Here is a 142,699-nt window from a genome sequence, read left to right as displayed (position 1 = left end):
CCGCCGTCCGCCCTGCGCCCGCTCCTCCTCCGGAGGTGCCCGCCTCCGGGGCGAGGCTTGCCGGCCGCCCGGGACGTGGGCGCCGCGGAGGGCAGCCCTGGCAGATTTCGAAAGACGGCGGTGGCCGCGGGCGTCCCCTGGGCCTGGCGGATTGCAACACGGGCCCGTCGGGCGGGCTGCGCCCGGAGGCCGGGCAGGAGCCGGCTGCCTGTTTGCTTTCATTTTGCACAGGCGCCTCTGGCTCCCGTGCGCGGTGGCCGTCTCGGTCCCGCGCTCCTTCTCTGACCTTCTCAACTTGTCCCACTTTCTTAACCCCCGTCCCAAGTCGTACCCACTCCGCCTACGTGAGGCCGACATGTAAAAACACCCGTGCGTCCTGGTTTTGTCAAGTTCTTTAATCGGCTCTTCGAGTCGCTGCAGGTTATGAAATGGGACAAATAAAAGCCAACAGCCTAGTAAAAGCCAATGCGGGCTGCACGTGCTGCGTCTGGGTCCCTGGTAACTGCCTTGGAGACGGCCCGGGGCCTGGGGCGCCCAGCGCCTGCCTCCCGCCCGCCTGCCCCCCGCGCCCGCCGCCCACCGCTCCCGCCTGGGCGTCCCCTCTCCGTCCCCACCCTTCCACTGCCTCCCATATGTTTCCTGCTGGGCCCCGGCCCCTGTCCCCTCCCCGCCGCGCTCGCCCACCTCCCACTCCTCTCCTCGCAGCCGGGAACTGCTGGCTGCGCCAGGCCAAGAACGGCCGCTGCCAGGTCCTTTACAAGACCGAGCTGAGCAGGGAGGAGTGCTGCAGCACCGGCCGCCTGAGCACCTCGTGGACCGAGGAGGACGTCAACGACAACACGCTCTTCAAGTGGATGATCTTCAACGGGGGCGCCCCCAACTGCATCCCCTGCAAAGGTGGGGCTCTTCCTCCCCGAGCTGCAGGCAGGCCCGCAGTAGAGGGCGTCTTGCGCTCAGTCTCCCCACTGCCCAGCTTTGCATCCGGGTCCCCCTCTGTCCCCCCCAGCCCCCAGGAAGCTGGGGGTCCGCGGGGGAGGGAGTCCTTGCCTGCTATGCACTTTACCCTAAAGGGCCACGTGCGGTGGTGAAGCCCGCCAGCCTAGGCTCCCGGAGGGAGATCTGGGTCTGGGGCGAGGCCCACTGTCTTTCTCGCCCTCTCTCCCCTCCTCAGCTTCTAGGACAGAGCTGGGGCCCCGCAGACCCCCCTGAGCCATTGCGCATGCCCCCTGCCCCACCCCCACCTCACCATGGCTCAGGTTTAATCCTTGCCACTTTCCAACTGCTAGAAACGTGTGAAAACGTGGACTGTGGACCTGGGAAAAAGTGCCGGATGAACAAGAAGAACAAACCGCGCTGCGTCTGCGCCCCAGATTGCTCCAACATCACCTGGAAAGGCCCGGTCTGTGGACTGGACGGCAAGACCTACCGCAACGAGTGTGCCCTGCTGAAGGCCAGGTGCAGAGAGCAGCCGGAGCTGGAAGTGCAGTACCAGGGCAGGTGTAAAAGTAGGTAGACCGACCACAAGGCCCCGGGGGTGGGCAGGGCACCAGAAGGGCCTGGGAGGGATAATAATGACACCAAATAAGGGAACCCTTTTCTAATTTCGAAAGACTCCTTAAGACTACAGCAAGGACCAACCGAGAGTTATACATTTCCTCTTGAAAACCACAGGACTCCCAAAACACCTTTTGAAAGCTGAACGCTTTCATTTCATGATTGCTTTGAAAATATCAAATTCTCATTCCCTGAGGCCCAGAAGGTGCCTGTTAACGTGTGTCTCCCTCTTTGTCGCAGAGACCTGTCGGGACGTTTTCTGCCCCGGCAGCTCCACGTGCGTGGTGGACCAGAGCAACAACGCCTACTGTGTGATGTGCAACCGCATCTGCCCGGAGCCCGCCTCCTCGGAACAGTACCTCTGCGGGAATGACGGGGTCACCTACTCCAGTGCCTGTCACCTGCGGAAGGCCACCTGCCTCCTGGGACGGTCCATCGGATTAGCCTACGAGGGAAAGTGTATCAGTAGGTAGTCCCGATGGAGGAACAGAAAGAAAATAGGAACGAAGAGGCCAGTTCTGATGTTAAAACTGTGGGGTGAACCAATAAAGAAGCTTTCAAAGCCTCCCCAAATGCCAGCTGCTAGCAGAGAGAGAGCTACCCCCGGCGACCGCGCGCCCCTCCCGGAGGCCATTGTCCTCTGCGAGCGTTGGCATATGTGTGAAAATGCCAGTGAGAAACGGGAGACAATTTTCCGTCTTAGGAAACTTAGAACTCACTCAATTTTACACATTCTTTCTAAGTGCTAGACTTGCTGGAAGCAAGAAATAAGGACTTCACAGTTCTTAAAATCTGTCATTAGATTCTGATAACTGATGGGATTCTTTCTTTTTTTCAAGATCCCCACGGTGGGAAATCATCAAAGACAGTTTTAACTTGAGGATGCTGTTCCAAAAGATACTATTTTCATGCACAAATATAGTGTGTAGAAAACTGCGGGGACCTGTGTGTGTGCGTGTTTCAGTTTTATCTTCAGGTGTTCTTGCATGACACCTCCATGTCCCCCATGAGCGTGTCATAAGCTGTCAGTGACATGTTTATATGTGTTGATAGGGGCGTTGGGAAAGGGGTGATCAGTCAGGGCACTAATCACGGGTACGTTATATCCTAGAAGCAAAGTCCTGTGAAGACATCCAGTGCCCTGGAGGAAAAAAGTGTTTGTGGGACTTCAAGGTGGGCAGAGGCCGGTGCTCCCCGTGCGGGGAGCTGTGCCCGGAGAGCAAGTCCGAGGAGCCGGTGTGTGCCAGCGACAACGCCACCTACGCCAGCGAGTGCGCCATGCGGGAGGCCGCCTGCTCTGCGGGTGTGCTGCTGGAAGTGAAGCACTCCGGGTCCTGCAACTGTAAGTGCCTTCGACCCTGGCTGCGCAGGGGGCTGTCCGGGCAGGCCCCTGGGGGGCGGGGACCTCCCCACTGCCAGCCAGTTCCTGGTGACACGAGGGAGCAGCTCAGCTTCGCCAGCCATTCCCTGGTCCATAGAACCAAATCCCCTGGAATGTTTTCCTGGCTTTTAAAACGTGTCCAGGGGTCGCCAATGGGGTGGCCTCTAAAGACCTCTTCCCAGTCATTGGCCCCTAATGCTATTGCCTTCCCAGCGTGCTTTGCCGTTTGCCTGATTAACCTTTGAATCTGGACTAACTGCTCTCGAAGTCGGGTTGCTGTTTCTCCCCCCTCTTCAAAGACAGCTTTATATTATCACACAGGGGCCGCTGCCCTCCGCGGTTGCCTGTCTACTAACCCTGCACTAAGGACCCGGAGCAGTTGTACCTAGAACACAAGAGCGCTTTTTATCTGATTTCAGGACTCTGCCCGTAAAACCTGAGCCATTGATTCTTCAGAACTTTCTGCAGTTTTTGACTTCATAGATTTTTTTTTAAGTTTTTAAAAACGTATTGCATAACAGCAGATGCCAAACACCAAAAAAAAAAAAAAAAAAAAAAAGCATCTCACTGCAAGTCACATAAAAACGCACCGCTGTCATGTGCTGTCTCAGAGGGCTTTGAACACGTGCCCCGAGCTGCTTCTCGCCGTTCGTGTTCGTGTTTAAACAGCAGCTCCCCTGTGTTCCCCATCTAGCCATTTCGGAAGACACCGAGGAAGAGGAGGAAGATGAAGACCAGGACTACAGCTTTCCCATATCTTCCATTCTAGAGTGGTAAACCCTCCACCAGAGTTCAGTGTTCACACAGCCTTTGGGCAAAAAAAAAAAAAAAAAGAAAAAAAAAGAAAAAAAGGGAAAGGAAAAATATATATTGTCCATACTGTAAATAAGTGTATGCTTATTTATTTGGGGGGACGACACAGCCGGGACCTTCGTCCGCAGGCTCTCCCCCCCAGGCCACTTGTTGCTCACTGGAGGTGGGGAGGCCATCCTTCCGGGCCCACTGGATGAGGCGCATCGATGAGACTTGTAGACATTTATTTATACTGTGTCATGTTTTATAATTTATACATAAAGTGTCTGGTTGACTGTACACCTTGTTTTTGAAGAAATTTATTCGTGAAAGGAAGAGCAGTTGTTATTTATTGTGAGGTCTCTTGCTTGTAAAGTAAAAGCTTTTTCTTCTCCTTGTAAACCATTTACGTCCATTCCTGGTTCTTCGCTCCCTCCCCTGTCCCCCGTCACTTGGCTGTCGCGAGACTCCTTCCCCCTGGAACAGACCTGCACGTCAGTTTGTCATGTTTATTTATTGGGTTCTCTGCTGCCTGTTCTGTACACACACGATCCCCCTCGGGTTCTGTTTACAAGGAATCTTGACTGACCAAAATGCATTGCAACTGACTCAGAGAAGGTACAGAGGCCCCAGCTTGCAGGAAACTCTCAGTTCAGTTCTCTGGTTGGGACGGCCAGTGCCAGACTTCTAACGATGGACTTTCAAGATGGCACAGATCCAAAGACGTTGGGTGACGGGGGCGGGAGACTGCAGCCGAAGGGGCTACACATTCAGGCTTTCCGTGGGCGTTCCCTCCGCGCGTCTCCTATGCTGGTTCCCTTCCCACCAGTGCGTCACTGAGTTATACCAGAGCTTTATCAGTTCAAGTTTCTTGCTTTTCATAATACTTTTTTCTGATGCAATTTTATATTTTCAAACATGGCAAGTTAAATATAAATTCATTTAAATATATAGTTTTGTACTTTTCTACCATGTAAATGTGCAATGTATATAAAAGTTATAATGTGTATTTGTAAATAAATGATGCGTGAAAAAATAAAAAAAAACATTTTAAAAAGCCAATGGTCTCAGATGCTGTTGATGTCAACAAAGTTGTTTGGGCTTTGGGGTACAAATGTATGTAATACATTTGCTGAGAAATCGAGTTATCACTGAAATTTAGTTGCCGGAACAGGAGACGCTCCAAAGCCAGGTGAACTAAGGCCACCTCAGTGGAATCTGAAAGGTCCAGGGATCAGAGGTCCAACAGCCCCTTTGTAAGAACATATTTTGATCCCTGCAATGGACAAGCCTGGAGTTTCCTTAAAAATCACATCCTAGCCGTTCTGGTTCTTGCGGCAGGAGAGCTCACCATAGCCAGAGGCAGCCTTTCTCTTGTCTAAATAAAGTGGATCTTAGATCTTTAAAGCACAGCTTGTTACAGGCAACAGTGAGAACAGCCTGAGCACATTGCAGAAACCAGAGGCCGGTTCCAGACACCGGGCCTCCCAGTGTTGGCGTGACAGGCACTCGTGGGGACAGAGGTGCGTGTCCACGAGGGTGTCTGCGTTCGATGGGGCAAAGAATGACGCTCAGGGAAGAAGGGGGCGGCCGTGTTCTGCGGTCACCGTCAGACAGCTAAGTCACACTCTAGGACCTCCGACTGCATCTGAGGCACCCGTGGTCCCTGAAGGACCTCGTGCTGCATCGCAGTAACCAGATGACCAGAGCTTCCAGCTTGCTGCTCGCTGATTTCTTGACTAAGGCGATCAAAATCGTCAACAGTGCAAGAGGCAGAGAAGGGAGGGTTGGGACTGGGAGGGAAGCAGAGGACAGTAAATACTGCCAACATTGCTGAGCAATAACAAAAAGGACTCTAGGTCTTATTCCCCAAAAATAAAAAGCTTTTTCTTTCATTAAAAAAAAAAAAAAAAGGACTAGAAGACGGTTGGCCCTCCACTGTGGTCAGCAAATGAGGGATGTGGGGACAGAGGACCTGCGGAGGCCGTGCTTGTCAGCCTTCAGCCCCTTCCCAGAGAAGAGGAGGGAGGAGCAGAAGGAAAACAAGCTGCCATTAACGGAGGAGGAGGGTCAGTCCCAAAGGGGCCCCGGAGCGCCCTGCGGGCCGCCGCTGGGGACAGCTGGCAGCCGCGGTTTTGCAGCCCTACCTGGCGCGGGTTTTGCCCTCTGTCCTGGGAGGCCGCAGACCCTCCAACGCGGCCACTGATGACGAGGGTAAAAGTGTCGCATTTACCAGGCACCGATGTGTGTCTTGGCAAGCGAGAGGGATGAAATCAAGAGCTTGCCTCTACAACAACGTTCAGATGATTTAAAAATGTTATTTCGTATTTGTCAACATCAGTCATGCCTCTCAAGAAAAAAAAGTAAAAAACCCTCATTTCCCTTCTCGGAGTTCCCTGCTCTTCCAGTAACCCTACATTAGGTTCGCTAGTTTCAAAAAATAGAAGTCTTTTTTAAAATTCAAATTGCATTAATGTCATTAGGCTGTTGTTAAACTTTCCTCTATGACTCAAAAAAAGTCATTGACTTAGGCATATAATGTAATTAATAGAAACTATTCTAGTGACTAGTTTTAATTAGAATTACTACATCTTAATGATTAAGAATTGCAAAATACTAAGTAATAATGAAAAATATCAGAAGCCTAATTTTCTTTTTTAAACAGATTTTATTCATTTCTTTTTAAAGAGGAGGAAGGGAGGGAGAAAGAGAGGGAGAGAAACACTGATGTGCCGGAGAAACATTGATCATCGGTTACCTCGCACTCGCCCCCAACTGGGGACCAGCCCCCCAACCCGGGCACACAACCAACTGAGCCACACCAGTCAGGGCAGAAGTCTAATTTTTACCAGATATCCCCTAAAAGTTGTTATATGCTGAATGGGTACAGTTTCCAGAGGATGGTAAAAGTAAAATTTGGCATAATTAGAATCATTCTAAAACATAAAGGCAGTAGTTGACCTTAGATTCTGTACCCCGGGGGGAAAATGCTATGTATTGAAAAAACTGGAACACTGTTCGTAGCTCAAAGTATTGTATCCATGTCAAATTTACTGAAATTGATTACCATAGTGTGGTCCGGTAAGAGAACATTCCTACACTTAGAAAATACACATTGAAGAATTTAAGGAAAATGGCCAAAATGTATCTAACTTACGTGATTTTTCAAAACATTCTCACTCAAGGGCCTGTTCATTGATTTTAGAGAAAGGGAGGGAGAGAGACATCGATGTGAGAGAATCACCAGTTGGCTGCCTCCTGTACGCGCCCCAACCAGGGACTGAACCGGAAACCTAGGCATGTGCCATGACCGGGAACCAAACCCACAACCCGCTGGTCTTCGGGACGACTCTCTGACCAATTGGGCCACACCAGCAGTCCTCTGAAATTATTTAGAAAGGAAAAATACAGCTTAATGTAGCTTTTTCCCCCCACGTGTATTCAAAAGGAGAGCACAGACATGTTCCAAGAAATAGAGTAAAATGTAACAATAAGTGAATTTGAATAAAAGTTAAGTTTGAAATTATATCCAAAAAAAAGGTTAAAAAAAATTTTAAGTCATTCTCACAAAGGAGAGGTACACAGTAGACTGCTTGTCCCATTCCCTAGAAAAGTACAGGACATATCAGAGTCATTTAAAAAAAATCATTTGAATGACCAAAAGACTCTGGAATATTAATTCCAGGGGCTTTACCAAGGCTACTTTAAGAATCAAAACCGGCAATGAGACTTCCTGACACCTAACCCATTCCCACGCTGGGAAATAGCCTTTTCTCTCCTGTGGTCATCTCAAAATGTAGAGTGATTCGTAGCTTTGCTGGACACTCCGGACACCGAGCGCCCTGGGCCCGCTGCCGACTGTCCCATTCGGACGCGTGGTCCCACCGTGCTCCGCCCGTCTCCTCGCAGATGTAACCAGAACAAAGCCCACCAGTGTGGTGAGGATTAGAAGACGGAAGGTGTGTTAAGTGCTTAGATCAGTGCCTGGCCCCTAAAGAAGTCAGCAAATACATGTCCTCTGGGATTATAATAATGGTTAATTAAAGAAAAACATCGCCCGGGAGCTCATCAACCAAACCTGACCTTGACCCTGCAGTGACGGAGGCGTGGCGCCGCGCAAGGCCAGAAGCACGGGTGTAAACCATTTTCTTAATGGAAGATAAACATAATGGTAAAGTATGTTAGCCGTGGGAATACTTAACGAAACTTCAGGAAGTTCTAACAGGTTTAGATACAATCTTTCCCGTGGAAACTTGGGGAAAAATGTCACCCACCAACGATTCCTAAGAGACAAAAGATGCCTGTCGTCCTTTCAGTCACACAGCCAACACAGTTGCCGGTAGCGAACAAAATCAATCTTCTTTCATTTTGATACGATTTCCTGCATGAGGGCGAGAGATTCCTAAAGACAGTAGTAATAAACTATTTCTGAGCTATCAAAAATCCTAATGTAAACTACACAAGGACCAGATATTGAAAAATGATATAGTATTTATTTAATAACCTTGTGTATCAAAAAGCATTTTTCAAGACCTGGGTCCTGATGTGTTTTTCCCATTCCACCTTCCATTCCGACCAGCCAGCGGGCACCCTCCAGCCAGAAGCTGTCATGTAAATAGACTGCAGGCGTGCCCGCCCCACGTCGTCCGCAGGCCTGCCCAGGCATGTCCAAATCCCAGCTCCAACGGAGCTGGAATCCCCCCAGGAGCCCTGGATGGTCCTGGGCTCTGTCCTCCTTGGACCTCAGCTATCTTGGCTGGTACCATCCGGATTCCTGTGGCTGAGTCCTGCAGACACTTCAAAACAGATTCTCTGGATTATACCAAATGTGGCCCTGGCAGAGCTGTACTTGGTCATTCTTCTATTTTAGGAATATGGCCTGGGAACCACCTGGTACTGCGGGCAGCCAGACACAGTCCCACCCAAAGTCTCTTGAGTCCTTTCGCGAAGGACTCGGGTCTCTGGCTAAAGAATGAGCATCGAGTTTGTGAAGAATTTGGGGCAAGCAACACATCAGGACCGAAGTCGCAGTCCTGGTGAGGAAGAGGGGCCCTCTGACTATTCCAGCTCCAAGAAGAGATCTTGATAGGTTTTCATCTGTTCCAGCACCAAAAAACACTGTTGGAATGATTTTACGGTCCTGATACATCCCATATACAGAGGTGTCAGTGGAAGACCAAGGAGAGGGCCAGTCGCTAGAGCTCCTTGAGATTGCTGTGGGCGGGTGGGCCAAGGACAGCATGTAACGGAGGGATCAGGTGACTCAAACAGCCAGCAATACTGGGGACTCCTGAGGGAGAGTCCTCGGTGGGGTCGGTACCCCAGGAGAAGGATCAGCAAGGCCTTGGGGCAGTTTATTCACTGGGTAGGCGGAGCCAGGACCCAGTCAGAACAATTCCCAAACACCAAGGGAATAGCCCAAGCACACAGCGGGGCAGCAGCAGCAGCATTACCCGGCGCTTGTTCGAAATACAAGTTCTCGGGCACGACCCCAGAACCACTGAATTTCGTTCACTGAGGGGAGGGTCCCCAGATCTGTTCTAACAAGCAGCGCCGGGAATTCTCATGCTTGCTAAAGGTCAGCACCTACTGCCCTAGGGGGGATTGGCTCTGCTACCGGAGTGCCAATGCGTGGGTCTCAGGCAGAGCCCCCGGGGGGCCAGGGGCACCCCCGTTCCCCCAGGCCGACCTGCCCGAGACTCCTGCACATAATCCGACCTGTGCTGCAGCCCTGTCCTCGTGGTGGGAAAGGCGTCTGGCCACAGACATCACAAAGCACATTTTTCCAAAGAATGTTCCATCCTCTCTTATCTTCGCGGAGCTCTTCCCTGGCTGGGCTGGCTCAGCGTGTGGACTGGCCTCCCGTCCCTTCCAGCCTTACGTGTTGAGGGCTAAGCTTCTCAAGAAGAGGCTTGAATTTGAATGAACGGGGACATTGCAACCCTGGTCTTCCCTTGAGTTGACATTTGGTGCACCTCGTTTCCTAGCAACATGCCTGAAACTCCTTCCAGGGGACCCGCACCGTCTCCTTAAAGCAGCCCTTCGGCGCTGTCCGTGGGGGCGGGAAGCCCACTCATCTGACCCGCCTCCCCAAGAACAGGGAGCCCTAAGCAACCAGGCGCAGCAGCCAGGCAGGCGCGACAATGCTGTGAGAGACACCCTCCAGGGTGCACCCCGAGCCTGAACCAAGGCTGGGAGGGCCAGTCCTTCGTTTGCTGCCAGTGCACCCCTCCTGGCCTCATTACTGCCTACCCGTCACCTCAGTGATGCCCTCCCCAGAATCTGACTCTGCAAGGTCCTGCCCGTCCAAAACCCCGACTTCAGAGGAGCGAAATCCACCTTCTGCACCCCTCCCCTTGTGTTGCCAAGCAAGGATGGAATCCTCACAAAGTGCCAGCTGGTACCCCCACACGAGTATGAGATGTGATTTCAGCTGGGTTTCTTTTTTTTTTTTAAAGATTTCTTTTCATATTTTTTTTCTGTATTTATTTTTAGAAAGAGGGAGAGGGAGGGAGAACAGTGTGTGGTTGCCTCTTGTGCGCCCCCAACTAGGGATCTTGTCTGCAACCCAGGCCTGTGCCCTGACTGGGAATTGAACCAGGATCCTTTGGTTCACAGGCCGGCATTCAGTCCACTGAGCCACACCAGCCAGGGCTAAAATTTCTTTTGTTTTTGTTTGTTTGTTTGATTTTATTTTAAAGGGGTGGGGGAGGAGAGAGAAACAGAGGGAGAGAAACATCAGTGCACAAGAGAAACATTGATGGGTTGCCTCTTGAATGCCCCCCAACCAGGCACCTGGCCCACAACCCAGGCCCGTGCCCTGACTGGGAATCTGACCAGGGACCTTGTGTCCGTGAGTCAATGCCCCGCCCTCGGAGCCACACCGGTCAGGGCTCAGCTGGGTCCTTCAACCTGCCAAGCGATATTGTGCACACACGTCCCTTTCCTGTTCCCCTCGCTGGCCGTTCCAAACCCTTATCACTCTCACCCACCGCGCAGCATGACCCTGAGCGTCATCTCAAGTCCATAACTAGCAGATTGCTGACAACAGGCAAGCACAGCCTCAGCTCTCGCCACTGCCGGCACTCACCCTAAGTTCGCCGCAGTCCCCACCATTCCTCATCGCCTTGCCTCTGGGCCCAGAGAACCTTGTCTTCATGCCTGTTCTCCACCACACGCCCTTCCATCTCCTCCGGAAACATGTTCAATTAGCAGAATTGCCTCCATTGTTTTAAATTTCTCTCTAGATCAGTGGTTCTCAACCTTCCTAATGCCGCGGCCTTTTAATACAGCTCCTCCTGTTGTGGGGACCCCCAACCATAAAATTATTTTCATGGCTACTTCATAACTGTAATTTTGCTACTGTTATGAATTGTAATATAAATATCTGATATGCAGGGTGTATTTTCATTGCTACAAATTGAACATAACTAAAGCATAGTGATTAATGACAAAAACCGTATGTAATTATATATGTGTTTTCCGATGGTTTTAGGTGACCCCTGGGAAAGGGTCGTTCAACCCCCAAAGGGGTCGTGACTCACAGGCTGAGAACCGCTGCCCTAGATCATGGTTTTATTAACTTAAGCCTATAAATAGGTTTCACTAAAATTTTTAAATGTTATATAAAATTGAAATAATGTAATGAATAAAGGTCTCCTGAGTCGAAGACACACACACACACACACACACGCTTCTGCCTTGGCTAGCCCATTAAAAAAAATAAGAGAAGCCTTCTTGCCACCTTGTCTAGACCCAGGCCACGGAGTCCTCTCCAGCCACCTCGCCTGGCGCTCGTCCCTCAGTCCCCTGCAGTTTGGACTTACCTCCTATCAGTCACCAGAGGAGGGAGGGATGACGGAGGTTATCAGTGACTTCCAAGCTCCCGATACAATGGACCGCACCCTGCCCTTGTGTAACGGGGCTCCCTTTGATTTGTACACTGTCGGCCAGGCTCCTGTGACTGCCCCCCGGCCTCTGCAGCCCCGCCCCTCCTAGCTCTCCCGAGCTGACCTGGTCTCTTTCTGACTCCTGTCTTCTTACCAGCGGAGCGGAGGCCAAACGCTGGCCGTCCACAGGCCGCCTCCGACTTACAGTTTATGTGATCACACAAGCCTATAAAATAATTCTGAATTAGTTGACACTATTTAAAATGTCGGAAACGCCACCGAAAAATCTAGATCTCTACTTTTTCTTGAAAAATCTGAAAACCAGATAGCACTGGGTGTTTAGGTCCCCGTGGGCCCGTCACCGGCAGCGGCGTGGACAGCCAGACCCTCGCTCGTTTAGACAAGGGGGCCTCCCCCGCCCACTGCGCCTGCCGCATCCCCCGGGCCCTTCCCCACTTCGTTTCGCTTGTCTCCACGGTCTGACCACCCGTGACACAGCGCGTGGGCCGTGGGGCCCACAGAACCCGGTGTCATTGCCCTTCTCACTGCCGCCCCCAGGCTGGTGGCTGCGACCCCGGTGGCCGGCCCTGCCCCTGTACTGCACCCCTATAATAAACGCCCCAAACCTCAGCCTGCTGCTCCGTGCCTCCCGTGGATTCCTTCCCCGTCAGAACCGTAGACAAGCCCCCGGGAAGCCGGCAAAGCGGGCTGAGCTCCGCAGGAGGAAGGAGAACCCAGCCTGGAGGAGAATAACGCAGAGGGGACCTCCCGAGACCCGGGCCGCCCCACTGACAGCCCGCGGGGAGGACCAGAAAATCTAGCAAAGGCAGGTGTAGAGCCAGTGAGGGTAGGACCGCCCATGGTTACAGCCGCAGAGACGGGATGGAGTTCTCCCTCCACGAGCCGGGAGAGCGTTTTCTCAGGGGGCCCTCCGCAGCCCCGGGGCCCACCGCCCACTAGGAGGCCCCATCTAACTCGAGGGCAGCTCCCGGACACCCCCGTGGCCCCAGCACCCTCGGGAGGGGCATGGGGGCCTGGCTGACCGTGCCCTGCCGCGCGCTCTGGCCCCAGCCGCGCATGGGAGGCCAGCGCCGAGGCCTGGAGAGGTCGGGTCTCCAGGGCCAAGGGCAGGGGCTGGCCCCGGTGACGGGGGAAAACGCACCGGCTGGAGGTGAGCGAGTTCCTCCGCTCCCGTCCGGGGGCAGCGCGATGGGCAGAGGCCAATGGGACGCTTCCCAGGGGCTTGTCTGCCTGTTGTTTGTCCATCTGTTCGAGCGTCTCCTGAAGCGCTTCGCATTTTATGGGCTGGAGTCAACCCTCAGCAAACACCGCAGGCATCGTTCACGTGTATTTTATGACAATAGCTTAGGGGGCAACTGTTACTTGTTTCAAAAGTCTTGTATGTGACCTCAGTATTAAATTAATGCAAAGCTTTACCAATTAATTCAGAGGGACACATAAACCGGTACATATACTGTGTATCAGTATAAAATAAATCAATATAAAATTCAGAATTTGTCAGAGAATATCTCGCCTTTAAAACGTTGTCAACATGTCCAGAACAGTCAAAGGTATAAAGACAGAAAGATTAGCGGTTGCGGGGGGCTGGGGGGGTGGGGGTGCATTGGGGGGGGGCTACTGAGGGGTGTAGGGCTTCTGTGCAAGATGAGCATGCCCTCAACTTTCTGCTGACGGTTGGACAGCTCCGTTACTCTCCGAACGCCACTGAATTGTACCCTTTAAATGGGTGAACTGTGTAATATGTCAATTGTATCTCAACAAAACTGTTATTGTAAGAAATCCGTTCACTTAAGTGGAATCATCCATTTCATTGTAAAATTGTTTTACTTTTACAAGACTCAACTTATAAATGAGATCGTTACATTTTAACACATTCTAGTTGTGTACCTCTTTTGGTCTAGATTTCTATATCCGTCAATACCGGTTTTGATGGTGGTAGCAATAAGCCAAGCATTGGAATTATAGCTCTCATACATTTAGTCATTTTAGCTCCAAGAGGAAATTTTTTTTTTCATGGATTAAAAATACGGCACACTTTTTCCCAGTTTTATTAGTGAAGCAACTACATGATTACCACAGTGATGACTGGAAAGGGGGTCAGAATTCTCTGGAAGAAGTAAAAACAAAAAGACTTAATTTACCAATATACGTTTCTTTTAAAATTACTCAGAAAGCCCTGGCCAGGTAGTGCATGCAGTTGGTGAGCACATCCCCCTGATACACCAAGGGTGTGGGTTCAATCCCCGGTCTGAGCTCATACCAGAGCAACCAATGGATGCATAAATAAGTGGAACAACAAACCTCCCTCCCTCTCCCTCTCTCTCTCTCTCTCTCTCTCTCTCTCATCAATCAATAAGTAATAAATAAATAGTTACTAAGAAAATTCTCAGACTAGGAAAATGATAAAAATCCCAGTCATCATATGCTACTTTTTTACTCCAAGCATTTCACATATAAGTAAAAGAACAACAACCAAATTCACATAAAAGTTTTACCGAAAGAGGAAGAATAATTTTCGTCCCCCCGTCTATTAACACAGTTGAACAGTCTTAAGAACATTAATTAAACGGTCACATCTTTTCAGGGGTGCGCCGCGAGTTTCGGTCAGCACAGGAGTCCGTCTTCCTTCCCTTCCGGCAGAGCCGTGCTACAGACGAGGATTATCGGAACCTGCAGAAGAGCTTCATGCGCAGCGCTATCTTAGATCGACTTGTCACGTTCCATCTAGGAGGGGGCAAGTTCACACCCTTTTGGCAGATGTACTTACAGACGCTCATGCTCTCTGGTCAGGGCACAGCATTTTCTCACCCAGAATAAATATGCTTTGTCTCCCACCTGGAAACAGGAGAGAAGTGAGCCCTCCCTCCTAAATGTTTACTTTCTTCAACAAACTGACACTATTTTTCACAAATTACAGTTTTTAAATTGCAGCTTTTCCTTTCAGACTGTGGAAAAAGAAAAGAGCAAACCGTGTCTTTTCTCCCTAACACACTCCTTTGCAGAACCCTCCGATCTTGCTCGGGCTCCCGTTCCTTAGAGTTGGGTGTGCGCCTTTTGCGTTCCCTTCAGATTTTAATTGGACAATTCAACCCCTCCTGGGGGGAAGGGGGTTGAGAGTTTGTGCAAGTGCTTTGCTGTCTGCTGATCATGTATCATCTCAATGTGTACTCCACATGCTATGACGACAATGCATATGCCTGTGTGTATGGGTGGGTGGCTGGATAGACACAGGCGGGTGACAGACACACAGACCGGTGACAGATGGACAGATGGGTGGGTGCATAGAGCTCCAGGGGAATCTTCTATCTTTTCTTAAGCCTCAGTTCACAGGGTGCTCCCATCACCACCCAGCGCCAGGTGGGGTTTAGATGACAAAGGTCACTCACCGGTTCCTCGGGGCAGACACACTGACCCCACCTTGGGCCTTGCCTAGGGGCTTTCAGTGCCCGCAGAACAGAAAAAAGCAAAGCAAAGCTGCGTCTCCTCTCCGCGTTCATTCTCCGCCTTTCTGTCCCCTGCTCTGGGCCCTGGAAATCTCTGCCCTACAGACCGCGTCTCCCAGACCCCCAGTGGGGCAGGTTTCCCACTAGGACTGGCCAGGCCCCTGCGAAGAGAGCAGGGAGGGGAGGAGATTGCTGGGAGGTGTGTACTCGCTGCTCCCCACCCCATCCCACCCCGGAGCTGCGCTCTCCGCTCCAGCTCTCTGGACATCCCGGAGACACAGCGTGGCCCTACCTATTCGCTTCCAGCTGTGAGCTCCCGAAACTCGATGTCCTGCCCCTGTCCTTTCTTCTGAGGGACAGAGGGGCTTCCTTCCTGCCGTCGCTGGTCCAGGGGGCACCCCTCACTTGCCTCCTCCCTACCTGCCCACGCGTGGACGCAGGCAGCGCTGTCAGGAAGGCAGGCTCGGACCAGTTGCCAAGAACCGCGGCTGACACAGGAGCCACGCAGCCCCCCTGTCCACACCCGGCGTGGGGTTGGTCAGTCCTGAACTCACGCAGAGAAAGAGAGAGAGAAGACCCCCCAGGAACGGAACAGCTTCCCCACAGCCTGGTAGGACTCCTCGCTTCGTGCCACCAAAAACACTGCTGTTGCCCACGCTGCCCCCAACCTTTGGGTCCCTCCCCGATGCATCTAGTTTTTGCACCTGAGTGAGCGGCGACCGCAGTTTCATGCTCTGGGCTGGGAGCAGGCAGCCCAGACGAGCGCTGCCGCGGGAAAGCCGGCCGAGGGTAAGCAGCCCACCCGCTGCTGAGACCTGTCTCCAGGCCCCGGGTACCAAGTGGTGTGAAAGCGCCCTTTTCTCTTGTGCTTCTGACGAGGAGTCTGCTGTCAGCACTCTTATCTCCTGGGACACCGGGGACCCAGACCTGCCTCAGTTTTTGAATTAACAAGGGAGCTTATTCTACTTAGATAATAGAGAGGATAATTATAAGACCCAAAAAATATTCATCAATGTGTCCATCCTCACGAGTAGGTCCGTACACTCCGATTCCTAAGACAGCATATTTATTACTTGGAGCGAGTAACTGTAATTTCGTAAAACAAATATTCAAGTACATCGTTTCTTACAGTAAGTATATTTAAACATGCTTTGACACAGCCTTACGTTTATAGGCTATAATTGTTAACTAAAAACAAAACAGAAAAACCCTTCATATTTAGAAGCTGCAAACCATGGAAGATTCTCCTACAAATGTTTTAGGCATTTATAAGGAATCGTAATTGTGTAGAAAAGAGACAAAATTTGTAGGAATTTAAAGGCCAAGAATTTTTTGTATGTCCTGTTCTTAAGCACTTGAAAATGTTTTAAGAGGCATGTCCGTTTGATTTCCGTGGGAAGTGTGTACACATGCCATGAACAAAAGAGAACAAAAGGGTATCTAAGGAAAACACTTCCCGCTACGATGCCCTCGTCACCAAATTCCCCTCCTTTGAAGTAACCAACGTTGATAATTTCCTGTGTGTTTTTCAGAAGTGCTCGGTGTGTAAACAAACACATACCTGTGCTTTTACTCTGCTTCATTTTGCGTAAATGGTACCATACCGGGAATTCTGTCGTGCAGTTTGCTCTGTCCATTGTTTGTATCTTACAGATGGTCGCCCGTGGGTGTGGAGCGGGCGCGTTTTCCTGTTTGGTGGTGAGTGGCACAGCTGTGGCCGTAACACAGCCGACGCTGTTTGTAAGCCCGCTCCTGCCTGGGCGCCTCGGGGTAGCTACCGGCCAACCCTTTCTTTCTCCCTCACCTGCCATTTCCTGTGGGCCTCGCTGGCTTGTTTGTTTGCTCCCTTGTTCTCACTTAGATCGCAGGGAAGATAAAAATACATGTGGTGGTGATGATGGTGGTGGTGGTGATGATGGTGATGATGATGATGATGGTGATGATGGTGATGATAATGGTGGTGATGATGATGGTGGTGGTGATGATGGTGACGATGATGATGATGATGGTGATGATGGTGATGATAATGGTGGTGATGATGATGGTGGTGGTGATGATGGTGATGATGATGATGATGATGGTGATGATGGTGATGATAATGGTGGTGATGATGATGGTGATGATGGTGATGATAATGGTGGTGATGATGATGGTGATAATGATGATGATGACAAACTACATGTGGTGATGATGGTGGTGGTGATGATAGTGATGATGATGATAGTGATGATGATGGTGGTGATGATGGTGATGATGATGGTGATGATGATGGTGGTGATGGTGATGATGGTGATGATAATGGTGGTGATGATGATGGTGATGATGGTGATAATGATGATGATGACAAACTACATGTGGTGATGATGGTGGTGGTGATGATGGTGATGATGATGATGATGATGGTGATGATGGTGATGATAATGGTGGTGATGATGATGGTGATGATGGTGATAATGATGATGATGACAAACTACATGTGGTGATGATGGTGGTGGTGATGATAGTGATGATGATGGTGGTGATGATGGTGATGATGATGGTGATGATGATGGTGGTGATGGTGATGATGATAAAGTACATGTGGTGGTGATGATGGTGGTGATGATAGTGATGATCATGATGGTGATGACGATGGTGTTGATGATGGTGATGATGATAAAATACATGTGGTGGTGATGATGATGATGATGATGATGATGATGATGATATAAGGACATGTAATCATGAAGAGATAGTTAGCTTCCACGGAGGTTGTTCCACGGTGGGCTGGAAAGTGCGATTCAACAATCAGCTCTCCAGGGACAAGGTCTATGGCATTTCCTGATTACAGTGTCGGAGCCAATCTCCAGCTACCGATGTGATGTCGCCGAACCGAGAGCTGGGACTGGACGTACGCCCTTCTAAGTGTTTGCACCGGACAGATTCCGGTCTGACCTCACCGTCACGGAGAGCATAAGGGAAAGAGGAAGGGACTCGTGTTCAGAGGTGCACTACTCTGCTTCAGCGTAACGAGTTAACACTCTCTGTGCGTTTTAAATGATTTGTATTTTCTCTTTTAAACATTTTTTCCATTACAGTTGGCAAACAATATATTATTTAACATCAGATGTACCACACAGTGATGAGACTGTATACATTTTTATAGCTTATATTCAAATAACAGTTTGTTAATTTTTAAAATGTGGCCATCTGCTCTTGTGAACTGGTGGGGGCCGGCTCTAGTGCGGCGCTGACTGCTCATCCTCATTGAAGAAGTGCCCACATCCGCATATGGCCACAGACGTCTCCTGACTGATAACGTCTCCGATGTAATGCACCCCAGCCACGTTCCCGAACACCCCCACTTTCTGCCGCGTCCAGTGACCCCACGGAGCTGCCGGCTGTAGGCCCAACACCTAGAGTGTTACCAAGCACGCACCAGAGATGGAACAAACACTCATTGACTGAACAGAGGTATGAATGCAATGCAGACGAGTTTGAACATTTTTTTAAATCTTATTGTTTATAGGGTTTCACATTACTTTGTCTTTATCCGAATACCACCTTCAGCGGGTCCTTATTTTCTAGAAAAATGTTTACAGCTTATAAGCTACCGAACCCACAAAGGGCCCACAAACCTGTGTACGTGCCAAACGTTGTACGTCTAGTAACATATGAATATCTATTTTTTCTATGTCCATAGCTGCTTTGGTGACAAATACACTGCAGACTTATTTTAAAATGTCACGGAGTTGATAGTAGCTTTCTCTCATTATACTGTTTTCCAAGCAAGTCAAAATATGTGGTTGCAAAGGAGCGCTTGTGTTGGAAAAAAATGAAAAAGTTAACCTGGGAAAGTAAGTCCAAAATCAGTTGCATTTAATTTTAAAACTCATGAATTAAAATTGTGCTGGTTGATACCTAGAGTACAAAGGCATGTCCTTGGCTTTGTGAGAGGCAACAGCATGAATAAGACACGTCCTCTGCTCTACAGGAAGTCTAATCTCCTTGGGAGAGAGACACAGTTCTAAATAACCCTTCCGGGAGTTCCAGTGTGAAAGTGCAGAACGTGGGGGGAAGTGCATCTGCCTTCAGAGAACCAGGGTAGAAGGACCTTCAGAGCTAACGCTCCGAGTACGCAGCTGTAAGGGAGGGGTCGGAGGATGAACTAGAAAGGTAAATCGCAGTCAAATTGCTGGAGGTTAAGCTGATGAATTTGGTCTTTGTTCCGGAAGGAAGAGCAGCCACTGAAGTTTTTTAGTTGCATTCAGCAAAGATCTCTGAGCACCCCCGATGTGACCAGCAGTGAGCCCGGTAGTAGAAACGCAATGGTCACCAAGAGAGGCAAGAGGCTGCCTACCCCCGGTCTTTGGGCAAGAGAATAACATCATCTGACCTCTAGGTCTGGAGATAAATCTGTAAAAAAGATTGGCTATTTTCTTAACTTTTGACCCCTTGTAAGAGGAAATTATCTTGGGCGGATAAAATGTTTTTGTTGTTATTAGTAATTCCCCTCACCTGTAATTCCCTCCGACCCCTTGTATAGGGAAGATAGAGTCTAAGAAAGAGTCTTTTCTTTATGCAGACGGATGAGGAGCAGGAAGATTGTGATGAGTAGAATTATGTCCTCTGATAATGAACAAATTGAAGTCCTACTCCCAATACTATAAAATATGGCCTTGCTTGGAAATAGGGTCATTGCAGATGGCATTAGTGAAGATGAGGCCATGTCGGACCCTAGTCCGTGATGACTGGTGTCCTTGTAAAAAGGAGAAATGTGGAAGTGGCTGTACACAGGGAGAGCATCACAAGGAGATGAGAGCTGAGGCCGGGGTGGTGCTCTTACAAACCAAGGATGCCCAAGGTCACCAGCCCAGCACCAGCAGCTGGACGAGAGACAGGGACAGAGGCCCCATCGCAGCCGGAGAAGGGCCGGTCCTGGCCACACCTTCACGTTGGAGTTGTAGGGAGACGATAAATTTCTGCTCTTAGAACCGCTCAGTTTGCAGAACTTAGTTCTGGCAGCTCCTGCAAGCTAACGGGAAGATGAAAGCTACACTGTCCTCCATTAACAAAGAATAGAGAGAAACCCTCCCAGGCCCGGTGAAATCAGACTGGCGAAGGCCAAGGGTCCGTGAAGCTGGGCAGGTTGCTTAGAAGGTCAAGGGGAAGACAGGAAGCTAAAAGGACACTTTAAGGGGAGGAACGGAAACATCAAATAGAGATTTTCCATCAAGCTTTACTGTTCTGCAGCTCCCCCCAAATATACAAGATCCTCTACATTGTTGACTTTCTTACGGGACTTAGTTTCGAAGTTTTGGATGAAACGAAAAGCTGAGTCCTGGTTCCAGGTGCGTGTGACGACAATGACGAGGCTTGCCATGAGCACTGTCACGTCTACATTCATCCCACGGACATTCATTAAGCACCAGTTGTGAGTCCGGTGCGGTACCAGGTACGTAGAATTCAGTAATAAACAAGGTGGACGCAGTCCCTGTCCTCCTGGCCTTTAAACCTCTAGTGACAGAACGGACAATAAGTAACTCATCACACTTCTACTCAGGTGCCTATCGGTGTGCGTAATTTCACTTGGACAAGCAGCACATGTGTGGAGGACTGTAATAATGCACGACCTCGACTGGAGGGTCACCGAAGTTGCCACCTAGGGTCGAGGAAGAACTAGCGGACCGCTGGGACCCTGGGTCGGGATGGGTGGTGACGAAGGTCTTCTCAGACAGACAGAAACAGTTTGTGCTCACACCCTGAGAGACCACATAGCTGCGTTCGTTGGAGAAACAGCTGGGAGGCCCCTGAGTTTGACGCTCAGTGAGGGAGGCAGAGAAAGGTCAAAAATGAAGTTGGAGCGGGGAGCAAAGGCCAGATCATGCAGAATGTGTGCGAAGGATGAGATAGTAAGAGTAAGCACTGTCCCCAGGCCTGATTGTGACAGCTTATGGAGAAAGAGCATCTGTTTCAAAATGTTATTTAGGCTGAAAAAAAAAATCCAGACAAAACTGGAAGCCATCCGTCTGTACTTTAACACCTAAGTCAGCCACAAGCTTGAGGTTTTATCCTTCCTTTGCTGTGAAGCTAAATATTATGGGTTGTAACATGCTGGACCCAGACCTTGACAGATCTTTACAAGGAATATGAAAAAGAAAACTAAATCAATGTTTTCTTCGTTGTCACTCTAAGGAACACGGCACGCAGCAGCAAACTCTCTGTCACCTGAGGTAAGAACAAGTTCAACTCGCCCATTCTGTTATCAATATATCAGTATCTGCTCGACTCCAAACTCCCCAAGTCGGGAACGGTGTCTGTGTAGCCCCTCACAGCCCACCTGTCACCTGAGACAGTGCCTGGCACATAGCTAACCCTCAATGGGTATTTGCAAAATAAATAGCTGCCCTCAGTGTTAACATAACTGATCATCACATAAATTTCTGTCCGCAATTCTTCACTCCAGAGAGTTCCATACACCTGTAATGTACTAAGCCACATCATGCCCCATCATGGGACCCACCCAAGGCCATGACCTCACTCACATCACTTCTTCACATCTCTGAAAAGTCCCGTGTTCGCTCTGTGGCTCTGTTGGGGATCAGTGGGATTCACAGCAACGCAGCTGTCTGTTTCTTTGACTGATTACAGTGCTCTTTGAACCGAATTCCTTAAGAAAAGTGTAGAAGCCTTTCTGGTTCAAGAATTCTAATATCAGCACACACACAGAAATGAAGAGCATAAAGACAGTTTAAGTGTTAGCATATCCTGATCAAAATTCTCAAGATAGACCAGAGAACAAGCCATGTGCCTGACAAATGTTCAAGGGCCATGATTAAAAACAAATGATAAGCGCAAGGTTCTGCAAAGTCATCCCAAACCAGAACCGGGGCTTTAACCTCATTTAGATATCTTTATTATCTTACAATGTGCCAGAAGGACTCAACGGCTCCCCAGAGTGCTGGCAGCATACTTCTCTGAGCTCTGCTTTGAATCACCCTGATATATTAGCGTGCGGTTGTTGCTGAAGTATTCCGTATTAAAACTGTGTGTGTGTGTTTGTGTGCACGCGCGTGCGTGCAGGCGAACATATGGGATACTGCTTTGTTAGGCATTTTTCTCCTGATGAGTCGATTAACAATACATCATCACACACCATACCGGCTCTGCCTCCATGTGAGGCCAATCTGTGTTTTTATTTGAACATGGGAAAAACAAAGGCAAAAAGGCGGGACTGAGCCTTCCCTTCGTGCTTTGGTGAGCCGCGGGAGCCCACTGCAGACGCCGGATGAAAGGAGTGCCCAGCGCAGGGCTGCAGGCACTGCAACGGGCCACACTCGAGAATCATTTTGCGTGGGAAAAATGAGTGGTACACAGCAGCACGTTTTGGAGTGGAAATCATCCTTTGTTGTCACCGCACCCGAGAGCATGTGTCCATAGTCCGAGGAACAAGTGGTTGGAAGCATACATGGCCAGGAGCATTGCCGGTCTCAGGGGACTCAGAGAGGGTCGAGTCAAACCTGTCAGCACAGTACCCAGAAGAGATTTCCATACTCATCTGGTTGCAGTTAGCACCCCCTCTCTGTAAGTGCACCCCTGAGCTAACGGAGTAGGAATACATCAAAATGATTGCATTTGACGGCTTTAATTTTCAAGTGGAATCATCACAGACTACTTCGTTGGTTCAGTTCAAGATGCAGTATTTTTTGAGGCTTCATCTCAAGCCCAGTACTTTGCTGGATGCCTCAAGTTTATAAAAGAAATAAAAGGGTTTTTTTTTTCTCCCACGAATAGAGGGCAAGTTTACTGGTGAGATAAGAAACTTGCCAAGAACGCAACTGGAAATAATACAAAGGAGCATATAACCGGGGGCCGAGCCGTTTCCTGTGAGCCACGTCATAAATTCTATTTCAGTTGGACAAGCCCAGGCCCAGTTCATGGCCGGCAGAGGACTTACTACGGATAGAATTGGGTACAGACCGGAGGATGAAGGCATGGTCGACAGAGGGGTGTCCGAAGTGCAGACAAAGACATGAGGGTGACCTGGTGGGCACCCCAGCCATGAAAACAGATAGGAGAAGAGATTTTCTAAGCCCTGTCTTGGTGTCAACATCGGGTTTGAAACCAAATTAGTTACGAAGCTCCTGTCCCCGAAGAGACCCCGTCCAGATGGTCATGACCTGTTTGTAATAACTAGTGTCGTGTAGCCTTGGCTTTGGGTTCCGAGCATCTGGAGGCATCAAGCTGCACTGCCTTCAGGTCTGTAGAAATACACCTCAATACTTCAGTGACAGGCTCCCTAATCACTGGGTTCCCTCACAGTCAAAACAAGTCCCCAGGCCTTTGTAAAATGCATTGAAATGTATCCACTGTTGCTTGGATCTACAAAATATTATCTCTTCATTTATTTGAAATAATCTCATCTTGTCCTTGTGTCCCCACGGCCACTGATAGTTGAAGAAAAACACTGTCTAGTTAAAAGGAACTGTCCCCTCTAGTTAAAAATATCTTAATCAATCAATAATTTTAACTTTCTTACTGCTAGACATTTCCTGCAGCTGGATGGGTCTCCTCTGCCCTTCTTCCTGGTCAAAATCGTTCCTGGGTAGAGAGGGAAGCTTCTAGGTTATGCATATGCTGGTAGGAAGGACAGGGGCCTTCATCTCTCTGTTCTGCTCTGCTCTTGACGTATGAGGTCGAATACACTAGTCACCCACCGCGTGTGGCCACGGAGCCCTTGAAAAGTGGGGAAGCCATACTGAGATGTGTTGTAAATATAAAATACACACTGGCTTTCAAAAAGGCTGAGTAAAATATATATATACATCTATAATTGATATTTTTATATTGACTACAAGTTGAAATAAAAATACCTTGAATATATTGGGTTAAATACAATAAAATATGTAAACTAGTAAAATTCATTGCACCGTTTAATTCTTTTACCTTTTCACTGTGGCTACTAGGACGTTCTAAGTTACATCCGTGGCTGGCACTGGGTTTGCACTGGTCAGCACCGCTCTGGGGCTGCCGTCACCCTGCAGGGCAGCTGGTCTGTCCTCCACAGTGGGTCCTAGCCTGCGCTCAGCAGGGGCGGGTCCTGCAGGGTCACCCTCCTGGCGGTGGCAGTCCCCACCACGGCCCCCGGCAGTAAGTTCCCCGTCCACCTCAGCTTTCTCTTCCCAACGTCGGCCACTTTGATCTGTCGATCTGTGAAATTGTGATTTATAATAAGAAACGCACACCCTCGCTGCTCTTCCCCATTTCTGGCGCAGAGCTCCTAAAACCATGGGCATTTCCTGCGAGGACAGCAGATGACTCCGGTTTCTCTTGTTATGTTCATGAGCGAGTTGGGAGCGTGGAGGGCGGGAATGTTCCCTCCCGATGTTCTAGCAGCGGCCGGGAGGGGGCCTGGAGGTGACTCACTCAATGGGGGTCGGTGATCGATGACGGAATCAATCGCACCCAAGTCCCGGAGCCTCTGTAAAAACCCCGAGGCCCGGGCTCAGTGAGCTGCTGGCTGGGGGACTACGTGGAGATTTGGGGAGAGTGTGTGACTGGAAAGAGCAGAGAAGCTCCGCCCCTTCCTCACACCCCATGGGCCTCTTCCATCTGGTTGTGCCTGAATTATATTCTTTTATCATAAACTGGTGATCTGTGGTGGTGAAGTGCTTCCTGAGTTCTGTGAGCTGTTCTAGCAAATTAATTGAACCCAAGGAGGGGCGCATGGCAACCTCTGATTTAGAGCCGCTGGGTCACAAGCACAGGTGACGCCCTGGACTGGTGATTGGCATCTGAAGTGGGCAGGGGAGGCGGGCAGACTCTCAGGACAGAACCCTGAACCTGACGTTGCGGGAGAGTGTCAGACGAGTTACGCTGTAGGACCCCCAGCGGGTGTCTGAGAATTGCTCATGGCAGCACGGGCCCCCCCCCCCCAACTCTGGTATGGGGTGTAGAAGTCTCACGGTCCTGGTCGTGCGCTGAGGATCACGCCCCAGGCCCACTGCCCCTCTGACCGGCCGTCCCAGAGCTATGACAGATAAGGCACAGGGCAGACAAGCCAGAGTGCTCTCAGCTGCCCATCCTGCCACCTGGGGCTGCAGTCCCCTCGCCAGCCCCTCCTTTGCCCTCCGCTCAGAATGACGGCTCAGCGAATTCCTGTTCAGAAATTCAGTTCTGCTCCTCTTCTCTGCCTCGTCTGTCCGTTGCTTCCCTCATATAAAACATCTCACGCCCTGGCTGCTACAGCTCAGTGGATTGAGCGTCGAATTGCAAAGCAAGTGTCGCTGGTTCGATTCCCACTCAGGACACATGACTAGGTTGCACGTCAGGTCCCCAGTTGGGGACGCAAGTGAGAGGCAACCACACAGTGATGTTTCTCTCCCTCTCTTTCTCCTTTCCCTGCTCTCTAAAAACAGACAAAATAATATAAATAAATAAATAAATAGATCAGACATTCATTAAAAAAAAAACCCATCTCTTCCCTCTTCCTGCTGACAGGCCTTCCCCATCCGCCATCTCCACGCTCGCAGTTACGCGGAGACTCCGTAAACTGGTCCATGAGGTGGGCTCTTCCTGCTCCAGAGAGAGTTAGAAGACAGGCCACGGAGCCACGGGGCTCCCCTGGACTACACAGTGTCATCACTCACATCAGTGACATCATCGGTGACATCAACGCACGACCGCCAGTTCTATTGGACTGTCCCTATGTCGCGGAACCCTGCAGTTCTCTACAGAACAATCGCTTCTAAACTCTTTCATTCCTTCCCTTCATATAAGTTCCAGAATATATACATAACCCATATTTATCTACAAAATTCAAACAGGACAGAAAAAGCCAGATAGGAATAAGCACCCTAGTGCCAGCATCCAAGGATAATAACAATTCCGTGACTCCTTCCAGACACTACAGTTCCAGACTCTGTGCTTAGTGGTCAGTTTTAAATCCATGGGATTATTCTCTACGTGCTGTCTCTCTTCACTGACAGGACCTTGCGAATATATTTTCACATTATTCAGTATAGAACATACATTAATTTCAACGGCCATCAAGTATTCCGCTGTCCGACCGTACCCGGATTTTCTTGTCTAGGCCCATATGAGTGGATCGGGAGGGGCTGAGATGGACAGAGCCGGACAGACGTCCCGGCAGATACATCATTTTGCGCACGCGCATTTACCCCTTGGAATAAATTTCAGAAGAGAGATTGTGGGTAAAGCTATATACATTTTATATTTTCATACATTGTATCAAATTACCTTGTAGGAAGGCTTTTTTTCTCTTCACTTCCTATAACAATGGGTCACTTTAATCTTTTGAAACTTTATGGATGGACTTCCGGCCAAGATGGAGGCCTAGACAGGCACGCTGCGTCTCCCTCCACAGCTAGGAAGGAATACAACTACATCAAAACTAGAGACAACCAGAAGTTCCAGAAAATCGAGCTGCATGGAAGTCCAACAAATAAAGACATAAAGGAGAAATACTCATCCAGACAGGCAGGAGGGGCGGACCGGGGCAGAGAGGACATGCTGTGGTGGCGGCAGTGGTGGCAGCAGCAGGCCAGCGGAAAGCACAGTTACACGTTTTCAAAAGTCGTGAGGGACACCTGGGGAGTGTTCCCAGCCCCAGACCAGACCACGCAGCTCACGGTCCCAGCACCAGGGAAAATCAGGCCTCATTGCTTCTGACTGTGCGGACCCGTGGGGGTTGGGGCAGAAGCAGAAACTGCTGGTCTCTCAGCAGAGCCACTTGTTTAAAGGACCCCCACGGTCCTAGAACATCCACAGACCCACCCACTCTGGGATGACGACCAGGGCAGCAGCTAGAGGGGCACCAGTCCCATACAGAAGTGGGAGAAGTGCCTGGAAAATGAGCAAGTGCTGGTAAAGTGGCGTTGGTCCCTCTCAGACCCCTCCCCCACATGTAGCGCCACAACGTGGTGAAACAGATCGCTCAGTAGTGACGAATATCTAAGGCTCCGCGCCTTAAACATAACAGGAGTGACCGCTCTACCTGGAACGTGGAGGCAAACACACACAGGAGCCTGTCAAGATGAGGATACAGAGAAGTATGGCCCAAAAGAGGGAATGGATCAAGGTTCCAATGGGAGAACTAAGTGACAAGGATATAGCTAACCTAACAGATGAGGAGATAGACAACCTAACAGATGAAGAGTTCAAAACACTGGTAATAAAGATGTTCACAGGCTTGACAGATGTGCTTGAGTATGGCAAGTGCATAAGGGAAGTAGTAAAGGCTATGCTAAGTGAAACGAAGGAAAATCCACACAAAACCAATGGTGAAGGGAAGAAAATTGGGGTTCAAATCAATAATTTGGAACATAAGGAAGAATAAAACAGTCAACCAGCACAGAATGAGGAAACAAGAATTGAAAAACATGAGGAGAGGCTTAGGAACCTCTGGGACAACTTTAAACATACCAATATCTGAATCATAGGGGTGCCAGAAGGAGAAGAGACAGAGCAAGAAATTAAAAACTTATGTGAAAGATTAATGGAGAAAAACTTCCCAAATTTTGTGAAGGAAATAGACATACAAGTCCAGGAAGCACGGAGAGTCCCAGGCGAGCTGGACCCAGAGGGGACTACACCAAAACACATCATGATTAAAATGACAAAGGTGAAAGATAAAGACAGAATTCTAAAAGAAACAAGAGAGAAGTGGAGAGTTGCCTACAAAGGGGTTCCTATAAGACTATAAGTTGATTTCTCAAAAAATACCTTGCAAGCAGGAAGGGACTGGCAAGCAGTATTCAATGCGATGAAAGACAACCTGCAACCAGGATTACTCTATCCAGCAAGGCTACCATTTAGAATGGAAGGGCAGATAAAGTGCTTCCCAAACAAGGAAAAGCTGAAGGAGTCCATCATCACCAAGCCATTATTATATGAAATGTCAAAGGGACTTACTTAAGAAAAGAAGATCAAAACTATGAACACTAAAATGACAACAAACTCACAACTATCAACAACTGAATCTAAAGAATAAAAACAAAATCCAACTAAGCAAACCAGAACAGGAACAGAATCATAGGTATGGGGATCATTTGGAGGGTTATCAGCTGGGAGGGGGGAGGGGGAGAAATGGGGAAATGGTGCAGGGATGAAGCAGCATAATCGGTACAAAATAGACAGGGGGAAGTTAAGAATAATATAGGAAAGGGTGAAACCAAAGAACTTATATGCACGACCCATGGACATGAACTAAGGGGGTGGGATTGCTGGAGGAAAGAGGGGTTCTGGGCAGAGGGGAGCAAAAGGGAAAAAAATTGGAACTACTGTAACAACATAATCAATAAAATATACTTTAAAAAAACTTTATGGATGTAGAAATTATGTCTCACAGTTGTTTTTAGTTACATATCTTTGACTATTAATATAGAGTTGAATACATTTTCATATTTATTTACCAAATGTGTTTCTTCACATATTACTGTCCTGTTAAAACTCACCACTAATTTTTCATATTGAATTGTTAGCCTTTATAGATTTATTCATTTGTACACCATGGCTATTAATCTTTTGACATATGTTATGAATTTTTCCTAATTTTTGTTCATCTTTCAGCTTGTCTATTGTATTCTTTTGCATAAAGAAGTTTTCACATTTAATGCTATTTTTAGTTTCTGTGATAGTTTTTGAACAATTGAATATAAATATATACACATATTTTTTCAAGTTCTTTTACATTTTATTACCTTTCCTAAGTCACTAGCTGTTTAAATATCATCTTTTACATTACTGGTTTGACTATACCTTTACCGTGTAATAATTGCCCATGTATAAATTTAGTCTGATTCCTAGACTCACCAGCATTTTCTATACATCTATTTCCGAGCCAATAAAAAACACTATTTTTTTAATTAGTAGCTTTATAGTACATGTTAATACATGGTCAGGCATATCACAATCCCCCCAATTCACCCTTTGGTGAATCACAACATGGGTTCTTTTGCTCTCTGGCTGCTGGTCGAGGTCGGACAACAGAGGGACAGAAGAGGTTAAGGACAGGGAGGTCTAAGTGTTTACTTCACCAGCTGCGCACCTGCGGGGCCTGTTAATGTCTGTCTCTCATCCCAGCCTTTTCACTCCCCTTTCTAAATGTCTGAGTTTCGGTAACTGCTAACTCATTTCCATTTCAGTCCTGATTTCCTGCACTCACTACTCCAATTTCCCTCATTTGCTGTCCAAATAGTCTCTTTGTTACCCACTCCTCTCCATAACCCAACTGGAGTGTGTCATCTGTCTCTTGCTGAGAACGTCTTCCCCATCCAAGCAATGGCAGCGAACACTTCTACCTACCACTGGTTTCAGTGGGAACGTTTCTAGTGTCTCAGAAGTAACCATTCTATGCTAGAGCCACACCCAGCCATCCCTGCTGTTCTTGAACCCCTCTGGCCCCCGTCAGCAGATGGTCTCCCCTGCCACTACATCTGCAAATGTCCTGCATATCCTTCCCTCTTCCCTTCCTCTCCTAACAGAAGAGTGATTCCTCTCAGCAGTCTCAGCTTAGTTCCTCTGACCAGGCCTAGGATCCCATCCCTTGGCTGGTCTTGGGGATCCTGGCTACTCACTCCAGGTGACCAGACTGAAACACACATGCCCATCCCAGCTGGAAGAGAAGTCTCTATTGGTTTGAGTTCCCTCCAGCTTCTAGCCTCTCTTCTTTTCATGTTAAAGGTCTTGAACTTTACTGAGCATGTACTCTCTGACCTCCTCTAACTGCTATGACGTCTTGAAAGCTGCCCTTGCAAGATTCCTGTGTCAGAGGTGGACAAAGTGAAGGGGGCAAGGGTTTTCTTTGGAAACAGCACTTATGAAATAGGGAAGTAGGAGAGAAGGGAAGCAGAGTTTGCCACCCCAGGATGGAAGGAGACTTGACTCAGGGGGGTAGACACACACCACAATACACGGATGATGCCTTCTAGGGTTGTACACCTGAAGCCTGCATCACTTTATTAACCAGTACCACCCCAAAAAATTCCATTTTAAAAAGTTGCCACCCCAAGGTATGCTTCTCTGTGATATTGGTTAACTTAGACTGGTTGCTTTTAAGAAATGAAAGACTCAGGAAAAACTTTAATCTTCCGCAGTGAGGCGGGTCGCCCCCGACACCCTCGGCTCGGTGGAAACTCCCTGCCTGGCAGTGGTCGCAGGGTCGCGGATGAGAGATTGTAAGTAACCCAGACACTGTGTTTAGTCTGGGAGGAGGAAAGGTGGCTGGTCTCTCTAAGGGAGAAGAGCCCCGATCAAGCCTTCCAAGCTCCTTTTATTGAGGAGGGTATCCAGCGGATACAGAGTCAGGAGACACAAACCATCCATCAATTTCAAATGCTTGGATTACTGCTAACAGTCACTGGTTGCTAATAACAATGTAAGGAACATGGTGAGCATTCTGGGTCACAGTCTGCTAGGCATCCTGGCACTGTGTGGACATCAAGTACTTACACCTTCCAGGTACTTGATATTACACTGGGTCTGCAGCTAACTTAAGAGATGAGAAAACAGAGCAAGCTTCCAAGGAGAAGATTCATTCTTTTTTTTTTTTTAAGTATGTTTTATTGATTATGTTGTTACAGTAGTTCCAATTTTTCCCCCTTTGCTCCCCTCCTCCCAGTACCCCCCTTCCCTCCAGCAATCCCACCCCCTTAGTTCATGTCCATGGGTCATGCATATAAGTTCTTTGGCTTCGCCCTTTCCTATATTATTCTTAACATCCCCCTGTCTATTTTGTACAAACTGATTATGTTTTTTAGTCCCTGCACCATTTCCCCATTTCTCCCCCTTCCCTCTCCCAGTTGATAACCCTCCAAATGATCCCCACACCTATGATTCTGTTCCTGTTCTGGTTTGCTTAGTTGGATTTTGTTTTTATTTTTTAGATTCAGTTGTTGATAGTTGTGAGTTTGTTGTCATTTTAGTGTTCACAGTTTTGATCTTCTTTTTCTTAAGTAAGTCCCTTTGACATTTCATATAATAATGGCTTGGTGATGACGAACTCCTTTAGCGTCACCTTGCCTGGGAAGCACTTCATCTGCCCTTCATTCCAAATGATAGCTTTGCTGGATAGAGTAATCCTGGTTGCAGGTTGCCTTTCATCGCATTGAATACTGCTTGCCAGTCCCTTCCTGCTTGCAAAGTGTCCTCTGAGAAATCAGGTGATAGTCCAATAGGCATCCCCCTGTAGGCACCTCTCTGTCTCTCGCTTGCTGCCCCCAGGACTCTCTCTTTATCTTTCACCTTTGGCATCTCAGTCACGATGCGTCCTCGTGTGGTCCCCTCTGGGTCCAGCTTTCCCAGGACCTTCCGTGCTTCCCGGACCTGCATGTCCATCTCCTTAACAAAATTTGGGAAGTCTTTCTCAGTTTTTTCCATTCTTGCTTCCTCATTCTTTACTGGGTGACTATTTTTTTCTTCCTTATGTTCCAAATCATTGATATGAACCCAAGTTTTCTTCCCTTCACCATTGATTTTGTGTGGATTTTCCTTTGTCTCACTTAGCATAGCCTTCACTTCTTCTCTTATGTGTTTGCCATACTCAAGTATATCTGTCAAGCCTGTGAGCATCTTTATCACCAGTGTTTTGAACTCTGTGTCTGTTAGGTTGGCTATCACCTCATCTGTTAGGTTGGCTCTCTCCTCCTCTGTTAGGCTTGCTATCTCCTCGTTGCTTAGTGCTCCCACCAGAACCTTGATCCGTTCCTCCTTTTGGGCCATACTTCTCTGCCTCCTCATTCTGACAGGCTCCTGTGTTTGTTTGCCTCCGCATCCCAGGTAGAGCCGTCACTCCTGTTACGTTGTAAGGGACGGAGCCTTAGGGATTTGTCACTACAGGGCAACCTGTTTCATCACGTTGTGGCGCTGTATGTGGGGGAGGGGTCCAAGAGGGAACAATGCCACCTGCCCAGCACTCGCCCCTCTTCCAGGCACCTCTCCCACTTCTGCACTGGACTGGCGCCCCTCTAGCTGTTGCTCTGGCCATCATTCCCAGAGTGAGTGGGTCTGTGGATGTTCTAGGACCATGGGGGCCCTTTAAACAAGTGGACTCTTCTGAGAGACTGGCAATTTTTGCCTCCACTCCAACCTCCCTGTTCTGCACAGTCAGAAGCAATGAGGCTTGATTTTCCCTGGCACTGGGACAGTGAGCTGCGCTGTCTGGTCAGGAGCTGGGAACGCTCCCCAGGTGTCCCTCCTGACTTTTCTAAACGTGTGACTGCTTTCGCCAGCCTGTCGCTGCTGCCGCAACTGTTACTGCCACCACACCACGTCCTCTCCACCCTGGCTCCACCCATCCTACCTGTCTGGATGAGTATTTCTTCTTTATGTCTTAGTTTGTTGGACTTCCATGAAGTTTGATTTTTTGAAAGTTCTGGTTGTTTCTAGTTTTGAGGTAGTTGTATTCCTTCTTAGTTGTGGAGGGAGATGCAGCATGTCTGCCTATGCCTCCATCTTGGCCAGAAGTCCAGGTTATTCTTTTAGAATATTCATTTTTAAAATCCAATTCCCATGGGAACCCTCTGAATGGGCTTTCAAGTCATATCTGTCTCCAGCCTTCCTGGTCTTCCAGTCAAGGCTTATAGGCCTCTGAGGGGGCCTACCCTGCGGCCAGGCTACGATTCCCGAAACCATGCGGGGCGGTCCCCTACACCTCCCCCTTTTTTGTTATTTAGATAGCTAATGATAGAGAGCCCTACAAAGCTTGCCACTTGCTTTTCCATGTATGATTACAGAGAACAAATTGTAAAGACATCGAAGGACACAAATAATAATAATAATAATCAATGAACATCCAGCAGCTCCTATTATTCAAATGCATAAATTTAATCCATGAAACCAATTTTTAGAATCGAGTCATTGGAGATGATTACTAAGGATTTGGAACACCTTTTGTTCCATGAGCTGCTTAATATTCATCCATAAGTCGTTGGTGAAGCTCCAACTGTAGCCGATCAGTTTGAGCTCTTAAATTCGTGGAGAAGGCTCCTCGCAAATGACGTTGTACCTCGGTTCAGGAGCATTGACTAGAGCTCCATTTTAACAGGGTGATGTACAGTCTTGAAAATCCAGGATCACGGTTAGCTGTTGTCTAGTGACTGGGGCATCCTGCTGCTCCCCTAGCCAGAGGACAGTGGACTTAGTAGCAGAGAGTCGAGCTAAAATGTCCTGGTTGATGCGAGTCTGTTGAATTATCTCCTGGGTGGTACCAGCGAGCAAGACCTCTACAGTATGAGCAGGCTGGACAGATTCCGTGATGGCCGTTGCGGCGGTGGCTGCCGTGGCAGGAACAACAACAGCAGAGATGATACCAGCGATAAGGTCCTGAGGAGGTGGAAACGCAGGCACACACCCTCCCCCCAGGTTAGCAGACCAACCAGGCCCTCCCAGGTCTGTGCTCCTTGAGGGTCCCGATACAATACCAGGGAGCGAGGTTCTCCATCTTCCGGTCCATGACGGCAGAAGTGTTTTTCAATAGGAGTAATGAGGGAGTCATCACAATTTAAAAAATTATAAGTATAGATTGCTAGGTCAGTTAGATTATTTCGGGAGGATTCCATACTCCCTCTTTTTTGTTTTTTAAGAAGGGTTTTAATGGTATGGTGGGCTTGCTCAACTATGGCTTGACCTGTTGAATTGTCAGGAATTCCTGTTTTGTGCCTGATGTCCTCTATTTGTAAGAACTCTTGAGTAGATCGGGCTATATAACCTGACCCGTTATCAGTTTTAATTTATTGGGGGCGTTCTAAAAGACTCAATGTTTCACGTCCATGTGCTCAGATGTGTTTTCCTGACTCCCCTGTACGTGCTGAGGCATGTAATGTCCTGGAATAGGTATCTATAGAAATATGGAGATACTTAAACTTCCCAAAAGAAGGATAATGAATAACATCTGTTGGCCAAAGTAATCGAGGGGCCAGTTCTCGAGGGCTGGCCCCACTGCTGGGTGGTGTTGTACCCAGCGCTTGGCAGTCTGTGCATTCCCGGATAACTTGCCTAGCTTGAGAACAAGAAATGCCAAATTCTCAGTGAAGCGCTTGAGAATTTTGGTGGTAAAGTTGATGAGAGGCAACCGCCTTTTGGAAGGTAGTTAATACACTGACTAAGGCATCAGCATGCTCATCTCTTTCTGCCACAGGGCCCGGGAGGCCTGAGTGAGAGCGGATACGGGGGACAAGTATGGGATGTGTTTGCTTGATTTTTTTGTCAATTAAACTTTGTAGAGTCAGGAATAGACTGAGCAATTGGGGGTTTATAGGCTCCTTGAGGAAAGTGTGTTTTATATGGAGTATTGTATATGCTGTACAGCCAGAATTGCAAGCGAGATTGAGGGGCTTCTGCAGCCATTGCTGGGGGGCTATAACAGCCCGAGAGTTCGGCTCTCTGGGTGGAGGAATAACTGTGTGTTACCCGGTTTTTCTAGCTCTGTCCTTCCCTCCGGGTTATAGCCGCTCTTCCTGTTTTTCCTAACTCATCTATAAAAATGGTTTTTGCTCCAGGTATAGGGGTTGGACAAATTGTATTTTTGATACATAAATTTTGCTGAGGAATATTTTGTAGAAGCTTATCTGAGGGTAGCTTGATTTCTGATTTTTCGATATAATTAGCTACCGCATATTGAAAATCTAGGGGCTGGCTAAAAAGCTGTTGCAGGTAGATTCGAGTTAAGGGTAAGTGAATATCTTCGGGATCATACCCAAACAACTGCTGGGCTCTGTCTCGCCCCTTATTATTAAGTGACGGAGGGCAGAGAGATAGGTGGGTATTGTTTTTTGAGGCTGATGAGAGAAATAACCACTCAATTATGCTTAAGGATGGCTGTAGCTGGCCAGTTAGTCCCGTGGATGTACGTAAGGTCGGAAAACAGAACAGCCTCACGGGACACTGAGGGTTCACTCTCTCTGTCTGGTGGCTGCAAATATGTTGGTTAACAAGCTTTAATTTTTTAAAAGCCTGCGGAGGAAAAGTCCACAGGGAGTTGAGACTGGAGTCTCCTTTTAGGGTGTTGAAAAGATGAGCGCGCTGGCGGGTAGTTGTCCCGAGGCCGGGCCTGGGCCAATTGTTAACGCCTGACAACTGCGGGAGGTTATTGAGAGTTAAAGGCTTTGGAAAATTAATTTGGAGCCATGGAGGCCACCGAGGCTCTTTTTGATTGTTGTATATTTTTTAGGAGTTATTTGTAAGTCTGTCTGGGCTATAGGTTAATGTAAATGAGCAAAGGTATGAGTCAGTTATTTTTTAGTTCTTCTAAGGAGTTTTTTAATTGATTTATTGACCTTTTGTAATTTTTTAATAAATATTTGGCTAGCTTTTGGTTATAGAGGTGACTCTTATGAGCTTCTGTCCTAGAATGGCCATTCCTGTCCCTGCCCTGCTCTGGAGAGACATGGCTGAGATAACAGGCTGCAGGTGAAAAACGGCTGGAGTTCAAAAGCTCATTTTTTTTCTTTCTTTCTTTCTTTCTTTTTTAGGCACGCTGCCGTTTCCTGTATGGATTTGAATAGCAGGTTAATGACCCTATTGTTCCTAGGACTTGTCACTCCTAGGTTTAGAATTGAGTTATTATTTTAAAGACTTAGATAGTTAGATGCTTTGTAATATATGCAATTCTGCAATATAATATTCTAAAATAACTATTAGAATTATAGATAATTAGAACTTTGTAGGCTTTTGGAGATTTTTGTAAAATTTCCTTTTTTGACAACGCTTTCCAAGTATTTTAAAATGTATTAAGCCTGATTGGTCTAGAGTTTTCTTCTTTTTGGTAAGAAGAAAATAATAAATCCTTGAGATAGTTCAAGGGCCCTTTGAAATACCCCAAGGCTATGAGGAAGTCTTTAAAATTTTAAATCTTGGAAATCCTGTCAACCAAGGAATATATATTATGAAATGACACTTGACTATTCACTTAAAGTAACGATAGAAGATATATAACATTAAAATAGGCTGACAAAAATTCAGTTCTTAGCATTGAGAAACATGAATTTTTGAACACTAGTTCAGCATGTGAGTGCTATCCCACAATATATAACCATTTTACTAAACAGAACCTCAGTTTTTTGGCAATTATCGGAAAAACCTTTTTGCAGCCTTTTTGTTAAGGGTTGGGTCAGGCGGGAGTAGGTAGACCTGGAGGAGCGGGAGGCTCCCAGTAACGATGGGGAAGGCGGGTAAAGCCCCCTGCCTCGGCTGCCTGCCTGAGGCCGTGTTGTACAGAAGCAGACGTCTTGGGGAAAACTTGTCCAGCTGGTCGTGCCTGCGTGCATAGTGGCTCTGGATGGAGCAGTGGAGTGGGAAGGAGTTCCCTCAGCAAACTGTCTTCTGAGGGAGCCCATGAGTGCAAGCTGTGTCTATATTTAGGTTTACTGTCTTCTGCCTCTTCCTTTTCATCGGGGGACTCCCCTTCTGAATCAAACTCCTCCTGGGCTGGAGGCTTTTGACTGTGAATGGGAACTAGAGCCAGTCTTACTGTGCTCCAAGTTAATAAGTTCTGGGACCTGATAGGGGTCCCATTGTCCTGTTACCATTTCAATTTCTCTCCAACCTTTTTCCAGGTCTGCAAGTCTACTGGGCCTTGATCGGGAATCCAGGGGCAGTGCTCCTTGATAGTTTGTAACAAATTGATTAGATGCCTTTCTTTGATCTGACGCTCTCTTGCCTTACTGAGCTGTTGTAAGAGCCGAAAGTAAGGTTTCTGTTCTGTAGATAACCCTGACCCCATCCTTTCATAGGCTATGGGTTTTCTTTTTGGTTTTGTTCCGCCTCTACTCCTCCTTTTCAAAGGACCTACTGTCTCCATGGCTGAACTAGTGGTTAGTCAGAGTAGTGGGTCAAAATGTGCTGCTTGTGAGGGGGGTTCCCAAGGGTGTCACCCCTTGGTCATCCCAACCTCTCTTACATGTGCTGGTTTCTCTCCCAGTCATCTAAAACAGCTGGGAGGGCTCCGAGTGCTGGGTGACCAACCCTTTTATTGCAGGTCCCTGGACGAGACAAGAATTATATTACAGCGAGTGGAGTTCCCTATGAGGCCCCTGTGCATCTCAGGGATTGACCCCAGACACCTCTGCTAGGTCGCAACTCATGTAGGGACACCCGAGAATTCAGGCCAGAGGGAGGAAGTGCCCCTTATCTTTGGAGCTCGGTCATCGCCAGAGCCCTCCGAGAAAACCCTGTCTCTAGCTTGGTGCACCTCTCATTCCTTTAAAACCCTATCCAGTGGGAGACGCCACAGGGATTGGACAGTGAGTGCTTATGACTGTGTTCCTGATGTTCATGGCCTTTGTCTGGCTGCTGGCGGGGGCCCAGCGCTCTCACCTGGTCTGCAGACCAGCTTCTCCTGTCTTAGGAGACTTTCGGCGGCAAGCGTCCTATCGGGTTTTAAGTGCTCAACCCGTGCCCACGGTTTAGCGGCGATTTAGTGAACGAGAGAAGCCGGAGTGGGCCTTAGTGAACGAGAGTGGACAAAGCTGAAACCAAAACCCCCATCACAAAACGCAGCAGTAGGAAGAAAGATCCTCCCTCCTTTATCTTGGTCACATTGGGGACCTCACCAGAAAGAGCCTGGTGCCCCTGTCCCTTACTGTGGGATGATGAGGCGCCAAAATACCTGTCCACTTTGATGTGACTGTCCGTGATCGTGGCTTATAGCCCTGCAGCCGATACAGGCGCCACTTTCTTCTGAGCGTCCCTGTTGGGCGCCAGCTGAGGCGGGTTGCCCCCAATGCCCTCGGCTCAGCGGAAACTCACTGCCCGGCAGTGGTCGCAGGGTCGCGGATAAGAGACAATAAGCAACCCAGACACTGTGTTTAGTCTGGGAGGAGGAAAGGTGGCTGGTCTCTCTAGGGGAGAAGAGCCCCGATCAAGCCTTCCAAGCTCCTTTTATTGAGGAGGGTATCCAGCGGATACAGAGTCAGGAGACCCAAACCATCCATCAATTTCAAATGCTTGGATTACCGCTAACAGTCACTGGTTGCTAATAACAATGTAAGGAACACAGTGAGCATTCTGGGTCACAGTCTGCTAGGCATCCTGGCACTCTGTGGACATCAGGGGAATACACCTTCCAGGTCCTTGATGTCACACAGGGCCTGCAGCTAACTTAAGAATGAGCAAACAGAGCAAGCTTCCAAGCAGAATATGCATTCTTTAAATCCAGTTCCCATGGGAATCCCCTGAATGGGCTTTTGGATCATGTCCATGTCCAGCCTTCCCAGTCTTCCAGGCAAGACTTACATGCCTCCCGGGGGGACCTAGCCTGCAGCCGGGCTACAATTCCCGAAACCATGCAGGGCGGTTCCCTACAGCCAGAACTGCCTCAAGGAATTTAGAGGACCAGCTCCAAGAAGGGAGTTATCATTGCAAATACCTGTAGTTTAATATGAACCAGTGTGTCCTAGACAGGGAGGAACCTAGCAAGGTCTGTTGGATCCAAGCCCTCTCTGTGTCCCATTGTTAGAGATGGTTTCGCAAACATTTATTTACCAAGCATTTGCTTTTTTTTTAACTATTTTATTTTATTTACTTTTAGAGAGAGGGGAAGGGAGGGAGAAAGAGGGGGAGAGAGACATGAATGTGCGAGAGAAACGTCGATCAGTTGCCTCTCGCACGCCCCCAGTCAGGGGCCTGGCCTGCTACCAGGCATGTGCCCTGACCAGAGATTGAACCGGTGACATTTTTGCAGGGTAATGCCCAACCCACTGAGCCACACCAGTCATGGCCTAAACATTTGCTTTTCCACTTCCATGTTAATTGGCTTCCTCCCCTTCCAGTCCCAGACCACTTACCCTTTCTCCTTAGCGCCAGATGGCACGGAAGCCCCCTCGCCCCCCGGTTCTTCCCAGGGCCCCATATCGGTGCGGAGCCCTTGTATGTACACATGTAATTAAATTTGGTTACTTTCTCCTGTTATTGTCTGTCACATCTCTGTGATTGTTAGACCAGCCAAAAGGACTGAGAGGAACACAGGAGAGGTGTCCTCCCTCACAGGAAGAAGCAGGATTTGGGCAGGAAAAGCCTTAAGAGGGTGACACAAATCTGGAAAGTTCTTGGCTCATCCAACAGGAGACTCAGGGAGCCCAGAGCTGGGTAGACACGTCCTCACTCTAGTCCGTGTTCCCGTCCCACTCCACCGCTGGCTGTGGGCTGTCCAGAAAGATCTGTCCTCTGTGTGAGAGATCTGTCCTCCGTCTGAGAGCGCAGGCAGGTTCTCACGGCGCTAACGGCTGGGCTCTGTCGGCTGCCGATGACAGTGACCTCAAAAGCCCTTCTCCTCGGTTTCTTCTCCGTCCAGTTGGGCAGATCCCCTTTCTCCGATCGCCCCGCGTACGGTGTTCCTCGGGATCCTGTCCTGGGCCTTGCTCACTTTGTACCCGGAACACTCTCTCTAGAAGAGTCTCAGATGTTGACAGCTTCTGAAAGCTGATGACTTACAGTGTCTGGCTCTAGGCGAGATCCCTGTCCCAAGCTATCGACACATATAGCAGAGTCCTCTAGACAATTCCCTTCCATGTCTCAGCCTGACCAAAGCCTCCGCTTTCCCTCCAGCCCTGCTTCTCCCTCCGCAGCGTCTTCAGTCTCCGTAAGCGGTGCAGCCCCCACCCCCACCCCTCCTTGCCACGCCGCGCCTCCCTCGTCCTGTCTCGTCGTTCTCAGCTTCAGCGTCACCCACGCTGCTCCCTCCGTCTCCCTCCCATCTCCTAGGTCAAGCCGGGGTGCCCGTTGCCTCTGCAATATCCCGGCAGCCCCCAAACTGTGTCCTCTCCTTTCTGCTTGGTGTGCTCTTTTCATTCCACCTCATCATTAACTCAACAAATACAGTGTAAGCTAACCACGCCTCTGGTTGAAAGATAATTTTACCTGCAGTATTTGTTTCCTGTGGTTGCTATAATAAATCATTACAACTTGGTAGCTTGAAACCACAGAAGTTTATTTTCTCACCGTTCTGGAGAGCTGAAGTCTGAAATAATGATGTTGGGGGGGCCACGTTCCCTCTGGAGGCTTCAGAGAACATCGGTTTCTTCCATCTCCTGTCTCCTGGGGACTTGGCGCCCTGCTTCCGTCTTCCCATTGTCTTCTTCTCTGGATGTCTGCCTCTCTCTCATAAACACGCATGCTCTGGCATTTGGGGCCCAACTGGGTGACCAGGAGAAACCCCGCCCTCAAAACGCCTAACCTCATCACATCCTCTCCTGCAAGGTGGTATTCACAGACTCTGGCTATCAGGATGTTGCTTTACTTTTTATGGGGGGTGGGGCACCATTCGGCCCCCTGCAGCTATCAAATTAGCGAAGCTTTAAATACAACAACTGTTCAATGCAGGCGATAGAGCCGGTAAAGCGGGATACACACAGACCCGCAGCCAGTGGGACTGCAAGTTGGTGCAACTCCCAGAACAATATAGCAGTATAAATTAGGGCCATTAAAGATATCCGTGCTCTTACCTAGTCAGCTCACATCTAGAAATCTTAGACAAATATATTTAAATATGGCCAAACAGAAGATTTAAATGTAGATATGTGTAACATTTGTATACAGATGGAAAAAAGACTAGAAAAAAATTGCATCAAAATGCCTATCATGACTGTCACTGATAGAACATAGACATTTTTATTTGTACTTGTGGATGAGTTTTAAATATTTTTTGATGAACATGCATTACTTTAATAATCAGCTAAGTCTGTTTTCAAGTGTAATCATATGAGCTGTGGACTGGAGTTTGGGTCACAGCGAAGGAAGGAATGACTAGCCCGAGGAGAGTTGCACACAGCTTTCCAAAATATTTAGAATCTGATTTGGCCCTATCTTCAGAGCCAAAGCAAGGCAGACTAAAAAACTCGATTATTGAAATCAAATGCCTAGGATCTGTGATTGAATCCCCACTTGTGCCAGGACCCACCTACCTCTGGAGAAGGTAAAAGTACGAGAGAGAGAAGTGAAGCCGGGTCAGAGCACCCTGTTACGAGGCTAAGGGAGATCCAAGATCTGTCACCTTGCTCATTGTATCACCTAAAGGCAAGCAGCTGCCCTCTCGAGAAATGGGAATGTTTCCCTAAAAAAAGTGTTCTAGAGAGAGAAAGGCAATCTTCTCCGCTGGGCTTCTGTGTTCTTAAATATATCAGTTATATTTGACAGTGTCCTGCAGGTTAAGTAACTGGAAGAGAGATGTGAGTTTGCGCATTGTCTTTCGGGAACAATTAAAGAAACAAAGAAAAAACTGTTCCTTTTATTCTATGGTAAATCTAGCTGCATACAGCATAAAATTTTACCTATAATGAACTCCTGTGTGAATTCTGGGTTAAGATCAAGATATCCGTAATAAAATAATCATTAAGCAAAAGGCTATGTAAAATATTGCAAAGAAAAAAAAGTCCCCCTCCAATAAGAAATGTTTCAATGCATCAAGTCCAGCTGGGAGTAATGTGTTCGACCCACATCATCAACTCAAGAAATCATGTAGTTCAACAAGACGTGAAATGTTGTCTCTTACGGTTGGCTATAACCTGAGGGCACCAATTAACCTTAAAATATAGTTAAAGAGAACTTACTTAGAATCTGCTTATTTAGTAATTATTAACCTCATCTATTCAGTGCTTCAGTCAATAATCACCTAGAAGCAAGTATCTCCCAGATCCTGTCTCAGGAAGCCTTAGAAGAAATGTTGCCTTCCCCATTCAGGACACACAAAACATCTTAAGGATTAAGACGATTGTAGTCAAAGGACTCTCCTCTCCCATTATGCACCAAGATCTCAAAGCCTTTAACCTCAAGAGATTATGCCGAAAACGCGCATACAGTTTCCCGGGAGGAAATTCAGTTTGGATGACTAACTCCATGAGAAGAGGGAGCACAAAGAAACGGAGACGTGAACCCAGGAAGACATGCTGCAGTTGAGCAATTACCCTGACAATTAAGATCCAGTTGAGGTGTGCTCATCCTCAAGCCAGTGGGTTCAGTTGGGAAAGACATCGTTCAAAGGAAGTGGCTGCGTTATAAGCAGGGGACTCACGTAGGCTTGATTTGCAAACAACCTATTATTGGATGTAGCTGGGAAAGGCGTTTGTGTGCCACTGTCATCGTCTGCACAGGGACTAATTTAAATGCAGAGTGAGGCACAAATAGATACATCCGTCACGTCAGGCATACACACATATTTCTGACACACGTACAAATATGGATTCTTCAGTCAAAAAGTTACGAAATAACAGCAATAGTCATTTTTTTTAGAGTAAATTTGAAAAAGCTTCAGTCTCAAGAGATTGGTATGGGGATAAGAAACTTAAAAAGACCGTAACAGCAAGGGTTAAGTAAATAAGAGAAACACTGGCCCGCTAGCAGAAAGATGATATAGATATATTTGTTGTCTCTGACATTTCTTATTATAGAAAATCGTATCGTAGAACAGTATGACTAGTGTGCTTCTCTGGAGGTGTTGGAGTGTCTGTACAGGCAGAAAGATGTCTCTGCCATACGGGGAGCTCCGAGTAAATATTTTGTTCAATGAACAGGATGAAGCTCATGGTAATAAGACCTGGGTGAATTTTAGTTCCTTCTTTTTCCTTCTCTTTTTCTATATTTTTAAAGAAAAAAAATATTTAGAAGTAGGAAAGGATTTTTAGGGTTTTTAAGAAGAAAAATAACATTATTATTCGTTTACATGTGCCTCAGTAGTGCAATATTCTAGAAATACCACTTACCACTCAATTTGGATTTTAATCGCATTCATTCTGTGGTTCCAAGTCTTGTCTTATTCAAAAGCCCTGGCTTTAGAGCTCTGGGTTTTTCAGAGATGGAAGCATTTGGATGAGGAAAACTCATTGAAGATAATGGTGTGCGTATGAACTGCCATACATTAGGAAAAGGGGGAGAAAAAGGTTGCACATTTCTCTCACTTCTCTCCTTGGGCACACTCACTGTGGAAGAAGAATCTGGAAGACCTCCACCAACTTGAAATTTCTTTAAAGCCTTATGTTTGATCTAAAAATGATGAGAATTTTGCATCGTGTTTCCTAACATATCTGTAATTTTAACACAAAAAATGGGTGTCAATATATTTATCCTAGAGGGGGACTGATGCCCCAAGAAGAAGCTGGCCACATCTTTCTGGCGGTTTGAGTGAGAGGCTGGGGGGCCCTGGGGGTGGGGTGACCCTTCTGTGTAAAGAAAAAGGTCAGTCCTGAAGACACCGTGAGGAAACTCAGTGTCCCTGACAGACTTGTTACTTTGCCAGTTGCCTTCACTATTCAAGTCCTAAAACTGAAACTAGTCTTTCAAACAAGTAAAACAGACTGGTGAGGTAAGTAAAACAGAGTTAATAAGGACTCACTTCAGCCCATCAGAAACTCAGGGATAAAATTGAGAGAACATTTATATTTCAGAAGACTTTATGTGTGTAATAATCTTATCTGGAGTCTGATAATATTACACCCTTCCTACAGATGTTTTGTAAAATTTAAAATGTTTACAAATGTTTATTAGAAAATGAACAAGCCCCAGATGTTCATAAGTCACCCACTATCTCAAATTTTATTTTAAAACAAGGTATTATTTCCTCCTCTTCCAGGAGAACAAAATAAAACTTATATTATGTATCAATCCTCCAAATAAGTTATTTTTTAAAACATGCAATTTTTCTCTCTCAAGAAAGCTATTCTCACAATCCTCGAGCTTAAAAAAAGTAACTTTTAAGAAAGCATTTAATATTTTTTAATTTGATCACTCTTCCAGTTTAGAAAGGAAAAATAGAATTACCTTTTATCACTCTCTTATCACTCATCTTGTTTAGAAAGAAAAAACATAATTGCCTAGTATATCTCGATTAGAGGAGGGCACGGAGTTATAAATATACCAAATGGATGAACATGTAATTAAAACAATGTGGAAACTTGGCAAGAGAATCAGAACAACCCAATTACAATTTCAAAATTAATCTTTTTTTGAATTTTTGATAACTGAGCAATCAAGAAAATAAATTCTGTGTTGTTATGAACCAGTTACTGCTCAAAAACTCTAAAATAATATCTTCTTGCAAGAGAGGCAAACGGGAGCTGCCTGTCTGGGGAAGGTTTTCAGGGCTAAGTGAAACTTTAAAGGATTCTTTTTCTTTTGCAATTATTCATTTCTTGGGTTCAGTGAAACGTGTTAGGTCACAAAGAATGACCCTATTTTATTTTTCCTTTCCCCATAAAACATAGTGTTATAAAATAAAAATCACAGAAAAAAATTAATCGACTTCTAGCCAAAAAGGGGGGAGGGCATTAAAAAAAGAATTACAAGTAGTTTTTTTTTACATCAGAAAAGCAACTCAATGCAGTGAATTACTGTATCTGAATATCCTATCTTTGCACCACATTTAAATTGTTAGAGCCTGAAAGAGTAAACGCCAAGGCGGGATTCAAAGAGATATTTGTCACATTCTCTGCACTGATGGGAAGAATACAGAGACACAATAGGGGTTACAAGTCTCTTTGATGAAGTCTCCCCATTGGAACCTGCTTGTTCCTCTTTCGTAGAACAAGAGACAGGCTCCCTGAAATAAATATTTCCCCCTTCAAAAATGGATTCAAACAAAAGACAATTGGGCAAAATGAGGTACCAAATACATAGTTAAGTTGGGAAATAATAAGTAGATAGAAACATAAAACCCTAAGATTACGTCTCTCCACTAGTTTCAAAAGAAAGAAAGGTAATGAGCAGACAACCACTTGTAATTTAAGGACCAAAGTCTTCCTTTGACAGCCCACAGATCAATTAAACCCTTCAAATTAGTTTTGATGTGTTAATGTGTGAGTTCCCTACCTCCCCAAATTTTCATGGATCCTTACTGGGTTTTTATGTCTGCTTCCCACTGAAGTATTTCTTGTGTTTTGTTGCATGTTAATACAAGGACATTGAAAGCTATGTAAATACAGAGGAAAATAACTCCAAAGCAGATTATTTCCCACTTTACTTTCTCACACTCTCTGAGTCTTCAAGGAGCTAAGAAAAAGTAGAAAATACTTGAAGCTGGATTATTCTTTCTCTTCGATAGCTGTATCTGTAATGTTTAGCTATACTTAGAGATTATCAAAACAGAGAGAGTGGCCACATCCCAGTTTCTATAACCTGTTTAAATACACCTAGAGTCTCAGAATTGTTAACCCTAACCTATTGCAAACAGTCAGCTCTAACATGGAGTGACTAACAGGTAAAAAAGAATATTTTAAATTTATGACTGGGTAATTCTTTTCACATATGATGGGATCCAAAACAATACCTCAGTTTTATGTGACAGGGAATTACTGTCACGTTTGCCTCCCCAATGCTTCCTGTTGGGGGTGAGTGGTCTATTCTTCAGCATGACAAAGTCTGATTCCTGAATGGCCCGTGGTGTCAAAGGGCCATTAGTATGCTAAGCCTTTTAGTGGCCTGGGATAGCTCCATCCTGCTTTCCTCAATTGTTGCAATTGGGCCACGTGACTGACTGATGATTTCAAGGCAAGCTTTGGAATCTTGATGTCTTCCAAAAATTAATATTCCTTCTGGTAATATGATCTATTGACTCCTCTTGCTCAATTCTTCAATGCCTGAAAAGAGGGACAGTTTTAATGAAACTCCCGAGAGATGAGAAGACAGAAGACCCAGCCAGGTTCTCTTGTGATTAGCTTTGACGAGTTTAAAAAGACAAGTCTCATCTGTTTGGAAAAACTGTTGACAGCTTTTATCATGGTCTTCATTTTCATAAATTCTACAAAGAATGAGGACAATTTGCAAGAAGTTTTTAACTATAAAAATTTTTATAGTGCCCTGGCTGGTGTGGCTCAGTGGATTGAGCGCCGGCCTGCAAAGTGAAGGGTCACAGGTTCAATTCCCAGTCAGGGCACAGGCCTGAGTTGCAGGCCAGGTCCCCAGTTGGGGGTGTATGAGAGAGGCAACCACACAATGATGTTTCTGTCCCTCCATTTCTCCCTCCCTTCCCCTCCCTCTAAAATAAATAACTAAAATCTTTCAAAAAAATGTTTATAGTAATTCTTTTCTGTGTGTGTGTATATAGTCAACTCTTCATCACCCAGCTCTGATATTCCTTTTCCATTTCTTAAAAATATTGTTTTCGTGTTTAGTAACTGCCAGCACCCATAGGTACTAGAGTGAGCACAAAAGAAAACTGGAAAAGGAAGCGAACCAGGCAATTTCTGACTCTCTGCTGACTAGTACTTATCTGATCAGATTGTAGTTTGCATTCCGCCTGCAACCCAATCAGGAAGTTTATTGAAACAGCATATTTGGCCCCCAAAAGATTTGAAAGATGACACACTTTACAGATTTGCCTGCCAATGGTGCCAAAGGAAGAGCTGGCTGGGGGACACCAGATGACAAAAACCTATCAGTCTCTCGGCCTTGCAGGAATGACGTCTGTACAGGTCTGTCATCTGGCCAGAGGGGTGTTCCAAGAATATCAGCCACCTACATATTCAAATTTAGAGAAAAAATACCTACCTAAGGTCAATGCAAATTTTTTGTTTTGTTTTGCTTTATTTTTTTTTGGGGGGGGGGTCATTGACATTCACGGTATTCACAAGTTTGTGTTTAGTCCTGGTGGGTAAAACCCTGAAAACTAGAACTGTCTAGTTACTCTGTGACTTAGTCTAGCAGAGACTGCCTAGCTTTTCAGTCAACTTGTTCCTTCTCTTGAATTTTTTTCTGGGCACACGGCTGGACCACACATCTCTGCGTGCCTGGCAGGGAGGTGTGGGTACGGGACTGGGTTTCAGCTAATAGGGTGTATTCAGCTAATAGAATGTTCAGGCTTAAGCCCTAAACGTCTCCCCAGTCTGATCGCCGGTGCCGTCCCCCACCCCCCCAACCCCAAGCCCCCCGCCTGGCTGGCAACGCGGTGGTTCCGAAAACCTGCCGAGGACAGAGCCGCCAGGCAGAGCCAGCCTCCTCTGCTCCAGAAACGCTGCTGGGAGGAGAGCTGCGCAGCCGCCAGGAGGCCGGGGTTCCAACGCCATGAGAGTAAGAAATAAACCGTTATTCTTAGGAGCCCCTGACCGTTTCCCTTTGGGAGTGGAGTCCTGCTGAAAACGACGCGAAGTCGTGACTTTGCTTTGGGGGCTGAGCACCCCGCGGCGAGGAAACCGGGAGGCGGCGCAGAGCCGGCACCAGGTCGCCGACAGACGGAACGCGTGGCAGCGCGTCCCCGACGCCGGTCCGAACGAGACCGCGTGCCACCGCCCCTGCAGCGCCCGCGGGGACGGCGGGGACAGGGGGGCTCGCCGCTGTCCCAAGAAACGGATGCGCTCCGAAAGGAACTCCAGTTTGCAAGCAGAAATGCGAGGGGATCGAGGGAGCCCCGAAATTTAATTCCTTGAAGGGGTGGGAAAGTCAACTCCTTCTAAACCCTGCAGAATAGGAAACAAGACCGGAAAGAATACAGTCTTCAAACAAGAAAGGACCGATGTGTTCTAGTGTGCCCAGGCTAGCGACGGTGTGTGCGTGCTGGTGCTCCCCCAATATGAATAGTATTAAGATAACTCATTCTGAGGCAAAAATAAGATTATGGGTGTGGCCTTTGTACTCCAGGGCCAAGTGCCCTCAAGGTGGCCAGCCCGCTGGTTAGGGAAGAGGAGAAGTCCTGGCCTGATATAGTTCTCACAGCTGTGTGACAAACCGCCCTGACCCCGGCCGCTGGAAACACAGCCATTGAGGCGCTCATGGCTGTGCGCCTGGGAAACAGCTCTCTGGGGACGTCTCGTCTCTGCCCCACACCGACTGGGCGGGGTCACCTGGGACGTTATTTATCGCAAGGGGCAAGGAGCAAGGGAATAAATGGGGCTTGAGAGTTGCGTGGAATGAGGCGCCGTAAGTGTGGTTACTGACTCCTGGGACTGACCGAAAAGCCCAGAAATCAGAAATCTACTACGACGCGGAAGCAAGCGTGCTAGCAACGCAATGGCAAGGTCCAACTTGAACATCAGGAGCGAGCAGCAAACTGGCCGCCCCCTCCCCCTCCCCACGAAGGGCACGCTTCAGAGGTGTCTGTGCAGGATACTGAACAGGAAGCACCTCCAAAGGTCAGGGTCTGGGAACCCCCGAGAACAACGGCCGAGGGAGTTCCTGCCAGAGAGGAATCGGCCTCACCAAATCCAAGCCCTTCATAAGGCCTGCTGATCACAGCTTCAGAACCGGGAAGCCCAGCCAGGGCTGCGCATGGCCAACCCTCCCCTTCCCGACCACAGTGCTCCTTGCCGTTATCTGCCCCTATGCCACTGGGGGGACGCGAGTGTGTACATGTGGAGGGAAGACAAAACACGTCCTTGGTTCCTGTGGGGACGCTACAAGTCGGAACATCGTGGCGGATTTCGTGTGGGTGCGGCGTCTGCGTGAACCTCTAGGCTGCTTTCCTTGGGAAGGGAATGAGTGTCTTCTCTACGCCGGCAGGAAAGAGAAAAACCCCTTTGGTGACCCGTGAGCAGACTGTGGCAGAGGCCTTTCCGTGTTAGCCCCACGTCCGGCTCCTTTTCCTTCAAAGCATGCAGGTTTACTGCTTTCCCAAGAAGTCCTCGGGCCGTTAAGTGTTGCTGAGTGACTGAGTCACAGACAGTGGAATGTGGCTGGAAGGAGGGCCACTTCCAAGTCCCTTTATGAAAAGCTTTCCTCGTCATCTGCTTGATATCTTTCCCCTGGGCTCACAGGATGAAAGATCTCCAAGGACCTTGAGAAGGGTGGAGCCCGGGTCCTTGGCCTGCCCAGGCCCCTTATCTTATTTCCTTGAGCCACGGAGAATTTAGGGATTATTTGTTAAAGCGGTTAGCATTATCTTAACTAATGCAAGGAAAGTACATTTACTGGAGATAAACATGATCTGATTCACAAATTCCTACCCCGTTAGTCTTGCTGATGATTAATAAAGGCAGTTGTGTTCACTGTCAATAGATACTTTAAAGTTTCCCTTTTTCTTTCCCGGGTTCAGGAGGGAAATAAAGCCTATATTCCCCGGGGCGGTATTTGTCTGTTGCCCAGCTTGGGGGTGGTCCCTGGCCCTTTTCCATGAGCCCACACTGCAGACTTGAGCCTCCCTCCCCGGTCCCAGCCCCCACTCACCCCTCGCCCTGGTTTTAGATCCCACTGCTTATCACCCCCGCCCCCCACCCCGGGCTTGGCCCCAGGGGTGTGGGCAGCTCCTGCTGACTCTGTTATCTGAGTTGTCTCCCGAGCTGCCTTGTTTGGCTCCTCAGCAGTTCCGTCACCTGTGTAAACAACCCCCTGAATTAAATTTCCTCCATTTGAAATATCTGGAGTAGTTTCTGCTTTCCTGGCAAGACACTGATGGATACGTATGTATGTTGGAAAGGCCTCTTTGAAAAGGTGACATTTGATCAAAGACTTGAGAGAGGGGGGAGGGAGCTCTGTGGATAGCTGGGGGGAAGTGTATGCCAGGCAGAGGGAGCAATCCATGCAAGGGCCCTGGGGTGAGGGAAGACCTGGTGTGGGGTGGGCAGGCAGGCATGGGGGCGGGGGGAAGGCGGCAATAGCAGTCGAGGTCAAGAAAGGTACTATGGCCATACGATCTCAGATGTAAGGACCCCTAGAGGGTTTGGGTGAGGGGATGACATGCATTGCCTTGTATTTTTAAAGGACCATGGTGGCAGCTGTGTTTGGAATACACTCCAGGGGCAAAGATGAGAAGAGGAAGACGTGATGAAGAACCTGAGCAACATTCTAGGCAAGAGATGATGGTAGTTTTGACCTGTGAGCTAGCAATACAGGCAGCCTTAATCTGAAGGTAGATCCACAGGGGTTCATTGGGGTGAGAGATGAAGAGAGGTACGAGGACTCCAAGGGTGGTGTGATTCTCTGACAAAGGCTATGCAAAACGGCCCAGAGTCTGTCTGTGTGGGAGCGAGAAGGTACCAGCATGTGTGCCTCGAATATCTGTACCAATTTTATTTTGCCCTTATGTTCTTCTGGATGCCTTCCAGTAGTTTCTGGTACCAGTTTTTAGGTCCTTAACCGACTGTTGTCTAGTCTCATGGATAAGGACGTTGTGAACATTCTGTAATGCGAGATCATTTTTCAGAAAGAGCCACCGTGTCTCAGCACGAGTGGACCAAAGACAGGGAGTCGAGGCTGCTTCCAAACTTGAAAGAATAAAGTTGCCATTAGTCAAGATGGGGAAGAGTGTGGGCGGAACAGATTATGAGGAGATCAGGAATTAAATATCCAAGTGAGGAGATGGTGTAAACAAGGGGAAACAAAAGTCCTTAATTCATGAGAAAAGAATGAGCAGGAGATAACGGTTTGGGAGCTGCTGATAAACAGATGACATTTAAAAGCCACGAGACCGAAGGAGGCTGTCAAGGGAGAAGAAAAGCAGATGGAGGACTGAGTCCTAGGACCCCCTGACATTCACGTTTCAGGAGAGAAGGAGGAGGAGCCTGGCCGAAGGAACACAGCAGTGAGTGGGAGGGACCCAGAATGCGAGGCGTCCCGGGAACCCTGGGAAGCAAGTATATTGAGAACTGAGAAGTCGATGGCAGCCACAGGTCACGTGACGCAAGTCTGTGGATCGATCGTGGGATTTAGCAGCAGGGAGGACATCAGGATTCTTGGCGGAGCAGTGTCAGTGGAGGGGGGAGAAGTGGGGACATCGTCACAGGCGACTCTTTAGGGGACTGTCGTTGCAAAGACATGGGGCCGTCGTGGGTGCCATACATTGAGTTTTCTACGTGGGAGAACTGATGACCTGCTTGTGAACTGGGGAGAAGGTCCCAGGAGCTAGTGGAAGGTTCGAGGTATCGAAAAGAGTGGGTGGACGTGCTGGAACCTCGTCCGCCGGCCGGTGGTCGTCAGGCGGGTGGTTCAGGGCGGGACCCGTGTGCGAGTGGAGGGACTCCCCTTCAGCTGGGGCGCGAACGGGTCACCTACAGTGACCGAGGGAAGACAGGGTACGCGCGTGCGTTGCTAAGTCACAGGGTGGAACGCGCCTGAACACGTGTTCTTCTGCTTAACTCGATTTTCTCAGTGACACAGGAACGTCACCAGCAAGAAGTGACAGGAAGAGGAAAGCTGCCGGAGGAGGGAGAAGGCAGTGAGAGTCATCGAGTGAAGCGAGGAAGCGAATGGGGTAAGAATCCGTGAACATAGAACGTGGAAGCACTTAATCGGATTGCCAAGGAGAATGAGGACCCATCTGAGGTCCGCGGCCAAGCGAGCCAGATCCGTCCGGTTGGGGTGGGTGCAGGTGGGTCACGGGAAGAGGGCTGACTCGGGTGGCAGTTTGCTGAGTATAAGAAAGTGAGAGAGGCAAGGGACTTGGGAGTGTAAGAAAAAAAGATGATGATCATTGGCCATGGAATTTAATTTGGATTTGGATAAGGAGGGGGCGGGGTCCTCTTCGAGTGCAGAACAGGGGAATAGAGGAAGGATCCAAGGATGGGCAGTTCTTACAGAATCCGAGGATGGCTGGCAGATCCAGGCTCCTTCCACCTCGTTGTACGCGCATCATGAGCTCCTTGTCTCCATGACCTGAGTCTTCACCTTCACAGCCAGGGAGCTGGACGGGACAGGAAGTAGACAGAAGGGGGCGGGGAAAGGGGGTGCGGCTACTACCTTCGTTTAAAGGAGGCTTCCCGGTTGTCACGTGACACATTATTCTTACCTTTCATCGGCCAGAACTGGTTACATGGCTATTGTTAGCAAGAGAGAGGCTGAAAAATAAAGTCTTTATTCCGAAGACCAATGAGTAACAAATAAGCATAAAAGAAAAAAAATATTTTGAGTTAGGCAATGGTTCCTTGCTTCTAAAATATATATTTCCTCACATTTTACCTCTCTGAAATCAGGATATATAATATATAGTTGGTAGTATGTCATGGTTTAATTTTTGCATTTTTTTGTAGAGAGAGTCACAATGCATTTTGCAGCTGATCACATTCTCTGTTGGAAGAAAGATGATAGTGCTTTGTCAAGACAGAGAATCCTGGGTGGGAGGCACAGGTAGGAGAAAGGGAAGGAATATATCAGTTTGGTTTTCTACATGTTAAGTTTGAGAATTTAGGATTGGAATGCCAGACTGTGACCGGCCGTGGGATCAAATTTATGTAGGAAAATTCCTTGAGTTCTTCAGAATTTTGATCGTTTCAACCCTTTGTTTTCCAAAGATAATTTCAAGCGGCCGTTCTTCACTATAGGTAGAAATTATTTCACCGGTTGCCAAAGACTCAGCAGCCTTGCCAAATGTCATAATAATTTTATAAGATGATAATGTATTAATTCAAGCCTGTCAATGAAATTAGCAGTGAAAAATAAAATGTGATTTAAAATATTAGTTTGTAGCCAATAAGTGAGGGTGAAATTTTTTTCATGTCTTTAGCAATTGCATGTGAAACTTCTGATAGAAATGTCTGGTTTTAATTTATATTCTTCTGGATGCTTTATTGGAGACCCATGTGCAAGGGGGAAAAAATTAAAACCAGACAACTTCAGATCCACTGTAAATTTCACATGCCATCAGAAAGACTAAACTAAATGTTTCTTTTGGCCACCATGCTTGAAATGCAAACACAAAGTAAAATCAATTCACATTTTAATACTCCTATTTGAAATATTAAAATGGTATTTGGACCTAGACATCTATTAAGCCTAGTGGTAGAATCTACAATTTGGGTGACACTGTAATAAGTAAATAAATGCACATAGCAAATTATTTCTGTTCCTGAAAGTCCTATATCCCGTATTTGAAATATGAGAAATAAGGAAATGAAAGGGGTTATTAAATTTTTTCCTAAAATGCAAGCCCAGTAAAAAGGTAGTTTCATGGTTTTAGGTCGCTTGCCAAGCAACACAGGCCTCTATTCCCAACACCCCACCAAAGGTCTTCGGGAAATGGCACTTGATCAAAGATGAAATATTAGAAACCAGTAAGATCTGTAGACCTGAGAGGACAATCACATTAAAAATAATTTGTTCAACAAATTGGCAGTTACAAAATAGTCACCAGGATGTAAATACAGCATAGGGAATAGAGGCAATAATATTATAATAACTATGTATGGTGTCAGGTTGATGCTATACTTATTGAGAGGACCACTTTGTAAGTTATATAAGTGTCTAACCACGATCCTGTACACCTGAAACTAATATAATATTGAATGTCAACTGTAACTGAGAAATTTAAAAAAAAATTGTACAGGCTTTTCCTCAGCAAAAATAACAAAAATGAAATGGCACTTTCCCCAACTTATTTTTGACATGTTAAAAGTTTCAGTTCGATTCTTTTATTCATTCATTTATTCATCTATTCATTCATTCATTCCACACCTTCTCTGGGGCCTCTTCTGTGTCAGGGACGAGGCTAAGTCCCGGGAGGATGATCAGCAAAGACGTCTGTGATCTCTGTCCTCAGAGAAGTTCTCTTCCATTTCGGAGAAAGAGAGGGTGCCATTGCGTTAAAGTCGCAGCATGGTGGTGCCCTGAAGGAGAAGGACGGGCTCTACGGGAAGAGGAGTCGCAGGGTCAGGGGGGTCAGAAGTATCCTTTGTGCAAGAGCGTCCCTAGCCGGGGTTTTGCTGCATTCAGCCACTTATTTCATACAACAAGGGGTCCGGAGGCGTTTTGACTGGGTCGATTCAGAAGCTCAGCGAGGCCGTTAGAGACCCAGGCTCGGCCCCTCCCCCCGCTCCCCTGTCCCCTCTTGCTGAGAAGACCCCACAGCTCTAGGCGTCCTGTCCACACCCCACTGCATCCAAAGGCAGGAAAAGAGGCGGTTCTTTTTTGTGCTCGCTGAAAGAGCTGGTGGGAAGGCAAATATAGGACACTTTTTAGTGTCCCTAGTAGTGATGGGCGTCTCAAATGTTGCGACCTTTTAGTTTCCGGGAACAGCTACTAAGCCTAGGGGACCGATGTCTGTAAAAAGCTGTGTCAGGACCTGAGGGTCTGACCCACTGTGACTCCCTGGCCGGAAGCAGCTCCACCTTTGTGCTCCAGGAGGACTGCAGGCCATCAGGACGGTATCTGAGCCCCTGTGCTCCAGGGTGAGGCGACCCCACCCAGGACACAGAGGCCACGCCCCAAGGCACAGAGGAAAGAACGCTGCAGCTTAACTTTTTTATTTTTTATTTTTATTAACTTTTTCCCCTGAACTCCAAACCCCTTACCTACACTTTTCTTCTTCTCACAAAAAGGGACTGTTTATAATGGAACTGAAGATGGTCTGTTAGGGTACAAACCCACCGTCTTCTCTGATCGCGGACCCTCTGAACAAAGCGCCCATCGAGATCCAACCCCTGCCGCTGCTTACTGGGTCTGGTGGGTGACAGGCCGCAGGGACACTGGCTTTTCTCCCTTCAGCAGCAGTCAGGCCAGGGGCAGGAGGGAGATGCCGATAAGACTCCTGCAGATGCTGCCGCAGGGTCTGTCTCGGCCGTGTCCCTAAAGGCAGGGAAGCGACTAGATAAGACACTGAAGACCATCCCAGCAGGCAACAGAGAGTGAAAAGCTCCAGGGCAGGACAGAGACACAGTCGGGGGCCTGACAGGAGGGTGGGGGACAGACCTGAAGCCTGTCAGATTAGGTGAACGGACTTTGTCTTTATCCTACTGGTGGTGTTTTTCTGGAAAATTCTGATAAGCACACCATGGAATGCTACTCAACAATAAAAAGGAACTACCTATTGATACATGCAATAGCGTGGGTGGGCTTCAGGGGGATTATCCTGGATGACAGAAACCAAACTCATATACTGCCGGAGTCCATTTACATAACATTCCTGAAATGTCAAAATCATACAAATGGAAGCAGAGTTCCTGGCTTTGATACTGTATTAGAGTTATTTAAAATGTAATCAATAGGAGAAACTCAGTGCAGAGCACCTAACACGTCTCTGTACTACTGTTGCAATTTTCTGTGAAATCTCTATTTCAAAATAAAACATTTTATAGAAAGTTCCATGAGACGTCTCCCTCCCTCATCTTCCTTGATGTTTCTGTGCATTTTGTCTTCCCCTGGACTGGCTCCCTCTCTTTGGTTCCAGGTGCTAATGGTGCTGAATCCCTTCCTTTCCCGTTTCTGTATGTATTACGTTTCCCTTTAATTAGCCACAGAGCCAGAGAAGGAAAACTCTGACTCCAAAAAACCTCCGCTGCCTTGCGGCATACCTCTTCAGGGGAAAGGCTAAGGGAGTAAACCCCGACAGAAAATCCGGAGCTGGAGTCCCTAAGGCGGTTTGACGTTGTAGTCAACACCGGCAACTCCTGCGGCGCACCTGAAGCCAAGCTGTATTGACTCCGTCTTTCCCTTGGACCCTTCAGCTGCGAAGAGAGGGGGGGTCTGCTGCTTGGGCAACAGCAGACCCTCCGTATCACCCTGCCCAGGCTCTGTAGCTTCAGCTTCACTGGAGAGGACACTCCAGCGTCATCGCAAGATGTCGATTCAACACGGGAGGAGACAGATACCGTGTCACTCCCGAGTCGGACTGCACAGCCATTCTCGGCGGTGCAGATAGACTCTTAAGAAGCTACACCATCGTCTCTCGAGACGGACGGCTGCCGACGAGGACGAGCCACAGAGCAGAAGCAAGTCATTCCCCGGCCTCCAGGTAACCCTATTCTTTTACTAAAGGCTCTATTTCCACATGCTTCATTCTAAAGGACGTAGCGTTCTGTTTTCTTTTTTTAAATCTCTTAAAAAAAAAACACCCACAGACGAGCCTGCTTTTTATTTTATACATTCATTGTTCTTAAGGTCAGGAGCCCACACTACAAACGTATTTCCAACAGGTGTCTTAGAAGATGACTTTTTTGCTTTACGTGGGTGGAGCGTTCATCATCTTGGCGGCTGTGGGCTAGGACCACACATTCGGAAACTACTGGGAATGCAGTGGCATCCAGTATTATGTACCATGAGTTTTTTACACACATCCACACATCAAAAAACAAAACAAAACAAAACACCCCGTGCCAGGCCACGTGTGTCTCGCTGGGCAACGAGGGTCACAGGCAGGGCACATCCCTCGGGACACAGCCCGGTCCTGGGGGCTGGCGAACGCAATCTGGCAACACTGCACAAGCGCCGCGGGGGCTCCTCAAGCCCCGAAAGGGCCCTCTGGCTCTCCCCGCGGGCTCAGCCCTGAATGTTCGGAGTCCTTGGAAAAAGTTATGGGCTGCAGGTGCTTTAATTGTCAAGTATTCTCCGTCGGTCTTCCCTCAAGCAGGCAGTCAAAGCAACAACAACAACAATCACGCGGTAACGGGGCACCGGGTACACCCGGAGCAGCTGCGCATCTGTCTCCAAGCACAGCCCCGGCCCCGCCCCCGCCCCGGCCTGGGACTGCAGGCCCCGCCCACCGCGCCGCGGGCCGCGGAAGTTTGTCCTGCGCGGCGGCCCGTCCGGCGTGCGCGTGCGCGTGCGGCAACATGGCGGCGGTCTCAATGTCAGAGGCGCTGCGGCGGGCGCTGTGGGGCGGCCGGGCCGCGGCCGCGGCTGCCGTGCCCCTCCCCCGGGTTCCGACCAGGTAACGGGACTGCCAGGCTGCTTCCTCAGGCTCTCGGGCGTCTCCCGCACCGCGGCGCGGTCGCTGCGGCGGGGCCCCCGGGGAAGGCCTCGGGGCCGGCGCTGCTGGGGAGGTCGCGGGCCCGGTAGCCGGGCGGTGGCAGGGGTGCTCGGTGTCCTGGGGCCGTGGGGCAGGTCTCCGGGCGGGGTGTCCTCGAGCGGCCGCCGAGGCCAGAAAAGGGGCGGAGTCGCACCGGGGCCCCGCTCCCCGAGCCCTCGGTCTTCCACCTGCGGGCGCGTCCCTCCGTCCTTACCTGGGGGAGGGGTCACCTGCTGGCCCGCCCCTCGTCCCTCCGTCCTCACCTGGGGGGGGTCACCTGCTGGCCCGCCCCCCGTCCCTCCGTCCTTTCCTGGGGGCGGGTCACCTGCTGGCCCGCCCCTCGTCCCTCTGTCCTTAACCTGGGGGGGGGGTCACCTGCTGGCCCGCCCCTCGTCCCTCCGTCCTCACCTGGGGGGGGGGTCACCTGCTGGCCCGCCCCTCGTCCCTCCCGTCCTTACCTGGGGGGGGTCACCTGCTGGCCCGCCCCTCGTCCCTCCGTCCTCACCTGGGGGGGGGGTCACCTGCTGGCCCGCCCCTCGTCCCTCCGTCCTTTCCTGGGGGGGGGGGGGGTCACCTGCTGGCCCGCCCCTCGTTCCTCCGTCCTTACCTGGGGGTGGGGTCACTTGCTGGCCCGCCCCTCGTCCCTGCCTGGGGGGGGTCACCTGCTGGCCCGCCCCTCGTCCCTACCTGGGGGGGGGGTCACCTGCTGGCCCGCCCCTCCGGCCCTTCCCTGCGGGGCTGGGGGCTGAATTCCTCTGGGCCTTGAGGGGTGTTGCCTGGCTTCCTGAACGGACCCCCGTTTTACGCCCGCATCTGCCTGGGAGGGACGCGTGGTGGGAAGTCATTGTCGGTGAAAGCCCCGGAGGTTAAGTTTTCCAAGGCCCGTGGTCACGCCGGGAGGGTCCCCATCCAGGAGCCAGTTAAAGCCTCGCCGTCATTCGGAGGTCGTTGCTGTCACTGCTGGGTCTCGAGGCGCTTTTACAGCGGTGACACTTACGGCCGCCGCGGTACTTCATCCTCCGGTCCCCCGTTTCCCCGAGTTTTCCGGACGCCGTCTCCGCCCTGCCACGGCCGCGCGCCCACGCCCGCAGACGCGTGCTCCGCCGCGTGTCACCGCGAGGTTTTGGCGCTGGGGCCGCAGCCTGGGAGTGTTGCGCTGGCCAGGAAGGCCGCCTAGTGCTTTCCGTAAACGAAAGACACGTTTTCGTTTCACCGGTAACTGTATTTATCTGGACGTTTTGAGGACGTCGGCTCCGTCCCGCCGTGGGCTTCCCGGGGGCAGAGGCAGCAGCGAGCTGTGCGGCTGACGTCGGCGCTGCCGGGGGACTTGGCACCCCGCCCCTGCCGCGTCCGAGCCGTCACGGCGCCTCCACACGCCGCGCGCACCCTTTCTTGCGTCTCAGTTGCGTTTTTCCGTTTCTTGAAATAAAAAAGCACAATGTGCCGAAATGTTGCGTGTTTCCTTCATCGTCAGCATGAAAAGGGCTACACCAGAACGCACCCGTTTCGCCCAGTTTTGTTTCTAAACGCACGCTGACATGACAGCTGTCCCCATGCAGTCTAACAAAAGGGTTTCGAATGGAGGTGAAAGCGCCTAAGCGCCGCCAGGGCCACGCGACGGCAGAGGAACACGTGGGCTCCGCGGCCGCCCGGTGAACGCGGGTGTCAGTGCGCGCCGCCTGCTGCGTTCTGACCGTTCACAATGCGGCGAGTTTGGGGTGCTCCCCCGAGCTGCTTGCTTCCGGACAGAAGTCGTCGGGAACAGGTTTCTCCGTGCGCACGTTCCTGTGGCCGGTCTCCCGACGACTCGTATTCACATCTGAGGTGGAAACGAATTTATTCGGAGAAGCTGCTCATGAGACAGGAGGGCTTTCTGGAATATAGCAACCGAGTGCGACTGTTAGACTTGTTCCCCGCAAGCTGCTCTACATGCCGTTTTTTTCTTTTTTCTTTTTCTTTTGATTTATTTATTGTTGTACTATTACAGGTGTCCCCCTTTTTCCTCCATTGCTGCCCCCTCCCTGCCCACCCCTCTCCCACAGTCAGTCCCCACCCCGTTGTCCACGTCCGTGGGTCATTCATACTAGTTCCTTGATACGTGACGTTTTGAAGAGTTTATGATCCATGGGGCTCAGTGGGGAAAGACAGCAGTTCAGTCCCGTGTGATACACGTAGCGGGGGTCTCCAGTTGGTGTGGGCTGGGTACAGAGTAAAACATTTTGGAAAAGCTTCTAAAATGTGTCGTATCCCTGGGTGAAAGTTGGAGATCCTTTATGGTTTTCATTTCGAGCACAAATGACGAATAGCTAACATGTATTTCTCACCGTGTATTAGCCACTGCACTAGGGACTCCCTGTATTATCTCAGGTGGTTCTCGTGGGAATCCTGTGAACACAGGTGTTCTTCGTCACTGTCTTTTTCAGATGAGGGGACAGGCACAGAGGAGACACGTTTCGGTTCACAGGCTTCCTGCCTTTTCTCGTGCGTGGCTTTACTGGACTGAGCAGAGGGTGTGTCTTTACAGATTGAAGGCAAGACCTTAAACCAGCAGAAAGATCATGCCTCGCTCTGTCGTGAGGCCCGCGTTATGGCGGGGCCCGCGTGACTGGGGGGGTCTGGAACCCACCCCGCAGGATCTCCAGGGGCGCCTCCGCGCTGCTTGGAAACAGGCTGACTTAGCGGTCCCAGGGAACGTGCCGGCTGCCACAGTGACAGTTATGACGTCTGGTGACAGCACACCGAGCCTCAGCACCTTCCCTGGGTCCTCGACCTCGGGGTGAGGCAGGCTCTTCGCGAGAGCGCCTTTGCTTTGACGCCACTGCTCCTTCTGTACCAAGGGAGTCTCCCGGGGGGGGGGGATCGGGGTTCTTTCTCTCTCCTGTGCGTTTTTCAGTTGGGACTTATTTTCCTGTCGGTTTTGTAATTATTTTGGGTGAGAGACTTCCTATAGGTAACGACTTTCCCACTCTCGCGCTCTGGAACACAGAACACGCCCCGTGTGCATTGGCAGGGGGAGCGGAACGGCCTGCCCCGCCGTCTGGCCCCGGGGGCCCGAGCGAAGCAGCCGCTGTTCGTATTCGGCGTCGGCTGTGCCCCGAGCTCTTGGGTCTGCCCTTCGATGGCGTCCGGGTCCTCCCGTGACGGCTCTGCTCCCCCTCTAGCAGGGTCGCCGCCCGTTTTGGCTTTTCATGGGTTTGAGTATCAAGCAAGTAAACCCGTTAGAATTTTGTGTAAAATAAAGTCGGCTTAATGACGCTCTGATGGCGGGGACTACAGCCCTGGGCTTGTCTCAGGCTGACAGGTAGTTACAGGTAATACAGGAGCTCTTGTTACAACTTCGGTGTTCCGATCCCAGAGGTGCCGAGGGACCCGTACTGCACCTGAGTTATTCAGAGGCCGCACTGCCCGTGACAGCTTTCCTCTAAGTGCTGGGGATTTTAGCAAACCATTCTAAGTCTTTTGTGCTTCAAGTGAGGGCATGAGAGCAATTCAGAGCTCTGTTTCCAATCCTCCTTCTGCTGTCCTGAGCATTTGATGAGTGAGTACAACCTAAGGTTCTTTAGAACTAGTTACTTGCTCAGATGAGACCTTTTCTCCCTGCCTTTACTCCCTAGACACAATTTAAAAAAAATCGATTTTAGAAATAGATAGAGTTAGAAACAGAAACACCAATTTGTTCCACGTATTGATGCCTTCACCAGTTCCTTCTTGCTTGTGCCCTGACCGGGGATGGAACCCGCGACCTTGGCCTGTGGGGACGATGCTCTAACCACTGACCTACCCGGCCAGGGCCCTCACTGGGCTTTACCTTTTCCTTCATGGGATCATGCTCTGTTCAGACACTTGCTGCACGTCGGGTTCACCTGCTGTGGACATAGGAGTCCAGATACGTTGGCCCCGGTATATGCTGGTCCACTAAGTTTAGGGCGGAGCTTAGCTTCCTGGCGGTCTGACGGGAAGCCAGGGCTGGACACTACTTAATTTTTTTAAATAATTTTTATGCACATCTCGAAACACTTCAAAATGCACCTTTTCCTTGGGGGAGGGATGGAGGTTTCCAGAAGCAAACAAAAATGCTTTGATTGTTGCCTACTTTCCTCATTTAAACTGTTTGATGCTTTTCACCCATGCACTGGATAGAGGCGCTTTCTTGGGGAGACTCCCCTTTGAGGCAGAGCCGGAGTCCTGGGGGTCTTGGAGAAAGCGGGCAGGCCCTCTTTCCTGCTCCCGAGGGACGCCCGTCCTTCCTCTGGGCCGGGCTCGGGTTTAATGTCGCGCAGCTGTTGAACTCTGCCCTGCGAGGTTTTAAGAAGAAAGTGTTTCACCCTTTAGGATGGAAATGCCTTTTGTAGGGAGGTGGTCTTGGGTGGACGCAGTTCCCCAAGGAGGCTTCCTGCTTTTCTAGAGCCCTTTGTTTCAGCGACTCCTTGCAGTTATTTCAGACGTGGAGAGCAGTGGGGCGCAGGCCTGGCCGCCCACGCGGGCGTTCTGCTGAGCGCTTCGCAGGGCGTGGTGCGGGCTTTGCTTCTCTGTGTCTTCGAGGACTCAGAGATGTGCTTCCTTCCCTGTTCAGCCGCCCCGTATGTGAGCAAATGGGCCTTGGATCGGGTGTACCAGACAAAAGCCTCTGTTCTAGATGGCCGTTCAGCAAGCCATCTGCTTCTCCTAAAAATGTCAGTCCGTCTTGATGAGCTTTAAAGTGAATGCAGATGTTCTGGCCCTTCTGAGGCCTGCCACTCTGTGTGTGAAAGGGCACTTCTTTTTCAAGAGATTTCATTAAAGTACAGAAATTTGCATGGAACTTATTTTATACGTTTTTGTCTTTTAAGTCTAAAATGAAATGAGATCTAATTAGACATTAGTAATTTAATTTTAATATTCTTAGTACAAATGAGATTTGGAGAATTAAATAGGGCTCAACATGGTTTTTGTTAAGATTTTATTTAGTCTTAAAATTTGGAACTTAGAGTGCTTTGTAATATTTACTTTTGTGCAGCGGAAGGTGATATTTTGGCAGGAAGCAATACCTTTTTTGATGGTAACTGCCTCCTACTTTGGTAGGTTGACTCTAGAAGTTACAGTTGATAGCTTCATGTAGTGCATGAGGAGAAAATTCTAGGACCATTCTGTTCCAACTTTCTTTAATGCAAGAATGTCTAGAAATTCCTGCTTCTTGATTATCCAGCAGCCGAGGAGCACATGGGGACATCTGGTGGCCCTGGAAAACCCTCCCACCCTTAGACACGCTGACGAACGATGCTTCCCTTTAGTACCAGCTGGAAAAGCCCTTACTCCTGTGCACACGGCAGCCATCAGGCCGCTGACGACACGCGCCATCCCCCATCCTCCCTGGGCGTCTGCGCGCCGGGCTCGGCCGTCCCGCTGGTCACCCGTGTGCCAACGGCCATGATCTTCCACGCTTTACCGTCCCTTTGCGGTGGTCCTTCAGGTGCGTGCCGTTTTGCCAGTATTCTTCTTTGAACTGAATGGGTTATTTTCTTACTGTTGAGCTTTGAGAGTTCTTAGCATATTCTGGATATAAGTCCTTTGTTATATGCGTGGCTTGCAGGTATTTTCTCCCAATCTGATTTTTTCCCCTTTTTAGTCTTCTAACAGTATCTTTTACAGGGTGAAAGCTTTAAACTTTGGTAAAGGCCCGTTTACCATAGTTTTTCTTTTGTGGACACGGCTTCTGTTTTCATATCTAAGAGCTCCTTGCCTAACCTTAGACCATGAGGTTTTTTCTGTGTTATCCGCCTGAGGTTTTGATGTGTTATGTTTTACATCCAGATCTCTGATCCATTTCACGCGAACTTTTGTACAAGGAGTGAGATTTGAGTTGAGGTTAACTTTTTTGCACATAGACAGATGTACACCTGTTCTCCCATTTATTGTAAAGATTGTCCTTTTTCGATTGAATTGCTTTTGCCTTTGTCAGCATTGAGGTGACTGTGTTTGTTCGGGTCTGTTTTGTATTCTCCACTCGTTCCTTGTAGCAATATTACACTTTCCGGATTAGGAGAGATTTATAGTCAGTGTGTGTTGTAATTGAGTCGTTGCGAGTCTTCTGGTTTCCTTCTTTTTCAGCATTAGGCCATTCTAGTTCCCTCGCCATCCTAGCTACCTAAAATTTAGACTCAGCCTATCTAGGGCTGCGGAAAACCCAGGTGGGATTTGAATGGCATTGTTTGAAATCTCGTCATTAATTTGAGAGTTCTCATTTTACTGTGGTGAGTCTCCCGGTCCGTAAACATGGTATATCTCTTCAGTTATTTTATTAACGTTTTTCATTAATGATTCAGAGTTTGAATGTACAGATCCTGTATATGTGTTGTTAGATTTATGTCTGAGTATCTCAGATTGGGGAGCTATGGTAAATGATTGTTTAAAAGTTTTAGTTGCTAATTATACATTGCTGTATGCAGAAATAGGATTGATTTTTGTGTGTTGACTTTAATTCTGCAACCTTGCCAAATTCACTTGTTAGTTCTATAAGTATTTTTTACATTCATTGGGATTTTTAAGTAGGTAATTGTGTTGTCTGTGTATAGGGTCAGTTTTTTCCGGGGGAGGGGGGTTGGAGTTCCTGATCTTTAAGACGTTTGTTTCTTCTGGTTTACGGAAGAGTGTTTGTTACACAAGAGTGATGACAGCAGACATTCTTGCCATTTCCCAGTCTTAGGGGGAAATATTCCGTTTCTCACCATCTCGTAATGTTATATAGACGCCTGTTTTTTCTTGTAGAAATGCCTTTTGTAGATTCAGGAAGTTTTTTCCCTACTCCTAGTTTGCTAATAGTTTTTTTATCATGTATGAGTGTTACAGTTTGATGCCTTCCCAGCATCGATTGATATTGATTGATTTTCAGATATCAAACCAGCCTTGCATTCTCAGGATAAACTCCACTTAGTCATGTTGTTTAATTCTTTTTTATGTATCACTGTATTTGATTTGCTAATATTTTGCGGGGGATTTTTACATTTAATGTTTATAAAGTATATTGGTCTGTGGTTTTCTTTTTTTGTACTGTATTTGTTGAGATTTGAACTCATCAAATGAGCTGGGAATTGTTTTCTTATCTTGAATTGCTTTCGTTTCATCCACAAATTTTGACATATTTTATTTTCATTTGGTTCCAAATATTTTCTTATTTCCCTTGAGATTTCCTCTTTGATGCGTGGATTATTTAGAGATGCTTTGTTTCATTTCCAAGTATTTGGAGATGTTCCCATCTTTCTGTTACTTATTTCTAGTTTAATGCTATTATGTTCTGAAAGCCCAGTTCCCTGGGTTTTCCCGTGACCGTTTCCACCCCGAAGCCTGTGGCTCTTGTTACCTTGCTCTCCCAGCAGCGGCGACTGGCGGCAGGACACGGGAAGTAGGTGCTGGCCCTACCTTGTTAGCATAAGAACTGCATGGAGAGGGCGATTTCCCCCCCTCAGTTCTGGCTCCAGCAGGTTTCCAGGTGGCCTTGGGATTGCCTCTGGCTGGTGCATGTTTCATGAGAACAGGAGAGAGGAAATGGGGGCGGTTCCCACATTCACCCAGTTCTCCTCGTGCATTACCAGCTCCTTGGGCCGGAGTGCTTCTGGGGAGGTGCTGGCTGTGGCCTTCCTGCTGCCTTAGTTCTGGTGAGGATGCTGGTGGGAACACACAGGGTCAGCTCCTTGTTGGGGGGGGGGGGGGTCCTACAGACACTGGTGGCTTCCCTGCCAGCCTGCGCTGTGTTCAGCCTTCACAGAGCTGTTCCGGGCGTCCTTCCCTGGCGAGGCGGGGTGCACAGTGCAGACTGCGTCTCACCCTGCTGCGCTCCAGGGTTACTCTTAAGCTGGATTCAAATGCATCTTGCACTTTGGCACCATGACTAGATCGAGAAGGTCCAAAGCTGACTCAGAAAGGGCTTCCAAGGACCAGATCGTGAACCACCGGTTCTGACTGTGGGAGGAAGGGAGGAGTTACCATCAGAACCTCAGAAGTGGGCGAAGGAAGGGTTTCAGAGTTCATGCGCCCTCACTGGAAATTGTACCATTTAATAAGAGGTACATGTGAGGGGTCGGGAAGTACATAGAGTCGGAGATGTAGACCCCCAGCCAATATATCTTAACCACTGCGGGAGGGGGCGGGAGTCAGAGGTCTGTTTTGAGTACCTGGGGGGGAGTTTTGGTGACTTCTCTCTAGAGCCGTATGCACTCCTGTCTGCTAAACCAGAGCTGCCTTTCTGGGGCATTCGCGGGTCCCGGGCCTCGGAGCCCCTCCCGAGAGAGCATTAGTCTGCACAGCGTTTCGTCTGTACTGCTCTTGGGGCAGACCTCGCAGTTACAAGGGACAGAAACCTAGAAGCTCAGGGACTGGCTTAGGCACGAAGAGGGAATTGGCTGCATTAGCGAATGGTGGGAAGGGCACGCGCGGGCGGCCAGGGCGGCAGCAGCGACTTCGGGTGCCGTCTCCTGTGTGGCAGGCGTCTCCCCCGATGGACGGGTTTTCGGGCCGGTGTCTCATTGCTCAGTTCCCCGGTACGGACTGGGAATCCATGTCTTTGGTACCAAGTTAAAAAAACTTTGGGGGAGACACTCAACCGAGTCAGATTAAACAGACTGAATTACAGTAAGGATTTGCTCTAATAGTCACTTTGCATCACGCTGATGATACTGCTGATCGTGCGCGTGTGCGTTACAGGCGCTCAGGAGGGACGGAAGGCGGGCCGTCCTGAGCAGGAGTGAGGGGCCGGGTTAGTTTACATTGCGATTCCTTTAGGGAACAAATGGTGTTTGTATACGTGGTGTAGGCTGACTTATTAACCTTTTTTCCTAGTGAACTCGGAGACTTTGCTAAAGTTGTTCGCTCAGTCAACAAATATTTGTAATTTCTAGTCTCGGAGGCTGCACTTCTGCGGACCCCTGGCGGGGACGGCCTTGCAGCGCCGGCTCAGCGGCCGTGCGTGGGGTGGCGTTCCCGCAGAGGCAGCTGCTGCCTGAAGTGGGGTCTGGGACAGGGTCTGGGCGTGGGCGGTTTGCCTGCGAGCGGACAGGGCCCACCAGTGAGGGCCAGGGGGCAGGCGGGGAAGGGGGAGGAAGAGGCGTGAGCCCCCCGCGAAGCCCCGGGACGTTGCTCAGTGTCGCAGTGCCGTCCAGGTGGCAGGGGTGGGCTCGCACGCTCACCCACCGGTCTGCTTCCCGTCTGGTGGCAGAAGGTGCTGACTGTCGCTGCACGGAGCTCTGCTGGGGCTCCTGCGGACCCCGAGGCGGAGCAGGCGGCTGTCGGAGGGGGGCCGGAGCTGCCCCTGGGGTGCAGTGACCGGTGCGCGCCCGGAGACTGAGCAGCAGAGGTGCTGGCTCCAGGGTCTCTACCCTGCTTTGGGGGCGGTGCTAATAATGCGTCTGATATATCGTTTTTTGGCTTTGAATTCAAGTCGTGATGGCCAGTTCCCTTCATAATCTCTTACTGTTGTCCCCGACGCGAACTTCCAGAAGCACCGTTTTCCCGAGGTTTCTGTGAGCTCCTGAGCGGGCCTTGGCTGTGCGGCCTCCTGCCGCCTGCGCCGGCCCGGCGGGGTGGCAGGAGCCGGGCGCACGTCCTGAAGTCGGCTCCGCCAGCGTCTGAATCCTCGCTCTGAGGTGTCCTCTCTGCTCTCTTCGTGTCTGTTTTCTGTTTGGAAACGTGGGCTTCGTAGTTCGTTGCGTGAAGTCCGTGAAGTCCGCAGGGCAGTGCCTGGCACAGGCTGGGCGCCTGATGAAGGGTAACACCGCCATCATCATTGTCCTGCTTCCTTCCGTGGCTTCTTTTCTTCCTTCCTTTCTTCCTGTTCCGTTCTCCTGCCCCCACCGTTTTTGTTTGTTTGTTTTTCCTTTAATCAACCCTTCCTAGATTCTCCTAGTTCCTTCTGGATTATCAGACCAGCTTGGCTTCTGCCTATGAAGAACACTTTATTCCTGAGCCTGTGAAGGCGTGATCTGCACCTGGCATTTTCCAGACCGTGACCCCCGCCCGCCTCAGCGCCCTGCCGTCTATTTTCGGCGCGCATCATTCCTCTGGGAGAGCTTTCGTCAAGGCTGACAGTGGCCCTGCTGCTAATGGATGGGCTCTTCGCAGTCCTTATCTCCCCTGACCTCTGCAGTCCCAGGGGTGACTTCTCACGCTTCCTCTGACTTCTGTTTTATTTTCCCTCCTCTTCAGCTCCTCTTGAGTGCCCCTCATCTTTGGTCCATTCCTTGAACTGTCAATATTTGAGTTCGATTTATAGCTCTTTATTTTTAAAAACTGTTTTACATTACATAATTTATATATACATGCGTGTACGTAATGTGTGTTAGGAAGCATGATGGCGAAGTGAATTTGTGTGGGCCCACCATCCAGGGCAAGAGCTGGGGAGTTACCAGTGTCTTTACCCTCTGCACGCTCTGTGCTGGGCTGGCTGGGCCCACGCCCATTTGGGCCTCCTGGTCTCCCAGACCCGGGGGCTTTGCAGACACGATGAAGTTGAGGATCTTGAGATGAGAGATTGTCCTGGATCATGCTGGCGGCCCCGTGTAATCAAGTGGTTCTTCTGAGAAGCGTGTGGGAGGAACCAGGGGCGACAGATGTCGGCATGGAAGCCTTGACCGGGGTGCCGTGACCGCAAGCCCAGGAGCGCTGGCAGCCCCTTCTGACAGCCGGGAAGGACGGGGAGCAGGGTCTCCCCTGGAGCCTGCAGAGGGAACCAGCCTTGCTTACCCACGGGCCCCAGCCCTGCGAGCCTGGTTCCGGATGAGGACCCCCGGGCTGCAGGAACGCGTCACGCTGTTTGCGTCCGCCCTGTGGCCGTGTGTCACAGCAGCAGTGGACGCTGGTGCGCTCTGCCCCGCCTCATCACCTGGCGTGACTTCAGTTGCCACCTGTTACACCGAAACCGCACTGTGTACGGTTAATCCGCGTATCCTCCACTCTTCACTCAGGGACGTCAGCACGGACACCTGGCAACTAAGTCAAGAGGAGGAAATATTTTTTAAAACACGTGGAAATTCGCTTTAACTTCCCTTATCCTCCTCAATGATCATCTGTCTGGACTCGGCCAGAGGAGCTGCCCCTTGTTCCAGCGTCCAGGGTTGGACCGCTGAGAGGCGGTGCGTGGGTCCCCACTGGGGGCCGAGGGAGCGTCCTGGAGGGTCTCCGAAGGCGCCTTTACTGTTCGCGGTTTGGGCCTCACGCGCTGGCCGCGGGCCGTGCTCCTCGTGCGAGAGCGGCCCTGTCCCTTTGTCCCGAGCTGCGCACCGTGAGAGCCGGCGGCCGTCTGCGCTCAGCCTGTCCGACCGCCACCGCGCCCCTGGTCCGTCCCCGCCGCCGCGCGTGGCCTCCTTGGCCGTCTCCCCTCCGGCCCCAGCGCTGACACTCGCTGCGCTTCGTCCTCGCCGTGCCGGGCCCCCGCGCTCAGCCTGCGTGTGTCCCCCTCGGTGCCGCAGGAGGCGCCCGGCTGCCCAGCGCGCGTGCCTGCCCGTGGTGGCGGCCCTGTACACGTGGGCGGTCCCCTGCCCCGCCTCTCTCTCCCCTGCCCTTGTCCACCTGGCGCCCTCTGCCTGTTGACCTTCGGTCCGGCTGCAGGTGGCACGTGAAGCATCACGTTCTCTGAGGGGCATGATCTGACTTTCAGGCCTGGGTGGTGACCCCGAACCCCCGTTCTCGCCTCTGTGCCTTGGGGAGAGCGCCTGTCCCCCTAGACGCGGGTTCTTTGAGGGCAGGCGCCCTTTCTTCTTCACTCAGTGTTTTCACACGCTGTTGGGGCTCCGGAAGCACCCTAAGCAGGGAAGCACAGGAGAGCTTTGTCTCCTTATGACACACCACGCGGGCTTTGAATGGCACCGTCCCGGACAGCGGTGCCCTAGGTCACTGACATCTGCGCGCTTGGACGCTGGAGCCTGGTTGGAAACCGAATGAGCGTTGAGGAGAACGATGAGAGAATTAACGGACTTAGGTCTGGGAGCGCTCCCCAGGTGTCCCTCCTGACTTTTTTAAACGTGTGACTGCTTTCCGCTGGCCCGCCGCTGCCACCACTGCCACCACCACACCGCGTCCTCTCCGCCCCGGCTCCGCCCCTCCTGCCTGTGTGGATGAGTATTTCTTCTTTATATCTTTGTTTGCTGGACTTCCATGCAGTTTGATTTTCTGGAACTTCTGGTTGTCTCTAGTTCTGAGGTAGTTGTGTTCCTTCTTAGTTGTGGAGGGAGACGCAGCGTGTCTGTCTAGGCCTCCGGCTTGGCCGGGAGAGTTGGTACACGTACATTTTTAAATGTATATGGTCAGCAGAGTTCACCTTGGGTTTTTGAACAGAGATATACTATTTGGTAGTCATAATTATTAACTCTTCCAGATCTTTCAAATTTCCCTTCAAAGAGTATTTTATGACTGGATATTTGTCAACATAGCCAAAATATTTTAAGGTGCGGTATAGTGATTATAGTTAATAATACTGTATTGCATACTGCTAAGACAGTAGATCTTAAAAAGTTCTCATCACAAGAAGAAAAATGGTGGCCCCGAATGGCGATGGATGGTGACCAGGCTTAATTGTGATCATTTAACAATAGATACAAACGTGGAATCCTTTTCTTATATGCTTGAAACTAATATATTGTGACATGTCAATTATACTCTAATTTCTAAAAAAAATCTTTAGGTAAATGTATTTTTAAAAGATGGAGTGTTTTGGAAAGTTAGTGGAAAAAGTACTGGTTACATGTTTCGTTTTATTGATTATAGTAGTTTTGTGATTGAAATTCAATTGAATATACAGTTCTGACGATACTTATTTTAGTCATAGACTGAGGTGTTTCAGTTAAGTAATTTCCTTAGAGAAGCCAGTGAGAGTTTTCGTTACCCTGTTCCGGTCGAGTAGGCTACAGTTTTATTGCTGCATTTGGATAGGCCTTACAGCAGTGGGTGAGCTTTCCTTGAATGGCGTTAAGGCTGTGGAACTGTTAAAGGAATAACAGGCAGGCTGTTTTCTTAGTCACGCCAGCCGCTGTGATGTGGCGTGGGTGGGGCTTCTCTCATGTGTCCTTTTGTGCGCTTGTGCATGTATGTTGCCTTGTGTTACATTTATGAGATAAAATCTAGATCGTATTTTACACTTACTTTTAAAATTCTTTTTGAAACTCTTTAAACAAATTAATAGGTCTGTCCGGTTTACAGACATCAATTATTTTTTTAAATACTGTATTTCAAAGAGACACTACTTTGCTAACTAGTACTTGCTGTTTTTCTTTTATTAAGATCTTACCCCTAATTACACTAACTTATTACTGTATCTCCTTGACTTAAGCCTTATTTCAAAAAATAGCTGCTCTGAAATAGGTCACAGGTAGCAGACATCTACTGTAGTGCTTTAGGGAAAGGAATTACTATTTAGTTACTTCTAATCTGAACTTTTTTGTAGCTGAATCCATTTCTGGGTTAAGCTAATAAGTTAAAATATCTAAATGGAATTTAATTGCTAATTTAACATTACTTTTTGAAAAACAATACTAATGATTGCTAATAACTACCTGGACTAGATCAGGAACCGAGCTCGCTCCTCACCTAACCTTCTCGTGGCTCCCCGAGGCTGGGTGCTTTGGCGATGATAGAAGTGGGCAATCCGCTCTGACGAAAGGGACGGCCCGCGGTCAGGTCGGAGTCGGGGGCCCCCCGCTGACAGCAGCCTCACGGGCCCCGTGGTGAGAAGTGGGGCTCACCGGCACTGAGCGTAGCAGCAGGCAGGCCTGGCTGTGTCAGGCAGCAGGGTCTTCCTGGAAGGGCGGGCCCGAGGCCCAGAGGCGCTCAGACCCTGGGTGCGGTTCTGCAGGTCTGGGGGGCGCAGCTGCCGGGCTGCTGACCAGGCTCGCGCGTGCCCGGGCTGTTTTTCAGATTCCCCTCATTTTACCTGGGAAAGAGAATTTCGGTCTTGATTTATGCCACTACAAAAATCTTACAAATTTTGATAATGGTATCTGAAATGTAGGTTTGTCAGTAGACTTCCTGAGTGTAGCTGAGCGTCCCACGAGGAGACTAACATGAACTTGCGTGCTCTCGGTAGTTCCGTGACTACCGAAGGTTTCCTTCTTACTCCAGCAGCTGGCCTGGCGACACCCACTGGGCCTTGCCTGAGGGCCCAGGGCTTCCCGAAGCCTGGGGTATCTTGTCGCACGTGATCCTCACAGTAGCCGGACGCAGTGAGGAGGAGTCTGGTTGGCATTACTGTTCACGGCGCCGTTGGGTAGAGAGCAGCCGCGTTGTGTGTACACAAGTGAATGATGCATGAGCCTCCCTCTCTCCCCGGGCCCCCACCTGCTCGTGTCCCGCCGCTGTCCCCTCCCCCCGAGAGGTCGCTGGGACTAGTGTCTTACACTTGGCGCGGGCGCCTGCGCACATTCGAGCAAGTGCATCCTCACTCCTTTCCGTTGGCCACAGACGGCCTACTGATCGCAGCGTTCATTCTGCTGCCGGTGTTACAGTCTCTCACTAAAACCCTTACGCGTGCCAGAGTATGGGAGTCCGTAAACCCACCACCGAGACTTGACAGTGTTGATATTTTGCTGTTTTTGCTCATTTTGCCTTTATGCATTATGTCTGTAGTAGGTAAGCAAATTGTGTATATGAATGTATGTGCATATATATATGTATATGAGCAAAATGCACATGTAAATATATTGTTTTTTGAAAGGAAATGACAAATATGGTCCTTGGTCCCTAAACACTTCCATTTTTTCGAGATAAATTGCCACCACCTAGGGAAGGATTTTAACCGAGGAGTGGCATGCTCGGCTGTCACGACGTGGTGGTGTGGAAGAGGCCGGTCATGGCTGTTACGGAGCCCAGGGAAGAGGAGGGGACAGAAGGGGGGCGGTGGGGTTGGGGGTCTGCGTGGTTCATCGGACACAAAAAGGAAAGTTGGCTGATTACATTCTTTTCAGAGAAAATCTGGAAAAGAAGTGTTTCTTCGTCTCTCGCAGGGCTCCCTTTCCTCTCTTGCCGCTCAGCAAACTGGTCCTGCATGTTTCTAGAGGGAAAGAAATGGACGTGCATTTCTCTCGACAGCAGACACTCGTGCCAGTCACGTAACGTGCTCTTTAATTCTGCCAGCCACCTAGGAGGTGTTATTACCCTAACTTCTGCGGGTGAGGAAATGGAGGCGCAGTGCCGTGAAGGGATTTGTTCAAGATCGCATTGCTCTTAAGGGGCAGATCCGGAATCTTAGCACGGGTCCGACTGACTCTGAAGTCACTGTGTGACCATTTTCCACATTGTTGCATGAAGTCAAAAAATGTCCATATGTTGGTGATTTTTTTTCCTAAATGTATTTTTAATCATGTAATAACCAGCCTTTAAAAAATTGTGTGCTGAAAACGCCAGGTTTGCCAATGGACAGACACTGATTTTTGAATTGAAGAGTAAACACCTACCAACTAGCTTTTTCTCTGATGGGACATTGTGAGACTGCCAGTCTGTTCAGCTACCGTATCCTGTAGATTCAGCATCTTTTTCTGTGATTGAATTTATTATTTTGTTTTAAATATATTTATGATACAAATATGATTCCAAAGGTTTTATGGCAGTTAAGAGTTTTAAACCAAAGGGTTCCTAACCTGAAGTAAATAAGCAACAAATTGGGATACTTCAAAGTGAAGATAAAGGAAGATAAAATTTATGGCTTCTACAAAAAATTAGGTGGGCTGTCCCAGGTGCAATAGTGCTATTACGCTGGTGTGAAGCAAATTGTCTAATGGGTTTTGACGCCTTCTAAACTTCGAAGGCATAGGAAGATAGGTTATGTTGCCCTTACTGACCCAAACTGTAGCTTTTTAGAAGTGACGTCTTGATTCACTTGAAAATAGTAGACACAGTCTGGAGTACTCCCAGCCCCAAACCGTTGACGTGACTCTGACAGCGCACCACTTAAATTCTCATGTGGAATTCCCTAGGAAAATACACGGGTAGAGAATTGCTTATTCAGCTGTATCAGTCAGGATATAGACCCCCAAATACCTGTGGCTTAAAATAACAAAAATTCATTTCTTGTTCATGCTCCATGTCCCTTGCTGGGCGCTCTGCTCTTCCATTTGTCCTCACTCAGGACCCAGACTAACCATGTTGGTTCCTTTCATGGAGGAGAAGTAGTAGGTAACTAGGCACTGACTTTTAAAGCTTCTGCTGGGTCAGTTCCTCTCATACTTCATTGGCTGATGTAAGTCAGGTGCCCACGTGGGGCCTGAGAGCGGGGAGTGCAGTGTCACCGTGTGCTCAGTAGGAGAGCAGAAGTGTTGGTGCCCAGCCACCAAGACCGACACACATCTGACGGGGAGTGTAGAGAATGCTGGTCAGTAGAACCATGTTTTTAACAAGATGCTGATACCTCTGAAGTAACCTGTGACTAAGTTAAGGACCTTGATGCTGAGAGGTGGGCTATGTAGGTAACTGAAAATGTCTAGTAGTTTCGTATCTGACAGGTGTTTTGTTTTGTTTTGTGCATTACATTTTCATAAACATTAAAGATTTGCTTTTGTGCTTATTTGTAACATAAATATATTAGTGAAGATTTAAAATTCTTAACTAGTTTTATGCAAAACATGTTGAATAATGGTGCTGATGCAGTATGTGGTAATTTGTATTAAGTATGATGATAAGGTATCATTTATACGTAGACATGCACTAGAAGTTCTAAAAAGTGTGTAATTTGGGAAAATATGCTACATGAGGCAGTATAAGTGAACAATCATATTGAAGCTCAACAGTTTCAGTTCGGTCTTCGAAAAGTTTGTGAAGAGTGAGGGTGTGTGTCCAGCCATTGTTAATATAACGAGAACAGTTTACAAGACATCAGTGTAACCTGGCAGCTCAGGAGAGTGGACTGGAACGCGCATGTGTGTGTGAACAATGGCGCCTTCACTGTACTAGTCAGTGGGGGCTGTAGACGCCATTGAGAGAGTGTGTGTGCTGTGACTGAGTGGGTGGAGCAACGACTCTGCATCAGATTTTGCCTTAAGCTTGAATATTCCTCCAAGGAAACTATTTGGATGACTCAGAGGCCGCAGCTGTGGGCAACTGGTGATTGGCAGCTTCATCACAACAACGCACCCCCCCACGCATCACGTCTCGTGCAGAGTTTTTGGTGAAACATCAAATCACCCAGGTGACTCAGTCCCCCTACAGCCCTGATTTGGTGCCCTGTGACTTCTGGCTTTTCCCAAAACTTAAATCACCTTTGGAAGGAAAGAGATTTCAGACCGTCGATGAGATTCAGGAAAATACGATGGGACAGCTGATGATGACTGGGAGAGCTGTGTGAGGTCCCAGGTGCGTGCTTTGAAGGGGACCGAGGCGTCACTGTTCTGTGTACATTGCTTCTTGTGTCTTGTCTCTTCTTCAATAAGTGTCTCTATTTCTCACATTATATGGCTGACTGCCTCCGGGACACCTTATATATGTATACAGGGAACTTCTACACACGTATGTGAATGAATAGGCTTTCTCTGAGCAGTTAGATCTTCAGCTCTGACAAACTTGTGTGTGTTCTCCTTGATGGTGGTGTAAACCAGGGTTCAGCAGTTTCTTCACAAGGTGTGTTCTTTTAAATTTTCATTGTAGAATATACATAATGAAAGCGTTACCATTTAGCCACTTCGAGGTGCGTTCAGTAACACTAGGCGTGTTCTTGGCGTGTGGCCGTCACCAGCGCGTGTCTTCCACCCGCCAGAATGCGCCTCCGTGTCTGCCGTGCAGGAGCCCTGCACTCTCTCCCGGCGTCCGGCCTCTGCCTGCAGGTCTCAGTCGTCTGGGCACTTAGGGCGGGTGCGATCACGCCCTCTCTGTCCCTTTGTGACGGCTTCCTTCACTTAGCATTTCTTCGGGGCTCATCCCTGTTGGAGCACGTGCCAGAATTTCCTTGCTTTTTGAGGCTGAATAATATTTCACCGTATGCATGTACCGCTTGGGTTTCTCTCGCCCTTTGGCCCCTGTGCGTCACGCTGCCTAAACGGCCGTGAACAAATATCTCTCGTTCTTCTGTGTATGTGTGCAGAAGTAGGATGGCTGGGTCATGTGGCAGTTCTGTGTCTGATTTTTTGAGGAATCATTATACCGTTTTCCACAGCAGCTACACCATTTTTCATCCCCATCTGTGGTTCCAGTTTTTCCCCATCCTTGCCAATACTTGCTCCTTCCTTCCTCCCCGCCCCTCCCCGCCTCTCCCCGCCTCCCCCCTCCTCCCCTTCATCCTTTTGTCATCCTCATGACTGTTTTGTGTTATCTCCTGGCTTTGATTTCCATTTCCCTGGTTATTGACGATGTCAAACATCTTTTCCTGTGTTCGTAAGAGATATTGATTTGTAGTTTTACTTTTAAAAATATCTTTATCTGGTTTTGATATTAAAGTAATGCTGGTTTTGTGGAAAAAATTAAGACATCTTCTGTTGCTTCTATTTTCTGGAAGACATTGTAGAGAGTTAGTATTATTTCTTCTCAGATGTTTGGTAGAATTCACCAGGAAACAATTTGGGCCTAGTGCTTTCATTTTTGGAAGGTTATTAATCATTGATTCAAGATCTTTATTAGCTGTAGACCTATTCAGATTATTTCTCCTTGTGTGAGTTTTGGTAGTTTGTGTTTTTTGAACAATTAGTTTATTTCATCTAAGTTATCACGTTCGTGGGCATAGAGTTAGTTTTTCATAATATTTCCTTTTTTTTTAAATTTTATTTATTTACTTTTTAGAGAGAGGGGAAGAGAGAGAGAAAGAGAAAAAGAGAAGCATCAACGTGTGAGAGATACATCGAATTGGTTGCCTTTTGCCTGCCCCAGCTGGGGACCTGGCCTGCAACCCAGGCCTGTGCCCTGACTGGGAATCAAACCAGCGACCTTTTATTTTAGTTCACAGACCAACACTCAGTCCACTGAGCCACACCAGCCACCTTTTATGTCCATGGTAGCAGAGTGATGACAATATCTTTCATTTTTGATAGTGGTCGGTAATTTGTTTCTTCTCTCATTTTTGGTTAGCCTGGCTAGAGATTTATCAACTTAACTCTATTTTCAAAGAACAGCTTTTGGTTTAGTTGATTTTTTCCTTACCAGTTTTCTTTTTACAATTTCACTTTTGCTCTAGTTTTTATTTTTTCTTGTTTGCCTAAGGTTTATATTGCTCTTTTCTCTAGTTTCCCCAGTGGAAACTTTGATTGTTGAATTTGGACTTCTCTTTTCTAGTGTGTATTAAATGCCATAAATTTCTAAATGCTACATTTGCTATATCACAGATTTTTTAAAGTGTATTTTTATTGTCATGTAGTTCAAAATATTTAAAAAGTTTTCTTGAGGCTTTTGTGACTCATAAGTTATTTAGAAATATGCTTTTAAATCTCCAAATAATTGTGACTCTTCCAATTTTCTGTTATTGCTTTCTAATTTAATTCCACTGTTGATGGGAGTGTGCCTTGTGTGATCTCTGGCCTTGTAGCTTGTCAGGGTGTGTTTTACAGCCCAGGACGCGGCCGCCCTTGGCGCCTGTGCCGTGTGCACTTGAGAAGAGTGTGCGCTCTGCCGTCCTGGATGACGGGTTCCGTGACTATCAGTTACGTCCCGGTAACGGCGGGCTGCTCCGTTCCCCTGCATCCTGACTGATGCTCGGCCTGGGGTCTGCCCGGCGCTGTCACAAGCGTTGGGGTCTCCAGCTCTGGGGTGGCTTCGTTTGTTCTCCGTGCGCTTCTCCCGGCGTTTGCTTCACAGGTTCTGATGTTCTCGCGTTTGGCTCCTGGACCTCGGGGCTTGCTCGCGTCTTGGAGAAGGGGCCCCTTCGTCCTGACTGTGCGCTGCTCTGCGCCGCTGGTATGTTTTCTCTTGTTTTGAAGTCCGCTTTGTTTGACAGTAACGGAACCGCTGCAGTGAGATTGGATGACTGTTAGCGTGGGTGTATCTTTATCTCTTTACCAGTGAGCTCTGCCTTTATATTTCAGGGGGTTTCTTCTGGGTCCTGTCTCCCTTCAGTTGGTATATCTAGGCCATTGTCATCTGAAGTGATTATGGATATAGGTGGCATTAATATCTACCCAAGTTTATATCTGCTCTCTTCCCTTTTTTGGGTGCTCTCTGGTTTGGTTTCTAAGAGTTCTTTATATATTCTAGATATTTGTCTTTTATGTGAGATGTGTGCTGTACATACTCCCTCTGGCATTTCCTTATTTAGTCTATAGTGCTTTTTGTTGTTGAGAAGTTATTTTTCTCTCATTTGTGGGTATTGTGTCTTGGTGAAGAAAACTTTTTTTTCTAAAACTTATAAAAATTCTTATATTTTATTCCTTAGTGGCTGGAACAGCTCAGTAATTTAGCCTTCGGAAACGTGGACTTTTCCTGTACTTGGGTTTTGTATTATAGTTACCGTCGTCACCAGGACATTTATATTTCTCGTTTCCTTTATGTTCACCTTATTTCTATTTCTCTCGATAACCTAGTGCTGTGAACTTGGGTGTCCTTTTTTCTCCTCTACTTGACATTTTCCATCACGCCCTCCAGCTCCGTGGTTACCGCCCTCGGAAACCTGGCCCACGTTCTCCTCCTCACTGCGCCCCGGTGTCGTTGCCCAGGCTGGTATGCGAGCGTCATTCCCCGTGTCCCTGTTGCACAGGCCTCTCCTCCGTCGGTTGGACGGCGCTCAGAGGATTAGCTGCCGTCTTTGGCTGGCGCTGTGGCCAGGGCCCAGTTGCTCCCAGGTCCTGCTCCACGTGCCGCCTGGCTCTGGAGGACGGGGAAGGGCACCCGTGGGCAGCCCGTTCTTGCTTCTCACTTACTTGACCAGCTGAACGTTTAAAGGCAGTATTAAGTGCGTCACATAAAGATTAGAAATTACAGCAATAAATCTGAATTAGAATCAAAGAACTTACTTGTGAATAGATTATAAAGTATCTTCATTGTTCTTTCCACTGAATTTAAAGCACTTATAGGATTTTTTCCTTTCTTATTATTTTACATGATTTCCAGAATATTAAAATAGACCCGTGACCCCATATCTTTACTTTTCTCCATTAACAGTTAGTTAGTTCTTGCTTCTCTCTAGTGAGTACAGTATGTTGAAGACAATTTAATGTTCCATGTTGTTTCAAGATATTGAAAAGCTTCGAGTCAGTGTGAAGGTGACTGACCCATATATCTACATAGTTTTAAGATTGAGATAATTATTGTGACATAGAGACTGTATATCTTATTATTTCAGTTAGGACTCTTAGTAACATGTTCTTATGGGTTAGTATGGAACTGAACACTTTCTGACTTAATGTGAATTTGGGTTAATTTAACTTGTAATACACTGACAACAAACATAATTGGCTGTAACTGAAAGGCTGAGAGTTAATTGATTCCTTCGTAATTTCCATAGGATTAGGACTTCTCCTTTGTTAGAAGTCCAACAACTCATTCCTGGCCCTTTGAAGTAACTGGTTCACTTTACTGTTTACAAAGCCGTGTTCAGTTATTCAGAGGAATGCTTTTGCTGTCTGTAGATGCAAACTGCCCCCGTCCTCATTTGCTGAGGACAGCTGCCACTTGTTTTGCTCACCAGTGGGCGGTCTGGGCGCGGTCTGGCAGTGTCTGCCAGGGCGGCTTCCCCAGGGCTCCTGCTGGCAGAGTGGCTTTGGCTACTGATTCCTCTACAGGTGGGTCTCTCTGTGGGCGCTATGACTCCCCTCCTAACGGGGCGGCTGGTTTCCGAGCGTGAATATGCCAGGAAACAGTGTTCTAAGAGACAGGAAGTGGAGGCTGCTCGTTTGTTGCGGCCTGAGCCTGGAAACATGCATTCCCTCACTTTTGCTATTGATGAAGCAGTCACAGGGCTCCGATTTTAGGACTGGGGAACATGACCTCAAGCTCTTGATGGGAGAGAAGGGTGTCAAAGGCTTTGGAGCTGTGATGATACGGAAATTTTGCTGTTCTTAATTGATAAGGTTAATTTGTTTCAAAGGGAGAATAACGTTGAGACTTTGAGACAGTAATCTTATTTTGATTCAGATACTGTTTTCCAGTGCAAATGGTTTCTTGTTTTTTTAACCATTAAGACTTTTTGAAAAGTGTATTTGATGAAAGAAATAAACAAGATTCTAATAAATGCACATGGACAGGAGGACTCGATATTGTTAAGATATCCCTTCTTCCCAACCTGATGTATAGATTCAATGCAGTCCCCGTCAGAACCTCAACAAGCTGCTTGGTGGATATTAAGAAACTTATTGTAAGTTGATATTGAAAGTCTAAAGACCCAAACTACTCAATATTATAGGGAAGAAGAAGAACGAAGCCGGAGGACCGGCACTAATCCCGTGTTTGGCTCCGGGCCGCGGTACTCGAGGCCGTGTGGCATGAGGGAAGGAGCGGCCACAGAGGTCAGTGGACAGAACTGGTAGCCCAGAAACGACACTTCAGTGTCGTCAGCTGAGCTTGGGCAAGGAACAAAGGCCGTCGGTCCGTCGGAGGGAAGACAGCCTTTTCAGCAAGTGGAGCTGAAACTTGTCCACATGCAAAACATGAACCTACACACTGACATTACACCTTCCCCCAAATTAACTCAAAGTGGGTCACAGGTCTACATGCCAGAAGCAAAACTGTCACACTTCTAGAAGATAACATAGAAGAGAAAATCTTGGTGACTTAGGTTTGATGCTGAATTTTTAGATGTAATACCAAAAGCGTGATCCATGAAAGAAAAAATAGATGAGTTGGACTGCATTGAAGTTCTTCTTCTCATTAAAAGACACTTATGAGACATGCGGAGAAAATATTTGCAAAACACATATCTGATAAAGAACTTATATCCACAGTATACAAAGAACTCTTAAAATTCAACAATGGGAAAACAAACAATTAAAAAATAGGCAAAAGTCTGAACAGCCACCTTACCAAAGAACATGAAGAGGGCAGGTAAGCGAGTGAGAAGGTGCCGGAGCATCACGTGTCATCAGGGGACTGTCATGGAAACAACAGTGAGGCCACCGCACACCAACCGAAACAGGTCGGGTCCCTGCAGTGGCCACCGCGCCCTGGCCAGAGGGGGGACAGGAAGTCTCCCTCTGCGGGCGGGCGTGCAGAACCGGACAACCACTTTTGAAGACAGTCTGTCCGGCCCTTACGAAGCTAAACAAAGTCTGTTATTTCCCTTTCCTTGCATGCATCGGGGTGGCACTGGGGAACGAATTACACACGTGTCAGGTGCGCAGGCCGCAGCGCATCCCCTGCACACTGCACTGTGCGTGCACCGGCCCAGGTCGGGTCTCCTCCGGGCCCAGGGACCCCGCACGCCCTCCGGGCAGGCACCGCACTGTTGTCTGCGGCCACGAGTTTTCTCTCCCCCCCTCCTCCGGCTCCGCCCCTCCCCGCGCGGCGCCAGCCCCGCCCATGCCCACGCTCATCCAGCTGCCAGCCTGCTCTCCACGCGTCTGGCTCTGTTTTGCTTGTGAGTTCGTTTTGTTCATTAGAACACACAGTCCGGTAACTGTGTTCTGAGGGACCAGCCAACTGCGTCGCAGAGGTCCCCACAGACACCTGCACACGAGTGGGTACACACATGTGGCCTGTGTGTGTCTGAAAGGTTTAACTCAGCTTTTTAAAGAAAAACGGATTCTGAGTTGAGAAGTCCGGTAGCATTTCCATTGGGGATTATTAAACCAGAACTATCCTCATTCCCACTCATCAGATTTACAGACTCATCACTAGATGAAATTTTAGAGCAACCAGGTCCCACTTTACAGATACACAGAGTGACATTGAGATGCAGAAAGGGGAAGGGATTTGCTCACAGACACGGCGGGTAAGGCGGGAAACCATAGTCAGACATAAGATCCGATGTCCATTTCCAGGCTGTCGCATTTTCTTACGGGAAACGTCACAGAAAAAGTGAATGTAAGAAACGGCTTGTACGTTGCAATCATGGCAGTGGGCAGGAACAGTCAGGGCCCTTGGAGTTTATCGCGTGGGCTTAGAATTAATGTTGGCACCGAGAGACCTGGAGATGTGTACGGGCCAGCCGACGAACTGGGTGTATGGACGGAAAGGGGAGCTCACGAGGCAGACAGAGCTTCTGAGCTTCTCAAAAGTGGGTGCCCCAGCGAACGGAAAACGGGACGCACACAGATACCTGCTCACCGATTTTATCGCAGCATTATTCATGATACCCAACGCAAACATTGCCAAAATATTAACAGTCATATTTTACTGGGCAACGCAATGGAACATTAGAAAGTTAAGTGTACGTGTAGGGATGACTAATCTGTAATCATTAGTAAACAGGTGCTAATTTCACTTTTTAAACATTCTAACAACCAGAACATGTATTTTAACTGTATAAATTTAAAATAATTTTTTTGTGTAGATAAACTTTTGTGTATTTTGTGTAGATAAACTTCAGCAGTGATAAAGAATCACACTAATTTTGGGAAATAAGTAACATTTAAAAAATGTGTTCATAAGTCAGAAAAGCCTTTCATATTATGAGTTATCTTGAAGTTCTTAGTAAGCAGGTTTTCTATAAAGTTGTGCACAGTAGTTCCCCCTCTTCTCGATGGGCATACATTTGAGACTCCCTGGTTTTTGCTATTAATACGTACCTATGATAAAGGGTAATTGTAAATGAGGCAAAGTAAGAATTAACAGTAATAGCAACCAAGTAGAACTGTGGGGACTGTACTGCAATAAGAGTTCCGTGACTGTGGTCTCCCTCTCAAACGCTCCGGCTGTGCTGGACGCGCCCTCCTCGTGGGGACGTGAGGTGACACTGTGCCCATGTGGTGAGATGGAGGGAGGACAGAAGCCGAGCAGAGGGACGGTCCGTGCCCCAGGCCAGGGGGCGCCTGATGTCATCGCGCCACTCAGAATGGAGTAGCCTTTAAAACCTAGGAACGGTTCGTTTCTGGAATTTTCCATGTACTGTTTCTGGACTGCTCTTGACAGCTGATAACCGCAACTGCGGAAGGAAAGTTGTGGCTAAGGAGGGGCTGCCGTCCATCCTTGCTGTTGAAAGTTGAACCTTTGGCATGAAACTTGTATCAGCTATTGGTGATAATATTGCATTAAAATAATGATAGTGGTTATGTTGCAGAACTGAAGACTATATCCAGTTGGTTTGGGAATTTGAGTCACAATTGTATATACTTTCAAAAGAGAAATGTGCATAGGACTGCTTACTAGTTTGGAAAACTCTAAAATGTTAAAGTTGTTACAGTGATCGCGATGACATTCGTCAGTACTGAGTATACTGTGTACCTGAAAGGAAAACCAGTCTGTTAGCTGGAAGTAATTTCTTTGGGGTCAGTGTAGGAAGATGCCGATGTAAAGGAGCTAGGTTGTGTGCCGCTTTATTTCTGACTTAATGTTCTGTTTTAATGAGTGAGAATTTCTTCAGTTCTATGAATGGGATTCAGGGCTAAGCTAATAACATGCATTAAAATGATCGTCCAAATCATTCCTATTTAAACTACTTTTGTTTTGAAATTGGCGTGAAGAAATTTCTTTGTCAACATTAAATTCTGTAACTTTTACTTAAGTCCGTAAGGATATGATCGAGATTTCTCTCTTTCGTCCCGACGCCGTCACCGGGACCGGCGTTCCAGAAGGGCGGCCACAGCCTCGTGCTGTGTGCGAGCCGCACACCCCTGGGCAGCGGCGTGGCCGCCCTCCTGTGACCGGGAGCCTGGGGCCTGGCGGACGGTGCGGCTCGCCCGGGCTGTCAGCTGCGCCCGACCCAGCTCCCTCTTCTCTTTCTTTTCTTTTCGAGATTTTATTTATTTATTTTTAGAGAGACGGGAAGGGAGGGAGAAAGGGAAACATCAGTGTGTGGTTGCCTCTCCTGCGTCCCCAACTGGGGACCAAACCTGCACCCAGGCCTGTGTCCTGACTGGGAATCGAACCGGTGACCCTGCAGTTTTCAGGCCAGCACTCAGTCCACTGAGTCGCACCCACCGGGGCCCTCGGCTCTTTTTTTCTGTTCTCTGTTTTATAAGATGGACAGTGTCCAAGTAGCTTATCTGTGTAATATTTGTCTGCTTCTTTTTTCTCGTTGCATGGATCATTTTTAAATTTGAAATCTTGTGCTGCAGGTCACTGAGCACGTCCACGGGGAGGCTGGCCCAGGACCAAGCTCGAGGGACACAGCTCATCACAGTGGATGAAAAATTGGTAAGAGCTTTCTTACATGCGCGGCCAGGACTCAGCCCTCAGGGCATTGTTGTACAGTAGGTCTTCAGGCGCTGTTTGCTGTTCTTCCAGGAAAATGATTTGACTTTGACTTTCTGAATTGTATGCAAATTTAAAAATTTTTATTGTAAGAAATATTTGTTGCAAAAAGATAAGATAATTTGTGTTAAGCATCATAAATATTAAGTCATACAGATATTCAGTAGTTAAAATGGTAAAAGATATACTTTTTGTGGTGTTCATAAATAGCAATTAGAACATTATTTTTGTAATGCATGCGTTATTTTTTATTTTTTGTTATACTCCTATTTAATTAACTTGTAAGGTACCATTCCGATCTAAAATTAAGTATATTGGGTTTTTCTGCAGTCAGTGTCCTTGTGACTGTCGGTGTGTACACATCCCATCAGTTGTACGTGACAGCTTACCGCTAGCAGCCGATGAAGGGTGGTCCTCTGCTAATCCCAGCAGTTAGAATTTTGGTGCCCAGAAATGTTTCGGTGTGTGGTGGTACTTTATATGCAACTTGTTATTTATATTTATACTGTACAATAACATAGATTTTATAAATGTTCTGAGACTTGCAGTAAAAATACGTGGTCGTTTTTTGATTTTTATCAAATAGATACTCCCTTTCTAATTGTTGTATATCCTTTTATCACTCAATTTTGAGCCTGTGAGCAAAATTTAAATAATAGGTTACACTGTTTCTGTTTACACCATTTAAGATCTAAGTAGGAAAATAAACAGCTAAGGAAATCTCAGGTCTTGTACTTAAGGCTGGTTGGTTTTAACTTTAAAACCGAAGGATAACCAAAATAGTCGTATTAAAATGCTGCTCCTGTCATCCTCGTGCAAAAAGCCCTTCGGTGTTTCTTACTGACCGAAGGGACACATTGCAACCCTGACATGACCTTGGAGGGCCTTCCCCTTCGGTTTCCCCAGCACCGTGTCTGCCGCTGCACCAGCCCGTGGCAGGCAGTGCGCTCGGCGTCCGGGGTGCCGGCCCCAGCCTTCCATTCAGGGCCTGCACTTCACGTGTGCACCATACCTGTGTTTCCTCAGGCAGGGAAGAGCAGGCATGTGTGGGGGGGGGGGTGTTCGCACGTGCCGCGTATTCAGCCATTGAGGGCGCTGTTTAATTTTTCCGGTGCCATCTCCTTTAAGCCCCAAGAGAAGACCTTCTCGTGGTGTTATGGGGTTTACCTTCTCTAACATTTCCAAACGCTGTGGAGTTTTCTAGTAATGCTTCTGTCCTGTCTGGTTTGGGGGACGCGCGAGTCGGACAGCAGCCTTGCTCTTCGCGAGGTGCTGGGGGGACCCGGGGGTGCACACGGCTCTGAGCCTGTGCCCCGCCATCTCACGGACCCGGCTGCGCACTCTCAGGGAGTTTCGTTGCCCCGCAGAGCTTTTCTGCAGCTTTGCTATGTCTCTCTTGAAGTGTGTGCTCATCGAAGTGTAGGTACGGTTTTCAGCTAAAGTAGGTGCAAGTCTTATGTATAATTATTCATAGTTATTGAAGTAACATTTAATATGGGTAACCCGTGGCCGTTCATTCCGGTTCACGTAAAACAGAAGTATTAAGTAATCCCGTTGGCAGCATGGTGCTGAGGGGCTCCAGGTCTTCCTGCTCCGTTGCGCTTCCGGGCGGAGGGCTCGGGGGCGGCGTGGGGACGCAACGGGTCCGAAGGGCCTTCCAGAGCGAGTGAGCCGCCACGACTGATTACAGGTGCATTCTGAACAGAAAAGATTCTAAAAATGTGTATCAGTATTGATGAGAATATTTCAGAGTGTGAAGTAAGTTCTTCTGAGTGTTCTAAAAGGTGTCGGAACAGCGTTTCAGTGTCCCCGTTTCACACCATGAACCAGTTTATTGGCCTGGGTACCACTGCTATTAACCCCTCAGCGCGGGTTATTGTTGTATCTGTGCCTGAGACTGAGTGGCATCTACTGGATATTTTATATAATGTGTTCAAACATTAACACAGGGCATGCCTCTTAAAGTCCGGCTCTTAGGCATGTGGACTAAACTTAGCTGGGGACCAATTTTAGTGTTTATTTCAGACCCTTGGAATTTAAAACTAGAGGGTAACCTTAGATGTTACCTGGTTATATTACTGAATATATTTTTCATTTAAAAAATTGTTTAAACTTCCATTCAAGAGAAATCTTTCATGGGAGTGGGAGTCCAGTGAATACTGAGCTAAATAAACGCTGAGTTTGCCGGGAGGTGAGGGTTGGGAGCATGAAGGAGACTTGTAAGCCTTCCCCCCGAGATAGTGGTTCCTCGGGGCGTGGTCTGGGCGGGGGGCCCAGGCCCCGGTGGAAGGTCTGCAGTCGCACTCTCCACGATCACACACAAACTTTGTTAAGCCAGTTTCACTCAGCATCCTTGATGAAGCAGCAAAAATTATTAACATTTAAAAACCTTGCCCTGCACACCCCTCTTTTTGCTTTCCACGTGCAAAGCAGAACTGGGCAGCGGCAGGAGCCCACACCCACGCTGTCCCCGGAGGCGCGTCGCTGAGCTCCCGTGCCAGCTGGGCCTGGCCGCCGTCCTCACGGGCGCCTTCTCCTTGAGGGGCAGTGACAGGTGACAGACACGTTGCGGTTACGCAGTCCTCGGCACGTGGCAGACATTTTCTAGAAAACAAGCCTGTTGCTTTAAGGAAGTGTTACTTACGATAAACTTCAAGCTTCGTAGTAAAAAAAGTGGGGATTTTTAGAACTTGGTTCTGCCCCTGATCTGACTGAGCTTGGTGACTTCCCAGGAGAGATCGTTCTGACCGTACTGGCGGTGGTGTTCCCACGTGTGGTGTAGCGTGTGTGTGACGGACTGTGTCAGCGGTTGGAAGGGGTGCACACCTCCTGTGAACGGGTAGTTTCCCCGTGACCAGTGTGTGACCCATAAACGCGCGCACGGGTAAGACTTCCATTTAAAGTGCAGGAGAGCGATGCCTTTCACGTGAGTGGGAAAACATTAGGGCTGTGACCACATCGCCCCCTTTCCTCGCTCCACATCTGCGTTTGGGCTTCCTTCCTGTGTCCCACACAGGACAGCGGGGCACAGCAGGCTGAACGCAGGAGCAGGTGTTAGGGGTAACCTGTCTCCACTGAGCGGGGCATTAGTGGGTGCCCGCTCCTCACTGAACCTTCTAGTGTTTGACAGCAGTTATTCTTCTCATAACAGTGTTAAACCAGGCATATATTTAAGTTTTCCTCCACTTTCATTTCTTATATGACTGCTGTCTGCAGACATACCTCACACATACAAAACCGCTTTGGGGCCCAATAGCTTATTTTTCATGAACTTCTAACTTACATTTGCTGGGTGGCATCGGTTAATAAGGGTTCACAGGTGTCCAGTGTACAGCTCCGTGGCACGTGGTCTGTGGGTCTCGCAGTGCGCACCCCCCCGGGAAACCGCGGTTGCCAGGCTGTCCTGTGACGCCCCACGTGCGTGGCGCAGGGCGTGGCGCGGTCCTCCCCTCGGGCCTGCCAGCTCCGCGGTCCTGGCCGGCAGCCTCCCGCTCCGGTGCGCTGCTGCTTCCCCGGGCGCAGCTCAGGGGGACGCAGCTCGGGGTCATGCAGCTTGGGGGGACGCAGCTCGGGGACACGCAGCTCGGGGGACACGCAGCTCGGGGGACACGCAGCTCGGGGACACGCAGCTCGGGGGCACGCAGCTCGGGGGGACGCAGCTCGGGGGCACGCAGCTCGGGGGACACGCAGCTCGGGGGGACGCAGCTCGGGGCACGCAGCTCGGGGGGACGCAGCTCGGGGTCATGCAGCTTGGGGGGACGCTGCTCAGGGACACGCAGCTCGGGGGGACGCAGCTCGGGGCCCTGCTGCGCCCGGGACCGAGGGGCGCTCCCTACCTCGGGCTCGCGCCTGCCCTTGACTCCCGGCGTCGCTGGGGCAGCGCACGGGCGCGTCACCAAGCACCCGCGGGGCCTCGAGGCCGGTGGTTAGTGTTGGGCCGGGGCTGACGCGCGGTGGGCCGGCCTCGGAGCACAGAGCGCTTCCCTGGGGCGTCCGCTGTGCGCCGAGGGCAGGTGCCCCGGCTTCTCTCGGGCGCGGGGTGGGGGGGGTCTGCCCGGCGGTGCCCAGCGTCCCAGGGCCCGCTCTTCCGTCCCGGGCCTGCACGCGGTACCGACGGTGGGCCTTCCGGCGAGGCCGCGGCCCCCCGGGCTGCTGTAGTGACCTTCGCGGCTGGCCTGCGGCGGGGTTCCCGTCGGCCTGTGAGCCGCTGGCGGCCTCCCCACGTGCGGCCAGAATGAATAAAACCTGAGCAGCGAGAGGAGACCACAGCGTCTCACACTCATCGTGTCGCTGATGCAGCAGCGCGGCGTTTAGAGACTTCGAGACCCTTCCGTGGGCGCGCCGTCCGCGAACGGCGAGGGCCGCCGCTGTGCCCGCCGTGCTGGGTTTCGGCTGCGGGGCCGCAGGGCTGCGGCGGGCGGGGAAGGGCGCCCTCGCCCCGGGGCTTCGTGGGGGCAGAAACGACAGCCCTCTCGTCCTCACCCCGGGCTCCTTCGGGGAGGACCCGCCGGCCGTCCCCGGGGCGCGCACCGAGCACAGAAGCTGGTTCTCCGCGCCGCGCGCGCTGTGGGCGCCCCACGGAGCAGCCGAGGCCTGAGCCGGACCTGCGGCGGCGGCCTCCGGGCCCTGCTCCCCGCTCCTGGGACCTGGTTTTGGCGCGCGGGTTTCTGCTGGCCGTTCGTCTTGTAGTAACTGCGAGCTGTTAAATACCAGCCACAGAAACATCCCCTCGGAGCGGGGGGTTACTTCACCTGCTCAGTTAAAGTGATGCCAGGTAAGCCCTCCTAGCTCGGACGCGGGTGTGTTGCTTCCGTGAAACAGTCGGCCGCCTGCCCTTCGTTCCTCGTGTGCTTGCTCACCGACCCTTCCTGAGCGCCCCGGCCTCGGTGTGATGGGGCACTGCCCGTGGGTGGTTTTCAGTTGGGTGCCTACTCGTTTTGTTTAAGAACTAGTAAGCACCCCCCGTTTTAAATCAGGGTAGTTATAGCTGCATCCCCAGTATCAACGTGTATGAAAAAGGAAACTGTCAGCCTGGAAGTCTTAAATCTGGGATGGGGAAGCACCGCTGTTCTAAGGTTTTTTTTTGAGAAATTACTTTATAGTAAACACTTTAAAATCAACAGGGTTTAAAATAGGCTCTGTTAGTATCTTCATTTAAAACTCAGATGTGCGTGTAACAGAGGCAGCGTTTTGAGTGTCGCCAGTTCGTTGTGTTACTGCCTGACGGTCCCCCCCAAACAGCAATGACCCCGCAGGTGAAGCTTTGCTGCTTGTTGTCCGTGCGGCAAGGGACTGCCCCGTGATTACGCGCTCGTATCAGCCACTTAGCTAACTGGGCGGCGAGGTTGCTGTCTTAGAATTTCTGTAAGCAGCAGCAAGCTATTTAATAGAAATTTTTTGTCACTTTGATAGGTTTTCCATTTTTTTCATTTCTTGAACTTTCTGTAAGAAATTTGTAAAAAAATGGATGATTTTTGCAACCTTCCTCAAATAAAACAATTATAATTGCTACTCAAGTATTGGTTTTATGTTGTTTTTACCTCCTAACATACTAAAAGTTTATAGATGAAAACTTTTTATAACTCTGCAAACTTGAATTGACAAATTGATCATTAAGAGGTGACCTGCATAAAAAAGATAAACCTAAGTTAAAGGCTTGCATTTGCTTTGACTGCTTGCCTTTTTTTTTTTTTTTTTTTGAAGGGGTCGGTTTTCTTCTGGTGAGATTACTTTCTTTTGGTGTATGGCAGCGCTATCTCCGCTAGATTATTGGAAGACGTAGTGTCTGTGATGGGGGCCGCACCGCCTCCCAGCCTCTCAAGTGTCTGTTTTGTCTGGACTTCGCTCACGCGGCATTCTTGTGCAGAAGTTTCAAGGCTTTAGTCTGGGGCCCCGGGTCAAAGGATATGGCTCTTTGAAGGGGAGACAGGAGTTTTTTATGTTTTATTCACTAAGTAGTATTTCACTTCACATCAAAGAGCAGCAGCCTTTGAGCCCCTTCCATGGTGGCAGTTGAGCATGTGGGGTTCTTTTTTCAGGACTTTCACTAAGTATGGAATAATGTTTCTTCATGGTTTTCAGTCTGCAGATGCGTATTTATATTCTTGTATTTAGATGAGACTATTAAAATATAAAGAGAAAAAGCATTGATTATAAACGTTTGTTTGCGGAGAGTTTTATTTTAAAAAACTTACAATGTACTGCTCTCTTTTGGTTTTTACACTGCCCACAAGCTACCAAAAAAAAAGGTTAATAGCCTTTTAAATTGTAGCAATACTGTAACGTTTAAAAGTCTAAGGAAGGAGTGATGACTAATGAGTTTGGAAGTGTGAATTTTATCGTGAGGTGTCCGTTTTGTACTGGCTCTTCTTCAAGTACTAGAGGCAAGTTAGAGACGGGTCTGCGCTTACTTTGAAAAATACCCAAAACGCAAGTAATCAAATATGTTAAGACAATATAGCTGAAAGTAAATGTTCTTTCTACACTTTTGGGGTAGGTTAATGAATGTATTATGAACCAATAACATTAACTACACAATAAATGATTGCTTATATGTTTAGGAATTAAATTGTACTTAATATTTTCATCACATGACATATTTACCTAAACATATGAACTAATATTAAAATAGCTTGTTTTTATGTTTATGGATAAAAATACTGTTAAAATTACTGAAATTTTATTTAAATAGAACTAATTATCATTTAAAATAGCCGTATTTCTACTCAGTGACATCATTAGTATGAAAACAACTTCAGATAACTCATTTAACATTGATTAAAATAAGTCAGATCATTTACTATATATTTAAAGTAAAATTATATTGATAAATGCAGAACATTTTCTAAGTGTTCTCCCATGAAAATAAGTTATTTTCACATCACTGTGTAAAACTTGTACTTCCTCAGTACTCACAGGTTTTATATGCAGACAAGGCCGTTGAAACATGAAATAGGGAATGATCTTGATATTAAAACCGTTGAAGGAACAAAAGTTCTTTCCTGTACAGGATTCAGCCTTCTCTACTTGTGATTCTTCAGCAATTAAAGCAGATTTATTTTCCTCTTTGTTCCTACTTGGAATGCTCAGACAATGCTGGAGAACTGAACTGAATGGACTGTTTTATCTTTCAGACGCTTTAAAGTTCTGTGTACCAATTAGCCACGTACAGTAAAGGTTTAAACTGTTAATCGCCACAACATCTTTAATGCGGAGATGTGTCCGAGCCGGTGCTGCGTAACGGCCTCCATTGCGTCTCTTCGGGACAGGCGCTGGGTCACTTCTTTTCCTGCTTTGCCACCAGCTGTGCACGGAGAGTGTGGAGAGTCCTTGACACTCGCTTTCCAGAACTGGAAACGCTTGCGTGTTATTCTGTAGGGGCCTGGGCTCTCGGTAAAGCAGAACTGGAAATATCTTATTCGTTTGGGTTATGTTAAGCTTTTGGTCATATTTTAGTAATTACACAGTTTATGTGTAAAAGTACATTACTTTTCCTTGAGGAATTTAGAGTACATAAGCTGTATATTATCTCCCTGGAAATTGGTTGTTTTTAACAGAATATAATGATAAATCATCAGAGTTTATACCAGTATGTAGATACCGGATGCCATATTTTGTGCTGTAGTTGAGTGTAGGTTGGTGTTTATGTTGTTTCTTTCTTCAGTAGGAGACAGAGTATTTTGTTTTTAGATGTATAGCTTTTCTAATTGGCCAGCTTGCCAGTTGATTTCAGAACGCACGAATTCATCCGAGTACCCACCCTGAACCGGTTAGAGCCCCACGTGCATCGCCGCATAGGGCCTTCTGAATGAGGGCGGGGCGGAGGGGCGCCTTTGGGGGCCGGCGGTCTGGTCCTCTCTCTGCCACGTGTCGCTGGGAAGGGGGCGAGCCGGCCTCCGCGTCAGAGACCAGCAGATGTGGGCGCTGTGTCTGCTCGGGCTCCCCGCCGACGGGACTCGGGCTGTGCTCACTTCTGCCCTCCCCGCTCCTCTTCCAGGCCTGCAGACGCCGCTCCGGTCCCACGCTGGGGGAGTTTAGGAAACGGGGGTGGCCCTGGAGCCCCCCGTGTGCCGCGTGCTCTGCCTCCCTGCCGGCACACCCCTCAAGGAGTGCGTGAATAGGCTTTTTGTTCCGTTCTGGTCACGTCTCAGACTCGGCTTCTTTCCGTTTGGAGTATATTGCATATTAGTTAATGAGGATTTTTTATTTTAATGTCTCCAGTGAAAATGGGTATTAAAAATGGCCTTGGCTTTCTCTGAGCCACACGTAGGACACAGACATACCGAGATATTGGGCTGCCAGTGCTGATTTAAATTCAGGACCTGAGGATTTGATTCGTGTACTGATTTGCATCTATTACAATGACTACTGAGTCTGTATTGTTATAATTAAAAACTATCAATTAATACGATTTTTAAACCTGATTGAGTAGCTTGAGATTTGACATTCACAAAAGTAAAGTGAGGTTCCTGGTTTGGTTAGCATTACGGGGTATTAGATACTCAGACATGGCGGGTGTGGCCTCCGGCAGAGGGGTTAGAGATGCACACTCCTCCTGTGACAGCCTCCGGTTTGTGCACACCCTGCAAGGGCTTTGCTGTTCCGCTTTTACTCACCCTTATTTATAACACAGAATATCACGCTACTTCCTCGTGGGTCCGCCATCTGAGCACCTGCTCCGTGCCCTGGGGACTTGGCAGTACAGTCACCAAGGAAAGCCTCGCTGCCCTCAGAGCGTGTATTTCTCACGTGCGTGTGCATGTCGCCTGAATGGGTAGCTCGTTCAGGCACTTCATGGCTCAGTGAACGTTATGGAAGAGACTCAAGCCAGGCGGCGGGATGGAGGGTGGGTAGCGGGGTCGGATGTCCTCGGGGCCTTTATCGGGCAGTCGTGGGGAGCTGGCTTGAGAGGGCCTGGAGTGTGGACTAGGTCTGAATGGTGGGAAGGAGCAGCCATGTGACAGTCCCAGGCTGGGGTGTCAAGGGGAGGGGAAGGTAAGGCCCCGAAGTGCAGATGAGCTGGCAGCACTCAGAGGAGAGAAGGGGAGCTGTTGGCGGGGCTGTCGCAGGTGAAATTTTTACTCCTGTGCCTCAATTTGGTATTCGTGAAATAATTTTTGTAGTTTTCTACAAGTGATTACATTTTTAACAACTACGTTAAAAAAAATTTTTGTCCTTGCATTTTAGGTTTTCCATACGGTATAACAATTCAGTGAGTCTTCTGTTAAAAAGTCTTCTGGTTTTGAAATTGCTTTTTGATTAAAGGTCCTATTGAGACCTGGGACACTGAGTTCGTCTCCTTCCTCTGGTCCCCCACTCCAGGCCCCCCGCCAAAGGGTGGGAAGCGGGTGATTGGTCACAAAGGTGAAGAAGGAAGAGCCAGTGGCTGAGCAGCTGTCCACCAGTTTGGTGCTGACAAAGGGACACGTGGGGTCAAGCTTCTGCCTCTTGCTGCTTCCGGCTGGTGTCGGCAGGGTGACGTCTGTGTTGCTTCACCTGCGGCTTGGAGCGGCCCCTCCACCTTCGCGTCGTCGTGACTCTCATCCTCGTTTGCTGGCGGCGTAGCTGCAGCCATCTGTCCGGCTTTGCATTCCTGGCTGCGTGTGTTGCCCTCACCCCGTCAGTGCCCCCTTCCAGCGCCCAGCGCCCTGGCCCCTCTGCCCGTCCGCCCTGCCTGTCTGTCAGTCCACGGCTCTGGCCACGTGTTGGCGGTGACCTTTTCTTCTTTTTTGTACCTTGTCTCTCCTACCGCCCTGGTTCTTCCCCCCTCCGTCTCTGCCTTCCCCCACACTGGGTAACTTTGGTCCTCCTTCCTCTCCTCCCAACATGGTGGGACACGGTGGCAGGGCTGTATCAGGAGGAGGGACAGAGCTGGCCCTGCCCTCTCGTTGCTTAGGTCCGACTTGCCCCGTGGGAACATCCAGGACTTCTGCAGACGTTTACTAACTGGGAAAAGAAGTGCTATGATTTAAACCTTATATTATGATTCTCTTTGGCTGAATCGGAATTAACTGAGACAACTGTTTAGATTTTTCATTCGCTGTTCAGACCCTGGGTCCTGGGGCGTCTCGGAGGAAAAGATGGCCTCTAATTCCAGCGGTCTCATGTTAGGTGTTCATCTGTGTGTGTGCACGTGTGTGTGTGTGTGGTGTGTGTGTGTGTAGTGTATATTTAACAGGCTTTGTCATGTAACTTGTCTTCTGTAATAGCGTTTTACGAAATCGTTTTATATTACTCTCCATAGATTCTGACGGAGCAGTTGTGTAGATGTGTTGCTACATGGTTATCATTCCAATGAGAAAATATTTTTAGTTACTTATAACCTACTTTTCATGGTGGGAATTTTAAATGCATTATTCTAAAGAAGTTTCTGAAGGCCTTATTCATATTATGATATGTTATATTTGGTCATTAAATATATAATTAAACTTTTATTTACTGATTTCAATAGTAAAGCATGCACATTGTAGAAACAGTGACTTGGGAGTGTCAAAGTATAAAGAAAGTTAAAGTCACCTTTTATTTCATAGTGTTGGTAAATTTACTTCTTTTTTTTTAAATTAATTAATTTACTTATTGGGGGTTACCCCCGAATTTACTTCTTTTTTATATGAATATTTAAACATACCAACTTCCAAAATATTTATATATATAACACAAATCATGCTTTATAGTTTGATGTCCTGCTTTTTTACTTTATTTGCATTGCATTGTGAATATTTTTATCTTTAAAATTATTCAAAAGCATAATTGTAAGTGGCTATATAGCTTCCCATTGTATGGCTATATCATAACATCTGTTGATACACAGCAGGTTGGTTACAGCCTTTCACAGTTACATGCAATGCTAGACCGGACCCCTGGACACCTACAGCAGATCTTTAATACTGTCTTTGTTGTGGGATCGATTCTTTGAAGTGGGGTTACTAAATCAAATGACTTCATATTAATATTAAAAATTATCTTATGAGGACAAGTGATGAGGAGCACTTGGAATTAACCCCATATAATTTGAGGGGACGACTCTTCATAGCCTGTGCTGCTTTTCTGGTGCACGCGGCCCCGTTCGGTGGGCGCCTTCCACACTCTGACCCGTTGATGTCACAGAGTCTACCTAACAGGGAAGTACCAGACGTCAGGGAGTTAGAAAGTAACAACTCTCATTGTGCTTGGGTGGTGCAGCATTGACGCAGGAAGTACTTAGAAGCTTAGTACGTTTTCAGTTAGTGGATACATGGATTGGTGAGATTTCTATCGTAAATGTTTAAAATATTAGGCCAATGCATAGCCATTAGTACAACCGCTGTTACTGTTACTTTATAATGCGTTGTAACAGAATTTTAAATAAAGGATGTAGCTGAGGCCGTTATGAAAGACTCTCCCTATTTTATGTCGTCTGCGTTCTTGATACGAAGCCTTTCCGGAGCAGTGCCCGGTGACCACGCACTAGCATATCCACAGTACTTCATCATTTATTTGGGGAGCTCCATCATTTCTGACCTCTAATTTCACGTCATTGTAGTCAACAACACACTCTTGATGATCGCAGGTTTGAAATTTCTGGAGATGTTTTTTTTTTCCATGGCCCAGAATGGGGCCCATCTCGATTAATGTTCCATGTACACTTGGAAAGAATGTGCTTTCCATTTTCTAATTTGGGGGTTCCATATACTTCAATTAAGCTTTGAGTTGGTTAACAGTGTTTTTTGAATATTTTTATCCTTGTATACTTTCCTCCAGCCTGAAGAATTTCCATTTAACATTTCTTGTAGTGCTGATCTCTTGGGACAGAATCTCTGAGCTGCTTCTTATCTGTAAATACCTTCATTTTGCCTCTGCTTTTGAAAGACCTTGACTTAGCTCAGGCCTCCATAACAAAATGCCATAATCTGAGTGGTTTAACAGAAATTTATTTTCTTATCATTCTGGAGGCTAGAAGGCCAAGCTCCAGATCCCACCACGGATGGTTTCTGGTTATATCTGTGTCTCTGGCTTGTAGACAGCTGCCACATCATCGTGCCGCCCGGCGCTGGGGCGGGGCAGACCGGTGCTCTGGTCTCTTCTTATCACAGCGCTGATCCCCCCCATCAGGAGCCCACGCCTAGAGCTGTCTGACCCTAGGTGCTTCCCAAAGGCCCTCTCTGCAAGGATGGTTATATTGGGGGTGAAGTCTTCAATATATGAATTTGGGGGTTGGGGGAGCACTAAATTTTACGGACATTTAGTCCATAACAGCCTTTTTATTAGAAATAGAATTCAAGGTTGAAGATTTTTATATTAGCACTTATAAGATGTCATTCCATTTTCTTTTAAAAAACTGTGGTGGACGTACATAACAAAGTTCACAGCTTGAACTGATTTTCAGTGGACGATTCAGTGTCACTGAGCACAGTCGCAGTGTGGTGCGCCATGGCCACTCCCCGTCTCCAGAGCTCCTCCATGGCTCAGACGGAAGCTCTGGGCCCCTCCAGCACTGCCTCCGGTACCTCTTCTCGTGGCCCCTGGCTGTCTTCATCATACCTCCTGGCTCCGAACCACCTCCTGTCGGTGCCTCAGTCCGCAGCCCCGTACTCCCGGGCCTGGCCTCGTTCATTCAGTGTAATATCTTCAGGGTCCCTCCAGGGTGCAGTGCATGTCGGGATTTAACTCCTTTTCAGGGTCAGATAATATTCTGCCGGATGCCGTCCAGCCATTTATCTTCGGACAGGCCTGTGTGTTGCGCCTGCCTTTCGGCCGGTGTACATACTGTGCTGTGAACATGGCTGTGCAAGGATCTGTTCTAGATCCCCCTTCCCCTCCTCTGATTCCTCTGGTGACCAGATCATCACATCAGCAGGAGGCAGATGACAAGAGGAACTCAGACTTAATGTCATGCGCACAGCCCCCGCCCGTCCATGAGAAATCAGAGATCCCACGTACCTGAGAGGCTCAGACACAGACAGAGGGCTGAGGAGGGAAGACACCCTGAGCTGGGGTGGGGTCGGGTGCTTTGGGGACTTCAGAGGTCATTGCAGGGTGGTAAGAAGCGCAGACATTTAGTAAATAGAGTCCTGCCCTGTCTGATAGACAGGTCAGAAGCTACCTTGGATAATCTGAGGAACAAGGCCTCTGATCGGATTCCTCTGTGACGTCTAAGGGAGGAGAGACACTTCTCCTGAGCCTGCAGCCAAAATGGCCTGAGTTCACAGTGATCTGCGCCCCGCTGAGGCTCATTCTGAACCCCCACAGCTACACGGGGTAGGAATCCGACAGTACTTGCTACTCCCACGCTGTTGCAAAGAGAGCGTACATCTGTATGATATTTGGAGTTACGTTTTAAGCAGTTAATTAGATTTTAGGTGTTACCTTTTCATGTCCGTTTGCTCTGGTTGCAGCTCTTGTCAAGGAGCATGACATCATTTGGGTCAATTCTGAGGTAATTTGTTAACTTTCTATATGGCTTTAAAGTCAGAAATCAAACTCCTGTCCTTCATAGTATGGAAGAGTGCACACTAAATAAATTCAGGTCAGTCGCAGATGCCTGTCTCCCTGGGCCTTGGGCGGGCGCGGGAACCTGGCCCGCACTGTGGGCGGCGACACAGAATCTTACCGCCCATTTGGAAAGCAGTTTGATGACTTGTCAGGGACCGTGGAAACGCTTCTAGCCTTTGACTCTGTTCATTGTGCCCTCGGTGACTGGCCTTAGAGGAGTTGGGGGACTGAGGTTTCATTGCAGTATCTGTACTTAAAAAGCAACAAGAAACAAAACAATTGATTTTTCAGTGACAAGGAGGGGGCTAAGACATAATGGCACATCAACTTAATAGATTACTAACAAGGCTGTTAAAACAAGAAATTTGGAGACTGGGCAGCCCCGTGGAGAGTGGAGTGAGGTGACCCCTGCACGTAATCAGTGCAAAGTAACGTTACGATTGTGATGACGTGAAATGGGGGTGGACGTGGGTAGTTATTGGCGGGGAATAGGGTTAAGGAAACAGTTGTTAAAGTATTAAGCATGTGAATATATTTTTTAAGATTTCTCTTTAATATTGTTATTAACAGTATCTTTGAAAAATAATAAGTACCTTAAAAGATCTCTCTCCCGCTTTGGTCAGGGATCTTCTGATACTGCCTCACCTTTAAAACCAAGCGCACGGCATATATCATATTTTCCTTCATGCCCTGACTTAGTCCTTCCGAATGGTGCCGTAGCGTCGGCTTTGCGGGACACTTTTAAATGCGCCGCGTTCTGGACTGGCGCCGCTCAGCACCACACAGGCAGCAAACGGTGGTGCTCGGGGTCCCCCGGCCTCGTCTGAATCGCAGTTCCTCGCTCTGCTCCGGTGCGGCGTTCCCTGGCAAGGTCATTCAGTGACCCCACTGCCCTGCTCTGGGAGCGCAGGGTACAGGCCTCTGAACGTGGGGAACAAGGCCTTTCCGTCCTCCGCGGCCCTGGCCGAGATGGCTTGGCACGGCGGTGTCTGTCACCTCGACCTGAAATGAGCGAAGGTAAATTGCACCTCATTCCCTCACGTTCATGGGTGTCCTGGGCTTTTCAGTAAGTGGCTGGTGTGCTTATTAGAACATTTATTTATCATATATTATACTCACTGTTTTTCACATATATAAGAAGGGGAACATTCAGGCCTTATTTTAAAAGAAAAGCTAAGTTTTTCTCTCCTCCAGACTTGAAGCAACTTGTGACTCAAACTGCAAAATTCTTTGTTGTACTTTAACTACTAACTCATATTTTTCAAAAAAGATTTTTTGCACCTGACACCAGCTTATTACTGGTTTAGCCCTTTAACGCGCTGTGGCGATTGTCATGAGAACAGAGGTCGTGTCTATACCATGGAGCCTGGTGCCCAGCGTCTAGTACATAGTAAGGAGGTGCCGAAAAGTAGGGTGGGTTAATGAGACGTTCTTTTTATTGTGCAAGACTCGCACTTTGCATACATTATTTAGTCCGTGTTATACCTCATTTAGTGGATTTTCCAGGTGCTGATTTAGGAGAAGCCTCCATCTGCCCGAAGCTGTGAGTTGGGATTGTCACTCAGCTGTGACCCAGCCCTTAGTGGGGCCCTCGCTGCACTGGGCCCTGCGCAGAGGACCCCCTGGGAGTAACGCAGGTCGCCTCGGGCTGAGGCAAAGCTCTCGTTCCCTAGATCGTTACTTGGTACAGGATTAGCAGTGTCGTTTGTAGGACCCATTGCTATCTGACAACAATCCATTTAAAACTGACCTTTTGATTCCATGACGGCTTTGCCCAGTACGCAAAACCAAGTGGGAGTCTCGTTCCCACCCCTGCTCTGCTGCCGGGTGGGCTCCCGCGGCAGCGCGCTGCTTCCACAGACAGAGGTGGGCTCTTCCGGCACGGCGCGGTTTTCACAGCTTTGACTGCCTCTGAGTCACTGTGGCCACTCTCAGGAAGTATGTGGCGTGCTTATGTGTTAAGTAAATACATGTGGTGTGCTGTCAACTCTTTGTATTTTTCAAACTGTAAAATTTATTTTACAAAATGTCATTCATTATTTATGAGACCATGTGATGGGTTTCCTGTGTTATGTATCTGTAGGGTCCTTAAAGTTTTTGTTACAGATCTAAGGTTCTTTTCCTTTCAGCATCTTCCATGGTCGACGTAGAGTGTAAATGCGATCATCACAGTTAGGTAAGTTCAGCTCTAACATAAAGTTGAACACGTAATTGATAACTAAGAGCCTTCAGTAGAGTAAGTCTCTATAAGCAGTATTTGCAGTGTTCCAGTCTGCGCTTTACTAAAATTTCTCTCTTTTAAAAAACATCCTTTTTATTGAATTTATTGGGGTGATACTGGTTAGCAAAATTATACAGGTTTCAGGTGCGCTATTCTACTGATCTGTAATAACAAGCAGCTTATTGACCTTATTACCAAAAAATACCTGGTAGAAATGTTGGCTCTTTTGAATGTACTGAGAGACCCATCAAAACTTCATCCAAAGTGGTGAAAACCTTTTTCCTCTATTTCTCCTTATGACAAGTCTGAACTATTAAGGTTAAGTGGGTGGGGCAACCGGAAGTAATGGCCAAGGCCGGTGGCATTTTTGTGGTTTAATAAAGGCAGAAGCTAATTATTCCGTTTCTGTGTGAGTGGCACAGTGCCAGGAAGGAGGTCCCTGCAGAGCCGCGGCGCTCCTTCAGTGTTACCCTGATTCACCAGAGACACAACTGTCACAGACAAAACTTCTAAACTTGATACACAGCCACAGAAGTGCGGGGGCCTTTGTTGGGAGCGCTCGCAGAAGAACTCCTTTGTACGCGTCCGCCGGCAGATGACGGACAATGATGAAAATTTGATTCTTTGAAGTCATAATAGTCATTGAAACGTGTGAAATTCTGGTATTGAAAAGAGAGCAGCCAGCAAGGCTCTAAATCCTGGGTGGCTGCAAGGAGCTTGCTGGGAGGTTCGTCTGCATTTTGACACAACTTCCCATTGCTTGTTCCCTGTGTCCTTTGTTTAAAAATAAAAAAGTTGAGTTCACACAAGATAAATGGGAACAGTTGATAACCGGGTCATGCAGTTTTGATGGGGAAAACTTATATTTTATAGTGAAAATTGGTATTTGAAAGAATAAAGTTCACTTACGTATACTGGCATGTACTTTCTTAAAGATTTCTAAAATTTCTCTCCCACTGAATCGCGCTTGTAACATGCTAGGCCAGCCTTCCCTGCAGCTCCTCCAGGGCCAGAAATTGTGGGGGAGCGGCTGCCCAGGGGCGGGGCTCTGGGCGCGATGTGTGTCTTTTCAGCCGCAGATGCCGTTGGAAGGCCCAGTCATCTCTGAGTCGGAGGGTGTGTGACTATTTAAAATGGCGTATTTGCAGGAGGTTGTGTTTCTGCTTTATTCTATTAAGATGGAATATAGGTTTCATGTTTGACCCAACTGCTTAAAGGTCCCGTTTTAAAATTCAGTGTGTCTGAGTACAGTGTATGTAAAGTAACGTGCTTTATTAGAATTTACAGGTAATCGTTAACCGGTGAGTCGAGGTTCTTCAGGTGCTAACGTGAAGGTTTCTTCCACCTCCTTGGATTTCACTTCTTGCGATCATAGGAAGTTTGTGAATTCTTATTTTTAAGTTTCGTATTTTACCAGTAAAATGAGATCTATGAAAGTGCACTATTGACATCTTCAGAGCATTTCTATCTTTCATGAGTAGGTTTTGTAAAAACGGCAGCTGACCTCTAGTGTGATACAGAAGTGGAAATCTGGAGAGACTATTATTAGTCCCATGTAGTTTAAATCCTCTGCAGACGTATTTATTTATTTTGCAAAAGTTGAGTCACAGGTGGGTCAGTGAGAACCTTGTAGTTCTTTTCAAGTTTACTTTGTTTTAATCGCGTCTCAGAGCAGGAGCTTGAGCCCATTGAAGGGTCGCTTCGAGGACAGGTCCTTCTGCCGCGGGCTGACGTCGTGCGCTTGAAGTGACGACAACGGGGTGTCGGGGTGCGGGCTCCCAGCACAAGCAGGACCCGGCGTTTCCGGGCTCCGGGCCCTTCCCGGGCAGACACGGGAGCAGCGCCGGCCCCGCTCCTGTCCCCGCGGCCGCCTGGCCTGGGGCCTGGGACCTGGGACCTGGGCTCCGGCGCGCAGACACCCCTGTACCCCGCCGCCGGCCCTAGCGGGGCGCAGGGAGCGCTGAGCAGACGCCACAATGGGGGGAGCCCGGGGCCTGCGCTGCGGGTCTTCCTGGGAGCCCCGGCGTCTGCTCCAGGCCCTGCAGCCCCGCGCATGCGGTGCGCTGGTGGGCTGCCCTGCTCCCCGGAAGCCGGGCTCGCCGTGTCGCCCTGTGACTCACGGGCTGGAGCGGAGCAAGCAGGGCGCTCCCTTACCTAGAAGTCCGCGCGGGTGGGGGAGGCGTTCGTGTGACGGCCGCCGGCGCTGCGCTGGCTCGGGACGCGGGCGCGTCCTGCGGCCTCTCCGGCAGGGCAGTGTGTCCTCGAGAGTCCCTGCGTGTGGCAGTACTGGACATGTCTTTGAAGTGGACCTTGACCACTAAAAATTACCACGTAAAATCTTAAAAAAGTATATACCACTTGCACTCATTCTTTTTTAATTTTATCCTTATATAAAAAGAAACTTTAAAAAAATGTTGGTAAATACTGTAAGTACATATTTGTGTAGATATTTATATGGATCATTGTGATAGTTTATCCAGACAGGTTTTGACAAAGTAACCACTTAATATTAGTGCAGAGGATCGGTTGTCAGCTAAAATAACTTTATAAAGAATTGTGGGGGTTTTTTAATTTTATTCTTTGGGTAGAAAGACTAGTTGAGTTAGAAATGCACTTAACTTTTTTATCAATATGTATTTTAGTGCTGAGTATTTATACTAATTCTTTGGCCCACAGCATTGATTAGAGCAGCACTACAAATAAGCATTAGCCTTTAGGAGGAGAGGTTCAGTTACAATGAAATTAAATCTCACGAAATGGATTAAATTTTCTAGTTTTGACAAGCTTGGTATAATCCTTTCCATGCTAATTCTGTTCTTTTTAACCATCCACTTTCTCATTCATTCACTTATTTTACTGCTGTTGTGCAGCATCTTAATTGTTTAAAAACCCATGAGTTATCCCTGGCTGGGGTGGCTCAGTTGGTTGGAGCATCATCCTGTAAACTGAAAGGTCATGGTTCGAATCCCAGTCAGGGCACCTGCCTGGGTCTCAGCTCCGTCCCAGTCGGGCAGGGCTCAGGCGTGAGGCAGCAGATTGGTGTCTCTCTCACATTGATGCACCCCCCCACCCCCCATCTGAGCATGTCCTCAGGTGAGGGTTTAAAAAAACAATACATTAAAGAATGACTAAAACCCCATGAATTAGACATGACTATAATAATTTTGTAAGGCAACATTCTGTTTACATGTTTACCAACTTTTTAAAAATAATTTAAAATTTTTCAATTACAGTTGACATACAATATTATAGTTTTAGGTGGAGCCTGGGGAGGCTGCTCGTTTGGAGGGGCCACTGGGAGAGGTTCTGTGGAGCAGGAGCTGGGTGGGGTCTCAAGCGTCGCAGGGTGGGAAAGGCTTAAGGAAGGAGCTGTGGGGCCTGCGGGCACTTTGGTCCTGGAAGGAGCTGTCCCAGCCCTTTCTCCTCCTTCGGTGCAGTTCCTCCCTGTGGTCCCTGGTGCTCCGCCTTTGCCCTTCAGCCCCTGTGCCGCCTGGGTCTCCAGCAGGCCTGCGTCCCACTCAGACCCTGCCCCGGCCCTTGTCATCGCCCAGCGTGCGTCCTGCCTGTGCAGTGTCTCCGCCCTTAGTTACAGGACTTCTGCGCAGCGGTCTCGGGTGGTCCTCGGCGCGGGCGGTGACTTCCGTGTGTTTGCGCACAGAGTTCGCGGTCTCCAGCCAGCTCTGTAATGTTTACACCAGTGAGCAGACCGCGACTTTAAAGCGCTTCCTTTATAAGAATGATACAGTTGACGCGAGTGTGATTTTTGATAGACTGAAGTGTTTAACTATTACTAAGTGGTGACTTAAAGTCTGAGTTACTTTATTATTTTATGTCTCCTCTGCTGTGTAATTTGATAAATATATCTAATCTGGGGCATCAGAACTGTACGCATTCATCAGTTGAGCATTTGATACTGGGTAGAACTATAAAAAAGAGAGAGCCAAGTAAGTTACCATTTTTTAATATCACGTTTCTTCAAAATCATACAACTTGGGGGGCTTACCTTTTTAGGTAGATTTGATGCATCATTTTCTTTTTAGCGGGTTTCACCAAAGGGAGGCAAATCAAAATGCTGATTAAAATTTATGTCTCCTCTGCTGTGTAATTTGATAAATATATCTAATCTGGGGCATCAGAACTGTACGCATTCATCAGTTGAGCATTTGATACTGGGTAGAACTATAAAAAATTGAATTGATTTTAATTGTTTGCAAAAAGATTCAGACCTTCCTCTGAACAGAATGCCTTGTTGTAATCACTTTGATACAGAAACCGCTGGTAAAGGTTTTGTTTTCTTTTTAATTTAACTATTTTAAAAATATCCTTTACTTTTAATATCCCTCCACATTTTTCCTGTGCTGACCAGCTGTGCCTACCTGCTCATGAAGTAAGAGGCTATTGACCGTGTACCCACCTACCAGCAAACTTGAGAAATTGCCCAAAACGTTCTATGAGCCTTTCCTCTGTACTCTACCCCCCCATATACATTTTGCATATAAAAACGGCAGTTTTCACGGTGAAATAGAAGAGTCAGGAGGTAAGCCAAGGGCTCTCCACAAAGCTCAGTTTCCAGATTAATCCGCGGCGCGGGGCGTGAGCGCAGACAGCAGCGCAGGCCGGCGCGGGCGCTCACACCTGTCGGCTTGCTTCTCCGTAGGACATCACCACGCTGACGGGGGTCCCGGAAGAGCACATCAAGACGAGGAAGGTGAGGATCTTCGTCCCTGCCCGCAACAACATGCAGTCCGGGGTCAACAACACCAAGAAGTGGAAGATGGACTTCGACACCAGGGAGCGCTGGGAAAACCCGCTGATGGGCTGGGCGTCCACGTGAGTGCCCCTCTGTCGCTGCCGGTTCACGCAGGTCCGGGGCGCTCTAGGGCATCCCGGTCCGAGGACAGACAGACATGTAGCTGCAGTGTGCGCGTTCGGTCATGCCAGCGTGGCCCAGCAGAATTCACCACAGAAACCACTGTTCTCAGGGTGCTGCTCACCGACTGCGGGCGTGCCCCCCGAGCTGTGTGCACGCGTGCGCGACGGCTGAGCCCTGCACTTATTTCTAAGTTAACATAAAACTTCTTGGAAAAGTAGCTTCGGTGTGGCAGGGAGGAGACTAGATGAGAGGACGTTAGCTGCGTGGCGGAAGGTGTCAGCGGCCGAGATCTGTGATCAGTGAGCGCGCAGGGGGACAGCGGCCCCCCGAGTCGGCCCCTCAGTCCCTGCCGTGGGACGCGGCCCCCGTGTTCCGAAGGGGACGGCCTCCGGCTGCGCTGGGAACTCGCCGCCCCCAGACCCCCGGCGTGCTGTGCGTGCCCCGCGCCGGCCGTCTCCCGTGAGAACGAGGGGCGGCTCTTACATCTTTCCTGTTGGTTCGTTCATCGACCTGTTCATTGGTGGCCTTTGGTTAGTTTTCACTGGGGTTATTATGCGAAATTCTAAAACAAAGAACCTGTGCGTGCCTTTTGGTGAACACAGGACTTGTTAGGGTGCCAGTTAACCCCTGAAACATTAGTTGTCAGTTAACCAGACGTTGTTATATTAAGAGGTCGCAGTGAGCTATTAATTCTCTATTCCCTATGCTTATCTGGTTAATACCAGTATCGGTATGATGAGCTTGGTTCTAGCAGACAGTTACGTTACTGACGGAAATTGGGGAGGATGTATTGTATGCTTTGCTGGGGTGGGTCTGTCTCAGTCTTCCCCCCGGTCTTAGCCCTGGAACATAGTGTTAAAAAATAACGAGGCGTAGCCTTCCTGAGGTCTTGACATAAAACACAGGGTGTTTGCCACGTCCCCCTTCTAACTCCGTGGGACCCAAACTCAGTCTCCCCTGTACAAGCAAGCAGCCGCTCCAGTCCGCTCCACTCTTGTGGGGAGCCTAGCCTGGCCCCGCGCGGCTCAGGGGCTCCCGCCGCTGCATCCCTCCGCCGCGTCCCTCCGCCCCACTGCTCTGGCCCCGGAGCGGGCGGCTGCTCTGACCGCCCCGAACGCCGTCCTCAGGCCCCGTGAGGCTGGGTGTTCTGCGGAGTCCTCGGTGCCCCGGGCGTCGGGACGGGAGAGCGCCTTCGTCCGCTCCGGGGGGGCTCTGTCTCCCAGAGGCTGGGCCCTCTCCGTTTCCCCGGCTCCTGGTCACGCTGACTCCTGCACTTTTGTTCAGAGTTTATAGCTGTTAGCAGGTGAACCTGCCGTTCCCCATTCTGAAATCTCGCTAAATGAGACCCCAGCAACTAAAACCTAAAAACGTAGGCACCAGTTATGTTTAGTAAAGACTGCAGAGAGAGGTTACGAACGGGGGTGGGCACAGAGACTTCTTGGGAAAGACTGGCCTTCGCTGTGAACAGCGAGAAGGGGTTGGGGTGGACCTTGCTACGCTGAGCTGGGGCCTCGCCCCGAACCCCAAGGGAAGGGGCAGGTGAAGCTGGTGGCAACTGGGGCCCGGGGGGGTGTGGCTAACAGAGTTTTCCTTCTCCTTACAGTTTTCCCTAGCTGGGCTCATATCAGATTAGTAGGGACAGATTAATGGGAGAAATCAAATTTTAATGTGTTCACGGGGAATTCACATAAGCATGGAAGTTCTAAAGACAGACAAAAGTGGGTATGTGCGCCATTTGGGACCAATGAGAAAAGGCGGGAACAGGATCTGAGATTTCAGGTAACTGAGGAAGAGAGACAGACGTGCCAGGTCGCCCAGAAGCAGTGGGGCACGGGGACCCCACCCACCTCCGGGCCCTGCCTGTGGCCCTCCCGCCCCCGCACGCAGGCGTCCAGCACTGCCCCCCGGAGCAGCCTTTCCCTGGCTCCCGTCTGTGTCTCTCGCCAGCTTAAAGCAGGGTCCCCGGGGCACAGGTCCGGGGGCACAAGCTCTTGGGCCCCTTTCAGAACACACAGGCTACGTTTAGAGGAACAGTTAGCAGTCTGGTGTTGAAACAGTTAACAGTTTTAAAGCGTTTATTTGAAATAAGATCTTTTATCAGTAGTATACTTATTTGATATTATAGCAAGTGTTTATTTTCTAAGCATTTTACTTTATTTTAAATATTGATTGTTTTTTCAGCCAAAACTTTGTTAAATTCTGAAAAAAATATTGTTTCTTACAGGGCTGATCCCTTGTCCAACATGGTTCTAACCTTTAGTACTAAAGAAGATGCCGTGGCCTTCGCAGAGAAAAATGGTACGTTTGGTCTGTGTTTGTTTGGCTTTAATAATAAAATGCAGGTACAGTTTTATATTAACATGGATCAAAAGCAGTCAGAGATACAGGATCTGAGTTGAAAGATACTTTCCAATGTATCCAGTCCAGTGGTTTTAAGAATTTTAGAGCATCCGAGCACCCTCCTCCAAAAAATACCTCGGACAGAATGCCCCCGTCACACGGAAAAGCCAGGCTGTTCTAATTTGGAGGGGTGGCGGGGAGTAAAGCCTCTCACCCAACTCCTAGCCTCTTTAAGAATCCCTCTGCAAAATCTCACCCCTCCTCACCACCCCTCACGGCTTCCGGTCCTGCAGGCCCCGTTCCCGCTACGTGCCCCGTGTCCTGTATCCTGTGTTTTTACTGTACCTTCTGTATGTGTGGAGACACAGATGCCACGGGGTCGCAGCTGCCCTCGGTGTTCAGCGCAGTGATGTGTGCAGGGCTGCAGCCCGAGAGCACAGCCAGGCTGTGTCGTGGGCGGCACGTCTAGGTGTGCGTGAGCACCTCTGTGCTGTGCGCACGTGAGGAGGTCCCCTGACGGCGCCGTTCTCAGGAGGTACCCCCGTCCTCAAGCGGCGCGGGGCCGGACCGGTTTACGTCCATCTCGCTGTCTAGAGAATGCAAAATGTCTTTCTTCTCATTTCTTTTATTGACCCGTGTGTCACCGCAGCGCAGGGACTTCGGCGTTAGAGCCGCCCGAACGCCAACCCACGTTGTGCCCGTGAGGCTCCATGACTGTGCGTAATTTCATAGTGAGCTCAGTGTTCCCTGCTGTTGGGGGACCAGCGGGCACGCGGCGACTGCCTCTGCTCGTTGTCTGTCTGGGCGGCAGCGCTCTGCCTTGCGCCTGACGCGCGCTGTCGTTCTGCTGGGCCACGTTCGATCTGAGTCTGATTTCGTTATTGGTTTGAAGGGCATAATGTCTGTTTAAGTGTCCTGTCAATATAAGGCAAGATGTAAATGTACAAGACTTCAGTGTTCTCGAACACATCCGACGCACAACCGTGAGCGCACTGTAGGGTGACTGCCATCTGCGCCCCGGGTTAGTCCTGCACAGCCCATGGTCGGGGCCTGAAGCCGCCCTGCCTGGGGGGCCCTGCCGCCCCACTGTCGGGGCGACCTCGTACCCCCTCCTTGCCGGTGTACAGCGAGGCTGTCGGAGGCCTGAGGGAGGTGCTTGGGACACGGCCAGGCCGCTGGGTAATAGGACGTAATCTTTCCTCTGGACCCCTAAAAACATAAAAATTTACATACATAAGCATAATTCCTTATGAATGCTTTCTTGGCAGTTTTCACATTTCTTTTTTTAAAAAATAACTTATGTATTTGTTTGTTTATTTACTTATTTTTAGAGAGAGGGGAAAGGAGAAAGAGAGGGAGAGAAACATCACTGTGTGGTTGCCTCTCACTCGCACCCCCAACTGGGGACCTGACGTGCAACCTAGTCATGTGCCCTGACTGGGAATCGAACCAGCGACACTTGGCTCGCAGGCCGACGTCACATTTCTTAATGGCATAATTGTTTTCAAAGCGTTCACAGTCTTTAAAATGTTATTTTGATTTAAAATTAACATTGTACTCCTTAAACTCTTGTTGGGGAGGAAAATTTTTTTGTCTGCCGTCCTAGGTTCTAATAATAAAATTACGTAAGAAAGATTAACAGGAGAAAAGCAAATTTAAACATACGTACGGTGCCCCCCAAGCATGGGAGACCCAGGGACAGGTCCTGCGATGGAGGTTCCTGCGCCATCCTGAGCAAGGGGTGGGCGCGGGCGCGGGGCGGGGCCTTCAGAGCAGGAGCGGGGGGCTCACAGGTATTTCTGGTAATAGCTCTCTCTCAGGCCTACGCCCCCTCTCAGGAGTCTTCCAGGTGGGGAGGGGAGAGGGATAAGTTCTTCTCTGCTGGGGCTTGATTGCCTTCAGCTCGGAGGGGTCCGTCGCGTGCATATTTGGGCGTCACGTACTTTACTTCCCTTTACTGTGATACAGCTGATCAAAGACAGTTCTATTAACGTTTTCCATATTTGTAGCTACCATATGTTATGTCTGACACCTTAAAAAGTATTCACTTGAGGTCTGTAATGTGAGGTTGATAACAGGAACTCTAATTAAGCTGTGCCATCTCTGGTTAGTGTCTCCCTGCGGGGTCCGGGTCGGGTCGGGAGTGTGCGTGGCCACAGCTGTCGGTGTGAAGTGCAGGTGTGACCTTGCCACTGGCTTCTGAGGTCAGGTGCTTCCCCACCGACCGCTGCCTCCCCAGGAAAGAAAGCTGGGGAACATCATCCCGTTCCCTGGGTCATGTAACTGGAAATAGCTGAACCGCCTCAGTACTGAGAACCTCTCTTCTCTGGCATTTGTCTAATCCAGAAATACTCTTTAGTCCGACATCCCGAAGGGCCCGTGCTCACGGACAGACCCGCCGCTGGTGTGGAGGTCTTGCTGCACTCCCCAAGCCTGACCTTCCTCTGCCCCGAGTCTGCGCCCTCCACGGCAGCCGGCCCTGCGGGGCCCTCCTCATCCTCGCCCCGCCTGGGCATGTTTAGGGTGTCATCTTCTTCCTGGTCCTTTTTCTCCCCCCTTCCTCTACTGGCTGTTGCTTTCTGTATTTGAACGTCCCGGTAATTTGTTCCTTCCCTGCCGTCCTCATAGTTTGGTTTTGCACGTATATTCGCTGAGGCATCCTGAGCGCCCGGTCACGTGCCCGCGGTGGCGGCTGGGCTCCGGGGTCAGGAGTTGCACCAGGACAGTCCCGGGACTCCCCTGCGGCCTTCGGTCCTGCCTGCCCGGCCGTTGCGTCAGCGCCCCCCAGCGCAGCCAGCCAGCCCGCGCCGCCGCCGCCTCTCCTGCGCTCAGTAAGTGTCAGTGAGTTTCACTGTCTTGTTCAGTCACGTCGTAAGTGGTTCTCCCCATCGTTTCTGAAGGTTTTGTATAAGTGACTTTACTTTGGCTACTTGTTCTGTCTTTTAGAAGAACTGATAGTGCCCTTTAATTAGATATCTGAAGAAAGAAAATTAATTATAGGAGAACGATGAGCAATTTCTTATGTTTTAGTGTGTTCATAAAATACAACCACCAAGTGTTTCTGCTAATTTGTAGTGTATCCTGAGTTGACCGAGGGTTAGTTCCCGGAAGTGTGTTTCAGTGCATTTAAGGTGATCGTTTTATGACTTCAGTGTTGTTTCCAAGCCCTGTATAAGTCACTAAAACCCGAGAGACCAGCGTCAGGCACACAGCCCCTCACTTCCAAGGCCAGGGTTCTGGGTCCCGCGGACCCTGTGTTTGCTGTGACGCTGGGCTGCAGGGAAGCCGGAAGGGCTCGCTGCCTCGGTCTGCGCCGCCCCGCACAGCAGCCACGCGCGCCCCGGAGGTGCTGGGAGCGCGTCTTGTTTGAATTGGGATGCGCTCTCACTGTGAAGCACACCAGATCTCAGAGACAGTAGTAAAAGGCATGTAAGATATCGACTAGTTTTTACATTGATTACATCTCGATAGGGTACTATTCTGGCTACATACTGGGTTAGGAAAATGTATTAGGATTCACTTTACCTGCTCCTGCCCAGTCCGTTTCCGCGGCTGCTGGCAGAGCTCGCACCGTCTGTGCAGCCTGTTTGCGTTCCCGGGGACAGCGCCGAGCTTGTACTTGGCCGCACACAGAATGCGCATCACGTGCGTGTTCTCAGTGTTTCATGAAGACATGTTCCGTGGGGACGCTAACAGTAGGAAACCTATGCACCTTAGAAAAGGGCACATGTTACACTGCAGAGCTGGATCCAGTCAGGCGCCCTCACCGAGCGGGAGTCAGAGTGGAGGCTCACGTTGCCTGCAATAGTGAAACAGGAGAGCTCACGGAGACCGATGGTATGACACGCGGTCCCCGTTGGTCACCTGTGTTCAGCTCCTTAACCGGGGACGTAGGGGATTGTGCCCTCCGTCTCTTTTTATAAGGCTGCCCTCATCTCTGCTCCTCCTGCTCCTCCTGATGTGGGGGCTGCTACAGTCTGCCCCCCACCTCCTGTCTCCGTTGCTGTGGCCTCTCTCCTCACCGCGCCCTGCTCGGTGGGGGGCTGCTTCTGTGAGCCCAGGAGTGGCAAGAGGAACAGGCTGAGTGCCCCCCACTGACTTCTCCCCCCTCCTGCTCCCCACCGGCCACTGCCCGCCCTCCCCCAACCCACGAAGGAAATAGAAGTGCCCCTGAGGCTGGAACCCCAGCTCCCTGCCTGGAGCTCCTCCTGGGCGTCCGCATGCTTTCTGAGAAGCTCCGCAGGGACACTCACTTCTTCTCTTGTTATAAAGGTAATCCGGTTTCCTCTGACATGTAGGCGAATCTTTTAGTTCCTTGTGTACTGAAAAGACCCACCTTTATCACCCATGTGGCTTTGTCTGCTTTTCAAGATGGGCTCCAAGGGGGGCAGGGTGGGGGTGGGGAGGAGGATGCTGCATAATTGAGGGAGGGGGTGGCAGATAGTTGCAGAAGGCGTCAGCAGGACAGAGGGAGACCTGCTGCCATTTGCATGCTGATGAGCCTGCGGGGCCTCCCCGCTGGGCCGCTGTCCTCTGGTACGCTGCTGCTTTACCCCCGGTGTTTTTCTAGTTGTCTGAAGCTATAAAAACTCTTTGAGAGTCTCAGAATAGAGTGATTCTTTCAAGAATAGGACAGAGGATAGGCTGCGAAGCTGCATTCTGTTCCTAGTGGGTCTCCTGGGCAGGGATATCCCACCTCTGCAGTGGCAGCGGGTGGAAGCGGACCGCTGGGGCCTTGCTCCAGGGGCCTGAGCAGACCGTCGGGGTTGCTGGCCAGGGTTTGGAAGCGCCGGGAAGCAGACACCCGCAGCAAGGTCCGGACTTGCCCCCAACTTAGCTTCCGAATGCAGGGCTCCACCCCACGGCCACGTATCTGTTAAAAGACCAAGTTAAGAATCATGACTCTCATACAGGCATAAAATGCATGTTAAAGGATTCACCTTACTCATGTTCTAACGGAACTAGGTACATGGCATAACCACTTCAAAGTAAAAGTCAAAACAGCAGCAATCCTTGTGGGAAAAGGGGGTGCAAACGGAGGCAGGATTCGGGTTGGGAAGGGGGCGGTTACATCACTGCCGGGGGGCGGGCACAGGGCCTCGTTTGCACATATGTCTGCTCTGTACAATGTAAGAAGTTACAAAGTAGCTGGAGGACAAGGAATTGAGCTGAAATCCGGTAACTGGCAGGAGCACGCTATGGATGTAACAGTTTTCCATGGAAACAAAATTTGTTTGTGTCCTCCCCACTTTTTGATAAAAATAAAAAAAAATAAAAAAAAAACAAGTCAAAAATGTATGATCACAAAACAAGACGGGGCTACTGTTTGGTCTGGTGATGTACACGGGTGTAGCAAAGTGTTAATTTGCCCCTGTATTTTGTCACCTCAGAGTAAGAAATATTTCAGGCTGGTTAATTTTAAGAAGCCTCAGATGTGGGAGAAGCTCTGAAAATCGGGTGGAAGTTACCCTGTGCAAAGACATTTCCATCTGTAGCTGGGACTGGGAGAGAGGGGTGGTCTCATCTCTAGAAACTGTTGTCCGTGCGGAAGGCACAGACGAGTGTGCAGCGGCCTCCCCGTCGCTCCTGGCCTGCGCTTTCTCCTGCGTGCCTGCCCCGGGTCACTGGTTCTTAGACCTGCCAGGAGCACTGGAAGGAAAGGGGCATTTGGTCCTCCCCCGCCCCGCCGTAGGGGAGGAAGCAGAATTTCCCTTCCGTCATTCTAGGTCTTTGGCTGAGACTCCCCGTAATACAAAGAATAACGAATAACGTGGTAAAACAAACAGGAGTTTAATAGCTTGTATCCCTCTGTTTACATAAAGAGACCCGCGAGATCCGAGTAACACCCCCCTCCAGTGACCTTGCTACCACTTTAAAGATTTGCCTCGAGCTAAAGATGAAAGACCTGAAGGTGGGGGACAGGGTTACCTGACCTTATCAGTGAAAAGGCTGAGGTTGTCAGGCAGACTTAAGTCATAGCTTCTCTGTTGGGGAGAGTTCCTAGAGATTTCGTCCCTCTTATATCTGGCTCAGGGCAGGAGACCCCCGTACTGAGGGGACTTCCCCGACACACGTCACTGCAGCTTCACTCTGTTTTCTGAGCTTTCTGTATTTACCTGTTTCTTAAAAATCAGCAGTCCAAGCCAATCCTTATGTCAAAGGGGCATATTTGGGGGGGACACATTTTCCCTTTTATCACATAAGTTTTCTTATGTTTGCTTGGCTGAAAATATTCATAAGGAATCTCAGATTGGACTTTTTAAAGCCTCTTGAGACTAGGAAGCCAAACCAATAACTTGCCACCAGATTTCTCCTGTGGTATGTATTAATTTGGGCAAACTCCTTCCTTCTCAAGGCCCCCCAAATACCCGGAGGTCCTCAGGATATCCTGAGGCTTCTTCCCACCATCGGGAACTTGGTAAGCCCAGGGCCAGGACGCTTTTCCCAGGAGGCCTTGGTAAGGTCTGCAGTGCGAGGTCCCCTCGGGTTTCCTGAAGGCGTCGGGGCCTGTCTGACCACGTGAGCGTGGCTCTCAAGCATGCGGCTCCAGCAGGAGCTGCGCTGGCGTGACCGCTGTTTCTAGGGACGGCCTAGTGAGAGGGTGGGCACCCCGCCGTCCAACACGCACACGTAACTCTAACCGTGGAAATACGAACGCTCAGCAGGAGACCCTGAATTCTGTAGCTGTCTTCCAGGGAGAGTAAGGGATCCTTTACAAATGATACAAGCTTTGGTTTACAAAGCAAAGTCTAGCAAATTGTAAGTAATTATAAACACCCCAAGAAGAAAGGTAAAGGACTTCCTTTTATGTCCAGAAAGTAGGACATTAAAACAATATCAGAAATATTCCAAACAAGAACTGCAGTCATCACTCATCATTTGTCCAGCTCTGTGTCATTAATTCTTGTCTCCCTGGATATTTTTACAAGCTTCTCAACCAGAGCTCTGGGAATCCTGACTCAGTCTGAGAAGCCAGTTCCAGAAGTCCCTCGTGAGGTCCCTGCCCATGGGGCCCCGGGTCTCCTTTTGTTGAGACAGAGATTTCTGGCCTGCGGCTGACGGCAGGGCTTTCAGTAGAGCGTCAGAGAAGAACAAGGAAATCTGTACGTAAATGATAAGTGGCTTAAGACGGCTCTATTAGCATTCATGATAAATTTCAGAAGTGAAATACACAAGTTTATAATAAAATGCAATTTAAAAGTCATTACAAAAATATAATAGGCACAATATCTATAAACAATCATTTAAACCTATTTTCAAAGAAGACAGTGTATGTTCATGTAATTTATAAAAATGAATGAACATAATTTTTACAGAGAAAGACGTAATAATCCTGACATGTTGAGATATGATGTAATCTTGAGACATAATACACCATGAATATACCAAACATACACTGTGAATATTCCAAAAACGTATCAGGCATACCAAGGAACGAGATTAAGTGTGGAGTAGACCCTGAATACCTGCAGTGATGAAACTCCCCGCCCTCACACCAGTCGTAATGGCTTTATCAGAAAGCCCGCACACAGCATGTCCTGGTGGTAGGACTGCCAATCGGAGCAGCTGGCGTGGACCCCAGTGTGGACGCGCTCGCCGTAGCCGGGTGCCGTGCGGGCCGGGCCCCGGGACGCCGAAGCGTGCCCCCCGACGGGTCTGCGCCCCCGTGCAGCTCACAGGAGCCCACAGCACACAAACCTGCCTGCGCCCAGCACGGGTCTCCCTGACGCTGAAGGGAGACGAGGCCCTCTGGGGGGCCGCAGAGAGAGTTTCAGGGACAAAGATGTTTATTCCTCATGTTTCGTTTTGTGTTACATTTAGGAGGTGATCTGGGGGCGGCCCAAACCTGTACTTGTCAGGGGCTTTGAGTAGGAACGGGGTCAAGGGTGGCCAGGAAGCGTGTTCGGCCCCCCACTTCCAAGTGACGCTACGACCCCCAAGCACAGGAGGCGCTTGGGCTGTTACAAGCCTGCGCTCGCACGCGCTCCCCCGGGACTCACAGGCAGCGCCGGCGGCAGCCGTCCTGATGCGCCGCGGGCCGGCGGGGCGGGAGCCGCGCCCTCGGGTCGTGAGAGTGGGCAGTGAGCAGTGAGCTCCTGGGACGGGCTCGTCGGAGCTGAGCTGACTCTGCTAGGGTTTCAACGCTTCGTAGCTTTTAAGGATTTTTAGCTATGCTCTAATCTAAAACAAAACTTCCGTTGTACAATTAATGCGTAACTTAAAAAAAAGACTTTATTCGTTTATTTTTATTTTTTACTGTTCAGTTACCTTGTCCCGGTTTTCCCCTGTTGCTCTCCCCTGTCCCACCTCCCCTCTCCTAGTGAATCCCCACCCCGCTGTCCCTGTCAGCGGGTCATTCATACGTGTTCCCTCATAGGCCCTCCCCTTCTCTCCCCCTCCCCCCTGGTCACTGTCCGTCTGCTCCTTGTTTCCACGCCTCTGGTTCTGTTTTGCTGATTGTTTGTTTTGTTCATTAGGTTCCTGTATTAGGTGAGATCACATGGTATTTGTCTGTCACCACCTGGCTTATCTCACTGAGCACAATACTCTCCAGTCCCATCCCTGCTGTCTCAGTGGCAGGAGTTCCTTCCTTCTTCCTGCTGCGTAGTACTCCACTGTGTAAGTGTACCACAGGTTTGTGACCCACTCATCCACTGACGGGCACAGGCTGTTTCCAGCACTTGGCTATTGTGAACAGCGCTGCTATGAACATAGGGGTGCAGAGGTTCTTTTGAATTGGGGTTTCAGGATTCTTAGGGTATAGTCCCAGCAGTGGAATTGCTGGATCAAAAGGCAGTTCCATTTTTAGTTTTTGAGGGAATTCCATACAGTTTCCCACAGCGGCTGCCCCAGGCTGCATTCCCACCAGCAGGGCACCAGGGTTCCCCTTTCTCCGCATCCTCGCCGGCACTTGGTGTTTGTTGATTTGTTGACGATGGCCATTCTGACAGGTGTGAGGTGGTACCTCATGGTGGTTTTATTTGCATCTCTCTGACGGCTCGTGGTGTTGAGCATCTTCTCATGTGTCTATGGGCCCTCTGCATGTCCTCCTTGGAGATGTGTCTGTTCAGGTCCTTTGCCCATTTTTAAATCGGGTTGTTTGTCTTCCTGGTGTTGAGTCATGTGAGTTCTTTATATATTTTGGAGATCAAACCCTTGTCCAAGGTATCACTGACAGTATGTTTTCTCATACGGTTGGTTCCCTTTTCATTTTGCTGATATTTCTTTTATTTATTTTTAGAGAGAGGGAGAGAAACATTGATCAGTGTGAGAGAACATCGGTCGGCTGCCTCTTGTACAACCCCTCCCTGGCCTGCAGCCCAGGCAAGTGCCTCGACTGGGAATCGAACCAGTGACCCTGGGGTTACTGAGGCGATGCCCAATCCACTGAGCCACGCCAGTCAGGGCGATAATACGTAACTGTTTAAAAACCTATTGACTTTAGAAAGAGAAAGGGAGAAACGTAGATTTGCGGCTGCCCTTGCTGATGCGTCGTTGGTTGATTCTTCCATGAGCACTGACCGGGGCTCGAACCCACAATCTCACTATATCAGGACAGCGCTCTAATCCCCTGAGCCGCCTGGCCAGGGCCGTATATAATTGTCTACATTCATTCAGGTTCTGTCTTTCATGAGTCTTGCTCATTCTGGAACAATCATTTTACTTGAGACCTTACTTTTTTTCCTTAGTAAACAAAACCATCCTGTTACTCTCCATGCAAGGTTGTACCCCCTTGCCACTCTCGACTCCTGGAAGAGTTTCATTTATATAGATTAATTAGATTAATTATATATTGTAACCAAGGTTACTTTGACTTCATAGATAAAACAGAGATAACTGAAAACTTATGCACCCGCATTTTAGTAGGCTAGCAGAACTCTGAAGTTCACCAAACACAACCTGCTACAATTCTGTGCATTCTTTATAGTTCATCTTCTCCAAATGCAGAAATGAACGTGTCCATTAAGAAGCCCAAAGAGCTCTGGCTGGTTGGCTCGGTTGGCTGGAGCATCACCCCATACACCAAAAGGTTGCGGGTTTGATTCCCAGTCAGGGCGCGTACCTGGGTTACAGGTTCAGTCCCTGGTTAGGGTGCAGATAGGAGGCAACCAGTTGGTGTTTCTCTCTTCCTTCCTCTCTCTCTCTCTCTCTCTAAAAATCAATAGACATACCTTCGGGTGAGGATTTTAAAAAAAGAAGTCCAAAGATACAGCCTCTGTGAAGTATTTAAAAGTGAGAAGCAAAAGTATATAAACTTAAAGTTTTGCTTAGTAATTAATGTTTGGTAGTCTTATAAATAAGTGATCTGGGTACCTAATGCTGTTCATTAATATCTAAGGTTTTAAGTCACCCAAAATCTTGGAAATTAATTTCATGGCGACATACTACAAAACATAATTCTGTTGAAATAAAATTGTTAGAATAGTGAATCATTCTGGATAAATACAGATTTACATTTTCAGGATTTGTAAACATTAAATGAAGTAATGCTAGCTTATTTGACCAGTAAACCTATATAAGTTTAAAAAGAATATATTGAAGTAGAATAAAAATCAGTGCTTGTATTATTATATTTAAACTGGTGAATCAGAGTAAACATAGCTATTTTTTAAAACCAAAATTATTAAATTGGTTTGTCAAAGATTTACCATGTTATCTGAACTTGAATTCATACATGTTTCTAGGTCCTATAAGAGTACTTTTTAAATACAGCACATTAAAAGTATTAGAGGTTTAATTTCCTTTTTTATTTTTTATTTTTTGAGAATTGTAGGAATAACCATTTATTTAAGCGCAGAACAGGGCCCCTTGAAGAGATTCTGTAAGATAATTCATTACCAGCCTCTGGAGGTAGAAAAGCATTCCCTGCACACTGACAGGAGGCAAAGGCCTCCCTGACCTGGCAGACCTGTGGCCAGACACACAGCCACAGGGAGAGCTGAGAGCTTTCGTGCTGAAGTTTCAGCCATGGATTAAGCAGTAAACTGCAGAATCATGAAATTCACTGGTTTATGTTAAGGCACAGTTCTCCTCTCAGTGTGTACAAATTCTTCATTTATTTGAGCTCAAATAGATAGAAAAGGCTAATAAACCACATTTTCTGGTTTTTTCCCCGCCCAACAGAGAACAGATCTCTAAAACCATTAATGTATTTACAGGAATCATCAAACGATCAGACTGTGAAACCAACTCCTGAGAGTAGCAAGAACAAAATTAAAATTGGAAAAGGAGAGTCAGCAAATTCTCTGTGTTCCCCTGTTGGAGCCCAGAGAAGGCGTGCCTGGGTCTAAAACCGAGGCGCATGTCGCCTGCCCGGGCGCTCACCTGGCTGGAGCGCTGTCCCAGGAGGCTGTGGGTTCGACCCCCGGCCAGGGTGCATATGGGAGGCAGCCGGCCAGTGTCTCTCTCCTCCCTCCCGCCCCTCCTCTCTCTCCCAGATCAGTAAACATGTTCTCAGGATTTAAAAAAGGTAAATAAAAAGTGAGGTGCACAACCGTTGATTTGCCTGCCTGGGTGGTGACTCGGTTAGGCACCTCAGAGGGACCGCCAGAACAGTTCCAAAGAACGCTTTCCACGATGAAATCATGACTTCAGTGTCCATAAGCATATGCTGGCGAGTTTAGTTTACTCGTGAAATATGGGAGCCAGGCAAATCTTACAGCCAGTTCGTAGGAGAGCCCATACACTCAGATGTACAGAGTTACAGGAACGGTGAGGTGAATCGCGAGTGAGGACAGACGTGGCTTTTCGGGGCGGGTGGGGGAGGGGAGTCACCAGGCAGGGCAGGATGCAGGCCTCCATCAGTTGGAGGCGACCTCCGGTGTTCGTGGCCGCTGTGGGCGCTGAGTGCTTGCGGGGAGGCTGCGCCTGGGAGGACGCCGGGCTGGGTCCCTGGGAGCCTCTGACCCCCGTTCCCGTGCGTGTTTCTGTCTAACCTGGCCTCGTTGATTCATGCCTGAGTGGTGTGTCTGACACCCAGGGGTGCATCCCAGCCCCCTGGCACCCAGGACACTGTGAAGCACCACCCTTGGGACCATTTTAAACACTGACGTCACCAGCAAGGAGCACAGAAGGAAAGAATGTGTCAAGAGCAACCACAGGAAGGGCACGTGGGTGCCGTGCAAGAGGGGGAACCGGAAGGCGGAGCACTGCCTCGTGTGACCTCGGCTGGGGCATGGGTGCCGGGTGCCAAGTTTATCGCGGCTCTGAGCATGTCATGAATGCCCATGGATGCCCCGTGAATATTTGGGCTCATGAGTGAACTTCAGTGAGCAGGGCGCTCACCGGTGCCGCCAGCGTGCGCAGTGAGGACCGCTGGGCCCGGCAGCCGCAGGGTCACAGTGACCCCCTCCCCTCCTGCGCTGCCTCTGGCCCGCAGGGTCCGCGTCCCTGCTCAGGCTGCTGAGGGGCGGAGGCGCGCCCCCGGGGTTCTCCTGGAAGTCCGCAGCCGTGGTCTCGTAGCAGCCTAGTGGGGTCCGCGGCTCAGGGGGTCACAGCGGGGTCTGGGAGGCCCGTGTGCGTGCGACCCCAGCCCATCTCTGAGAGCGATGTGTGGGCATCCACCCGCGTTGCTGTACAGGTTCTTCTCTAGGAAAAGGCGCTTTACGTTTCTGTTAACTGGTTCTCAGATGTACGTCCGGAGCACAGCCAGCTCGTTTGGTGTCAGGTCTGAACGGTGTGGCTCTGACTGCGGCTCTGGAAGTAGGTTACTCGTCCTCTGCAGCAGCCGCACGTGGAGGAGGGAGTTCAGGGGATGCTGGCTGCCGCGTCGCGGACGGGGCTTCTCTGGGGGCTGCTCAGCACACGTGCCCGCGTGTGACACGGTCGCCGTGCTTGCCCGCTTATTCTGTGTAGTTTCCGTGGGAAGAACTGCTCTGCCAGGACGTCCAGAGCACTTCTTTGTCCTCCGTCTTCTTTTCTGACGGAGGGTCTGAGGTCCTGAAACTCCCGCTGTCCCCACCCCAAATACCAGATACTTGGGGGTTTCAAGGTAGAGGGACTTTTACAGTGAAATGCCTAAGAAGCTCCCCGCCCTTTGCACTACCTTTAAGTTCACGCTCGGTCTCGGCCTGGCGTGAGCTGGGCGCGTCGCCTGGGAGGGACCCTGAAGCCCCCCCGGCAGCAGCGCACCCCGCCCCGCCGCCGGCGCCTCTGCCGTTCTGACCCCGTGCCCGTTAGCAGGGGCTGCCAGTCTGCCCGTGGGTGCCAGGCTGTGCGGTCGCTCCTGCTTGGTGCACAGACGGACGGTGGGGAAGTCATTACCCTGTGCACTTCCGGCCCCAGGCTGGGCGTGGGGGTGCGGCTGTTAGAGCAGAGGGGCCTCTGCAGAGCTTGGACCGGGGTTACCAGAGGTAACGGATTTCACAAGCAGTAAAGGCACCGATGAGTGTTTCTCTGTGTTTTTGTATGACCGCACCAAGTAGAAAATGGTTCTGTAAATAAAAATGAATGGAATTAGTTTTCTTTTTCTGTCTCATACATGGAATTCACAGGTTAATTGTTGTGGTCTGGTTTGTTCAGAGGTTCGTTTTGTATCTTATTTTTTGTGGCATTTGAAAAGAATACACCAGATGTTCTTATCACAGAAAGTAGGCTACCCCAGCCAAGTGTGGAGACTGACAGAACACATGGACATGTTCCTGGGGGAGAAAGCACAGCGTGCTACAGACCACACTTTAGGGTTGCTGGGGTTTTTGCCGTAAGTGTGCTTCTTTGTTACGGGGACTTAAAGTTCCAGATCTCTCTGTGAAGGTGTTCCCGTGGGCGGATGGGAATCCCTGCTGTCTGGCCGCTCTCCCCAGTGGGCAGTGACCGTGGCCGGGCAGCCGTCCGGGGCCCTGGGACACAGAGGGCGTTGACCTCCTGCTGCCGCACAGCCGGGGCCGGGCCGGCTGCCAGGGCCCTGGGGGAACAGCACGGGGCCCCTGTTCTAGGTGCCCCTCGATTTTGTACCAGCCCTTCAGACAGCGCGCATCTTCACCCCACGGTCCCACGCAGAACATCACCCGTGTTTTAGGGTTGAAAAGAAACTCTTATAGAAATTTAAACATTTCATAAATAAGATTCCATTCTTAAATTTCTGCATGGTATTTCTTGCAATTATATTATGTTCTTTTCAAGAACAGATTTCAGACAGGAAGTAGAGAAAATAAGTACAGTTCACGTGATGTACCCCGTTAAGTACGGATGTTTACTGTTTTCTCAAGGGCTGTTATTCTTACGGTGACTGTGTTCTGTCTCGTTAGCCGAAGCTTGCGCTTGCTCCAGAAGCCTCTCCACGGCCGCGGGGTTCCCGAGTGGCTCGGACAGACGGTGCCGCGAAGAGCAGCGGGGCCGGGGGGTCCGCGGGGTCGGGACATCCGCGCGCCCGGCACCTCGAAGGGGACGCGCGGCTGTGCGCTCCGGGCCCAGCAGGGTGTCAGAAGAGACGGTCGCGGTTATGACATCAGTCCCGCCTAGTAGGGCGCTTTCTGAGGGACGGATAGGAGATCCGAAGGGAGAGGCCTGCAGGCTGTGACTTGAGCTGGTCCCTGTGAGAGGTCACCAGACGTCCTCCTGCCTCCTTCGCTTTGACTGAATCTGAGAAGCAGAGTTGCCTGGGCTGCTCTGGGAACACGGCTGTGTCCCGAAGGACCCCCGCCCCCGGCAGTCGTGGGGTGCTGCCAGGGCAGCGGCAGCTGGAGATGGGGGCCGGGCTCCCTGCGTCTGCTCCTGTTCGTTCTCCCAGGATGCTCTGCCCGGCCGCATTCCAGCCTCGCCCCGCGGGGACCCTGCGGCATTTCAGAGCCGTGGGTGCGCAGAGCAGGGACAAGCCCTGCGGTCAGGCATCCTTCCTCCCCCGGGCGCGTGCGGCGGGCAGACCGGTGACCGTGGGAGGGAGAAACGCCGGTCGGCTCCTGGCTGCTTCCCAGTGCGCTCCCTTCTTCTGTCCCTCGTACACTGTCCTCGCTGGGCTGGGGGAGGCGTGCCAGGGGACAGCCCGGGAGGGGGCCCGGGCTCTCTCGCCCACGGGGCGGTGAGGAGAGACCAGGGTGGCCTGGGGCCGCTCACCAGCCGTCCGTCCAAGCAGACGCGGCAGCGTGCGGGGCGCAGGCCGGCTTCCCGCAGTCCCAGGGCAGCCTCTGCAGCACGTTTACAGATGCCAGAGGGGACGGCGGGCAGCCGCGCCGCCTGGAAGGGGACGGGCGACGCGGTTACAGGGTGTCTGTAGGGTGCCGCTTTATTTACGAGCTGGGGGGGTGCACAGCTTCCAGGTCAGCCTGGTTCAGATCCTGGCTTTGCCCCTTAGTGGCCACGTGGCTTTAGGCTGCTTCTCTTCTCTGCGCTTCATCTTCCTCTCTCCAGTGAACCTCAGGCTGGGGTGTCCGTGGTGCCTGCCTCACAGGCCAGTGCAGCCCGCGGGCTCCCTTTAGAAAGTAGTAAAAACGCACGGAAGGCGCAGGACAGAGATGAGGACTTGGAGCAGCAGGCCTCCCGCCTCCAGATCCGGGGGCCGCGGTTCTCCCCCCGGGCTCTTCTCCCGGACGCTGCGGGCCCGGGCTCCGGTCCCCGGCAGGTCTTCACCCCCCTGGGACCTCGGGAGGCTCCCCTGGCCGCCCCCGCCCAGGAGTTTGCTCCTTGGTGCGCGTGTAATCAGGTGTCGCTGTACGGGCGTCTGGTACGGTGCGTGGCCGCTCACTCGCTCCTCCGCCGCGGCCTTGACGCTGGAGGAGTTCTGTTCTGTTCACCGCTCGTCCTCTGGGTCTGAGCGGCCCCTGCCACAGAGCAGCCGTCAAGGCCATTCATTAAATGAGTGGTAAGTGCTCGTTAACTGTAATTATTGGTGAGACCTGCTTTATTGAATTGCGCATTTTTGACAATTACCAGCATCATTTGTCGATTAATGAAGTACCTGAGAAGTTCATGATCATAATATGAAGGGTACTCACCGTTGTGCCCAGTTCGCAGCCCGGAGTCCCTCTCTGAAACCCCTCTCTAGTCAGTGCCCAGGCCCGGCTACAGATTCAAAGTGGCGGGTCCCGACGCGACGGGCACTGTGTTACCCTGACGCCTCACATCGGAGGTGCGCTGCTAGAGTCACAGACCCCGTCTGAGGGAGCGACAGGAGCCGGGTGCTCATCTGGGGCTCCCAGGGCGCAGGCCTCAGAAGCGGCTGTCGGTGTGGGAAGCCCGGTTCTGCCCCTTCCTGGCGGGGGGCCCTCTGCTCTTTCTGCACCCCTCGGCCTCCGCGTCCGCAGGCACAGAAAGGTTCTAGAAAAAGCACCCTTCTCCGGTGACTCAATGAATGACTAAGTGTTGGTGCTTAGCTTGGAGTTGGCACTCATGCCCTTTAGCAGATTTTTTGAAATGCCGAAACCACTTGTCCCTGAAGTAAGAGAGAGCTTTGTGGGTTCCTTTGTCCCGTTTCAGTGGGGAGCGAAGTACTCAGCGCTTCTGCTCTGCTCTGAAAGTCAGGTGGTGGTAACCAAGCGAATCAAGTCAACATTTCCTTTCCTAGGTTCTGACATTTAATTTGAATTTTTTTAATAACTTGTTTCATTCGCTTTTCTGCTTCTTCATTTCCTTTTAGCAAGTAAGAGGAGTTCTGGCGGTGGGGTCATTATTTCCCTTTTTTGGACATTGAAATAGGCAATGGTAGTAGTATGCTTGGATGACTTGAGTTTTATAGGCTTCACTTCTGTGGCAGAATTGAATTCTGAGGGACTGTTGAGACATAAGCTTTGTGGCAGCAAATACGAGACACCGTGAGGCACTAGAACTCATGACAATTCACAAGATCGAGAAGCTCGCTCAGCTGGCCCACGCAGGATTCATTTTGGGCATTTTATGCGTGACTGCAGGATTCAGCCATGAGTCAGATGCTTCAAGGCGATCAGAAGGAAGTTGCGAGAGAGGAGCGCGGTAAATCACAGGCTGGGTGACGGCCCCCGTGGAGAGAAGCGGGGGTTAGGGAGGCCCGCTTGGGTCAGGGCACAGGGGGCTTCATCGTGTTTTAAGAGGAGGGCATTGACTTGGTTGTTCTCTGTAGCTAAGGAAACTGAAGGACTGGGTGTAAAGCAGACGGTATAGGTGTAGGTAAATCTAGTTCTCAAAATTGTAAGACACGGTGAAGGGCCCCTGTCAGGAGGGACAGACGGTGCTTCTCAGGCCTCCATGCGCAGTAGCCCCCCGGTCGACGGTCCGAGTGTGGGCTCCCGGGCCCCCGCCAGCGTTCCTGGCCCAGTGGACCTTTGGTCAGGCCTGAGAGTGAGTGTTATCAGGCCCCCCGTGGGATTCTGACGCAGGTAGCCCCTGAAACAAATGCTGACACCCATTTTGCATCTCACCGGTCGCCTGTCAGAGTCCAGGGAGCTGCGCCGAGGAGCCCCTCGCAGTGCCCCCCAGCTCTGTGACTCACACAGGGGAGCATGTGTATGCCTTTGCATGTCGCTCTGAGTGAGCGGCAGACTGTCACACGGGCACCTGCTTGTGGGAAACAGTGAGGCAGGTCACACCGGTCTGCGCCCCTCAGGGCGGTCACTGAAGAAGCCACACGTTAAACCACGGAGAGGAATTGAAAATGTCCTGGAGTAAGTAGCTGTTGGGGACGGAGCAGAGAGTATGGACAAGGGGAAATCGAGGCGTTACGGGTTCTACCTTTAAGTTAAGACTGGGAAGTCATCTTCAGGCAATATTCTGAACCCTCTTGTCACACAGGATTATAAGGGAACAAATTACTAAGTAAGTATTTATATTTCAGATGTGCTGACATGTACCCCTGATGACGAATGAGCACTAGGGCTATGAGCCTCCGCTCGCGGGGTTCCTCAGGTGCACCCTTTACTTCTGTGCCTGTAAGTTTGTTTTTGTTTTCTAGGGTGGAGCTATGACATTGAAGAGAGGAAGGTTCCAAAGCCCAAGTCCAAGTCCTATGGCGCAAACTTCTCTTGGAACAAAAGGACAAGAGTATCCACAAAATAGGTTGGCACTGACTAGTCTCTGAATAAAGTCAGCTGTGCGGTATTTATAGACCGTGTATAATTCATCTCTGAGTCTCCTAATAAATTTGACCTTTAAACACAGATGCATTTTGTGGTGTTTGTTTTAAATGTTTTTTGATGTCTCAAGTTGAACATGTTACAATTTCTTACCTAGAGAGGAGATTTGAGGTATTATAGCTCTTGAAAATGTCAGTACTTAACACGCTGCGTACCGGGGAATTTAAATGCCTTTTAGAAATGACGAGAATTCTCGCCGCCCGTACACAACGTGTTAAAATCTATGAACAAGGAATGGAGCTGCAGCACTGAAGTTTTGCACTTTCTGTGGCCATTTTCCGGTGACTTGTGTTCATGAACAAGCAGCCGTCATCATTAAAATGCCATGTTATGAAACCTTTTGGTTTATTATGGATAGAGAAATTCAGGATTACATTGCAACCTGATCATCTAAACCCAGACTTATTATTGGGGCTGTCTTCTTTAATTAGAACTTTATATTCTCTAAACTCCTTTGAGCCTGAAAAATCTACAATAGATAAAAAGAAAGGAATCCAAACACGAAACTAAAGAGTCATCAACATAGAAGAGAAGAGAGTTAAGAGAATAAAACAGAGGAAAACTCCAAAAACAATCAGAAAACAGTGAATAAAATGGCAATAACTACATACCTATCAATACTTACTTTGAACTAGATGCTCCAGTGAAGAGACAGGGTGGCTCTGAATCAGTAAGTAAGAGCCTGTGCGTATGCTGCCTACAAGAAAGTCACCTAAGACCGGAAGTCGCAGGGGCTGAAAGGAACGGCTGGAAAAAGACATTCCTGCAAATGGGGACAAAAGTAAAGCTGGGGCAGCCACACTCGTATCAGACAAAATAGACTTCAAAGCAGTGACCACAACAAGAGACAAAGGCATTTCATAAGAATGAAGGGGTTACCCATCAAGAGGGGATAACTTGGACACCCCTATGTACCCATCATAGGAGCTCCTAAATATATAAAGCAAATAGTGACCGACATAAAGGGACAGAGGTCAACAGTAGCAGTCACAGTAGGGGACTTTACCACCCCGCTGTCACCAATGGACAGATCATCCAGACAGAAAATCAACAAAGAAACGGTGGCTTTAAATGACACATTAGACCAGATGAACTTATTTTTCTCAAGTGCACATGAAACTCAAAGAGAATAGACAGCTGACTCCACAGAAATACGAAGCATTATCAGGAAATTGTGACAATTAAATGCTAACAAATGGGACAACCTGGGAGAAATGGATCAGTTCCTAGAAACATAACAATCTCCCAAAGCTGAATTGGGAACAAAGTCTGAACAGACCAATACTTACTGATTAAATTGAAACAGTTATCAGAAACTTCCAACACACCAAAGCCCTGGACCAGGTAGACAGCTAGCTCCACAGGTGAATTTTACCAGCATTCAAGGAGCAATCACTGCCTGTCCTCAAAAAAAAGGTAAAAAAATTAAGAGGGGGAAAGGCTTCCAAATTCATCTTACGAGCCTGGCATTTCTCTCATATCAAAACCAGACAAAGATACTACAAAAAAAGATTATAAGGCAGCGTCTCTGATGAACATAGATATATAAAAATCCTCAACAAAATATTAGCAAACCAGATAAAGCACTATATTAAAACGATCATACACCAATATCACGTGGGATTTATCCTGGTTGTAAAGCTGGTTCAATATCTGAAAATCAGTTAACGTGATAACACCACATTTAAAAAAAGAAGAATAAGAATGATATATTGATAGATGTAGAAAGCACATTTCACAAATTCCAACATCCATTTTTTATTAAAAACTGATCAGAGTAGGAATACAGGGAACATACCTCAACATAATAAAGGCCACATATGGCAAACTCACAGCTAATGTCATACTCAAAAGTGAAAAGCTGAGAGCTTTTTCTTTATAATCAGCAACACAAAACGATGTCTGATTTCATTACTTTTATTCGGCACAGTATTGAAAGTCTTAGCCACAGCAAGAAGGCAAGGAAAACAGCATTTGAACAGGAAAGGAAGTAAAACTGTCATTCCTTACCAATGGCGTGATACAATAGAGAACCCTAAGGAAAGCTATTAGAACTAATAAAGGAATTTAATAAAGCAGGATACAAAATGTTCAGAAATCAGTTCTATTTTTATATACCAATAACAAACTCTCACAAAGAGAAATTAAGAAAACAGTCTCACTTACAGTTGCATCAAAAAGAATAAAATACCTAAGAATAAATTTAACCACAGAGTGAAAGACCTGTGCTTAGAAAACTGTAAGATATTGAAGAAGATATGTCAATGGGAAGCTATACCATGCTAACGGATAGGAAGAATTAACATCTTTAAATGTCCGTACTTCCCAAAGGAATGCACAGATTCAGTGCAATCCTTTTCAAAATACCAATGGCATTTTTCACAGAAATAAAACAAACAGTTCTAAAATTTACGTGGATGGAACCACAAAACACCTCGAATCACCAAAGCCATCTTGAGAAAGAACGATGTTGTAGGAATGTTGATATCAAACTGTACTACAAGACTATATAGTATTTAAAACAGTGCAGTACTAGCTTAACTAGAGATGCATAGACTGATGGACAGACGAGAGAACCCAGAAGTAAACCCACACCTACGCAGCCCATTAATCCGGGACACGGGAGGCAATAACATGCAATGGGATAAGAAGACAGTCTCTTCAGCAAATGGTGTTGGGAGAACTGGACAGACACAAGCACAGAAAATGCCCCTGGACGACCAACTCACACCATACAGACATGAACTCAAAGTGGGTGAAAGATTTCAGTGTAAGACCTGAAACCATAAAAACTTGAAGGAAGCCTGAGCAATAAACTCTTCGACATCGCTCTTAGGAATCCCTTTCTGGATGTCTCCTCAGGCAAGGGAAACAAAAGAAAAACTAACCAAATGGGATTAAGTAAGACTAGACAGGTTTTGCACAGCAAAGGAAGCCATCAACAGGAAAAAGGCAGCCTATTGAATGGCGGAGGGTGATTCTCCAGTGATACATTCCACGGGGTAAATTTCCCGAATATGTAAGGAATTCATACAACTTAACACCCCCCAAAAAATCAGTCAGGATGAGCTGAGCGCCTAGACATTTCCCCAGGGAAGACATGCAGATGCCAATAGACATAGGAAAGGATGCTGAACTTGGATAATCAAGGAAATGCAAATTAAAACCACCATGAGATACCACCTCACGCCTGTCAGAGTGGCTACCATCAATAAATCAACAAACAAGTGCTGGTGAGGATATGGGGAAAGTGGGGAACCCTGGTGCCTTTTCTCAATGAGAATGCAGACGGGTGCAGTCACTGTGGAAACCAGTTATGGAGGCTCCTCAAAAAATAAAAAATAGAACTTCCACATGACTCAGCAACTCCACTGATCAGTATTTATCTGCAGAAATACAAAACACTAGTTTGAAAAGGTATTTGCACCCCTCTGGTAACTGCAGTGAGATTTGTAATAGCCAGGATACGGAAGCAAGCTGATTGTCCTACAGACAAATGGATGAAGCAGTGGTGCGCATGGACAGTGGAATACTACTCAGATATTAAAAAGGATGGAGTCTTGCCATCTGTGATGACATGCATGGACCTAGAGGGTATTATACTAAGTGAAAAAAGTCAGAAAAAAACAAATACCATAGGATTTTACTTATATGTCAACTGTTATTGAAAAGTAAAAAAATTTTTAATTGATACTTTTTAGTTATGGAAATATTATGTCAAGAAAATTGATGTAAACATTAAACCTCAGTGTATGTCAAAGCTGCACTTTATGATGTACATGATTAATGAGTACTTTGTATGGCTTTTATAATGGATAAACAGATAACTATAATGTTTTTGAATAAAGAGGATTGTGCTGTTAGAATTCATATAAAATACAGTCTGTAAGTCAGACTTTCCATTCCTGCAGTCACTGCACCGTGACGGATGGTCCATGTGGAACAAGGCAAAGTGAGGAAATGTTGGGAAGAAATATTACTCAAAAATGACATTTCAAGAAAAAAACCAAAAACAAACAAAAAAGATACTTCTCTAGTTTTCCATTATTGTGTAAAAGAAAACAACAAAATTCTTAACATACCCTGTTTGATGAAGCATTCATCCTCCGGTGTGATTTGGTTTTCTGTTTATAAATCTACGCATGGGAAGATGCGTTCGTTCCTAGTTATACCGACTGCCAGATGCCAGGGAGCCACCCGGCGGAAGATTCACAGCAGACCATCGGCAGTGTGGGCCTGGGGCTTAGCTGGCGGGCCAGGAACTTGGGGGTACGTAACAGCTAACGGTATGGCCGTGAATACAGTGCCAAGTACAAGATTATGCAGAAGAGAGAGGAGAGGTCAAGGCCAATCCCTTGGGAAACATTTTTGGTAAATGAAGAAGAGTTGGTGAACGAGGAATAGAGGATGCCAATGAAGGGTTTTTTTTTAGAGAAAAGGTTATCTTGTAAGTTCAAAGGCCACATACCTCTTTGTAGGTTGCCTGGTGCTTAGGATCAAGGTGACTAGAATATCAGAAACAGAAATTGAATAAAACTAGATGGAATTTCAAACAAAAATGTGATTCTTCTAGTAAGCACAGGCTTTGTAGTCTCTGTATCAGTTTCTTATAATTGTAACAGATTACCACAAATAAGCTGGCTTAAAACAGCATGCATTTATTCTACGCTTTTGGAGTTCAGAAGTCCAAAGTCAGTTTTTATTTTTTCTGGGTCAAAATCGAGGTGTCGGCAGGGATCGATCTGGGGAGAACGCACAGCACTGCCTTCCGCAGACTCCAGAGCTGCATTTCTTGCCTGCCTTGTCTTGAGTCTCGTTCTCCACTTTCCAGGCCAGTAGCATCTTGCTTTTGTCCTGCAGTCCCTTCCTCCCCTCAGGTCCACGTCTCTGCCTCTCGTCAGGACACATTTAACAAGGCCAGCAAAAACCAGACAGGAACACCACAAGGAAAGAAAAGTCCAGGCCAGCCTCTCTGATGAGCATGGAGGCAAAGATCCTTAACAAGATATTACCAAACCCAATTCAGTAGTGCATGAAAAGAATCATACGTGCTGATGAAATGTGATTTATTCTGGGAAGGCAAAGATGATCCGACAACCACAAATCTTTAATGTGATACATCACAGTAACAAAAATAAGGGTAGCACTCACATGATCATCTCAGTAGATGCAGAAAACACAACTGAAAAAACAACATTGATTTTTGATTTAAAAAACGAGGTGGGCAGATAGGGAAGGGAACATGTTTCCATGTCATAAAGCCATCGCCGTGCATGGCAGTCCCAGAGGTGACATTTAGTCAGTGGTGGGAAGCTGCAAGCGTGTCCTCTAAGTTCAGGAACGAGACTCTTTTATTCAGTGTAGTATTGGAAGTCCTAGCCAGAGCAGTTAGGCAAGAACAAGAGATAAAAGGCGTCTGAATTGGAAAGAAAGAAGTAAAACTGCCACTGTTTCCAATATAGGAACCCTAAACACTTCACCAAAAAACTGTTAGAATAAATGGATTCAGTAAGGGTGTGGGATACAAAATCAATATACAAAAATTGTTGCATATACATACTCTAGTAACAGACTATTAGAGATGTAAATAAACAATCCTCTTTATAGTACACCAAAAGTAATAAAATACCTAGGAATAAGTTTAAGCAGGGATGTAAAGACCCATACACTGAAAACTGTGACACATCGATGGAAGAAACTGAAGAAGACACAACAAACGGAAAGATACTCCCTGCTCGTGGACTGGAAGAATTAATACTGTTAAAGAAAGACTAGTGTTAAAAAGTTCACGCTACCCAAAGCAATCTACAGGTTCAATGCAGCCCTGTCCGAATCCCAGGAGCATTTTTCACAGAAATAGATGAAACAATTCTGAAATTCGTATGAAACCACACGCACAAAAAGAAGCCTTCAATGGGCCAAGCAGTCCCGAGAACGAGGAGCAAGGCCGCCAGCATCACGCGCTCTGATGTCAAACGACATTACAGCTGAAATAGTGGGGCTCTGGCATCAGAGAGAGCCCGGGAAGGACCACGCGTGTGGGGTTAGTGAGTTCTTTACACAGGAGGCAGGAGTGCACGGTAGGGAAAGGACAGCCTCTTCAGTAAATGGTGTTGGGAAGACTGGACGGCAACACGCAAAACAGGGAAACCCCACCACCGTCTCGTGCACAAACAGTATCTCAAAACGACATGAACACTTCATAAGACCTGAAACCGTGAAACTTACGGGAAAACGTAGTGTGCTCTTAGACACTGGTCTTGATGTCATTCTGGATTTGATATGAAAAGCAAAGGCAACAGAAACGAAAACAGGTGGGGCCCTGGCTGGCGTGGCTCAGTGGACTGAGCGCTGATCTGTGAACCGGGGGGTCGCTGGTTCGATTCCCAGTCGGGGCACGTGCCTGGGTTGTGGGCCGGGTCCCTGGTTGGGGTGCGTGGGAGGCAGCCAGACGTTGATGTTTCTCTCCCTCTCTTTCTCCTTCCCTTCCCTCTCTCAAAAAAATAGATAATCTTTAAAAAATAATAGTAAAATAAAATATCTAATTAAAAAAACAAACCGGTGGGACTACATAAAAACCAAAAGCTGTAACGCAAAAGAAAGCATCAACAGGATGAAAAGGCCACTTAGCCAAATGGGAGACGATACTTGTAAACAATATACTTGATAAGAGGTATATAAATGCATGAAGAACTCACAACTGAACAGCAAAGAACAGTGGATCTGAGTAGATGTTTTTCCCAAGAAAACATACAGATGGCCAATGAGTGCATAAAAGAGATGCTCAGCATCATTAATCGTCAGGGAAATGCGAATCAAAACCACAATGAAATATCACCTCACCTTTGTTAGAACATCTAGCATTAAAAGTGCAAGAGATGCCCTGGCTGGTGTGGCTCCGAGGATTGAGCATTGGCATGCAGACTCAGAGGTCATCAGTTCGATTCCCAGTCAGGGCACATGCCTGGGTTGGGGGCCAGGTTTCTGGTTGGGGGCGCAGAAAAGGCAGCCAATCGATGTTTCCCTCTCTTTCTCCCTTGTTTCCCCTCTCTCTAAAATAAAATATTTTTTAAAAATGCAAGAGATAAACACTGGCGAGGATATGGAGAAACGGGAACCATTGTCTACTCTTGGTGGGGATGTAAATCAGCACAGCCACTTTGGGAAACACTGTGGAGGTTTATCAGAAAGTTACAACTAGAACTGCTACACGACCCAGAATTCCCCTTCTGGGTGTTTATTTAAAGAAAGTGAAAACACTCAAAAAGACATCTCCAGCCCAAGTTCATTGCAGTGTTAGTTACAGTCACCAAGATCAGGAAGCAATCGAAGAGCCCGTCAGTGGGCAGGTGGATAAAGAGAACGTGAAACACACACACTCCCCTGCACAGAAATACCGTTCAGTCACAGACAGGAAGGAAATCTTGCCATTGGCAACAACATGATGGTTCTTGACGTAAGTCGGACAGGAAACACAAATGTATGAACTCTCTTGTCTGTGGAGTTCTGAAAAACAAAAAAACAGTTCCTAGATAGAACAGATTGGTGGTTAGCGGAGTCACATGTCGGGGTAGGTAAAATGGAAGAAGGGGGTTGAAAGCGGTGAAAAGGTACAAACTTCCAGTTATAAAATAAATACATGACGGGGATGTAATAATGTACACCATGGCGACTGTAATTACTAATAGTGTATTGCGTTTTTGGAAGTTGCTAAGAAAATACATGCTAAAAGTCCTTACCACAAGACAAAAATGTGTTATTATGTGGTGACAAGGTTAACTAGTCCTGCTGTGGTGATCATTTCACAATATATACAGATAATCTTAGGTTGTATTCTTGAAACTAATATAAGGTTATATATCAAGTATACCTCAATTAAAAAAATAATAAGATAGAAATCAAATGGGGACCCCTTGTAAATTTGAGAATTGTCCTCAGACCAAAAAGTGATATTTCTCCAGTTGCCAACCCATTGAATAAGAGCTGGGGCCAGCGTTGGCGCGGCCGTCAGAAATGCACGAGACAGCAAGCAGGTCTCAGGACGTGTGAAGGGTGCCTGAGTTTCCTTCCATCGGAGAGTCTGGTCCTGAAAAGCTTTGTCTGAAATATTGACTATGAAACGATGCCTCGGCATTGTGGGACCTTCCTGCTGTAAAGGTTCCATAGTGTTTTATTCCTCACATCTTGTTTTAATTAAAAAAAAATATTTTGGTAAGAGCAGTGACCATGAGATCTCTCTTACGAACACATAATAAGTGTCCAACACATGAGTGTTGACTCTGGGCACAACGTGGCCCCAAGCTCTGGAGCTTAGTTTTAAAAATCTCATTCGTCAGAGCTTCACGATAGATTCAAGCAGTGCTTCTCTAATATTCAGGCCTCAGGACATCTTCACACTGTTAAAAGTTAGGAGGGACTCGCGGTTCGGGTTCCAACAAAGCGCACGTCAGTTATTTCTCCCTTCCCAAGGGCAAGAGGAGGCCCTCGTACGTGGAGGATGGTGGGGACTGTAAAGTAGGTCTTCTGTTATGAAGAACAGTATGGTAGTTCCTCAAAAATTAGAAACGGAGCTACCATATCATTCAGCAATCTCCCTTCTGGGTAGACAGCCAAGCGGATTGAAAGCGGGGTCTGGAAGAGACACCTGTATGCCCGTGTTCACGGCAGCTCTCTTCCCTGTAGCCGAGAGGTGGGAGCAACCCAAGTGCCCACCGACAGTCGAGCTGAGAGAAAAAATGCGGCGCGTGCCTACAGCGGACCACGGTCCAACTTACACGGGAGGGCACTCCTGTCACATGCCTCTTAAGGCCGTCATGCCAAGCGACATCAGCAGGGACAAGGAGACACGTGCTGCGTGATGCCAGGTGCTGGGAGACTCTGGAAGAGGCAAACTTCCACGGCCAACAGGTGAGAGTGGTGGTTGCCAGTGGGCGGGTCGCGACAGTTTAATGGGCACAGAGTTTCAGTCCATGAGACGATTCATGACGGAGTGAGTCTGCTTGGCACTGCTGAACTGTACACTTAACAGTGTTCAAAATGGCAAATCCTGTGTTACATGTTTTTACCACAATAAAAACCAGTGGCATTCATATGTAGAATAACTCGTTAGAAGTTAAAATAGATGACTGAGAGAATTCCATTGGTAAAGAATATCAGAGATAAGTTAGGAATACATTTAATAAGAATTGTTCAAAACCTGTATGAAGAAAATTATAAAATACCTGTGAAAGACACAAAATCGACTTGAACGTATGAAACAGTATTCTTGTTCTTTGACAGGATGGCTCAACGTAATGATGTCAGTTTTCTTTATTTATAAATTTAATGTGATCACAAATTGTATAGAGACCTAGATCGTTGCATTAAAGGAAAGTATGCTAACAATGACTCACCAATTTAAAAATACGACTAAAAGATTTATTTTAAGAAAGGAACTAAGCAGAAACACTGGAGTTAAAAAGTACAGTAACTGAAGTGAAAACTCATCAGAGGGATTCAGCAATAGAGTGGAGCTGGCAGAAGATGAACAGAGATGATCCAGTGTGAGGAACTGGACGGGAAAACCTGAACGGCCTCAGAGAGCTGTGAATCAGTACAGAGCATACCAAAAAAACCCACAAAACAATCTAACTAGGGACCTAAAAAGGAACACACTGAACCCAAAGTTAGCAGAAGGAAAGAAATAATAAAGATTAGAGCCGAAATAAATAAAATAGAGAACAGGAAAACAAAAGAAACGATCAAAGAGCTTTCGCGACACTCAACGAGGCAGAAAGGGAGGACCCAAGCGAGCAACATTAGAGGGGACAACGGCGACAGCAGACAGCCATCGGACTTCCCCTGCAGCAGGCGTGTTTCCCGTTCCTCACACGTGCTGGTGGAGGACAGGCCCTCGAGGTTGTTAGTAAGGTTCGTTTTCACTGCCTTTGAGTAGACGGCAGGCGCTCTTTGCCTCGGCCTGAAGGCCTCGTCCACGCGCGGGGCGGGCGGTGCCACTGCCTTCATTCATGTTCAGACGCCAGCGACTTTTCTCTCCATTAAAACTTTTATTCACAAGTGGCGCACGGCGTGTTCGCTCATGTTTAAGAAAGCTGCTGGTCGTGGCCACAGTGGTGGAATGCGCTTCCCTGTCCGGGAAACCGGTGTGGACGCCCATCAGACAGCAGCACCCACCGATTATGCGCCACCAGTGCAAACAGCGCAGTGAGAAGACAGCGTATGTCACTTTCATTATGAAGAGTTTTGACCCCATAGGTTTCCTGAACGGGTCTCAAGGAAACCCAGGGGTCCGTGGACCACCTGTTTCAAGAGCCACAAGGTATAATGGCACGTGTTCTGTATCTCCCCACGTGGAGAGCAGAATACAGTGGAACAAGGATGTAATTGAGGGGTACACGCATATTCCCAGGAGTGTAAAGTCATTAGAGCATATCTCTGAAGGAGGCTGTCGAGTTTTCCGTGTGATTCATTTTTATTATGAAAAGGCTCAGTGATAAAAGTGGAGAGAACAGTAGTGTGACTTGTGTGCTCTGGTTGGACGACACTGGTATCGTTTGCACGTAGTTGGTAGCAGGTCGCTTGAGTAGTTCAAAACGAATTTCAGACATTATGCCATTTACCCGTTATACTCTAAAACCTAGTTCATATTCAGACTTCCCCAGTGCTACCCCCCCTCCCAGTTAATTAGTATGAATTTCGATTTTTTTTTAAGAAAAGGTTTAGCCATTTATGTGGCTCATACGAATTAGTAGAGACTAGGTCTCTTTTCCACGAGGCTGCCCACATTCTGGGTTTGTCTGATGGCTCCCAGATGGCGTGGTTCGTCCCCTTCCTTGGGCCCCTATTTCCCACAAAGAGTTTGATCTTAAGTTCTGGCAAAACTCGGGTTCAGTGCCCTTGGCAGGAGCACGTCATGGTGGTGCTGCCGTGATGACTGCTACAGAACAAGGCCCCGCCTTGTCTTTCCGGAAGGGTTCCGTGAGTTCTGACTGCGGGGAGATCGTACGGATCAGTGTTCATCTTCAGGGTCTGTAACCCCATCCCTGAAGTTGGGAAGAGAGAAGGGAACAGCTGGCCCCATGGTCACCTGTCAGACCTAGAAGGTCCCTTCACAAAAGAGATCTCAGCGAACTGGTTTACCGACAGGCATGCAATTGTTGAGAGTTTTGTTAGCAGGTCTGCTTAGCTGTGGCCATTTTTTTTCAAAAGCAAATACTGATTTTCAAAATTAGTTACTATTTTCTGTCATTGTTACCATGCCCAAGTGCCCTTAAAATGTGATAATTTGGCGATTTTATTAGGAAATACCTTTCAAATATCTTTCAGTGATGGATAAACCGAGAAACTTAAGTGTTTATAATTTACGTATAAAGTATTTTAGAATCACTGAATGAAAATTCTTACCTATCTTGTGACTTTGGTTTTTCTGTGGGTGGGGTGTGCACGAGGTTCTGAGTTAATGGCCTTAGTTAAGACAAATATAAGGCAAACCAGGACAGTGACAGAGAAGGGGCCAGACGCTGGGCATTTCCCAGTAGCATGGGGAATGAAGAACCCGCGCATTTTCTCAGAGGTTAACCACTTCACACTGAAGACATGCCCGAGGCTGAAAGTTGACACACAAGCATGTAGCCCAGAGCCACTGTTTAAGGGTACCCTAATTAAGTCAGTCAGCGAAGGAGTGTTAAAAACGGCTGAGCTGGACCCACGGGAGAGATTTTTTCTGTGTTAGAAGTCTTGTCATGCCTGGTAAGTATATCCTTTGGAATTTACTACTGAGAAGAAAAGAAGACCCCCATTCCAGCCTCTCCTTCCTACAGCGCCCCTTCTTCCCCTGGTGGGATGATGATGCCCATTCATGAGTGACACCTCTCATGATGAATTTGAAAGACTCCCGCCAGCGTAGACTGGGGCCACCATGGTGCGTATATGGCCGTAAACATCTGATACTGACGTTTCATTTGAGGTTTGCGTTTTTGTAAGGAAACAAGAAATGTACCACGTAAATGCCAGAGTGAAAGGAAACCCATCTCAGGCCAAAAAGACGCCCATCGTTCACGGACCCTCCCAGCTCAGCGGGGGGCTCCCACCCAGAGCTTGCGTTTGGACAGTTTCAGACCCAGAACCAGCGGGGGCTTCAGCGACCACAGCCAGCTACAGCCCAGGGGCAGGAGTGGGGGGCCGGCCCGCAGCCCGCGTCCTTCCACGCAGAAGTGCAGCGCCCTGCGCTGCGGGGGAGACGCGTGAGTTCGTGAGAACCGAGGGTGTCCGTTTCTTGTTGCAATTCCTTAGTCTGGGTTCCTGGGCCACAGACACGGTTTCCGCACAAAGGGGCCCTGCTTTCCCTGAGTTTGCTTAGTAATCCACGAGACTGCAATTAGTGGCAGAAATATGCTTCTGTCGCGGGAAACTAAGAAGCCCCTGTTTGAAAAGCGGAATCTGTTTCTATTTATGTCATCTTATCAGCAGGTGCGATGATAGTCCTGGTTTTACTGATGGAGACATTCAGGCACAGGGACAGGGGAAGGGGCGGTGCCAAGCCTGGTGCAAGACCAGGGGACAAACACCAGGGTGACAAAGACGGACTGACCAGGGCCCTCCGTCAAGTCACTGCCTCCCATTTTCTATTCCAGTCCCACCCCCAATAGAAAGAGGCGAGGGAAACAGGTAGGTTTAGTGCGATTCCTCAGCTGTTCTGAGCAGTGTCCTCAATGCCAAAAATGTGGTAACTGTCCCATCCTCGCAGCAGCCGGGGAAGTGAGACGTGGGGGGTTAGTTAACTTGCCGCCCTCCGCGTCCATGAGCACAGGGCTGGGCTGGTGACCCTGAGCCTCGGGGCCCTTTCCTTGACCAGGAAGCTGCGGCGCCCTTGGCCCTGGGCTCTCTTTGGTGACCTGTCCTCCAGCGTCAGACACTTCGCGGACCTTGGCTCCTGCAAACACTGGCACTCCCACCGGTTACTAGTCCTTCATCCTAAAACTCCAAAGCTCTGGGATCAGGGTAGAGTTTGGGGAGCTTTAGAGAAATCTTACTTGGCAGCGAAACCTGACTTGGGACTACTTCTCATTTTATTCATCCCGCTGGTACAGCTGTTCACACTTTCTGCTCCAGAAGTAATTAGCAGGTTTGATTCAACTGTATTGCCTTCGACGCTGCTGCAGGTACTCCGTGCTATCTGATGAACGCTTCATATTCGATTTCCAAACAACACGTTCTGAATTTCAAAACATATTTGGTTCCAGGAATTTGTGAATTGTGGGCTTTTTTTAACCACATGACTTGGGAAAAGGAGATGGTTTCGGTCAAGTTCTGGAAGATGAGTTCTGCCTTTTGCCCTCATCTAACCGGCAAGACACCTTGTCCAGAAAAGCTGTGTGCGTTGCCCTGGTACACACGGCTAGTTGGGGGGCATGTCTGCTCCCTCCGGAGGACCAGAGCTCCCGGCCGCTGCAGAGTCTGCTCCCCGGGGGCGCCTCTGCCAAGGCGAACCCCTGAGCGCCAGCTCCGGCCTCTCATTTGGGCATGTCCTTAGGGACAGGGCACAAACAGCAGACGGTCACTGCCCTTAAAGGTGGATGGTGTGTTTTGCCAGTGTGCTCAAGAAAGAATTAACTGCAAATCTTATTTTTATATAGAAATCCCAGCTCTCCCATCCGTACCCCACCCTGTCTGGTGCGGCAGGGACCTGCACTTTAACAAGCGCCCCGGGATGCGGTGGGCACAGTCCTCCCGCATCAGAGCCTCAGTTCGGGCCTCCCAGGGCATAGCTCTGGGGGCCACACGCCCTGAAAGCTCCCACCCAACCCCCACCCCCTGTGAGCCGCCTACGTGGTCCCGCCCCTCAGCGGATGCCCTGCCCACGGCCTGATGCGCAGAGCGCCCCGCAGGTCATGGGGAGGGAGCGAGCGCTGGAAGGGCCGAGACAGTGCCGCGCTGGTCCCTGGCCCGGAGCGTTACAGTCGCGACGCAGAGAAAACAGCCCTTCGCCTCTGTGTGCGCACACGTCTGTGCCGGACAGGGAGGCGTTCGCAGTGCGGAAGCCTCTGCAGGGTCACGCCGGCGGCCTGCCTGCTTCCCGCCCACGCGAACCTTACTGCGCCCCCGCACCCAGAAAACAGAACAGCCCTTCAGCCCCCACCTGGGCATCCTGAGTCTCCAGGGCACCCGGCCTCCCTGGCTCTGGCCGCCCAGCCTGCGTCCCACGCTGGAAACGCGCGGGGGTTTCAGGCCCGGGGTCGGCCGAACGGCGCGTTCAGGTTGATGTTCCGTTTGGGTAGATTTTCAAAGCATACGGCCTGCCTGCCTCATGATTCATGACCAGGGACAGGAAGTCTGGCCTCTACTTACTGTGTATTTACAATCGTTTAGAACTTGGGTTCACGCGCATAGAACTTGGGTTCACGCGCACAACCGTAGGCAGTGCGCCCCGAAGCCTAACAAAACGCCTCTGCCCGGGGCGAAGACGGCCACCTCGCGCTGGGGTTGCCAGCGTGACACGGTGAACTGGTTGGAGGGAACCTGGAGGTGGGCAGCCCTCCGGAAGATCAGAAACGTCCTTCTTTCTCCCACTGGCCCACGCGCTGGAGGCCCCGAGGCACCAGCCATCAGCCGCAGGGGGTCACGGATTGCCATTCGGCCGTGCAAGGTCGTGTCCCGGGAGCACCTGCCAGGGTCCCACAGCAGCAACACGACAGAGCTCCTGAGAGCCCGCCCCCAGCAAGGAAACCGAGGGCAACCCCCCCGCCCCCCCCCCCCCCCCCCCCCCCCGCTGCCCCAGGGGGAGTGCATGCGCCGCAGGAGGAGAGGTGGGCGAGGGTTTCGGACCGTGAGTGGGCGTCCGCCCAGGAGCCCGAGCGGAAACCGGCCAGCGCAGAGAGCCCGTGGGAAGGAGCAAACCCGATCTTTAGACAGACGGAAGCCGTCCGTTCTTTACAGAAGTAAGGACACTCCCTCCCTCCTTCGTGAGAATACGGTGTTCCCGCGTGGGAGCGCCTCTCTGCGGGGAGGACTTACTGAGAGAGCCGGCAGCACGGGCGTGGTTCTAGGCACCCAGCGCCGGCACCGGCACCAGCTCCCACTCGGGTCTTCACGCCACCACCCTGGGGTGTTTATTTTCCTGGCTACTTAATGAAAAGCAAACCCCAGCTCTCTCCGGGGGTGAGCGGAGGGGGCACGGCTCCTCGTTCTAAGGACCCACAGGCGCTGGTCTAAGATTTCAGAAAAAGTTCCTTTGTGGGCCACTGAACAGAATCGAGGTGCCTCTGCTCTGAGGGGGAATAGAAGTGTCTACACGCGCGTCAGGCCAGGCCGCAGGTGCGGCTCCTGCTCAGACAGTTAGTGTTCAAAGTACATGCGGCCACTTGTTCTCATATGAGTTCATATGAGTTAAATGATGTCCAGTGACTTGATAATTATTTTAATTGCGACAAATGTTAAACATTGCTCAAATTTCTAATTCTTACTCCCATAAATAAATCGTAGTTTCTCTGTGAAGAACACTTTCCACGCAACTTTGAGAATAGAGAAACAGTCTATGTGCTTTTAAACATACGTGTCTACGTGGCCGGTCTGTTCTGCGTCACATTGAAGTCAGTTGACTCAGTGCGTACAGCTCCGGCTGACGGGCGGGCGCTTTGTTCTTGGTGTTTCCTTGGTTGAGTTGTGTTTTGCTTCTTTGGATAAAATATTATACATCAGCCAATAAAATACTTTGCAATAAAAAGGAAAGGAGCCTGCAGTGGTCAGACAGGGCTGCCACAGCAGAAGACCCCAGACCGAGTGACACAACAGAAATTCCTTCTCTAGCACCCCAGAGGCCGGAAGTCCAAGGTCAAGGTGGCCGCCGGTGGAGGCGGGGTGAGTGCTCCCGGGCTCCCAGGTGGCCTCGCAGATCTGTCCTCCCTGGCCTGTTCCCTGGGCTCGCACGCCCTGGAGCCTTTCTCTTAAGGAGGACAGGCAGTCCCCCCCCTTCCGACCTCATTTGCCCGCAGCCGGCTCCTCGAAGCCCTGTCTGCTAATTCTGTCTCGTGGGAGTTAGGGCTCTGATGTAGGAATTGGGGGCGGAGGGGTGGTACACAATGCAGCTCATAACTGAGCCGCACTAACCAGAGTTTCGGGTTCTGCAGCAGACGCAGAATCCAGGGGAAATGCTTACTGCCCTGACTGCTTCGCTTTCGTGAAACTGAACCTTGATCTTCCTTTAAGCGTCTCAGGCGGAGGCTTAGAGCAGAAGGGCCGTGGCGCACGGTCTGGGGAAAAAGAAAGGCTGCCTTTTCCGGGAGCTGGGGAGGGCAGCGCCCACGGTGCGGAGGACAAGGAGCAGCCCCTTACCCTCCCGGCCCCACGAGGACTCTGCGCGGCGCTTCGTCTGCTGCACATACCGGCTGCAGGCAGATCCACGCGGGAACATCGCTCGTTTCCTGCCGCCCGTGCTCATCCCAGCCTGGCGCTCGCGGCGCGGACGGCTCACAGGCTGGTTATTCGCCGGAAGCGTTTCGTCCAAGGGCCCGGGGTTAGAATGCAGTTGAGTAAAATCCGAGTTTAATGTCTAGTTCATGGGTGGGATGATTTTTTAACACGTAAAAATAAATTTGCGAACGACTTTTCCCCTAAGTCTATTGTTCTCCTAGGAGTTTCCCAGCTGCCGCCCGCGCGTTGCCTGCAGTTGCTGGCGCTCAGCGCTGAGACGCTGGCGCGCCCTTGAAGCTGCTTCGGTCCCCCTTGGGGGCTCCCGCCGCCCGGGGACGGTGGCTGCCTGGCGGGGCCCTCTCAGGGGCGGCGTGGATGAAGGGCCGTGGGGCCGGCGTGGAAGGCCCTGTCTGCCTCGCCCGTGGCCTTGCAGCGCCGCTCAGCCCCGGGCACCGCGTCCTCACGAGCGGGAACCCCTCAGCAGCTGTCCCCGGCATCAGCCCAGCGCTGGGCGCGCTGACAGCCCGGGAACCAGGCACAAAGGGCAGGCGCACGGGGATGAGCCACGAGACGAGTAGCAAGCGACGATCCAGAGCGTCAGAGTCGGGAGGGACCTGAAAGGTCCTCTCTCCTTTCCTCTGTTTCAGCCGTCAGAAAAAAAGCACCAAGGCAGGCTGGGAGCCTCCCCTGTGGAGAGGATGGAGCGGAGCAACAGCTGTGGGGTGGCAGGGTCACGGGGGTCATAGGGCCGTGGGGTGCATGGGGCGACAATGGTCGGCACAGAGAGAAGGGAGAGAAGCGTGAGCGGCCTAAGCAGGCGGGGCGGGGCCCCAGCAGCACAGCCCCCGGGTCGGACCGTGAACTCTGGCGTCAGGCAGACCTGGTTTGGGTCCCAGCCCCGTCACCCAGTAGCTGCGTGACTCTGGAGAAGTGGCTTGTCCCCCCGCGCCGCGCCGGCTCCATGCGAACACCAGGGTGACGACGGCGCGGGTGGCGCCGCCGAGTTTTGCGAGGGCTGCAGGAACCGGGCCGCGCCGGGCCGGGGAGCGCTCACTCGGCGGGGGTGGCTTGTTAGGCAACTGCAGGCGACTGTCCATGGACAGCTCAAAGCGGAGCTTGAAGTGTGTCCCCTCCACAATGGCAGTTTATTTGGTGCCGTCCCAATTGGCCATTCGGTTTGTTTTTGTGAAGAATATGAAGACACAAAGGGAGTCATTGATCTGTCGCAATATCACAAGCACAATTGGATCATCTGTGTTGACCTTCAAACGGTCTGCTTCCTTCTTGGTCAGCAACGCGGACACACCAAGTCTCCCCGTTTTCTGTGTATGTGGGACAGCAGAGCTCGTGAGAGGCACTGGGTGGAGTCGAACTGGCCTCCAAGATCTGACCTCAAACCTGGTGACCCAAACATTCTACATGAGCCACTTGTTGACAGAAAGAACATGATATTCCCACCTCTGCACATAAAACTGGGTCTCATGAAGCCATTTGTTAAAGCTTTGCCAACTGAAGGAAACTGTTTCAAGTATCTCATTTTGGCATTTCCTAGCCTGTCGTTTGAAAAGATAAAATACCTTAATATGTATGTTTGGTAGCAGAACTTTACTACTTGTACACAGTTTGACTTACAGTAACAACATATAGCCTTTATTTGAATAAAATAACTATAAATAACAGTATATTCAGGTAATTTTTTAAAGTATATTTTATTGATTATGTGTTACAATAGTCCCAATTTTTGTCTCCCTTTTCCCTCCTCTGCCCAGTACCCCCCTTCCCTCCAGCAATCCCACCCCCTTAGTTCATGTCCATGGGTCGTGCATGTAAGTTCTTTGGCTTCACCATTTCCTATATTATTCTTAACTTCCCCCTGTCTATGCTTCTTAGTCCCTGCACCATTTCCCCATTTCTCCCCCTTCCCCCTTCTAGCTGATAACCCTCCAAATGATCCCCATACCTATGACTCTGTTCCTGTTCTGGTTTGCTTAGTTGGATTTTGTTTTTATTTTTTAGACTCAGTTGTTGATAGTTGTGAGTTTGTTGTCATTTTAGTGTTCATAATTTTGATCTTATTTTTCTTAAGTAAGTCCCTTTGACATTTCATATAATAATGGCTTGGTGATGATGAGCTCCTTTAGCTTTACCTTGTCTGGGAAGCACTTCATCTGCCCTTCCATTCTAGATGATAGCTTTGCTGGATAGAGTAATCTTGGTTGTAAGTCCTTGTTTTTCATCACCTTGAATACTTCTTGCCAGTCCCTTCTTGCCTGCAAAGTGTCTTTTGAGAAATTAGCTGACAGTCTTATAGGCACCCCTTTGTAAACTCTCTGCTTTTCTCTTGCTGTTTTGAAGATTCTCTCTTTATCTTTCACCTTTGACATTTTAATTATGATGTGTCTTGGTGTGGTCCTTTCTGAATCTAGTTTGTTTGGGACTCTCTGTGCTTCCTGGACTTGTATATCTATTTCCTTTGCCAAATTTGAGGAGTTTTCCTTCATT

General features: G+C 48.9%; 2 protein-coding genes across 4 annotated transcripts in view; both read left to right on the top strand.

Moving 5' to 3' along the window:
• The window catches only part of FST (follistatin), a 6,234-nt gene extending 1,453 nt beyond the window's left edge, over window positions 1-4,781 (top strand). The window contains exons 2-6 of one of the 3 annotated variants that reach the window (XM_090276118.1): window positions 706-897; window positions 1,287-1,505; window positions 1,795-2,019; window positions 2,669-2,896; window positions 3,630-4,781. In XM_090276118.1, coding sequence (XP_090132244.1) covers window positions 706-897; window positions 1,287-1,505; window positions 1,795-2,019; window positions 2,669-2,896; window positions 3,630-3,712 — 947 coding nt within the window. In that variant the 3' untranslated portion in view covers window positions 3,713-4,781. Of the gene's footprint in view, window positions 1-705; window positions 898-1,286; window positions 1,506-1,794; window positions 2,020-2,665; window positions 2,897-3,354 lie in introns of all 3 variants that reach the window. The other 2 variants (XM_090276116.1, XM_090276119.1) reach the window with 2 other exon arrangements.
• A 51,648-nt stretch (window positions 4,782-56,429) lies between these two features.
• NDUFS4 (NADH:ubiquinone oxidoreductase subunit S4) lies at window positions 56,430-123,814 on the top strand. The gene is made up of 5 exons (XM_090278860.1): window positions 56,430-56,562; window positions 82,713-82,791; window positions 103,197-103,369; window positions 105,637-105,710; window positions 123,610-123,814. Exons 1-5 carry the CDS (start codon window positions 56,465-56,467, stop codon window positions 123,711-123,713), a joined length of 528 nt encoding a protein of 175 aa, XP_090134986.1. The 5' UTR covers window positions 56,430-56,464; the 3' UTR covers window positions 123,714-123,814.
• Window positions 123,815-142,699: the final 18,885 nt, after the last annotated feature.

This window comes from Furipterus horrens, unplaced genomic scaffold (genome assembly GCF_987537825.1).
Source record: "Furipterus horrens unplaced genomic scaffold, mFurHor1.1.pri manual_scaffold_5, whole genome shotgun sequence".
Taxonomy (NCBI): Eukaryota; Metazoa; Chordata; class Mammalia; order Chiroptera; family Furipteridae; genus Furipterus; species Furipterus horrens.
Note: the sequence above shows the minus strand (reverse complement) of the source record. Positions and strands in the feature narration are given on the sequence as shown.

Coding starts and splice junctions, on each gene's coding strand:
- NDUFS4 (XM_090278860.1), top strand. CDS start 56,465: ATGGCGGCGGTCTCAATGTCAGAGGCGCTGCGGCGGGCGCTGTGGGGC. Junction 103,370..105,636: donor CTGATGGGCTGGGCGTCCAC/GTGAGTGCCCCT, acceptor TGTTTCTTACAG/GGCTGATCCCTTGTCCAACA. Junction 105,711..123,609: donor GGCCTTCGCAGAGAAAAATG/GTACGTTTGGTC, acceptor TTTGTTTTCTAG/GGTGGAGCTATGACATTGAA.